Below are 119,422 nucleotides of genomic sequence, written 5' to 3'. Positions count from 1 at the left end.
TGATCGTGACCTCTCTCTCTCTGTCTCTCTGTCTCTGTCTCTCTTTCTGTGTATTTCTCTCTCTGTCTTTCTCTCTCTGTCTTTCTCTGTCTCTGTTGGTCTTTCTTTGTCTTTCTTGGTTGTTCTTTGTCTGTCTTTCTTTCTGTTTCTGTCTTGCTGTCTTTGTCTCTCTGTCTCTCTCTCTCTGTGTCCGTCTCTGTCTTTGTCTGTGTCTCTTTCTGTGTCTGTGTATCTTTCTGTGTCTGTCTCTGTCTTTCTGTTTGTACTGTCTGATTACCTTATGGAGAGCACAACAACACTGTCTGATTACCTTATGGAGAGCACAACAACACTGTCTGATTACCTTATGGAGAGCACAACAACACTGTCTGATTACCTTATGGAGAGCACAACATCACTGTTTGATTACCTTATGGAGAGCACAGCAACACTGTCTGATCACCTTATGGAGAGCACAGCAACACTGTCTGATTACCTTATGGAGAGCACTGGCTGGACCCACTGTTACTGTCTGGCTGGACCCACTGTTACTGTCTGGCTGTCTGGACCCACTGTTACTGTCTGGCTGGACCCACTATTACTGTCTGGCTGTCTGGACCCACTGTTACTGTCTGGCTGGACCCACTGTTACTGTCTGGCTGTCTGGACCCACTGTTACTGTCTGGCTGGACCCACTATTACTGTCTGGCAGGCTGAACCCACTGTTACTGGCTGGCTGGACCCACTGTTACTGTCTGGCTGGCTGGACCCACTGTTACTGTCTGGCTGGACCCACTGTTACTGTCTGGCTGGCTGGACCCACTGTTACTGTCTGGCTGGACCCACCGTTACTGTGTGGCTGGCTGGACCCACTGTTACTGGCTGGACCCACTGTTACTGTCTGGCTGGCTGGACCCACTGTTACTGTCTGGCTGGCTGGACCCACTGTTACTGTCTGGCTGGCTGGACCCACTGTTACTGTCCTGGCTGGCTGGACCCACTGTTACTGTCTGGCTGGCTGGACCCACTGTTACTGTCTGGCTGGCTGGACCCACTGTTACTGTCTGGCTGGCTGGACCCACTGTTACTGGCTGGCTGGCTGGACCCACTGTTACTGGCTGGCTGGACCCACTGTTACTGTCTGGTTGGCTGGACCCACTGTTACTGTCTGGCTGGCTGAACCCACTGTTACTGTCTGGCTGGCTGAACCCACTGTTACTGTCTGGCTGGCTGGACCCACTGTTACTGTCTGGCTGGCTGGACCCACTGTTACTGTCTGGCTGGACCCACTGTTACTGGCTGGCTGGACCCACTGTTACTGTCTGGCTGGACCCACTGTTACTGTCTGGCTGGCTGAACCCACTGCTACTGTCTGGCTGGAACCACTGTTACTGGCTGGCTGAACCCACTGTTACTGGCTGGCTGGACCCACTGTTACTGTCTGGCTGGCTGGACCCACTGTTACTGTCTGGCTGGCTGGACCCACTGTTACTGTCTGGCTGGCTGGACCCACTGTTACTGTCTGGCTGGCTGAACCCACTGTTACTGGCTGGCTGGACCCACTGTTACTGTCTGGCTGGCTGGACCCACTGTTACTGTCTGGCTGGCTGGACCCACTGTTACTGTCTGGCTGGCTGGACCCACTGTTACTGTCTGGCTGTCTGGACCCACTGTTACTGTCTGGCTGGACCCACTATTACTGTCTGGCAGGCTGAACCCACTGTTACTGTCTGGCTGGACCCACTGTTACTGTCTGGCTGGACCCACTGTTACTGTCTGGCTGGCTGGACCCACTGTTACTGTGTGGCTGGCTGAACCCACTGTTACTGTCTGGCTGGCTGGACCCACTGTTACTGTCTGGCTGGCTGGACCCACTGTTACTGTCTGGCTGGCTGGACCCACTGTTACTGTTACTGTCTGGCTGGCTGGACCCACTGTTACTGGCTGGCTGGCTGGACCCACTGTTACTGGCTGGCTGGCTGGACCCACTGTTACTGTCTGGTTGGCTGGACCCACTGTTACTGTCTGGCTGGCTGAACCCACTGTTACTGTCTGGCTGGCTGAACCCACTGTTACTGTCTGGCTGAACCCACTGTTACTGTCTGGCTGGCTGGACCCACTGTTACTGTCTGTCTGGCTGGACCCACTGTTACTGTCTGGCTGGACCCACTGTTACTGGCTGGCTGGACCCACTGTTACTGTCTGGCTGGACCCACTGTTACTGTCTGGCTGGCTGAACCCACTGCTACTGTCTGGCTGGAACCACTGTTACTGGCTGGCTGAACCCACTGTTACTGGTTGGCTGGACCCACTGTTACTGTCTGGCTGGCTGGACCCACTGTTACTGTCTGGCTGGCTGGACCCACTGTTACTGTCTGGCTGGCTGAACCCACTGTTACTGGCTGGCTGGACCCACTGTTACTGTCTGACTGGCTGGACCCACTGTTACTGTCTGGCTGGCTGGACCCACTGTTACTGTCTGGCTGGCTGGACCCACTGTTACTGTCTTGCTGGCTGGACCCACTGTTACTGTCTGGCTGGCTGGACCCACTGTTACTGTCTGGCTGTCTGGACCCACTGTTACTGTCTGGCTGGACCCACTGTTACTGTCTGGCAGGCTGAACCCACTGTTACTGTCTGGCTGGACCCACTGTTACTGTCTGGCTGGACCCACTGTTACTGTCTGGCTGGCTGGACCCACTGTTACTGTCTGGCTGGCTGGACCCACTGTTACTATCTGGCTGGCTGGACCCACTGTTACTGTTACTGTCTGGCTGGCTGGACCCACTGTTACTGGCTGGCTGGACCCACTGTTACTGTCTGGCTGGACCCACTGTTACTGTCTGGCTGGACCCACTGTTACTGTCTGGCTGGCTGAACCCACTGTTACTGGCTGGCTGAACCCACTGTTACTGGCTGGCTGAACCCACTGTTACTGGCTGGCTGGACCCACTGCTACTGTCTGGCTGGACCCACTGTTACTGTCTGGCTGGCTGGACCCACTGTTACTGTCTGGCTGGCTGGACCCACTGTTACTGTCTGGCTGGACCCACTGTTACTGTCTGGCTGGCTGGACCCACTGTTACTGTCTGGCTGGCTGGACCCACTGTTACTGTCTGGCTGGCTGGACCCACTGTTACTGTCTGGCTGGCTGAACCCACTGTCACTGTCTGGCTGGACCCACTGTTACTGTCTGGCTGGCTGGACCCACTGTTACTGTCTGGCTGGCTGGACCCACTGTTACTGTCTGGCTGGCTGGACCCACTGTTACTGTCTGGCTGTCTGGACCCACTGTTACTGTCTGGCTGGACCCACTGTTACTGTCTGGCTGGACCCACTGTTACTGTCTGGCTGGCTGGACCCACTGTTACTGTGTGGCTGGCTGAACCCACTGTTACTGTCTGGCTGGCTGGACCCACTGTTACTGTCTGGCTGGCTGGACCCACTGTTACTGTCTGGCTGGCTGGACCCACTGTTACTGTTACTGTCTGGCTGGCTGGACCCACTGTTACTGGCTGGCTGGACCCACTGTTACTGTCTGGCTGGACCCACTGTTACTGTCTGGCTGGCTGGACCCACTGTTACTGTTACTGTCTGGCTGGCTGGACCCACTGTTACTGGCTGGCTGGACCCACTGTTACTGTCTGGCTGGACCCACTGTTACTGTCTGGCTGGCTGAACCCACTGTTACTGGCTGGCTGAACCCACTGTTACTGGCTGGCTGGACCCACTGCTACTGTCTGGCTGGACCCACTGTTACTGTCTGGCTGGCTGGACCCACTGTTACTGTCTGGCTGGCTGGACCCACTGTTACTGTCTGGCTGGCTGGACCCACTGTTACTGTCTGGCTGGACCCACTGTTACTGTCTGGCTGGACCCACTGTTACTGTCTGGCTGGCTGGACCCACTGTTACTGTCTGGCTGGCTGGACCCACTGTTACTGTCTGGCTGGCTGGACCCACTGTTACTGTCTGGCTGGCTGGACCCACTGTTACTGTCTGGCTGGCTGAACCCACTGTTACTGTCTGGCTGGACCCACTGTTACTGTCTGGCTGGACCCACTATTACTGTCTGGCAGGCTGAACCCACTGTTACTGTCTGGCTGGACCCACTGTTACTGTCTGGCTGGACCCACTGTTACTGGCTGGCTGGAGCCACTGTTACTGTCTGGCAGGCTGAACCCACTGTTACTGTCTGGCTGGACCCACTGTTACTGTCTGGCTGGCTGGACCCACTGTTACTGTCTGGCTGGCTGGACCCACTGCTACTGTCTGGCTGGCTGGACCCACTGTTACTGTCTGGCTGGACCCACTGTTACTGTCTGGCTGGACCCACTATTACTGTCTGGCTGGCTGGACCCACTATTACTGTCTGGCAGGCTGAACCCACTGTTACTGTCTGGCTGGAGCCACTGTTACTGTCTGGCTGGCTGGACCCACTGCTACTGTCTGGCTGGCTGGACCCACTGTTACTGTCTGGCTGGCTGGACCCACTGTTACTGTCTGGCTGGACCCACTGTTACTGGCTGGCTGAACCCACTGTTACTGGCTGGCTGGACCCACTGCTACTGTCTGGCTGGCTGGACCCACTGTTACTGTCTGGCTGGCTGGACCCACTGTTACTGTCTGGCTGGCTGGACCCACTGTTACTGTGTGGCTGGCTGGACCCACTGTTACTGTGTGGCTGGCTGAACCCACTGTTACTGTGTGGCTGGCTGAACCCACTGTTACTGTGTGGCTGGCTGAACCCACTGTTACTGTGTGGCTGGCTGAACCCACTGTTACTGTCTGGATTGACCTGTCTCAGCCTCCAGTATTTATGCTGCAGTAGTTTATGTGTCGGGGGGCTGGGGTCAGTTTGTTATATCTGGAGTACTTCTCCTGTCCAATTCGGTGTCCTGTGTGAATCTAAGTGTGCGTTCTCTAATTCTCTCCTTCTCTCTCTCGGAGGACCTGAGCCCTAGGACCATGCCCCAGGACTACCTGACATGATGACTCCTTGCTGTCCCCAGTCCACCTGGCCGTGCTGCTGCTCCAGTTTCAACTGTTCTGCCTTATTATTATTCGACCATGCTGGTCATTTATGAACATTTGAACATCTTGGCCATGTTCTGTTATAATCTCTACCCGGCACAGCCAGAAGAGGACTGGCCACCCCACATAGCCTGGTTCCTCTCTAGGTTTCTTCCTAGGTTTTGGCTTTTCTAGGGAGTTTTTCCTAGCCACCGTGCTTCTACACCTGCATTGCTTGCTGTTTGGGGTTTTAGGCTGGGTTTCTGTACAGCACTTTGAGATATCAGCTGATGTACGAAGGGCTATATAAAAATAAAAATAAAAATAAAATAAATTTGATTTGATTTGATTTGTATACTGTATGTTTGCACTCACACACCCGTTGTCTGTCTGTCTGTCTGTCTGTCTGTAGTTGTTCCACTCGGTACAGACCACCTCCACTGAGCTGTTGAAGGTGATTGAGAAATACCAGCGGAGGATCACGCGTGAGTTACCCCTGTTACTACGGTTACCACTTTATTAAAGACAGACCAGGAAATAGACAGGATAATACTGTTCTATTCACAGAGAACCCCACTCTCCCTCCCTGTGTGTTCCTGACCTGTCTCAGGAGGGTTAGGTTATGACATTCCTGTGTTCCTGACCTGTCTCAGGAGGGTTAGGGTTAGGTTATGACATTCCTGTGTTCCAGACCTGTCTCAGGAGGGTTAGGTTATGACATTCCTGTGTTCCAGACCTGTCTCAGGAGGGTTAGGGTGAGGTTATGACATTCCTGTGTTCCTGACCTGTCTCAGGCGGGTTAGGGTTAGGTTATGACATTCCTGTGTTCCAGACCTGTCTCAGGAGGGTGAGGTTATGACATTCCTGTGTTCCAGACCTGTCTCAGGAGGGTTAGGGTGAGGTTATGACATTCCTGTGTTCCTGACCTGTCTCAGGCGGGTTAGGGTGAGGTTATGACATTCCTGTGTTCCTGACCTGTCTCAGGAGGGTTAGGGTTAGAGTTACCTGTCTATGACATTCCTGTGTTCCTGACCTGTCTCAGGAGGGTTAGGTTAGGTTATGACATTCCTGTGTTCCAGACCTGTCTCAGGAGGGTTAGGTTATGACATTCCTGTGTTCCAGACCTGTCTCAGGAGGGTTAGGTTATGACATTCCTGTGTTCCTGACCTGTCTCAGGAGGGTGACATTCCTGTGTTCCTGACCTGTCTCAGGAGGGTTAGGTTATGACATTCCTGTGTTCCAGACCTGTCTCAGGAGGGTTAGGTTATGACATTCCTGTGTTCCTGACCTGTCTCAGGAGGGTTAGGGTTAGGTTATGACATTCCTGTGTTCCAGACCTGTCTCAGGAGGGTTAGGGTTAGGTTATGACATTCCTGTGTTCCAGACCTGTCTCAGGAGGGTTAGGTTATGACATTCCTGTGTTCCAGACCTGTCTCAGGAGGGTTAGGTTATGACATTCCTGTGTTCCAGACCTGTCTCAGGAGGGTTAGGTTATGACATTCCTGTGTTCCAGACCTGTCTCAGGAGGGTTAGGGTTAGGTTATGACATTCCTGTGTTCCAGACCTGTCTCAGGAGGGTTAGGGTTAGGTTATGACATTCCTGTGTTCCTGACCTGTCTCAGGAGGGTTAGGGTTAGGTTATGACATTCCTGTGTTCCAGACCTGTCTCAGGAGGGTTAGGTTATGACATTCCTGTGTTCCAGACCTGTCTCAGGAGGGTTAGGGTTAGGTTATGACATTCCTGTGTTCCTGACCTGTCTCAGGAGGGTTAGGTTATGACATTCCTGTGTTCCAGACATTCCTGTGTTCCTGACCTGTCTCAGGAGGGTTAGGGTTAGGTTATGACATTCCTGTGTTCCAGACCTGTCTCAGGAGGGTTAGGTTATGACATTCCTGTGTTCCAGACCTGTCTCAGGAGGGTTAGGTTATGACATTCCTGTGTTCCAGACCTGTCTCAGGAGGGTTAGGTTATGACATTCCTGTGTTCCAGACCTGTCTCAGGAGGGTTAGGGTTAGGTTATGACATTCCTGTGTTCCTGACCTGTCTCAGGAGGGTTAGGGTTAGGTTATGACATTCCTGTGTTCCAGACCTGTCTCAGGAGGGTTAGGGTTAGGTTATGACATTCCTGTGTTCCAGACCTGTCTCAGGAGGGTTAGGGTTAGGTTATGACATTCCTGTGTTCCTGACCTGTCTCAGGAGGGTTAGGTTATGACATTCCTGTGTTCCAGACCTGTCTCAGGAGGGTTAGGGTTAGGTTATGACATTCCTGTGTTCCAGACCTGTCTCAGGAGGGTTAGGGTTAGGTTATGACATTCCTGTGTTCTAGACCTGTCTCAGGAGGGTTAGGTTATGACATTCCTGTGTTCCAGACCTGTCTCAGGAGGGTTAGGTTATGACATTCCTGTGTTCCTGACCTGTCTCAGGAGGGTTAGGGTTAGGTTATGACATTCCTGTGTTCCAGACCTGTCTCAGGAGGGTTAGGGTTAGGTTATGACATTCCTGTGTTCCAGACCTGTCTCAGGAGGGTTAGGTTATGACATTCCTGTGTTCCAGACCTGTCTCAGGAGGGTTAGGTTAGGTATGACATTCCTGTGTTCCAGACCTGTCTCAGGAGGGTTAGGTTATGACATTCCTGTGTTCCAGACCTGTCTCAGGAGGGTTAGGTTATGACATTCCTGTGTTCCAGACCTGTCTCAGGAGGGTTAGGTTATGACATTCCTGTGTTCCTGACCTGTCTCAGGAGGGTTAGGGTTAGGTTATGACATTCCTGTGTTCCAGACCTGTCTCAGGAGGGTTAGGTTATGACATTCCTGTGTTCCAGACCTGTCTCAGGAGGGTTAGGTTATGACATTCCTGTGTTCCAGACCTGTCTCAGGAGGGTTAGGGTTAGGTTATGACATTCCTGTGTTCCAGACCTGTCTCAGGAGGGTTAGGGTTAGGTTATGACATTCCTGTGTTCCAGACCTGTCTCAGGAGGGTTAGGGTTAGGTTATGACATTCCTGTGTTCCAGACCTGTCTCAGGAGGGTTAGGGTTAGGTTATGACATTCCTGTGTTCCAGACCTGTCTCAGGAGGGTTAGGGTGTTCCAGACCTGTCTCAGGAGGGTAGGTTATGACATTCCTGTGTTCCAGACCTGTCTCAGGAGGGTTAGGGTTAGGTTATGACATTCCTGTGTTCCTGACCTGTCTCAGGAGGGTTAGGTTATGACATTCCTGTGTTCCAGACCTGTCTCAGGAGGGTTACATTCCTGTGTTCCAGACCTGTCTCAGGAGGGTTAGGTTATGACATTCCTGTGTTCCAGACCTGTCTCAGGAGGGTTAGGGTTAGGTTATGACATTCCTGTGTTCCAGACCTGTCTCAGGAGGGTTAGGTTATGACATTCCTGTGTTCCAGACCTGTCTCAGGAGGGTTAGGTTATGACATTCCTGTGTTCCAGACCTGTCTCAGGAGGGTTAGGTTATGACATTCCTGTGTTCCAGACCTGTCTCAGGAGGGTTAGGGTTAGGTTATGACATTCCTGTGTTCCAGACCTGTCTCAGGAGGGTTAGGGTTAGGTTATGACATTCCTGTGTTCCAGACCTGTCTCAGGAGGGTTAGGGTTAGGTTATGACATTCCTGTGTTCCAGACCTGTCTCAGGAGGGTTAGGGTTAGGTTATGACATTCCTGTGTTCCAGACCTGTCTCAGGAGGGTTAGGGTTAGGTTATGACATTCCTGTGTTCCAGACCTGTCTCAGGAGGGTTAGGGTGAGGTTATGACATTCCTGTGTTCCTGACCTGTCTCAGGAGGGTTAGGTTATGACATTCCTGTGTTCCAGACCTGTCTCAGGAGGGTTAGGTTATGACATTCCTGTGTTCCTGACCTGTCTCAGGAGGGTTAGGTTATGACATTCCTGTGTTCCAGACCTGTCTCAGGAGGGTTAGGTTATGACATTCCTGTGTTCCTGACCTGTCTCAGGAGGGTTAGGTTATGACATTCCTGTGTTCCTGACCTGTCTCAGGAGGGTTAGGTTATGACATTCCTGTGTTCCTGACCTGTCTCAGGAGGGTTAGGGTTAGGTTATGACATTCCTGTGTTCCAGACCTGTCTCAGGAGGGTTAGGTTATGACATTCCTGTGTTCCAGACCTGTCTCAGGAGGGTTAGGTTATGACATTCCTGTGTTCCAGACCTGTCTCAGGAGGGTTAGGTTATGACATTCCTGTGTTCCAGACCTGTCTCAGGAGGGTTAGGGTTAGGTTATGACATTCCTGTGTTCCAGACCTGTCTCAGGAGGGTTAGGGTTAGGTTATGACATTCCTGTGTTCCTGACCTGTCTCAGGAGGGTTAGGGTTAGGTTATGACATTCCTGTGTTCCAGACCTGTCTCAGGAGGGTTAGGTTATGACATTCCTGTGTTCCTGACCTGTCTCAGGAGGGTTAGGGTTAGGTTATGACATTCCTGTGTTCCAGACCTGTCTCAGGAGGGTTAGGTTATGACATTCCTGTGTTCCAGACCTGTCTCAGGAGGGTTAGGTTATGACATTCCTGTGTTCCAGACCTGTCTCAGGAGGGTTAGGGTTAGGTTATGACATTCCTGTGTTCCAGACCTGTCTCAGGAGGGTTAGGTTATGACATTCCTGTGTTCCAGACCTGTCTCAGGAGGGTTAGGTTATGACATTCCTGTGTTCCAGACCTGTCTCAGGAGGGTTAGGTTATGACATTCCTGTGTTCCAGACCTGTCTCAGGAGGGTTAGGGTTATGTTATGACATTCCTGTGTTCCTGACCTGTCTCAGGAGGGTTAGGGTTAGGTTATGACATTCCTGTGTTCCAGACCTGTCTCAGGAGGGTTAGGTTATGACATTCCTGTGTTCCAGACCTGTCTCAGGAGGGTTAGGTTATGACATTCCTGTGTTCCTGACCTGTCTCAGGAGGGTTAGGTTATGACATTCCTGTGTTCCAGACCTGTCTCAGGAGGGTTAGGTTATGACATTCCTGTGTTCCTGACCTGTCTCAGGAGGGTTAGGTTATGACATTCCTGTGTTCCAGACCTGTCTCAGGAGGGTTAGGGTTAGGTTATGACATTCCTGTGTTCCAGACCTGTCTCAGGAGGGTTAGGGTTAGGTTATGACATTCCTGTGTTCCTGACCTGTCTCAGGAGGGTTAGGGTTAGGTTATGACATTCCTGTGTTCCAGACCTGTCTCAGGAGGGTTAGGGTTAGGTTATGACATTCCTGTGTTCCCTGTGTTCCAGACCTGTCTCAGGAGGGTTAGGGTTAGGTTATGACATTCCTGTGTTCCAGACCTGTCTCAGGAGGGTTAGGTTATGACATTCCTGTGTTCCAGACCTGTCTCAGGAGGGTTAGGTTATGACATTCCTGTGTTCCTGACCTGTCTCAGGAGGGTTAGGTTATGACATTCCTGTGTTCCAGACCTGTCTCAGGAGGGTTAGGGTTAGGTTATGACATTCCTGTGTTCCAGACCTGTCTCAGGAGGGTTAGGTTATGACATTCCTGTGTTCCAGACCTGTCTCAGGAGGGTTAGGTTATGACATTCCTGTGTTCCAGACCTGTCTCAGGAGGGTTAGGTTATGACATTCCTGTGTTCCAGACCTGTCTCAGGAGGGTTAGGGTTATGACATTCCTGTGTTCCAGACCTGTCTCAGGAGGGTTAGGTTATGACATTCCTGTGTTCCAGACCTGTCTCAGGAGGGTTAGGTTATGACATTCCTGTGTTCCAGACCTGTCTCAGGAGGGTTAGGTTATGACATTCCTGTGTTCCAGACCTGTCTCAGACCTGTCTCAGGAGGGTTAGGTTATGACATTCCTGTGTTCCTGACCTGTCTCAGGAGGGTTAGGGTTAGGTTATGACATTCCTGTGTTCCAGACCTGTCTCAGACCTGTCTCAGGAGGGTTAGGTTATGACATTCCTGTGTTCCAGACCTGTCTCAGGAGGGTTAGGTTATGACATTCCTGTGTTCCAGACCTGTCTCAGGAGGGTTAGGTTATGACATTCCTGTGTTCCAGACCTGTCTCAGGAGGGTTAGGTTATGACATTCCTGTGTTCCAGACCTGTCTCAGGAGGGTTAGGGTTAGGTTATGACATTCCTGTGTTCCAGACCTGTCTCAGGGGTTAGGGTTAGGTTATGACATTCCTGTGTTCCAGACCTGTCTCAGGAGGGTTAGGTTACACATTCCTGTGTTCCAGACCTGTCTCAGGAGGGTTAGGGTTAGGTTATGACATTCCTGTGTTCCAGACCTGTCTCAGGAGGGTTAGGTTATGACATTCCTGTGTTCCAGACCTGTCTCAGGAGGGTTAGGTTATGACATTCCTGTGTTCCAGACCTGTCTCAGGAGGGTTATGACATTCCTGTGTTCCAGACCTGTCTCAGGAGGGTTATGACATTCCTGTGTTCCAGACCTGTCTCAGGAGGGTTAGGGTTAGGTTATGACATTCCTGTGTTCCAGACCTGTCTCAGGAGGGTTAGGTTATGACATTCCTGTGTTCCAGACCTGTCTCAGGAGGGTTAGGTTATGACATTCCTGTGTTCCAGACCTGTCTCAGGAGGGTGAGGTTATGACATTCCTGTGTACCTGACCTGTCTCAGGAGGGTTAGGGTTAGGTTATGACATTCCCGTGTTCCTGACCTGTCTCAGGAGGGTTAGGTTATGACATTCCTGTGTTCCAGACCTGTCTCAGGAGGGTTAGGTTATGACATTCCTGTGTTCCTGACCTGTCTCAGGAGGGTTAGGTTATGACATTCCTGTGTTCCAGACCTGTCTCAGGAGGGTGAGGTTATGACATTCCTGTGTTCCAGACCTGTCTCAGGAGGGTTAGGTTATGACATTCCTGTGTTCCAGACCTGTCTCAGGAGGGTTAGGGTTAGGTTATGACATTCCTGTGTTCCAGACCTGTCTCAGGAGGGTTAGGGTTAGGTTATGACATTCCTGTGTTCCAGACCTGTCTCAGGAGGGTTAGGGTTAGGTTATGACATTCCTGTGTTCCAGACCTGTCTCAGGAGGGTTAGGGTTAGGTTATGACATTCCTGTGTTCCAGACCTGTCTCAGGAGGGTTAGGGTTAGGTTATGACATTCCTGTGTTCCTGACCTGTCTCAGGAGGGTTAGGTTATGACATTCCTGTGTTCCAGACCTGTCTCAGGAGGGTTAGGTTATGACATTCCTGTGTTCCTGACCTGTCTCAGGAGGGTTAGGGTTAGGTTATGACATTCCTGTGTTCCAGACCTGTCTCAGGAGGGTTAGGGTTAGGTTATGACATTCCTGTGTTCCAGACCTGTCTCAGGAGGGTTAGGTTATGACATTCCTGTGTTCCAGACCTGTCTCAGGAGGGTTAGGTTATGACATTCCTGTGTTCCAGACCTGTCTCAGGAGGGTTAGGTTATGACATTCCTGTGTTCCAGACCTGTCTCAGGAGGGTTAGGTTATGACATTCCTGTGTTCCAGACCTGTCTCAGGAGGGTTAGGTTATGACATTCCTGTGTTCCAGACCTGTCTCAGGAGGGTTAGGGTTAGGTTATGACATTCCTGTGTTCCAGACCTGTCTCAGGAGGGTTAGGGTTAGGTTATGACATTCCTGTGTTCCAGACCTGTCTCAGGAGGGTTAGGTTAGACATTCCTGTGTTCCAGACCTGTCTCAGGAGGGTTAGGGTTAGGTTATGACATTCCTGTGTTCCTGACCTGTCTCAGGAGGGTTAGGGTTAGGTTATGACATTCCTGTGTTCCAGACCTGTCTCAGGAGGGTTAGGTTATGACATTCCTGTGTTCCAGACCTGTCTCAGGAGGGTTAGGTTATGACATTCCTGTGTTCCAGACCTGTCTCAGGAGGGTTAGGGTTAGGTTATGACATTCCTGTGTTCCAGACCTGTCTCAGGAGGGTTCAGGAGGGTTATTATGACATTCCTGTGTTCCAGACCTGTCTCAGGAGGGTTAGGTTATGACATTCCTGTGTTCCTGACCTGTCTCAGGAGGGTTAGGGTTAGGTTATGACATTCCTGTGTTCCAGACCTGTCTCAGGAGGGTTAGGGTTATGACATTCCTGTGTTCCTGACCTGTCTCAGGAGGGTTAGGTTATGACATTCCTGTGTTCCAGACCTGTCTCAGGAGGGTTAGGGTTAGGTTATGACATTCCTGTGTTCCAGACCTGTCTCAGGAGGGTTAGGGTTAGGTTATGACATTCCTGTGTTCCAGACCTGTCTCAGGAGGGTTAGGTTATGACATTCCTGTGTTCCAGACCTGTCTCAGGAGGGTTAGGTTATGACATTCCTGTGTTCCAGACCTGTCTCAGGAGGGTTAGGTTATGACATTCCTGTGTTCCAGACCTGTCTCAGGAGGGTTAGGTTACATTCCTGTGTTCCAGACCTGTCTCAGGAGGGTTAGGTTATGACATTCCTGTGTTCCAGACCTGTCTCAGGAGGGTTAGGGTTAGGTTATGACATTCCTGTGTTCCTGACCTGTCTCAGGAGGGTTAGGGTTAGGTTATGACATTCCTGTGTTCCTGACCTGTCTCAGGAGGGTTAGGTTATGACATTCCTGTGTTCCAGACCTGTCTCAGGAGGGTTAGGTTATGACATTCCTGTGTTCCTGACCTGTCTCAGGAGGGTTAGGGTTAGGTTATGACATTCCTGTGTTCCAGACCTGTCTCAGGAGGGTTAGGTGTTCCAGACCTGTCTCAGGACATTCCTGTGTTCCAGACCTGTCTCAGGAGGGTTAGGTTATGACATTCCTGTGTTCCAGACCTGTCTCAGGAGGGTTAGGGTTAGGTTATGACATTCCTGTGTTCCCTGTCTCAGGAGGGTTAGGGTTAGGTTATGACATTCCTGTCTCAGGAGGGTTAGGGTTAGGTTATGACATTCCTGTGTTCCAGACCTGTCTCAGGAGGGTTAGGGTTAGGTTATGACATTCCTGTGTTCCAGACCTGTCTCAGGAGGGTTAGGGACATTCCTGTGTTCCAGACCTGTCTCAGGAGGGTTAGGTTACATTCCTGTGTTCCAGACCTGTCTCAGGAGGGTTAGGGTTAGGTTATGACATTCCTGTGTTCCAGACCTGTCTCAGGAGGGTTAGGTTATGACATTCCTGTTTTCCAGACCTGTCTCAGGAGGGTTAGGTTATGACATTCCTGTGTTCCAGACCTGTCTCAGGAGGGTTAGGTTATGACATTCCTGTGTTCCTGACCTGTCTCAGGAGGGTTAGGGACATTCCTGTGTTCCAGACCTGTTATGACATTCCTGTGTTCCAGACCTGTCTCAGGAGGGTTAGGTTATGACATTCCTGTGTTATGACATTCCTGTGTTCCAGACCTGTCTCAGGAGGGTTAGAGGTTATGACATTCCTGTGTTCCAGACCTGTCTCAGGAGGGTTAGGGTTAGGTTAGGTTATGACATTCCTGTGTTCCAGACCTGTCTCAGGAGGGTTAGGGTTAGGTTATGACATTCCTGTGTTCCAGACCTGTCTCAGGAGGGTTAGGGTTAGGTTATGACATTCCTGTGTTCCAGACCTGTCTCAGGAGGGTTAGGTTATGACATTCCTGTGTTCCTGACCTGTCTCAGGAGGGTTAGGGTTAGGTTATGACATTCCTGTGTTCCAGACCTGTCTCAGGAGGGTTAGGTTATGACATTCCTGTGTTCCTGACCTGTCTCAGGAGGGTTAGGGTTAGGTTATGACATTCCTGTGTTCCAGACCTGTCTCAGGAGGGTTAGGTTATGACATTCCTGTGTTCCTGACCTGTCTCAGGAGGGTTAGGGTTAGGTTATGACATTCCTGTGTTCCAGACCTGTCTCAGGAGGGTTAGGGTTAGGTTATGACATTCCTGTGTTCCAGACCTGTCTCAGGAGGGTTAGGTTATGACATTCCTGTGTTCCAGACCTGTCTCAGGAGGGTTTCCAGGTCTCAGGAGGGTTAGGTTATGACATTCCTGTGTTCCAGACCTGTCTCAGGAGGGTTAGGTTATGACATTCCTGTGTTCCAGACCTGTCTCAGGAGGGTTAGGTTATGACATTCCTGTGTTCCAGACCTGTCTCAGGAGGGTTAGGTTATGACATTCCTGTGTTCCAGACCTGTCTCAGGAGGGTTAGGGTTAGGTTATGACATTCCTGTGTTCCAGACCTGTCTCAGGAGGGTTAGGGTTAGGTTATGACATTCCTGTGTTCCAGACCTGTCTCAGGAGGGTTAGGGTTATGACATTCCTGTGTTCCAGACCTGTCTCAGGAGGGTTAGGGAGGGTTATGACATTCCTGTGTTCCAGACCTGTCTCAGGAGGGTTAGGTTATGACATTCCTGTGTTCCTGACCTGTCTCAGGAGGGTTAGGGTTAGGTTATGACATTCCTGTGTTCCAGACCTGTCTCAGGAGGGTTAGGTTATGACATTCCTGTGTTCCAGACCTGTCTCAGGAGGGTTAGGTTATGACATTCCTGTGTTCCAGACCTGTCTCAGGAGGGTTAGGTTATGACATTCCTGTGTTCCTGACCTGTCTCAGGAGGGTTAGGGTTAGGTTATGACATTCCTGTGTTCCAGACCTGTCTCAGGAGGGTTAGGTTATGACATTCCTGTGTTCCAGACCTGTCTCAGGAGGGTTAGGTTATGACATTCCTGTGTTCCTGACCTGTCTCAGGAGGGTTAGGGTTAGGTTATGACATTCCTGTGTTCCAGACCTGTCTCAGGAGGGTTAGGTTATGACATTCCTGTGTTCCTGACCTGTCTCAGGAGGGTTAGGTTATGACATTCCTGTGTTCCAGACCTGTCTCAGGAGGGTTAGGGTTAGGTTATGACATTCCTGTGTTCCTGACCTGTCTCAGGAGGGTTAGGGTTAGGTTATGACATTCCTGTGTTCCTGACCTGTCTCAGGAGGGTTAGGTTATGACATTCCTGTGTTCCAGACCTGTCTCAGGAGGGTTAGGTTATGACATTCCTGTGTTCCAGACCTGTCTCAGGAGGGTTAGGGTTAGGTTATGACATTCCTGTGTTCCAGACCTGTCTCAGGAGGGTGAGGTTATGACATTCCTGTGTTCCAGACCTGTCTCAGGAGGGTTAGGTTATGACATTCCTGTGTTCCTGACCTGTCTCAGGAGGGTTAGGTTATGACATTCCTGTGTTCCTGACCTGTCTCAGGAGGGTTAGGGTTAGGTTATGACATTCCTGTGTTCCAGACCTGTCTCAGGAGGGTTAGGGTTAGGTTATGACATTCCTGTGTTCCTGACCTGTCTCAGGAGGGTTAGGGTTAGGTTATGACATTCCTGTGTTCCAGACCTGTCTCAGGAGGGTTAGGTTATGACATTCCTGTGTTCCAGACCTGTCTCAGGAGGGTTAGGTTATCACATTCCTGTGTTCCAGACCTGTCTCAGGAGGGTTAGGTTATGACATTCCTGTGTTCCTGACCTGTCTCAGGAGGGTTAGGGTTAGGTTATGACATTCCTGTGTTCCAGACCTGTCTCAGGAGGGTTAGGTTATGACATTCCTGTGTTCCTGACCTGTCTCAGGAGGGTTAGGTTATGACATTCCTGTGTTCCAGACCTGTCTCAGGAGGGTTAGGTTATGACATTCCTGTGTTCCAGACCTGTCTCAGGAGGGTTAGGGTTAGGTTATGTTGAGGTTATGACATTCCTGTGTTCCTGACCTGTCTCAGGAGGGTTAGGGTTAGGTTATGACATTCCTGTGTTCCAGACCTGTCTCAGGAGGGTTAGGTTATGACATTCCTGTGTTCCTGACCTGTCTCAGGAGGGTTAGGGTTAGGTTATGACATTCCTGTGTTCCAGACCTGTCTCAGGAGGGTTAGGTTATGACATTCCTGTGTTCCAGACCTGTCTCAGGAGGGTTAGGGTTAGGTTATGACATTCCTATGTTCCTGACCTGTCTCAGGCGGGTTAGGGTTAGGTTATGACATTCCTGTGTTCCAGACCTGTCTCAGGAGGGTTAGGTTATGACATTCCTGTGTTCCAGACCTGTCTCAGGAGGGTTAGGGTTATGTTGAGTGTTCCAGGTTCAGGTTATTATGACATTCCTGTGTTCCAGACCTGTCTCAGGAGGGTTAGGGTTATGGTTATGACATTCCTGTGTTCCTGACCTGTCTCAGGAGGGTTAGGTTATGACATTCCTGTGTTCCAGACCTGTCTCAGGAGGGTTAGGTTAGGTTATGACATTCCTGTGTTCCAGACCTGTCTCAGGAGGGTTAGGGTTAGGTTATGACATTCCTGTGTTCCTGACCTGTCTCAGGAGGGTTAGGGTTAGGTTATGACATTCCTGTGTTCCTGACCTGTCTCAGGAGGGTTAGGTTATGACATTCCTGTGTTCCAGACCTGTCTCAGGAGGGTTAGGTTATGACATTCCTGTGTTCCTGACCTGTCTCAGGAGGGTTAGGGTTAGGTTATGACATTCCTGTGTTCCAGACCTGTCTCAGGAGGGTTAGGTTATGACATTCCTGTGTTCCAGACCTGTCTCAGGAGGGTTAGGTTATGACATTCCTGTGTTCCAGACCTTTCTCAGGAGGGTTAGGGTTATGTTGAGGTTGGGTTAGGTTATGTTGAGGTTATGACATTCCTGTGTTCCAGACCTGTCTCAGGAGGAGAATGAGTTCGGGATGTTTCTGAGGTTCCAGGCAGAACACAACCGCACCAAGGCTGGCAACATGATGGACGCAACTAGCAAGGCCCTGTGTGCCTCGGCCAAGCAGAGGTCAGAACCATCATAACCCCTAACCCAGAAAGGCCCTGTGTTGCCCGCCCCAGAGTTAATACTGGATCTTCTATGTTAATGTTTATGTGTCAGGCTGGTCCTGTGCCCAACCCAGAGTTAATACTGGATCTGCTATGTCAATGTTTATGTGTCAGACTGGTCCTGTGCCCAACCCAGTGTTAATACTGGATCTGCTATGTTAATATGTCAGGCTGGTCCTGTGCCCACCCCAGTGTTAATACTGGATCTGCTATGTTAATATGTCAGGCTGGTCCTGTGCCCACCCCAGTGTTAATACTGGATCTGCTATGTTAATATGTCAGGCTGGTCCTGTGCCCGTCCCCAGAGTTAATACTGGATCTGCTATGTAAATATGTCAGGCTGGTCTTGTGCCCGTCCCCAGAGTTAATACTGGATCTGCTATGTTAATATGTCAGGCTGGTCCTGTGCCCGTCCCCAGAGTTAATACTGGATCTGCTGTGTAAATATTTATGTGTCAGGCTGGTCCAGTGCCCGCCCCCAGAGTTAATACTGGATCTGCTATGTAAATGTTTATGTGTCATGCTGGCCCTGTGCCCGCCCCCAGAGTTAATACTAGATCTGCTATGTTAATATGTCAGACTGGTCCTGTGCCCACCCCAGTGTTAATACTGGATCTGCTATGTTAATATGTCAGACTGGTCCTGTGCCCACCCCAGTGTTAATACTGGATCTGCTATGTTAATATGTCAGGCTGGTCCTGTGCCCGTCCCCAGAGTTAATACTGGATCTGCTGTGTAAATATTTATGTGTCAGGCTGGTCCAGTGCCCGCCCCAGAGTTAATACTGGATATGCTGTGTTTATATGTCAGTCTGGCACTGTGCCCGCCCCCAGAGTTAATACTGGATCTGCTGTGTAAATATTTATGTGTCAGGCTGGTCCAGTGCCCGCCCCCAGAGTTAATACTGGATCTGCTATGTAAATGTTTATGTGTCATGCTGGTCCTGTGCCTGCCCCCAGAGTTAATACTGGATATGCTGTGTTTATATGTCAGTCTGGTCCTGTGCCCACCCCCAGAGTTAATACAGGATCTGCTATGTTAGTGTCAGGCTGGTCCTGTGACCGTCCCCAGAGTTAATACTGGATCTGCTATGTTAATATGTCAGGCTGGTCCAGTGCCCGTCCCCAGAGTTAATACTAGATCTGCTATGTTAGTGTCAGGCTGGTCCTGTGCCCACCCCAGAGTTAATACTGGATCTGCTGTGTTAATATTTATGTGTCAGGCTGGTCCTGTGCCCACCCCAGAGTTAATACTGGATCTGCTGTGTAAATATTTATGTGTCAGGCTGGCCCTGTGCCCGCCCCCAGAGTTAATACTAGATCTGCTATGTTAATATGTCAGACTGGTCCTGTGCCCACCCCAGTGTTAATACTGGATCTGCTATGTTAATATGTCAGACTGGTCCTGTGCCCACCCCAGTGTTAATACTGGATCTGCTATGTTAATATGTCAGGCTGGTCCTGTGCCCGTGCCCAGAGTTAATACTGGATCTGCTATGTTAATATTTTTCAGGCTGGTCCTGTGCCCGTCCCCAGAGTTAATACTGGATCTGCTGTGTAAATATTTATGTGTCAGGCTGGTCCAGTGCCCGCCCCAGAGTTAATACTGGATATGCTGTGTTTATATGTCAGTCTGGCACTGTGCCCGCCCCCAGAGTTAATACTGGATCTGCTATGTAAATGTTAATATGTCAGGCTGGTCCTGTGCCCGCCCCCAGAGTTAATACTGGATCTGCTATGTAAATGTTTATGTGTCAGGCTGGTCCTGCCCCCCCAGAGTTAATACTGGATCTGCTATGTTAATATGTCAGGCTAATGTTTATGTTTATGTGTCAGGCTGGTCCTGTGCCCGCCCCCAGAGTTAATACTGGATCTGCTATGTAAATGTTAATATGTCAGGCTGGTCCTGTGCCCGCCCCCAGAGTTAATACTGGATCTGCTATGTAAATGTTTATGTGTCAGGCTGGTCCTGTGCCCGTCCCCAGAGTTAATACTGGATCTGCTATGTTAATATGTCAGGCTGGTCCTGTGCCCACCCCAGTGTTAATACTGGATCTGCTATGTTAATATCAAAATCAAATCAAATCAAATTATTTGTCACATACACATGGTTAGCAGATGTTAATGCGAGTGTAGCGAAATGCTTGTGCTTCTAGTTCCGACAATGCAGTAATAACCAACAAGTAATCTAACTAACAATTCCTAATCTACTGTCTTATACACAGTGTAAGGGGATAAAGAATATGTACATAAGGATATATGAATGAGTGATGGTACAGAGCAGCATAGGCAAGATACAGTAGATGGTATCGAGTACAGTATATACATGTGAGATGAGTATGTAAACAAAGTGGCATAGTTAAAGTGGCTAGTGATACATGTATTACATAAGGATGCAGTCGATGATATAGAGTACAGTATATACGTATGCATATGAGATGAATAATGTAGGGTAAGTAACATTATATAAGGTAGTATTGTTTAAAGTGGCTAGTGATATATTTACAACATTTCCCATCAATTCCCATTATTAAAGTGGCTGGAGTTGAGTCAGTGTCAGTGTGTAGGCAGCAGCCACTCAATGTTAGTGGTGGCTGTTTAACAGTCTGATGGCCTTGAGATAGAAGCTGTTTTTCAGTCTCTCGGTCCCAGCTTTGATGCACCTGTACTGACCTCGCCTTCTGGATGATAGCGGGGTGAACAGGCAGTGGCTCGGGTGGTAGATGTCCTTGATGATCTTTATGGCCTTCCTGTAACATCGGGTGGTGTAGGTGTCCTGGAGGGCAGGTAGTTTGCCCCTGATGATGCGTTGTGCAGACCTCACTACCCTCTGGAGAGCCTTACGGTTGAGGGCGGAGCAGTTGCCGTACCAGGCGGTGATACAGCCCGCCAGGATGCTCTCGATTGTGCCTCTGTAGAAGTTTGTGAGTGCTTTGGTGACAAGCCGAATTTCTTCAGCCTCCTGAGGTTGAAGAGGCGCTGCTGCGCCTTCTTCACGATGCTGTCTGTGTGAGTGGACCAATTCAGTTTGTCTGTGATGTGTATGCCGAGGAACTTAAAACTTGCTACTCTCTCCACTACTGTTCCATCGATGTGGATAGGGGGGTGTTCCCTCTGCTGTTTCCTGAAGTCCACAATCATCTCCTTAGTTTTGTTGACGTTGAGTGTGAGGTTATTTTCCTGACACCACACTCCGAGGGCCCTCACCTCCTCCCTGTAGGCCGTCTCGTCATGGTTGGTAATCAAGCCTACCACTGTTGTGTCGTCCGCAAACTTGATGATTGAGTTGGAGGCGTGCGTGGCCACGCAGTCGTGGGTGAACAGGGAGTACAGGAGAGGGCTCAGAACGCACCCTTGTGGGGCCCCAGTGTTGAGGATCAGCGGGGAGGAGATGTTGTTACCTACCCTCACCACCTGGGGGCGGCCCGTCAGGAAGTCCAGTACCCAGTTGCACAGGGCGGGGTCGAGACCCAGGGTCTCGAGCTTGATGACGAGCTTGGAGGGTACTAATGGTGTTGAATGCCGAGCTGTAGTCGATGAACAGCATTCTCACATAGGTATTCCTCTTGTCCAGATGGGTTAGGGCAGTGTGCAGTGTGGTTGAGATTGCATCGTCTGTGGACCTATTTGAGCGGTAAGCAAATTGGAGTGGGTCTAGGGAGTCAGGTAGGGTGGAGGTGATATGGTCCTTGACTAGTCTCTCAAAGCACTTCATGATGACGGAAGTGAGTGCTACGGGGCGGTAGTCGTTTAGCTCAGTTACCTTAGCTTTCTTGAGAACAGGAACGATGGTGGCCCTCTTGAAGCATGTTGGAACAGCAGACTGGCATAGGGATTGATTGAATATGTCCGTAAACACACCAGCCAGCTGGTCTGCGCATGCTCTGAGGGCGCGGCTGGGGATGCCGTCTGGGCCTGCAGCCTTGCGAGGGTTAACACATTTAAATGTTTTACTCACCTCGGCTGCAGTGAAGGAGAGACCGCATTTTTCCGTTGCAGGCAGTGTCAGTGGCACTGTATTGTCCTCAAAGCGGGCAAAAAAGTTATTTAGTCTGCCTGGGAGCAAGACATCCTGGTCAGTGACTGGGCTGGATTTCTTCCTGTAGTCCGTGATTGACTGTAGACCCTGCCACATGCCTCTTGTGTCTGAGCCGTTGAATTGGGATTCTACTTTGTCTCTGTACTGACGCTTAGCTTGTTTGATAGCCTTACGGAGGGAATAGCTGCATTGTTTGTATTCAGTCATGTTACCAGACACCTTGCCCTGATTGAAAGCAGTGGTTCGCGCTTTCAGTTTCACACGAATGCTGCCATCAATCCAAGGTTTCTGGTTAGGGAATGTTTTAATCGTTGCTATGGGAACGACATCTTCAACGCACGTTCTAATGAACTCGCACACCGAATCAGCGTATTCGTCAATGTTGTTATTTGACGCAATACGAAACATGTCCCAGTCCACGTGATGGAAGCAGTCTTGGAGTGTGGAGTCAGCTTGGTCGGACCAGCGTTGGACAGACCTCAGCGTGGGAGCTTCTTTTTTTAGCTTTTGTCTGTAGGCAGGTATCAGCAAAATGGAGTCGTGGTCAGCTTTTCCGAAAGGGGGGCGGGGCAGGGCCTTATATGCGTCGCGGAAGTTAGAGTAACAGTGATCCAAGGTTTTTCCGCCCCTGGTTGCCCAATCGATATGCTGATAAAATTTAGGGAGTCTTGTTTTCAGATTAGCCTTGTTAAAATCCCCAACAACGATGAATGCAGCCTCCGGATAAATGGTTTCCAGTTTGCAAAGAGTTAAATAAAGTTCGTTCAGAGCCATCGATGTGTCTGCTTGGGGGGGGATATATACGGCTGTGATTATAAACGAAAGAGAATTCTCTTGGTAGGTAATGCGGTCTACATTTGATTGTGAGGAATTCTAAATCAGGTGAACAGAAGGATTTGAGTTCCTGTATGTTTCTTTCATCGCACCATGCCTTGTTAGCCATAAGGCATACACCCCCACTCCTCTTCTTACCAGAAAGGTGTTTGTTTCTGTCGGCGCGATGCGTGGAGAAACCCGTTGGCTGCACCGCATCGGATAGCGTCTCTCCAGTGAGCCATGTTTCCGTGAAGCACAGAACGTTACAGTCTCTGATGTCCCTCTGGAATGCTACCCTTGCTCGGATTTCATCAACCTTGTTGTCAAGAGACTGGACATTGGCAAGAAGAATGCTAGGAAGTGGGGCACGATGTGCCCGTCTCCGTAGTCTGACCAGAAGACCGCTACGTTTCCCTCTTTTTCGGAGTCGTTTTTTGGGGTCGCTGCATGCGATCCATTCCGTTTGTAAGGCAGAACACAGGATCCGCGTCGCGAAAAACATATTCTTGGTCGTACTGATGGTGAGTTGACGCTGATCTTATATACAGTAGTTCTTCTCGGCTGTATGTAATGAAACCTAAGATGACCTGAGGTACTAATGTAAGAAATAACACGTAAAAAAACAAAAAACTGCATAGTTTCCTAGGAACGCGAAGCGAGGCGGCCATCTCTGTCGGCGCCGGAAGTAGTTAAGTAATATGTCAGGCTGGTCCTGTGCCCACCCCCAGAGTTAATACTGGATCTGCTATGTTAATGTTTATGTGTCAGGCTGGTCCTGTGCCCACCCCCAGAGTTAATACTGGATCTGCTATGTTAATATGTCAGGCTGGTCCTGTGCCCGCCCCCAGAGTTAATACTGGATCTGCTATGTAAATGTTTATGTCAGGCTGGTCCTGTGCCCACCCCCAGAGTTAATACTGGATCTGCTATGTTAATGTTTATGTGTCAGGCTGGTCCTGTGCCCGCCCCCAGAGTTAATACTGGATCTGCTATGTAAATGTTTATGTGTCAGGCTGGTCCTGTGCCCACCCCCAGAGTTAATACTGGATCTGCAATGTTTATGTGTAAGGCTGGTCCTGTGCCCACCCCCAGAGTTAATACTGGATCTGCAATGTTTATGTGTCAGGCTGGTCCTGTGCCCTCCCCCAGAGTTAATACTGGATCTGCTATGTTAATATGTCAGGCTGGTCCTGTGCCCGCCCCCAGAGTTAATACTGGATCTGCTATGTTAATATGTCAGGCTGGTCCTGTGCCCACCCCCAGAGTTAATACTGGATCTGCTATGTTAATATGTCAGGCTGGTCCTGTGCCCGTCCCCAGAGTTAATACTGGATCTGCTATGTTAATGTTTATGTGTCAGGCTGGTCCTGTGCCCTCCCCCGGAGTTAATACTGGATCTGCTATGTTAATATGTCAGGCTGGTCCTGTGCCCTCCCCCGGAGTTAATACTGGATCTGCTATGTTTATATGTCAGGCTGGTCCTGTGCCCGCCCCAGAGTTAATACTGGATCTGCTATGTTAGTGTCAGGCTGGTCCTGTGCCCATCCCCAGAGTTAATACTGGATCTGCTATGTTAATATGTCAGGCTGGTCCTGTGCCCACCCCAGAGTTAATACTGGATCTGCTATGTTAATGTTTATGAGTCAGGCTGGTCCTGTGCCCACTCCAGAGTTAATACAGGATCTGCTATGTTAATATGTCAGGCTGGTCCTGTGCCCACCCCCAGAGTTAATACAGGATCTGCTATGTTAATATGTCATGATGGTCCTGTGCCCACCCCCAGAGTTAATACAGGATCTGCTATGTTAATATGTCATGCTGGTCCTGTGCCCACCCCCAGAGTTAATACTGGATCTGCTATGTTAATATGTCAGGCTGGTCCTGTGCCCACCCCCAGAGTTAATACAGGATCTGCTATGTTAATATGTCATGCTGGTCCTGTGCCCACCCCCAGAGTTAATACTGGATCTGCTATGTTAATATGTCAGGCTGGTCCTGTGCCCACCCCCAGAGTTAATACTGGATCTGCTATGTTAATATGTCAGGCTGGTCCTGTGCCCACCCCCAGAGTTAATACTGGATCTGCTATGTTAATATGTCAGGCTGGTCCTGTGCCCGTCCCCAGAGTTAATACTGGATCTGCTATGTTAATGTTTATGTGTCAGGCTGGTCCTGTGCCCTCCCCCGGAGTTAATACTGGATCTGCTATGTTAATATGTCAGGCTGGTCCTGTGCCCTCCCCCGGAGTTAATACTGGATCTGCTATGTTAATATGTCAGGCTGGTCCTGTGCCCGCCCCCAGAGTTAATACTGGATCTGCTATGTTAATATGTCAGGCTGGTCCTGTGCCCGTCCCCAGAGTTAATACTGGATCTGCTATGTTAATATGTCAGGCTGGTCCTGTGCCCACCCCAGAGTTAATACTGGATCTGCTATGTTAATGTTTATGAGTCAGGCTGGTCCTGTGCCCACTCCAGAGTTAATACAGGATCTGCTATGTTAATATGTCAGGCTGGTCCTGTGCCCACCCCCAGAGTTAATACAGGATCTGCTATGTTAATATGTCATGATGGTCCTGTGCCCACCCCCAGAGTTAATACAGGATCTGCTATGTTAATATGTCATGCTGGTCCTGTGCCCACCCCCAGAGTTAATACTGGATCTGCTATGTTAATATGTCAGGCTGGTCCTGTGCCCACCCCCAGAGTTAATACAGGATCTGCTATGTTAATATGTCATGCTGGTCCTGTGCCCACCCCCAGAGTTAATACTGGATCTGCTATGTTAATATGTCAGGCTGGTCCTGTGCCCACTCCCAGAGTTAATACTGGATCTGCTATGTTAATATGTCAGGCTGGTCCTGTGCCCACCCCCAGAGTTAATACTGGATCTGCTATGTTAATATGTCAGGCTGGTCCTGTGCCCACCCCCAGAGTTAATACTGGATCTGCTATGTTAATATGTCAGGCTGGTCCTGTGCCCACCCCCAGAGTTAATACTGGATCTGCTATGTTAATATGTCAGGCTGGTCCTGTGCCCGCCCCAGAGTTAATACTGGATCTGCTGTGTCAATGTTTATGTGTCAGGCTGGTCCTGTGCCCACCCCTACACCGGATGGAGCAGGAGGTGGAGACGTTTCGGCGACGTGCGATCGCTGACACGCTCCTGACCGTGACCCGGATGGAGAAATCCAGGACAGAATACCGTGGAGCGCTGCTCTGGATGAAGGACGTCTCTCAGGAACTCGACCCGGACACCTGTAAACATCTGGACAAGTTCCGCAAGGTGTGTTACCCTGTGTGTGTGGCCCACCATGTACTGTGTGTGTTACCCTGTGTGTGTGGCCCACCAGGTGCTGTGTGTGTTACCCTGTGTGTGTGGCCCACCAGGTGCTGTGTGTGTTACCCTGTGTGTGTGGCCCACCAGGTGCTGTGTGTGTTACCCTCTGTGTGTGGCCCACCATGTACTGTGTGTATGGTTCACCAGGTACTGTGTGTGTTAACCTGTGTGTGTGGCCCACCAGGTGCTGTGTGTGTTACCCTGTGTGTGTGGCCCACCAGGTACTGTGTGTGTTACCCTGTGTGTGTGGCCCACCATGTACTGTGTGTGTTACCCTGTGTGTGTGGCCCACCAGGTGCTGTGTGTGTTACCCTGTGTGTGTGGCCCACCAGGTGCTGTGTGTGTTACCCTGTGTGTGTGGCCCACCAGGTGCTGGGTGTGTTACCCTGTGTGTGTGGCCCACCATGTGCTGTGTGTGTTACCCTGTGTGTGTGGCCCACCAGGTACTGTGTGTGTGGCCCACCAGGTGCTCTGTGTGTTACCCTGTGTGTGTGGCCCACCATGTACTGTGTACGTTACCCTGTGTGTGTGGCCCACCAGGTGCTGGGTGTGTTACCCTGTGTGTGTGGCCCACCATGTGCTGTGTGTGTTACCCTGTGTGTGTGGCCCACCAGGTGCTGTGTGTGGCCCACCAGGTGCTGTGTGTGTTACCCTGTGTGTGTGGCCCACCATGTACTGTGTACGTTACCCTGTGTGTGTGGCCCACCATGTGCTGTGTGTGTTACCCTGTGTGTGTGGCCCACCATGTGCTGTGTGTGTTAACCTGTGTGTGTGGCCCACCATGTACTGTGTGTGTGGCCCACCAGGTGCTGTGTGTGTTACCCTGTGTGTCTGGCCCACCATGTGCTGTGTGTGTTACCCTGTGTGTGTGGCCCACCATGTGCTGTGTGTATTAACCTGTGTGTGTGGCCCACCATGTACTGTGTGTATGGTTCACCATGTACTGTGTGTGTTACCCTGTGTGTGTGGCCCACCAGGTGCTGTGTGTGTTACCCTGTGTGTGTGGCCCACCAGGTGCTGTGTGTGTTACCCTGTGTGTGTGGCCCACCATGTACTGTGTGTGTTACCCTGTGTGTGTGGCCCACCATGTACTGTGTGTGTTACCCTGTGTGTGTGGCCCACCATGTACTGTGCGTGTTACCCTGTGTGTGTGGCCCACCAGGTGCTGTGTGTGTTACCCTGTGTGTGTGGCCCACCATGTACTGTGTGTGTTACCCTGTGTGTGTGGCCCACCATGTACTGTGTGTGTTACCCTGTGTGTGTGGCCCACCAGGTGCTGTGAGTGTTACCCTGTGTGTGTGGCCCACCAGGTGCTGTGTGTGTTACCCTGTGTGTGTGGCCCACCATGTACTGTGTGTGTTACCCTGTGTGTGTGGCCCACCATGTACTGTGTGTGTTACCCTGTGTGTGTGGCCCACCATGTACTGTGTGTGTTACCCTGTGTGTGTGGCCCACCATGTACTGTGTGTGGGCCCACCAGGTGCTGTGTGTGTTACCCTGTGTGTGTGGCCCACCATGTACTGTGTGTGTTACCCTGTGTGTGTGGCCCACCATTTACTGTGTGTGTGGCCCACCAGGTGCTGTGTGTGTTACCCTGTGTGTGTGGCCCACCATGTACTGTGTGTGTGGCCCACCAGGTGCTGTGTGTGTTACCCTGTGTGTGTGGCCCACCATGTACTGTGTGTATGGTTCACCAGGTACTGTGTGTGTTAACCTGTGTGTGTGGCCCACCATGTGTGTGTGTTACTGTGTGTGTGGCCCACCAGGTACTGTGTGTGTTACCCTGTGTGTGTGGCCCACCATGTACTGTGTGTGTTACCCTGTGTGTGTGGCCCACCAGGTGCTGTGTGTGTTACCCTGTGTGTGTGGCCCACCAGGTGCTGTGTGTGTTACCCTGTGTGTGTGGCCCACCATGTACTGTGTGTATGGTTCACCATGTACTGTGTGTGTTACCCTGTGTGTGTGGCCCACCATGTACTGTGTGTGTGGCCCACCAGGTGCTGTGTGTGTTACCCTGTGTGTGTGGCCCACCATGTACTGTGTGTGTTACCCTGTGTGTGTGGCCCACCATGTACTGTGTGTGTTACCCTGTGTGTGTGGCCCACCATGTACTGTGTGTGTTACCCTGTGTGTGTGGCCCACCAGGTGCTGTGTGTGTTACCCTGTGTGTGTGGCCCACCATGTACTGTGTGTGTTAACCTGTGTGTGTGGCCCACCAGGTGCTGTGTGTGTTAACCTGTGTGTGTGGCCCACCAGGTGCTGTGTGTGTTACCCTGTGTGTGTGGCCCACCAGGTGTGTGTGTGTTACCCTGTGTGTGTGGCCCACCATGTACTGTGTGTGTTACCCTGTGTGTGTGGCCCACCATGTACTGTGTGTGTTACCCTGTGTGTGTGGCCCACCATGTACTGTGTGTGTTACCCTGTGTGTGTGGCCCACCATGTACTGTGTGTGTGGCCCACCAGGTGCTGTGTGTGTTACCCTGTGTGTGTGGCCCACCATGTACTGTGTGTGTTACCCTGTGTGTGTGGCCCACCATTTACTGTGTGTGTGGCCCACCAGGTGCTGTGTGTGTTACCCTGTGTGTGTGGCCCACCATGTACTGTGTGTGTGGCCCACCAGGTGCTGTGAGTGTTACCCTGTGTGTGTGGCCCACCAGGTGCTGTGTGTGTTACCCTGTGTGTGTGGCCCACCATGTACTGTGTGTATGGTTCACCAGGTACTGTGTGTGTTAACCTGTGTGTGTGGCCCACCAGGTGCTGTGTGTGTTACCCTGTGTGTGTGGCCCACCAGGTACTGTGTGTGTTACCCTGTGTGTGTGGCCCACCATGTACTGTGTGTGTTACCCTGTGTGTGTGGCCCACCAGGTGCTGTGTGTGTTACCCTGTGTGTGTGGCCCACCAGGTGCTGTGTGTGTTACCCTGTGTGTGTGGCCCACCAGGTGCTGTGTGTGTTACCCTGTGTGTGTGGCCCACCATGTGCTGTGTGTGTTACCCTGTGTGTGTGGCCCACCAGGTACTGTGTGTGTGGCCCACCAGGTGCTGTGTGTGTTACCCTGTGTGTGTGGCCCAACATGTACTGTGTACGTTACCCTGTGTGTGTGGCCCACCAGGTGCTGGGTGTGTTACCCTGTGTGTGTGGCCCACCATGTGCTGTGTGTGTTACCCTGTGTGTGTGGCCCACCAGGTGCTGTGTGTGTGGCCCACCAGGTGCTGTGTGTGTTACCCTGTGTGTGTGGCCCACCATGTACTGTGTACGTTACCCTGTGTGTGTGGCCCACCATGTGCTGTGTGTGTTACCCTGTGTGTGTGGCCCACCATGTGCTGTGTGTGTTAACCTGTGTGTGTGGCCCACCATGTACTGTGTGTGTGGCCCACCAGGTGCTGTGTGTGTTACCCTGTGTGTGTGGCCCACCATGTGCTGTGTGTGTTACCCTGTGTGTGTGGCCCACCATGTGCTGTGTGTATTAACCTGTGTGTGTGGCCCACCATGTACTGTGTGTTTGGTTCACCATGTACTGTGTGTGTTACCCTGTGTGTGTGGCCCACCAGGTGCTGTGTGTGTTACCCTGTGTGTGTGGCCCACCAGGTGCTGTGTGTGTTACCCTGTGTGTGTGGCCCACCATGTACTGTGTGTGTTACCCTGTGTGTGTGGCCCACCATGTACTGTGTGTGTTACCCTGTGTGTGTGGCCCACCATGTACTGTGTGTGTTACCCTGTGTGTGTGGCCCACCATGTACTGTGTGTGTTACCCTGTGTGTGTGGCCCACCATGTACTGTGCGTGTTACCCTGTGTGTGTGGCCCACCAGGTGCTGTGTGTGTTACCCTGTGTGTGTGGCCCACCATGTACTGTGTGTGTTACCCTGTGTGTGTGGCCCACCATGTACTGTGTGTGTTACCCTGTGTGTGTGGCCCACCAGGTGCTGTGAGTGTTACCCTGTGTGTGTGGCCCACCAGGTGCTGTGTGTGTTACCCTGTGTGTGTGGCCCACCATGTACTGTGTGTGTTACCCTGTGTGTGTGGCCCATCATGTACTGTGTGTGTTACCCTGTGTGTGTGGCCCACCATGTACTGTGTGTGTTACCCTGTGTGTGTGGCCCACCATGTACTGTGTGTGTTACCCTGTGTGTGTGGCCCACCATGTACTGTGTGTGTGGCCCACCAGGTGCTGTGTGTGTTACCCTGTGTGTGTGGCCCACCATGTACTGTGTGTGTTACCCTGTGTGTGTGGCCCACCATTTACTGTGTGTGTGGCCCACCAGGTGCTGTGTGTGTTACCCTGTGTGTGTGGCCCACCATGTACTGTGTGTGTTACCCTGTGTGTGTGGCCCACCATGTACTGTGTGTGTGGCCCACCATGTACTGTGTGTGTGGCCCACCAGGTGCTGTGTGTGTTACCCTGTGTGTGTGGCCCACCATGTACTGTGTGTGTTACCCTGTGTGTGTGGCCCACCATGTACTGTGTGTGTTACCCTGTGTGTGTGGCCCACCGTGTACTGTGTGTGTTAACCTGTGTGTGTGGCCCACCATGTACTTTGTGTGTTACCCTGTGTGTGTGGCCCACCATGTACTGTGTGTGTGGCCCACCAGGTGCTGTGTGTGTTAACCTGTGTGTGTGGCCCACCATGTACTGTGTGTGTGGCCCACCAGGTGCTGTGTGTGTTAACCTGTGTGTGTGGCCCACCATGTACTGTGTGTGTTACCCTGTGTGTGTGGCCCACCATGTACTGTGTGTGTGGCCCACCAGGTAGTGTGTGTGTTACCCTGTGTGTGTGGCCCACCAGGTGCTGTGTGTGTTACCCTGTGTGTGTGGCCCACCAGGTGCTGGGTGTGTTACCCTGTGTGTGTGGCCCACCAGGTGCTGTGTGTGTTACCCTGTGTGTGTGGCTCACCATGTGCTGTGTGTGTTACCCTGTGTGTGTGGCCCACCATGTACTGTGTGTGTGGCCCACCATGTACTGTGTGTGTTACCCTGTGTGTGTGGCCCACCATGTACTGTGTGTGTTACCCTGTGTGTGGCTCACCATGTGCTGTGTGTGTTACCCTGTGTGTGTGGCCCACGATGTACTGTGTGTGTGGCCCACCAGGTGCTGTGTGTGTTACCCTGTGTGTGTGGCCCACCATGTACTGTGTGTGTGGCCCACCAGGTGCTGTGTGTGTTACCCTGTGTGTGTGGCCCACCATGTACTGTGTGTGTGGCCCACCAGGTGCTGTGTGTGTTACCCTGTGTGTGTGGCCCACCATGTACTGTGTGTTAACCTGTGTGTGTGGCCCACCAGGTGCAGTCCCAGGTCAGAGGTTCGAAGGACCTGTTTGAGAAGCTGAAGAACGATGTGTGTCAGAAGGTTGACATGCTGGGAGCCTCCCGCTGTAACATGCTGTCTCACTCTCTCTGCACATACCAGGTCTGTCTGTCTCACTCTCTCTGAACATACCAGGTCTGTCTGTCTCACTCTCTCTGAACATACCAGGTCTGTCTGTCTCACTCTCTCTGCACATACCAGGTCTGTCTTTCTCACTCTCTCTGAACATACCAGGTCTGTCTGTCTCACTCTCTCTGCACATACCAGGTCTGTCTGTCTCACTCTCTCTGAACATACCAGGTCTGTCTGTCTCACTCTCTCTGCACATACCAGGTCTGTCTGTCTCACTCTCTCTGAACATACCAGGTCTGTCTGTCTCACTCTCTCTGCACATACCGGGTCTGTCTGTCTCACTCTCTCTGCACATACCGGGTCTGTCTGTCTCACTCTCTCTGCACATACCGGGTCTGTCTGTCTCACTCTCTCTGCACATACCGGGTCTGTCTGTCTCACTCTCTCTGCACATACCAGGTCTGTCTGTCTCACTCTCTCTGAACATACCAGGTCTGTCTGTCTCACTCTCTCTGCACATACCAGGTCTGTCTGTCTCACTCTCTCTGCACATACCAGATCTGTCTGTCTCACTCTCTCTGCACATACCAGGTCTGTCTGTCTCACTCTCTCTGCACATACCAGGTCTGTCTGTCTCACTCTCTCTGAACATACCAGGTCTGTCTGTCTCACTCTCTCTGCACATACCGGGTCTGTCTGTCTCACTCTCTCTGCACATACCGGGTCTGTCTGTCTCACTCTCTCTGCACATACCGGGTCTGTCTGTCTCACTCTCTCTGAACATACCGGGTCTGTCTGTCTCACTCTCTCTGCACATACCAGGTCTGTCTGTCTCACTCTCTCTGCACATACCAGATCTGTCTGTCTCACTCTCTCTGCACATACCAGGTCTGTCTGTCTCACTCTCTCTGCACATACCAGGTCTGTCTGTCTCACTCTCTCTGCACATACCAGGTCTGTCTGTCTCACTGCTGCACATACCAGGTCTGTCTGTCTCACTCTCTCTGCACATACCAGGTCTGTCTGTCTCACTCTCTCTGCACATACCAGGTCTGTCTGTCTCACTCTCTCTGCACATACCAGGTCTGTCTGTCTCACTCTCTCTGCACATACCAGGTCTGTCTGTCTCACTCTCTCTGCACATACCAGGTCTGTCTGTCTCACTCTCTCTGCACATACCAGGTCTGTCTGTCTCACTCTCTCTGCACATACCAGGTCTGTCTGTCTCACTCTCTCTGCACATACCCGGTCGGTCGGTTCTACCAGGTCTGTCTGTCTGTCTGTTCGTTCTACCAGGTCTGTCTGTCTGTCTGTCTGTCTGTCTGTCTGTCTGTCTGTCTGTCTGTCTGTCTGTTCGTTCTACCAGGTCTGTCTGTCTGTCTGTCTGTCTGTCTGTCTGTTCGTTCTACCAGGTCTGTCTGTCTGTTCGTTCGTTCTACCAGGTCTGTCTGTCTGTTCGTTCGTTCTACCAGGTCTGTCTGTCTGTTCGTTCGTTCTACCAGGTCTGTCTGTCTGTCTGTTCGTTCTACCAGGTCTGTCTGTCTGTCTGTTCGTTCTACCAGGTCTATCTGTCTGTCTGTCTGTCTGTCTGTCTGTCTGTTCGTTCTACCAGGTCTGTCTGTCTGTCTGTTCGTTCGTTCTACCAGGTCTGTCTGTCTGTCTGTTCGTTCTACCAGGTCTATCTGTCTGTCTGTCTGTCTGTCTGTTCGTTCGTTCTACCAGGTCTGTCTGTCTGTCTGTTCGTTCTACCAGGTCTATCTGTCTGTCTGTCTGTCTGTCTGTCTGTCTGTTCGTTCTACCAGGTCTGTCTGTCTGTCTGTCGTTGCATAGTAGTGGTCTGTGTGTTAATACAGTCTCTTTCCAGATCACCCTCCTCCAGTTCTGGGAGAGGACCGCCTGTGTGATGAGTGGGATTCATGAGTCTTTTAAAGGCCTTGTCCCCTACCAGTTCACCACTCTCAAGGTACGTGTGGGACGGGTTGTACATTACAAGTGTGTGTGTTTGTTTTGTTTCCATGGCGTTGTAACAATAGATGGTGGTGTGTGTGTGTACATGGGGGGTGTTGTAACCGTAGATGGTGTATGTGTGTGTAGATGGGGTGTGTGTGTGTACATGGGGGGTGTTGTAACCGTAGATGGTGTGTGTGTGTGTGTGTGTAGATGGGGTGTGTGTGTGTAGATGGGGTGTGTTGTAACCGTAGATGGGGTGTGTGTGTGTAGATGGGGTGTGTGTGTTTCGCACCTCAGTGCGTTGTAACCGTAGATGGGGTGTGTGCGTGTAGATGGAGTGTGTGTGTGTGTGTGTGTGTGTAGTTGGGGTGTGTGTGTGTTTCGCACCTCAGTGCGTTGTAACCGTAGATGGGGTGTGTGTGTGTTTTGCACCTCAGTGTGTTGTAACCGTAGTTGGGGTGTGTGTGTTTAGATGGGGGGTGTGTGTGTGTAGATGGGGGGTGTTGTAACCGTAGATGGTGTGTGTGTGTAGATGGGGTGTGTGTGTGTAGATGGGGTGTGTTTGTAACCGTAGATGGTGTGTGTGTGGATGGGGTGTGTGTGTGTAGATGGGGGGTGTTGTAACCGTAGATGGTGTGTGTGTGTAGATGGGGGGTGTGTGTGTAGATGGGGTGTGTTGTAACCGTAGATGGGTGTGTGTGTGTAGATGGGGTGTGTGTGTTTCGCACCTCAGTGCGTTGTAACCGTAGATGGGGTGTGTGCGTGTAGATGGAGTGTGTGTGTGTGTGTGTGTGTGTAGATGGGGTGTGTGTGTGTGTTTCGCACCTCAGTGTGTTGTAACCTTAGATGGGGTGTGTGTGTGTGTAGATGGGGTGTGTGTGTAGATAGGGTGTGTGTAAATGGGGGGTGTGTGTGTAGATGGGGTGTGTGTGTTTCGCACCCCAGTGTGTTGTAACCGTAGATGGGGTGTGTGCGTGTAGATGGAGTGTGTGTGTGTGTGTGTGTGTGTGTGTAGATGGGGTGTGTGTGTGTGTTTCGCACCTCAGTGCGTTGTAACCGTAGATGGGGTGTGTGTGTGTAGATGGGGTGTGTGTGTAGATAGGGTGTGTGTGTGTGTAGATAGGGGTGTGTGTGTGTAGATGGGGTGTGTGTGTGTAGATGGGGTGTGTGTGTGTGTTTCGCACCCCAGTGCGTTGTAACCGTAGATGGGGTGTGTGTGTGTGTTTCGCACCTCAGTGCGTTGTAACCGTAGATGGGGTGTGTGCGTGTAGATGGAGTGTGTGTGTGTGTGTGTGTGTGTGTGTGTAGATGGGGTGTGTGTGTGTGTTTCGCACCTCAGTGCGTTGTAACCGTAGATGGGGTGTGTGTGTGTAGATGGGGTGTGTGTGTGTAGATGGGGTGTGTGTGTAGATGGGGTGTGTGTGTAGATAGGGTGTGTGTGTGTGTAGATGGGGTGTGTGTGTGTGTTTCGCACCCCAGTGCGTTGTAACCGTAGATGGGGTGTGTGTGTAGATGGGGTGTGTGTGTGTAGATGGGGAGTGTGTGTTTAGATGGGGTGTGTGTGTAGATGGGGTGTGTGTGTTTCACACCTCAGTGTGTTGTAACCGTAGATGGGGTGTGTGTGTGTGTAGATGGGGTGTGTGTGTGTAGATGGGTGTGTGTGTGTAGATGGGGTGTGTGTGTGTGTAGATGGGGTGTGTGTGTGTGTGTGTTTGTGTAGATGGGGTGTGTTGTAACCGTAGATGGGGTGTGTTGTAACCGTAGATGGGGTGTGTGTGTGTAGATGGGGTGTGTGTGTGTAGATGGGGTGTGTTTGTGTAGATGGGGTGTGTTTGTGTAGATGGGGTGTGTTGTAACCGTAGATGGGGTGTGTTGTAACCGTAGATGGGGTATGTGTGTGTAGATGGGGTGTGTGTGTGTAGATGGGGTGTGTGTGTGTGTTGTAACCGTAGATGGGTTGTGTGTTGTCAGGACCTCCGGGACCCTCTGGAGCAGCTGACTGATTTAGACCTAACCAACCAGGACCATAACAAAGAGAAGGACATACAGAGTAACAGGTGAGAACATCCTGGTCCCTCTGACAGACCTAACCAACCAGGACCATAACAAAGAGAAGGACATACAGAGTAACAGGTGAGAACATCCTGGTCCCTCTGACAGACCTAACCAACCAGGACCATAACAAAGAGAAGGACATACAGAGTAACAGGTGAGAACATCCTGGTCCCTCTGACAGACCTAACCAACCAGGACCAAAACAAAGAGAAGGACATACAGAGTAACAGGTGAGAACACCCTGGTCCCTCTGACAGACCTAACCAACCAGGACCATAACAAAGAGAAGGACATACAGAGTAACAGGTGAGAACACCCTGGTCCCTCTGACAGACCTAACCAACCAGGACCATAACAAAGAGAAGGACATACAGAGTAACAGGTGAGAACACCCTGGTCCCTCTGACAGACCTAACCAACCAGGACCAAAACAAAGAGAAGGACATACAGAGTAACAGGTGAGAACACCCTGGTCCCTCTGACAGACCTAACCAACCAGGACCAAAACAAAGAGAAGGACATACAGAGTAGCAGGTGAGAACACCCTGGTCCCTCTGACAGACCTAACCAACCAGGACCATAACAAAGAGAAGGACATACAGAGTAACAGGTGAGAACACCCTGGTCCCTCTGACAGACCTAACCAACCAGGACCATAACAAAGAGAAGGACTAAAAGAGTAACAGGTGAGAACATCCTGGTCCCTCTGACAGACCTAACCAACCAGGACCAAAACAAAGAGAAGGACATACAGAGTAACAGGTGAGAACACCCTGGTCACTCTGACAGACCTAACCAACCAGGACCATAACAAAGAGAAGGACATACAGAGTAACAGGTGAGAACACCCTGGTCCCTCTGACAGACCTAACCAACCAGGACCATAACAAAGAGAAGGACATACAGAGTAACAGGTGAGAACATCCTGGTCCCTCTGACAGACCTAACCAACCAGGACCAAAACAAAGAGAAGGACATACAGAGTAACAGGTGAGAACACCCTGGTCCCTCTGACAGACCTAACCAACCAGGACCATAACAAAGAGAAGGACATACAGAGTAACAGGTGAGAACACCCTGGTCCCTCTGACAGACCTAACCAACCAGGACCAAAACAAAGAGAAGGACATACAGAGTAACAGGTGAGAACACCCTGGTCCCTCTGACAGACCTAACCAACCAGGACCAAAACAAAGAGAAGGACATACAGAGTAACAGGTGAGAACACCCTGGTCCCTCTGACATCATCTCATCTCCTGTCCTCCACTCCTCGCTTAGGAGATAGAACTGAGTCAGGGTGGTTAGCTGTTAGAACTGAGTCAGGGTGGATAGCTGTTAGTCCAGAGGTAGAACTGAGTCAGGGTGGATAGCTGTTAGTCCAGAGGTAGAACTGAGTCAGGGTGGATAGCTGTTAGTCCAGAGGTAGAACTGAGTCAGGGTGGATAGCTGTTAGTCCAGAGGTAGAACTGAGTCAGGGTGGATAGCTGTTAGTCCAGAGGTAGAACTGAGTCAGGGTGGATAGCTGTTAGTCCAGAGGTAGAACTGAGTCAGGGTGGATAGCTGTTAGAACTGAGTCAGGGTGGATAGCTGTTAGTCCAGAGATAGAACTGAGTCAGGGTGGTTAGCTGTTAGAACTGAGTCAGGGTGGATAGCTGTTAGTCCAGAGATAGAACTGAGTCAGGGTGGATAGCTGTTAGTCCAGAGGTAGAACTGAGGGTAGAACTTCAGGGTGGATAGCTGTTAGTCCAGAGATAGAACTGAGTCAGGGTGGATAGCTGTTAGTCCAGAGGTAGAACTGAGTCAGGGTGGTTAGCTGTTAGAACTGAGTCAGGGTGGATAGCTGTTAGTCCAGAGATAGAACTGAGTCAGGGTGGATAGCTGTTAGTCCAGAGGTAGAACTGAGTCAGGGTGGATAGCTGTTAGTCCAGAGATAGAACTGAGTCAGGGTGGATAGCTGTTAGTCCAGAGGTAGAACTGAGTCAGGGTGGATAGCTGTTAGTCCAGAGATAGAACTGAGTCAGGGTGGATAGCTGTTAGTCCAGAGATAGAACTGAGTCATGGTGGATAGCTGTTAGTCCAGAGATAGAACTGAGTCAGGGTGGATAGCTGTTAGTCCAGAGATAGAACTGAGTCAGGGTGGATAGCTGTTAGTCCAGAGGTAGAACTGAGTCAGGGTGGATAGCTGTTAGTCCAGAGGTAGAACTGAGTCAGGGTGGATAGCTGTTAGTCCAGAGGTAGAACTGAGTCAGGGTGGATAGCTGTTAGTCCAGAGGTAGAACTGAGTCAGGGTGGATAGCTGTTAGTCCAGAGGTAGAACTGAGTCAGGGTGGATAGCTGTTAGTCCAGAGATAGAACTGAGTCAGGGTGGATAGCTGTTAGTCCAGAGGTAGAACTGAGTCAGGGTGGATAGCTGTTAGTCCAGAGATAGAACTGAGTCAGGGTGGATAGCTGTTAGTCCAGAGATAGAACTGAGTCAGGGTGGATAGCTGTTAGTCCAGAGGTAGAACTGAGTCAGGGTGGATAGCTGTTAGTCCAGAGGTAGAACTGAGTCAGGGTGGATAGCTGTTAGTCCAGAGGTAGAACTGAGTCAGGGTGGATAGCTGTTAGTCCAGAGGTAGAACTGAGTCAGGGTGGATAGCTGTTAGTCCAGAGATAGAACTGAGTCAGGGTGGATAGCTGTTAGTCCAGAGGTAGAACTGAGTCAGGGTGGATAGCTGTTAGTCCAGAGAGTAGAACTGAGTCAGGGTGGATAGCTGTTAGTCCAGAGGTAGAACTGAGTCAGGGTGGATAGCTGTTAGTCCAGAGGTAGAACTGAGTCAGGGTGGATAGCTGTTAGTCCAGAGGTAGAACTGAGTCAGGGTGGATAGCTGTTAGTCCAGAGGTAGAACTGAGTCAGGGTGGCTAGCTGTTAGTTCAGAGATAGAACTGAGTCAGGGTGGATAGCTGTTAGTCCAGAGATAGAACTTGATGATTGAGTTGGAGGCGTGCGTGGCCACGCAGTCGTGGGTGAACAGGGAGTACAGGAGAGGGCTCAGAACGCACCCCTGTCGAGCCCCAGTGTTGAGGATCAGCCGGGTGGAGATGTTGTTACCTACTCTCACCACCTGGGGGCGGCCCGTCAGGAAGTCCAGTACCCAGTTGCACAGGGCGGGGTCGAGTCCCAGGGTCTCGAGCTTGATGACGAGTTTGGAGGGTACTATGGTGTTAAATGCCGAGCTGTAGTCGATGAACAGCATTCTCACATAGGTATTCCTCTTGTCCAGATGGGTTAGGGCAGTGTGCAGTGTGGTTGTGATTGCGTCGTCTGTGGACCTATTGGGGCGGTAAGCAAATTGGAGTAGGTCTAGGGTGTCAGGTAGGGTGGAGGTGATATGGTCCTTGACTAGTCTCTCAAAGCACTTCATGATGACGGAAGTGAGTGCTACGGGGCGGTAGTTGTTTATCTCAGTTACCTTAATTTTCTTGGGAACAGGAACAATGGTGGCCCTCTTGAAACATGTGGGAACAGCAGACTGGGATAAGGATTGATTGAATATGTCCATTAACACACCAGCCAGCTGGCCTGCACATGCTCAGAGGACGCGGCTGGGGATGCCTGCAGCCTTGCAAGGGTTAACACGTTTAATTGTTTTACTCACATCGGCTGCAGTGAAGGAGAGTACGCAGGTTTTGGTAGCGGGCCGTGTCAGTGGCACTGTATTGTCCTCAAAGCGAGCAAAGAAGTTATTTAGTCTGTCTGGGAGCAAGACATCCTGGTCCGCAACGGGGCTGGTTTTCTTTTTGTAATCCGTGATTGACTGTAGACCCTGCCACATACCTCTTGTGTCTGAGCCGTTGAATTGAGATTCTACTTTGTCTCTATACTGACGCTTAGCTTGTTTGATAGCCTTGCAGAGGGAATAGCTGCACTGTTTGTTTTTGGTCATCTTTCCGGTCACCTTGCCCTGTTTAAAAGCAGTGGTTCGCGCTTTCAGTTTTGCGTGAATGCTGCCATCAATCCATGGTTTCTGGTTTAATAGTTGCTATGAGTACGACATCACCAATGCACTTTCTAATGAACTCGCTCACCGAATCAGCGTATTCGTCAATGTTGTTGTTGGACGCACTGACTAGGGTTGCATTGACTAGGGTTGCATTGACTAGGGTTACACTGACTAGGGTTGTATTGACTAGGGTTGCATTGACTAGGGTTACTTTGACTAGGGTTGCATTGACTAGGGTTACACTGACTAGGGTTGCATTGACTAGGGTTACATTGACCAGGGTTACACTGACTAGGGTTGCACTGATTTGAGTTGCATTGACTAGGGTTGCACTGACTAGGGTTGCATTGACTAGGGTTGCACTGACTAGGGTTGCATTGACTAGGGTTACACTGACTAGGGTTGCACTGACTAGGGTTACATTGACTAGGGTTGCATTGACTAGGGTTGCATTGACTAGGGTTGCATTGACTAGGGTTGCATTGACTAGGGTTACATTGACTAGGGTTGCATTGACTAGGGTTGCACTGACTAGGGTTGCATTGACTAGGGTTGCATTGACTAGTGTTGTATTGACTATGGTTGCATTGACTAGGGTGGCACTTACACAGTGCTCTAGGGTTGCACTGACTAGGGTTACACACAGCTCTAGGGTTACACACAGCTCTAGGGTTGTACTGACTAGGGTTACATACAGCTCTAGGGTTACACACAGCTCTAGGGTTGCACTGACTAGGGTTACACACAGCTCTAGGGTTACACACAGCTCTAGGGTTACACTCAGCTCTAGGGTTGCACTGACTAGGGTTGCATTGACTAGAGTTGCACTGACTAGGGTTGCACTGACTAGGGTTGCACTGACTAGGGTTGCATTGACTAGGGTTGCATTGACTAGGGTTACACTGACTAGGGTTACACTGACTAGGGTTACACTGACTAGGGTTGCATTGACTAGGGTTACACTGACTAGGGTTACACTGACTAGGGTTACACTGACTAGGGTTGCATTGACTAGGGTTACACTGACTAGACTAGGGTTACACACAGCTCTAGGGTTGCACTGACTAGGGTTAGACACAGCTCTAGGGTTACACTCAGCTCTAGGGTTGCATTGACTAGAGTTACACTGACTAGGGTTGCACTGACTAGGGTTGCATTGACTAGGGTTGCACTGACTAGGGTTACACTGACTAGGGTTGCACTGACTAGGGTTGCATTGACTAGGGTTGCACTGACTAGGGTTACACTGACTAGGGTTACACTGACTAGGGTTACACTGACTAGGGTTGCATTGACTAGGGTTACACTGACTAGGGTTACACTGACTAGGGTTACACTGACTAGGGTTGCATTGACTAGGGTTACACTGACTAGGGTTACACTGACTAGGGTTACACTGACTAGGGTTACACTGACTAGGGTTGCATTGACTAGGGTGACACACAGCTCTAGGGTTGCACTGACTAGGGTTGCATTGACTAGGGTGACACACAGCTCTAGGGTTGCATTGACTAGGGTTGCACTGACTAGGGTTGCATTGACTAGGGTGACACACAGCTCTAGGGTTGCATTGACTAGGGTTACATTGACCAGGGTTACACTGACTAGGGTTGCACTGACTAGGGTTACATTGACCAGGGTTACACTGACTAGGGTTGCACTGACTAGGGTTGCATTGACTAGGGTTGCACTGACTAGGGTTGCATTGACTAGGGTGGCACTGACTAGGGTGGCACTGACTAGGGTGGCACTGACTAGGGTGGCACTGACTAGGGTGGCACTGACTAGTGTTGCACTGACTAGGGTTGCACTGACTAGGGTTGCATTGACTAGGGTTGCATTGACTAGGGTTGCATTGACTAGGGTTGCACTGACTAGGGTTGCATTGACTAGGGTTGCATTGACTAGGGTTGTATTGACTATGGTTGCATTGACTAGGGTGGCACTTACACAGTGCTCTAGGGTTACACACAGCTCTAGGGTTACACACAGCTCTAGGGTTGCACTGACTAGGGTTACACACAGCTCTAGGGTTACACACAGCTCTAGGGTTACACACAGCTCTAGGGTTGTACTGACTAGGGTTACACACAGCTCTAGAGTTACACACAGTTCTAGGGTTACACACAGCTCTAGGGTTACACACAGCTCTAGGGTTACACTCAGCTCTAGGGTTACACACAGCTCTAGGGTTACATACAGCTCTTGGGTTACACACAGCTCTAGGGTTACACACAGCTCTAGGGTTACACACAGCTCTAGGGTTACACACAGCTCTAGGGTTACACACAGCTCTAGGGTTACACACAGCTCTTGGGTTACACACAGCTCTTGGGTTGCACACAGCTATTGGGTTACACACAGCTCTAGGGTTACACACAGCTCTAGGGTTACACTGACTAGGGTTGCATTGACTAGAGTTGCACTGACTAGGGTTGCACTGACTAGGGTTGCATTGACTAGGGTTGCATTGACTAGGGTTACACTGACTAGGGTTACACTGACTAGGGTTACACTGACTAGGGTTGCATTGACTAGGGTTACACTGACTAGGGTTACACTGACTAGGGTTACACTGACTAGGGTTGCATTGACTAGGGTTACACTGACTAGACTAGGGTTACACACAGCTCTAGGGTTGCACTGACTAGGGTTACACACAGCTCTAGGGTTACACTCAGCTCTAGGGTTGCATTGACTAGAGTTACACTGACTAGGGTTGCACTGACTAGGGTTGCATTGACTAGGGTTACACTGACTAGGGTTGCATTGACTAGGGTTACACTGACTAGGGTTACACTGACTAGGGTTACACTGACTAGGGTTGCATTGACTAGGGTTACACTGACTAGGGTTACACTGACTAGGGTTACACTGACTAGGGTTGCATTGACTAGGGTGACACACAGCTCTAGGGTTGCACTGACTAGGGTTGCATTGACTAGGGTGACACACAGCTCTAGGGTTGCATTGACTAGGGTTGCACTGACTAGGGTTACACTGACTAGGGTTACACTGACTAGGGTTACACTGACTAGGGTTGCATTGACTAGGGTTACACTGACTAGGGTTACACTGACTAGGGTTACACTGACTAGGGTTACACTGACTAGGGTTACACTGACTAGGGTTGCACTGACTAGGGTTGCACTGACTAGGGTTACACTGACTAGGGTTACACTGACTAGGGTTACACTGACTAGGGTTGCATTGACTAGGGTTACACTGACTAGGGTTACACTGACTAGGGTTACACTGACTAGGGTTGCACTGACTAGGGTTGCACTGACTAGGGTTGCATTGACTAGGGTTGCACTGACTAGGGTTGCATTGACTAGGGTTGCATTGACTAGGGTTGCATTGACTAGGGTGGCACTGACTAGGGTTGCACTGACTAGGGTGGCACTGACTAGGGTGGCACTGACTAGGGTGGCACTGACTAGGGTGGCACTGACTAGGGTTGCACTGACTAGGGTTGCACTGACTAGGGTTGCATTGACTAGGGTTGCATTGACTAGGGTTGCATTGACTAGGGTTGCACTGACTAGGGTTACATTGACTAGGGTTGCATTGACTAGGGTTGTATTGACTATGGTTGCATTGACTAGGGTGGCGCTTACACAGTGCTCTAGGGTTACACACAGCTCTAGGGTTACACACAGCTCTAGGGTTGCACTGACTAGGGTTACACACAGCTCTAGGGTTACACACAGCTCTAGGGTTACACACAGCTCTAGGGTTGTACTGACTAGGGTTACACACAGCTCTAGGGTTACACACAGTTCTAGGGTTACACACAGCTCTAGGGTTACACACAGCTCTAGGGTTACACACAGCTCTTGGGTTACACACAGCTCTTGGGTTGCACACAGCTATTGGGTTACACACAGCTCTAGGGTTACACACAGCTCTAGGGTTCCACTAGAGCTGCAGGGTAGCCTAATGGTTAGAGCGTTGGACTAGTAACCGGAAGGTTGCGATTTCAAACCCCCGAGCTGACAAGGTACAAATCTGTCGTTCTGCCCCTGAACAGGCAGTTAACCCACTGTTCCTAGGCTGTCATTGAAAATAAGAATTTGTTCTTAACTGACTTGCCTGGTTAAATAAAGGTAAAAAAAAAAAAAATTTGTCTTTCTAATGTGTCAAGTAATTATCTTTTTTGTTTTCTCATGATTTGGTTGGGTCTAATTGTGTTGCTGTTTGGGTTGTACGTTTTGGGGAATATTCAGAGGTGGAAACTTTCCGTGGGAAGATATGGGAAATCATAGTAATACCATTTCAATGTAGATGTTTTTTGCATTGGATATATTTACCATATCATATAGAGACAAACTTATTACCTTATCATAAGTAGACATAATTGCAAATTATTAAATCTTTCCAATAAAAAAACCCCCAAAACTATTTAGTTATGAATTGAACATTAATTCAATTAGTTGACTCTTCAGATGGGAGGATTTCACTGAATAACAAAAGAACGGGAATATTGAATGATCCATCACATCTCCCAAAAACATTTTCAACATACATCTGTAAAATGATAGTCTAGAAACTAAAGCTTTGGTTGTCTTTCTCTCAGGCTTCCATGTCTTCTCCCTGGACCTCCTCAATGTCCACCTCTTGAACATCAGATTGAGGCCTCATCTTCACTGTCACTTTCCAACCTTGTTGAGGATGGCTAGTTGTCAGGCTCTAAAAGCCTGAAATTTGCCCGGCTGGCCACCAATTTTTCAACCCTTGTATTGGTCAGCCTGTTGCATGCTTTGGTGTGTGTGTTCCCAAACAAGGACATGTTGTGCTCTGAGGCGGCTGATGTTGGTGGGATTTGGAGGATGATGGAGGCAACAGGGGAAAGAGCCTCAGATCCACAAAGTCCCTTCCACCAGGTGGCTGATGAGATATCCGCGACTGCCATATTGCATCTCCATCCCAAAGCCCTTGCTTGGTTGTGTACTTCGCAAGACTGCCAAGAACCTTGCCCTCATCCAGGCCAAGGTGGCGAGACACAGTAGTCACACCAGGCCTTGTTGATATCTGCACCAGACAGGATGCTCTTGCCAAGATACTTGGGATCCAACATGTACGCTGCGGCGTGTACGGGCTTCAGGCAGAAGTCTTCACGCTTTTTGGTGCATTTCAGAACTGCAGTTTCCTCTGCTTGGAGCAACAGTGAAGTGGGCAGGGCAGTATGGATTTCTTCTCTTACATCTGCAAGCGGAGTCTGAACATCAGACAGGATGGCATTGTCTCCCTCAATCCGTGCAATGGCTACTGCTATAGGTTTCAGGAGTTTCAGGCTGCTTACCACTCTCTCCCAAAATACATCATCCAGGAGGATCCTCTTGATGGGGCTGTCCATCTCGGCAGACTGGGATATGGCCATTTCTTGGAGAGACTACTTCCCCTCCAGGAGACTGTCAAACATGATGATGACAACACCACCCCAGCGGGTGTTGCAGGGCAGCTTCAATGTGGTACTCTTATTCCTAACACTTTGCTTGGTGCGGTAGATTGCTGCTATAACTTGATGACCCTTGTATGTAGACTGTGTGTGCTGTTTATACATTTACAAAAAATATAAACACAACATGATTTTACTGAGGTACATTCAATGTAAATAAATCCATTGGGCCCTAATCTATGGATTTCACATGACTGGGAATACAGACATGCATCTGTTGGTCACAGATGGGAGTTTTTAAAGTAGGGGTATGGATCAGAAAACCAGTCAGTATCTGGTGTGACCATCATTTGCCTCATGCAGCGCGACGTCTCCTTCTCATAGTTGATTCTGGCCTGTGGAATGTTGTCCCACTCCTCTTCAATGGCTGTGCGAAGTTGCTGGATATTGGCGGGAACTGTAACATTCTGTCGTTCACGTCGATCCAGAGCATCCCCAACATGCTCAATGGATGACATGTCTGGTGAGTTTGCAGGCCATGGAATAACTGGGACATTTTCAGCTTCCAGGAGGTGTATAGATCCTTGCGACACAGGACTGTGTATTATCATGCTGAAACATGAGGTGATGGTGGCGGAGGAATGGCACGACAATGGGACTGTGTATTATCATGCTGAAACATGAGGTGATGGTGGCGGAGGAATGGCACGACAATGGGACTGTGGGTTATCATGCTGAAACATGAGGTGATGGTGGCGGAGGAATGGCACGACAATGGGACTGTGGGTTATCATGCTGATCATGCTGAAACATGAGGTGATGGTGGCGGAGGAATGGCACATGACACAATGGGACTGTGTATTATCATGCTGAAACATGAGGTGATGGTGGCGGAGGAATGGCACGACAATGGGACTGTGGGTTATCATGCTGAAACATGAGGTGATGGTGGCGGAGGAATGGCACGACAATGGGACTGTGGGTTATCATGCTGAAACATGAGGTGATGGTGGCGGAGGAATGGCACGACAATGGGACTGTGGGTTATCATGCTGAAACATGAGGTGATGGTGGCGGAGGAATGGCACGACAATGGGACTGTGTATTATCATGCTGAAACATGAGGTGATGGTGGCGGAGGAATGGCACGACAATGGGACTGTGGGTTATCATGCTGAAACATGAGGTGATGGTGGCGGAGGAATGGCACGACAATGGGACTGTGGGTTATCATGCTGAAACATGAGGTGATGGTGGCGGAGGAATGGCACGACAATGGGACTCAGGATCTTGTCACGGTATCTCTGTGCATTCAAATTGCCACTGATAAAATTCAATTGTGTTCATGTCCGTAACTTATGCCGGCCAAAACCATAACCCCAAGTTCTCTGAAACAATGTTGAGACGTTTATGGTAGAGAAATGAACATTCAATCAGTGGACATTCCTGCTGTCAGCATGCCAGTTGCACACTCCCTAAAAAATGTTGACATCTGTGGCATTGTGTTGTGAAAAAAACGCACATTTTAGAGTGGCCTTTTATGGTCCCCAGCACAAGTAGCATCTGTGTAATGATCAGGCTTTTTAATCAGCTTCTTGATATGCCACACCTGTCAGATGGATAGATTGGCAAAGGAGAAATGCTCACAATCAGGGATGTCAACGAATTTGTGCATAAAATTGGACAGAAGGAAGCTTTTTGTGCACATGGAACATTTGCGGGATCTTTTATTTCAGCTCATGAAACATGGGGCCAATTTATTTTTGTTCAGTATTTTTTTGTTCAGTGTGGTTCTGTCCTTGAGCTCTTCTTGTTTATTAATGTTCTTATGTCATGTTTTGTGTGGACCCAAGGAAGAGTACCTGCTGCTTTCACAACAGCTAATGGGGATCCTAATAAAATAACAAAAATATCCTTTCTCTCCTTTCAGTCTGGTCTCTCTGGATGAAGAGAAGCCATCAGAATCAGCCTCTGGTACGTACTGACCCCTGATGACAACTACTGACCCCTACTGGGTTAGTTATGCTGTAACATTACATTATATACTGACCCCTACTGGGTTAGTTATGCTATAACAATACATTTATATACTGACCCCTACTGGGATAGATATACTATAACATTACATTATATACTGACCCCTACTGACCCCTACTGGGTTAGTTATGCAGTAACATTACATTTATATACTGACCCCTACTGGGCTAGATATACTATAACATTACATTATATACTGACCCCTACAGGGCTAGATATGCTATAACATTACATTATATACTGACCCCTACAGGGCTAGATATGCTATAACATTACATTATATACTGACCCCTACAGGGCTAGATATGCTATAACATTACATTATATACTGACCCCTACTGGGCTAGATATGCTATAACATTACATTATATACTGACCCCCTACTGGGTTATATATACTATAACATAACATTACATTATATACTGACCCCTACTGGGCTAGATATGCTATAACATTACATTATATACTGACCCCGACTGACCCCTACTGGGTTATATATACTATAACATTACATTATATACTGACCCCTACTGGGTTAGATATACTATAACATTACATTATATACTGACCCATACTGGGCTAGATATGCTATAACATTACATTGTATACTGACCCCGACTGACCCCTACTGGGTTAGATATACTATAACATTACATTATATACTGACCCCTACTGGGTTAGATATACTATAACATGACATTATATACTAACCCCTACTGACCCCTACTGGGCTAGATGTGCTATAACATTACATTATATACTGACCCCTACTGACCCCTACTGGGCTAGATGTGCTATAACATTACATTATATACTGACCCCTACTGGGCTAGATGTGCTATAACATTACATTATATACTGACCCCTACTGGGCTAGATATACTATAACATTACATTATACACTGACCCCTACTGGGCTAGATGTGCTATAACATTACATTATATACTGACCCCTACTGGGCTAGATGTGCTATAACATTACATTATATACTGACCCCTACTGACCCCTACTGGGCTAGATGTGCTATAACATTACATTATATACTGACCCCTGACCCCTACTGGGCTAGATGTGCTATAACATTACATTATATACTGACCCCTACTGGGCTAGATGTGCTATAACATTACATTATATTCTGACCCCTACTGGGCTAGATATACTATAACATTACATTATACACTGACCCCTACTGACCCCTACTGGGCTAGATGTGCTATAACATGTTTAGTGGACTGGAATGACATGATGTACTTGATGTGGTTTCCTTTACAGGCCCCTTCCATGCTGCTGATGGACAGAGCCACACCAGTGAAAGCTCTCTGTGTGCTAGTCTGGACTCTGGTACGTGTGTGTATGTTCGTGTACATGCGTGTTGTGATTCTTTGTCATTGTTCTGTGCAGAACCTCGTCCTTATTCACTTATATTTTGATAATTGTAATTGTAAAAGGTATCTAAGTGTTGAGGTTTTTCCACACACCAGGGGTCTCCAGCAGGCTAGGGTTAAGGGTTAGGGTTAGGCGTTAGTGGTTAAGGGTTAGGGGTTAGGGTAAGGGTTAGGGTTAGCTACCAGCCCACCTATGAGTAGCTAGCCAAACTACTGTGTGGAGCATGTCTGTCTGTCTGTCTGTCTGTCTGTCTGTCTGTCTGTCTGTCTGTCTGTCTGTCAGTGTGGAGCGTGTCTGTCTGTCTGTATGTGTGGAGCGTGTCTGTCTATCTGTCTGTCTGTCTGTCTATCTGTCTGTCTGTCTGTGCGGAGCGTGTCTGTCTGTCTGTCTGCGTGGAGCGTGTGTCTGTCTGTCTGTCTGTCTGCGCGGAGCGTGTCTGTCTGTCTGTCTGCGTGGAGCGTGTCTATCTGTCTGTCTGTCTGTCTGCGCGGAGCGTGTCTGTCTGTCTGTCTGCGTGGAGCGTGTCTGTCTGTCTGTCTGTCTGCGTGGAGCGTGTCTGTCTGTCTGTCTGTCTGCGTGGAGCGTGTCTGTCTGTCTGTCTGTCTGCGTGGAGCGTGTCTGTCTGTCTGTCTGTGTGGAGCGTGTCTGTCTGTCTGTCTGTCTGTCTGTCTGTCTGTTTATCTGTCTGTCTGTCTGTCTGTCTGTCTGTCTGCGTGGAGCGTGTCTGTCTATCTGTCTGTCTGTATGTGTGGAGCGTGTCTGTCTATCTGTCTGTCTGTCTGCGTGGAGCGTGTCTGTCTGTCTATCTGTCTGTCTGTATGTGTGGAGCGTGTCTGTCTATCTGTCTGTCTGTCTGCGTGGAGCGTGTCTGTCTGTGTCTGCGTGGAGCGTGTTTGTCTATCACTCCATGTGTAGTCAGTTGATGTCATAACCATCTTGTGGGTTGACAGAAATACTTTCCCCAAAACCTTCTCAGTTAAATGTTAACTATAAAGTAGTTTTACCTGGCAGAAGTAGATCACGAGGAAGTAGATCACGAGGAAGTAGATCATTTGTATCTAGTATTTTTTATTTCCAAACTTTTCCATGAAATGAGCAGCAGCAGATGAGCAATTAAAGGGCCAGATGCACAATTAAAGGGCCAGATGCACAATTAAAGGGCCAGATGCACAATTAAAGGGCCAGATGCACAATTAAAGGGCCAGATGCACAATTAAAGGGCCAGATAAGCAATTAAAAGGCAAGATAAGCAATTAAAGGGCCAACAGATGCGGAATTAAAGGGCCACCAGATGCACAATTAAAGGGCCACCAGATGCACAATTAAAGGGCCACCAGATGCACAATTACAGGGCCACCAGATGCACAATTACAGGGCAAGATAAGCAATTAAAGGGCCAGATGAGCAATTAAAGGGCCAGATTAGCAAATTAAAGGGCAGGATGAGCAAATTAAAGGGCCAGATGAGCAAATTAAAGGGCCAGATGAGCAAATTAAAGGGCCAGATGAGCAATTAAAGGGCCAGATGAGCAATTAAAGGGCCAGATAAGCAATTAAAGGGCCAGATGAGCAATTAAAGGACAAGATGAGCAATTAAAGGGCCACCAGATGAGCAATTAAAGGGCCAGATGAGCAATTAAAGGGCCAGATGAGCAATTAAAGGGCCAGATGCACAATTAAAGGGCCAGATGCACAATTAAAGGGCCAGATGCACAATTAAAGGGCCAGATGCACAATTAAAGGGCCAGATGCACAATTAAAGGGCCAGATGCACAATTAAAGGGCCAGATGAACAATTAAAGGGCCAGATGCACAATTAAAGGGCCAGATAAGCAATTAAAGGGCCACCAGATGCACAATTAAAGGGCCAGATGAGCAATTAAAGGGCCAGATGAGCAATTAAAGGGCCAGATGAGCAATTAAAGGGCCACCAGATAAGCAATTAAAGGGCCAGATAAACAATTAAAGGGCCACCAGATGCACAATTATAGGACCAGATAAGCAATTAAAGGGCAAGATAAGCAATTAATGGGCCACCAGATGCACAATTAAAGGGCCAGATAAGTAATTAAAGGGCCACCAGATGCACAATTAAAGGGCCAGATAAGCAATTAAAGGGCAAGATAAGCAATTAAAGGGCAAGATAAGCAATTAAAGGGTCCTTAGTGCACCAGGGAAGAGATGACAACATAGTGTACTAGAGGAAGTAGTGCACTAAGGACCAGGGAAGAGTTGACGACAGTGCACTACTTCCTCTCTAAGGACCAGGGGGAGAGTTGACAACATAGTGCATTACTTCCTCTAGGACACTAAGGACCAGGGAAGAGTTGACAACATAGTGCCCTACTTCCTCTCTAAGGACCAGGGGAAGAGTTGACAACATAGTGCCCTACTTCCTCTCTAAGGACCAGGGGGAGAGTTGACAACATAGTGCATTACTTCCTCTAGGACACTAAGGACCAGGGAAGAGTTGACAACATAGTACACTACTTCCTCTAGTACACTAAGGACCAGGGAAGAAGTGACAACATAGTGCCCTACTTCCTCTCTAAGGACCAGGGGAAGAGTTGACAACATAGTGTACTAGAGGAAGGAGTGCACTAAGGACCAGGGAAGAGTTGACAACATAGTGCCCTACTTCCTCTCTAAGGGCCAGGGGGAGAGTTGACAACATAGTAAACTACTTCCTCTAGTACACTAAGGACCAGGGGAAGAGTTGACAACATAGTGTCCTACTTCCTCTAGTACACTAAGGACCAGGGAAGAGTTGACAACATAGTAAACTACTTCCTCTAGTACACTAAGGACCAGGGGAAGAGTTGACAACATAGTGCACTACTTCCTCTAGTATACTAAGGACCAGGGAAGAGTTGACAACATAGTTCCCTACTTCCTCTAGGACACTAAGGACCAGGGAAGAGTTGAGAACATAGTGCAGTACTTCCTCTAGTACACTAAGGACCAGGGAAGAGTTGACAACATAGTTCCCTACTTCCTCTCTAAGGACCAGGGAAGAGTTGACAAGATAGTGTACTAGAGGAAGTAATGCACTAAGGACAAGGGGAAGAGTTGACAACATAGTGCCCTACTTCCTCTAAGGACCAGGGGAGAGTTGACAACATAGTGTCCTACTTCCTCTAAGGACCAGGGAAGAGTTGACAACATAGTTCCCTACTTCCTCTAGTACACTAAGGACCAGGGAAGAGTTGACAACATAGTTCCCTACTTCCTCTCTAAGGACCAGGGAAGAGTTGACAAGATAGTGTACTAGAGGAAGTAATGCACTAAGGACAAGGGGAAGAGTTGACAACATAGTGCCCTACTTCCTCTAAGGACCAGGGGAGAGTTGACAACATAGTGTCCTACTTCCTCTAGTACACTAAGGACCAGGGAAGAGTTGACAACATAGTTCCCTACTTCCTCTCTAAGGATAAGGGAAGTGTTGACAACATAGTTCCCTACTTCCTCTAGTACACTAAGGACCAGGGAAGAGTTGACAACACAGTGCCCTACTTCCTCTAGTACACTAAGGACCAGGGGAAGAGTTGACAACATAGTGCCCTACTTCCTCTCTAAGGACCAGGGGGAGAGTTGACAACATAGTGCATTACTTCCTCTAGGACACTAAGGACCAGGGAAGAGTTGACAACATAGTGCACTACTTCCTCTAGTACACTAAGGACCAGGGAAGAGTTGACAACATAGTACACTACTTCCTCTAGTACACTAAGGACCAGGGAAGAAGTGACAACATAGTGCCCTACTTCCTCTCTAAGGACCAGGGGAAGAGTTGACAACATAGTGTACTAGAGGAAGGAGTGCACTAAGGACCAGGGAAGAGTTGACAACATAGTGCCCTACTTCCTCTCTAAGGGCCAGGGGGAGAGTTGACAACATAGTAAACTACTTCCTCTAGTACACTAAGGACCAGGGGAAGAGTTGACAACATAGTAAACTACTTCCTCTAGTATACTAAGGACCAGGGAAGAGTTGACAACATAGTTCCCTACTTCCTCTAGGACACTAAGGACCAGGGAAGAGTTGAGAACATAGTGCAGTACTTCCTCTAGTACACTAAGGACCAGTGAAGAGTTGACAACATAGTTCCCTACTTCCTCTAGTACACTAAGGACCAGGGAAGAGTTGAGAACATAGTGCAGTACTTCCTCTAGTACACTAAGGACCAGGGAAGAGTTGACAACATAGTAAACTACTTCCTCTAGTACACTAAGGACCAGGGGAAGAGTTGACAACATAGTGCACTACTTCCTCTAGTATACTAAGGACCAGGGAAGAGTTGACAACATAGTTCCCTACTTCCTCTAGGACACTAAGGACCAGGGAAGAGTTGAGAACATAGTGCAGTACTTCCTCTAGTACACTAAGGACCAGTGAAGAGTTGACAACATAGTTCCCTACTTCCTCTCTAAGGACCAGGGAAGAGTTGACAAGATAGTGTACTAGAGGAAGTAATGCACTAAGGACAAGGGGAAGAGTTGACAACATAGTGCCCTACTTCCTCTAAGGACCAGGGGAGAGTTGACAACATAGTGTCCTACTTCCTCTAATGACCAGGGAAGAGTTGACAACATAGTTCCCTACTTCCTCTAGTACACTAAGGACCAGGGAAGAGTTGACAACATAGTTCCCTACTTCCTCTCTAAGGACCAGGGAATAGTTGACAAGATAGTGTACTAGAGGAAGTAATGCACTAAGGACAAGGGGAAGAGTTGACAACATAGTGCCCTACTTCCTCTAAGGACCAGGGGAGAGTTGACAACATAGTGTCCTACTTCCTCTAAGGACCAGGGAAGAGTTGACAACATAGTTCCCTACTTCCTCTCTAAGGATAAGGGAAGTGTTGACAACATAGTTCCCTACTTCCTCTAGTACACTAAGGACCAGGGAAGAGTTGACAACATAGTTCCCTACTTCCTCTAGTACACTAAGGACCAGGGAAGAGTTGACAACATAGTGCCCTACTTCCTCTAAGGACCAGGGAAGAGTTGACAACACAGTGCCCTACTTCCTCTAAGGACCAGGTGAAGAGTTGACAAAATAGTAAACTTCTTCCTCTAGTACACTAAGGACCAGGGGAAGAGTTGACAACATAGTGCATTACTTCCTCTCTAAGGATAAGGGAAGTGTTGACAACATAGTTCCCTACTTCCTCTAGTACACTATGGCCCAGGGAAGAGTTGACAACATAGTGTCCTACTTCCTCTAGTATAGTAAGGACCAGGGAAGAGTTGACAACATAGTAAACTACTTCCTCTCTAAGGACCAGGGAAGAGTTGACAACATAGTGCACTACTTCCTCTAGTACACTAAGGACCAGGGGAAGAGTTGACAACATAGTGCACTACTTCCTCTAGTATACTAAGGACAAGGGAAGAGTTGACAACATAGTGCACTACTTCCTCTAGTATACTAAGGACCAGGGAAGAGTTGACAACATAGTGCACTACTTCCTCTCTAAGGACCAGGGAAGAGTTGACAACATAGTGCACTACCTCCTCTAGTATACTAAGGACCAGGGAAGAGTTGACAACATAGTGCACTACTTCCTCTAGTATACTAAGGACCAGGGGAAGAGTTGACAACATAGTGCCCTACTTCCTCTCTAAGAACCAGGGAAGAGTTGAGAACATAGTGCAGTACTTCCTCTAGTACACTAAGGACCAGTGAAGAGTTGACAACATAGTTCCCTACTTCCTCTAGTACACTAAGGACCAGGGAAGAGTTGACAACATAGTTCCCTACTTCCTCTCTAAGGACCAGGGAAGAGTTGACAAGATAGTGTACTAGAGGAAGTAATGCACTAAGGACAAGGGGAAGAGTTGACAACATAGTGCCCTACTTCCTCTAAGGACCAGGGGAGAGTTGACAACATAGTGTTCTACTTCCTCTAAGGACCAGGGAAGAGTTGACAACATAGTTCCCTACTTCCTCTAGTACACTAAGGACCAGGGAAGAGTTGACAACATAGTTCCCTACTTCCTCTCTAAGGACCAGGGAAGAGTTGACAAGATAGTGTACTAGAGGAAGTAATGCACTAAGGACAAGGGGAAGAGTTGACAACATAGTGCCCTACTTCCTCTAAGGACCAGGGGAGAGTTGACAACATAGTGTCCTACTTCCTCTAAGGACCAGGGAAGAGTTGACAACATAGTTCCCTACTTCCTCTAGTACACTAAGGACCAGGGAAGAGTTGACAACATAGTTCCCTACTTCCTCTCTAAGGACCAGGGAAGAGTTGACAAGATAGTGTACTAGAGGAAGTAATGCACTAAGGACAAGGGGAAGAGTTGACAACATAGTGCCCTACTTCCTCTAAGGACCAGGGGAGAGTTGACAACATAGTGTCCTACTTCCTCTAAGGACCAGGGAAGAGTTGACAACATAGTTCCCTACTTCCTCTAGTACACTAAGGACCAGGGAAGAGTTGACAACATAGTTCCCTACTTCCTCTCTAAGGATAAGGGAAGTGTTGACAACATAGTTCCCTACTTCCTCTAGTACACTAAGGACCAGGGAAGAGTTGACAACATAGTTCCCTACTTCCTCTAGTACACTAAGGACCAGGGAAGAGTTGACAACATAGTGCCCTACTTCCTCTAAGGACCAGGGAAGAGTTGACAACACAGTGCCCTACTTCCTCTAAGGACCAGGTGAAGAGTTGACAAAATAGTAAACTACTTCCTCTAGTACACTAAGGACCAGGGGAAGAGTTGACAACATAGTGCATTACTTCCTCTCTAAGGATAAGGGAAGTGTTGACAACATAGTTCCCTACTTCCTCTAGTATAGTAAGGACCAGGGAAGAGTTGACAACATAGTGCACTACTTCCTCTCTAAGGACCAGGGAAGAGTTGACAACATAGTGCACTACTTCCTCTAGTATACTAAGGACCAGGGAAGAGTTGACAACATAGTGCGCTACTTCCTCTCTAAGGACCAGGGAAGAGTTGACAACACAGTGCACTACTTCCTCTAGTATACTAAGGACCAGGGAAGAGTTGACAACATAGTGTGCTACTTCCTCTCTAAGGACCAGGGAAGAGTTGACAACACAGTGCACTACTTCCTCTAGTATACTAAGGACCAGGGAAGAGTTGACAACATAGTGCGCTACTTCCTCTAGTATACTAAGGACCAGGGGAAGAGTTGACAACATAGTGCCCTACTTCCTCTCTAAGAACCAGGGAAGAGTTGACAACATAGTTCCCTACTTCCTCTAGGACACTAAGGACCAGGGAAGAGTTGAGAACATAGTGCAGTACTTCCTCTAGTACACTAAGGACCAGGGAAGAGTTGACAACATAGTGCAGTACTTCCTCTAGTACACTAAGGACCAGTGAAGAGTTGACAACATAGTGTCCTACTTCCTCTCTAAGGACCAGGGAAGAGTTGACAACATAGTTCCCTACTTCCTCTAGTACACTAAGGACCAGGGAAGAGTTGACAACATAGTGCCCTACTTCCTCTAAGGACCAGGGAAGAGTTGACAACACAGTGCCCTACTTCCTCTAAGGACCAGGGAAGAGTTGACAAAATAGTAAACTACTTCCTCTAGTACACTAAGGACCAGGTGAAGAGTTGACAAAATAGTAAACTACTTCCTCTAGTACACTAAGGACCAGGGGAAGAGTTGACAACAGTGCATTACTTCCTCTCTAAGGATAAGGGAAGTGTTGACAACATAGTTCCCTACTTCCTCTAGTACACTAAGGACCAGGGGAAGAGTTGACAACATAGTGCCCTACTTCCTCTAGTACACTAAGGACCAGGGAAGAGTTGACAACATAGTAAACTACTTCCTCTCTAAGGACCAGGGAAGAGTTGACAACATAGTGCCCTACTTCCTCTAGTACACTAAGGACCAGGTGAAGAGTTGACAACATAGTGCACTACTTCCTCTCTAAGGACCAGGGGAGAGTTGACAACATAGTTCCCTACTTCCTCTAGTACACTAAGGACCAGGGAAGAGTTGACAACATAGTGCACTACTTCCTCTAGTATAGTAAGGACCAGGAGAGGAGTAGCAGAGAGAGGGGAAAAATGAAGAATGGGCCTATTTGAAAGCTAGAAAAAAACAAGTTGCTTGCCATGTTTCAATTTTTTTAAAGTAGCTCTTATGCTATAAAAGATTGGAGACCCCTGCCATACATGATACCTTAGCCGAATAGTCCAACTTCTAAAACACAACATCACAATGAGCGAAGATGATGAGAGATATGTCCTAACCTGCTACCAAAACAACTGTCACTGGAGGTGAGGTTGCCGATAGTGGAAGAGAGGGAGGTGAAATCCGTCATTTTATTTCAAGTTTACCTGTTGAGGGTGCACACAATTGCATTTATTTTATCTTCCCAAAGTTTCTAGGAACATTAGTTTGCTACTGCTGGTATTAGCTATGCAGAAACTAATGGTAACTGATGGGGATTCATGTTCAAGTGCCAGAGACCTATAACATCTTGCTTGCTACTGAGTTTCCCCCAACCAAGCTGGAATCATGTTGATTACCCCAACCATGTCCTCTCTAACCATCCTCCTGTACCCCAACCCTGTCCTCTCTAACCATCCTCCTGTACCCCAACCCTGTCCTCTCTAACCATCCTCCTGTACCCCAACCCTGTCCTCTCTAACCATCCTCCTGTACCCCAACCCTGTCCTCTCTAACCATCCTCCTGTACCCCAACCCTGTCCTCTCTAACCATCCTCCTGTACCCCAACCCTGCCCTCTCTAACCATCCTCCTGTACCCCAACCCTGCCCTCTCTAACCATCCTCCTGTACCCCAACCCTGTCCTCTCTAACCATCCTCCTGTACCCCAACCCTGTCCTCTCTAACCATCCTCCTGTACCCCAACCCTGTCCTCTCTAACCATCCTCCTGTACCCCAACCCTGTCCTCTCTAACCATCCTCCTGTACCCCAACCCTGTCCTCTCTAACCATCGTCCTGTACCCCAACCCTGTCCTCTCTAACCATCCTCCTGTACCCCAACCCTGCCCTCTCTAACCATCCTCCTGTACCCCAACCCTGTCCTCTCTAACCATCCTCCTGTACCCCAACCCTGTCCTCTTTAACCATCCTCCTGTACCCCAACCCTGTCCTCTCTAACCATCCTCCTGTACCCCAACCCTGTCCTCTCTAACCATCCTCCTGTACCCCAACCCTGTCCTCTCTAACCATCGTCCTGTTCCCCAACCCTGTCCTCTCTAACCATCGTCCTGTTCCCCAGCCCTGTGTGACCTCAGTGGGCATCTCAGTACAGCCAGCACTGATGACGACCTCTCACTCCTGGCCTGTGACCAGCCCCAGCCTGGCCTCTCCTCCTCCATGCAGCCTCTGGCCCCTCTTCAGACCACAGCAGCCTCTGGTGGTCCCTGGGGGTTTGGAGGTGTGCATCCCAGCAGCCTCTCACATCTCTCTCTCCCTGGGAGCCTCACACATCTCTCTCTCCCCTGGGAGCCTCACACATCTCTCTCTCCCTGGGAGCCTCACACATCTCTCTCTCCCTGGGAGCCTCACACATCTCTCTCTCCCTGGGAGCCTCTCACATCTCTCTCTCCCTGGGAGCCTCTCACATCTCTCTCTCCCTGGGAGCCTCACACATCTCTCTCTCCCTGGGAGCCTCACACATCTCTCTCTCCCTGGGAGCCTCACACATCTCTCTCTCCCTGGGAGCCTCACACATCTCTCTCTCCCTGGGAGCCTCACACATCTCTCTCTCCCTGGGAGCCTCTCACATCTCTCTCTCCCTGGGAGCCTCTCACATCTCTCTCCCTGGGAGCCTCACACATCTCTCTCTCCCTGGGAGCCTCACACATCTCTCTCTCCCTGGGAGCCTCACACATCTCTCTCTCCCTGGGAGCCTCACACATCTCTCTCTCCCTGGGAGCCTCTCACATCTCTCTCTCCCTGGGAGCCTCTCACATCTCTCTCTCCCTGGGAGCCTCACACATCTCTCTCTCCCTGGGAGCCTCTCACATCTCTCTCCCCTGGGAGCCTCTCACATCTCTCTCTCCCTGGGAGCCTCACACATCTCTCTCTCCCTGGGAGCCTCACACATCTCTCTCTCCCTGGGAGCCTCTCACATCTCTCTCTCCCTGGGAGCCTCACACATCTCTCCCTCCCTGGGAGCCTCACACATCTCTCTCTCCCTGGGAGCCTCACACATCTCTCTCTCCCTGGGAGCCTCACACATCTCTCTCTCCCTGGGAGCCTCACACATCTCTCTCTCCCTGGGAGCCTCACACATCTCTCTCTCCCTGGGAGTCTCTCACATCTCTCTCTCCCTGGGAGCCTCACACATCTCTCTCCCCCTGGGAGCCTCACACATCTCTCTCTCCCTGGGAGCCTCACACATCTCTCTCTCCCTGGGAGCCTCACACATCTCTCTCTCCCTGGGAGCCTCACACATCTCTCTCTCCCTGGGAGCCTCACACATCTCTCTCTCCCTGGGAGCCTCACACATCTCTCTCTCCCTGGGAGCCTCACACATCTCTCTCTCCCTGGGAGCCTCACACATCTCTCTCTCCCTGGGAGCCTCACTGGTAAACAGGCTGACACTGTGGAGGAGGAGGTGGACTCTTACCTGTCCTGTCCTCTAGTAGTTATCTTTACTGACACTGATGTTTTGGACTTTTTCAGTCAAAACAACACATCTTTCCACTCATTTCGTTCATTTGAGTCAGTAAAGCCAAAGGGCTTACAGCTGTCATTACGGGGTTTATAGCTGCCATTAAGGGGTTTATAGCTGTCGTTAAGGGGCTTACAGCTGTCATTACGGGGTGTATAGCTGCCATTAAGGGGCTTATAGCTGTCATTAAGGGGTTTCTAGCTGTCATTAAGGGGCTTACAGCTGTCATTACGGGGTGTATAGCTGCCATTAAGGGGCTTCTAGCTGTCATTAAGGGGCTTTTTGCCGTCATTAAGGGGTTTATAGCTGTCATTAAGGGGCTTCTAGCTGTCATTACGGGGCTTTTAGCCGTCATTAAGGGGCTTATAGCTGTCATTAAGGGGCTTCTAGCTGTCATTAAGGGACTTATAGCTGTCATTACGGGGTTTATAGCTGCCATTAAGGGGCTTATAGCTGTCATTACGGGGCTTCTAGCTGTCATTAAGGGGTTTATAGCTGCCATTAAGGGGCTTATAGCTGTCATTACGGGGCTTCTAGCTGTCATTAAGGGGCTTATAGCTGTCAGTACGGGGTTTATAGCTGCCATTAAGGGGCTTCTAGCTGTCATTAAGGGGCTTTTAGCCGTCATTAAGGGGTTTATAGCTGTCATTAAGGGGCTTCTAGCTGTCATTACGGGGTGTATAGCTGCCATTAAGGGGCTTCTAGCTGTCATTAAGGGGTTTATAGCTGCCATTAAGGGGCTTCTAGCTGTCATTACGGGGTGTATAGCTGCCATTAAGGGGCTTTCAGCTGTCATTAAGGGGTTTATAGCTGTCATTAAGGGGCTTCTAGCTGTCATTAAGGGGCTTCTAGCTGTCATTACGGGGTGTATAGCTGCCATTAAGGGGCTTCTAGCTGTCATTAAGGGGCTTCTAGCTGTCATTAAGGGGCTTCTAGCTGTCATTAAGGGGCTTCTAGCTGTCATTAAGGGGCTTCTAGCTGTCATTAAGGGGCTTCTAGCTGTCATTAAGGGGCTTCTCGCTGCTTAATTCTCTGTAAAAAAATAAATCTGCATATCTAAGCATACATCTTGAGCTCTTGTATCCTCCTGACTGGTTATTTTGTTAAATAACTAAATATGCTTCTCTGCATCTATGGTTAAATCTGGGTAAAATATTTCATGCGAGTCATATTCAGTACATTTAGTTATTGCTTTTCTAAAGTCTACCAACCTTGCCAGCAGGCAAGCCAACTAAGATAGTTAGACACGCTAGCTTCTCTAGCTTGACTCTAAATTAATTATCCCATTCTACCTGATAATAAATTGCACCCACCTGGTGTCCCAGACCCACCTGGTGTCCCAGACCACCTGGTGTCCCAGACCCACCTGGTGTCCCAGACCCACCTGGTGTCCCAGACCCACCTGGTGTCCCAGACCCACCTGGTGTCCCAGACCCACCTGGTGTCCCAGACCCACCTGGTGTCCCAGACCCACCTGGTGTCACAGACCTGGTGTCACACTGCTTGTTTCATGCCATGCTGTTTGTTGGTAAGCGAATGCTCCTGCAACCTGTCTCTCCTTAACTCGTTGACCAATGTTTTGGTTCACTGCCCTGCAATTTACTGCTTGTTTCTACGACATCAACTTGTGAGCTGGTCATCTCCCGCTCATATAGTGCTTGTTCATTTCATTTCCATTGATAGCTATGTTAGCTCCCGTACGGTACCCACTGTTGTTCGCGCCACATATGCTATTAACCCCCGGAGTCAATGTCCGCGGCCCCCATATAAATCTGTCAGTTTAAACTAGAGATTATTTTTTTGCATCTCAAGCCACTGCATCCGCCAATGAAAGGGGACAGAGCTAGAGTGGTGTTTGACAGACCAGGAGACATCTGAGGTGAAAGGTGACAGAACTAGAGTGGTGTTTGACAGACAGACCAGGAGACATCTGAGGTGAAACATCTGCGGTGGTGACACAAAACTTGAGAGTGGTGTTTGACAGACCAGGAGACATCTGAGGTGAAAGGTGGCAGAACTAGAGTGGTGTTTGACAGACCAGGAGACATCTGAGGTGAAAGGTGACAAAACTAGAGTGGTGTTTGACAGACCAGGAGACATCTGACAAAACAGACCAGGAGACATCTGAGAGTGGTGTTTGACAGACCAGGAGACATCCTATCTGTGGTGAAAGGTGACAGAGTTAGAGTGGTGTTTGACAGACCAGGAGACATCCTATCTGTGGTGAAAGGTGACAGAGTTAGAGTGGTTTGACAGACCAGGAGACATCTGAGGTGAAAGGTGACAGACCAGGAGACATCCTATCTGTGGTGAAAGGTGACAGACTCTATCTGTGGTGAAAGGTGACAGAGTTAGAGTGGTGTTTGACAGACCAGGAGACATCTGAGGTGAAAGGTGACAGAACTAGAGTGGTGTTTGACAGACCAGGAGACATCTGAGGTGAAAGGTGACAGAACTAGAGTGGTGTTTGACAGACCAGGAGACATCTGAGGTGAAAGGTGGCAGAACTAGAGTGGTGTTTGACAGACCAGGAGACATCTGAGGTGAAAGGTGCCAGAACTAGAGTGGTGTTTGACAGACCAGGAGACATCTGAGGTGAAAGGTGGCAGAACTAGAGTGGTGTTTGACAGACCAGGAGACATCTGAGGTGAAAGGTGGCAGAACTAGAGTGGTGTTTGACAGACCAGGAGACATCTGAGGTGAAAGGTGACAGAATTAGAGTGGTGTTTGACAGACCAGGAGACATCCTATCTGTGGTGAAAGGTGGCAGAGTTAGAGTGGTGTTTGACAGACCAGGAGACATCTGAGGTGAAAGGTGACAGAACTAGAGTGGTGTTTGACAGACCAGGAGACATCTGAGGTGAAAGGTGACAGAACTAGAGTGGTGTTTGACAGACCAGGAGACATCCTATCTGTGGTGAAAGGTGACAGAGTTAGAGTGGTGTTTGACAGACCAGGAGACATCCTATCTGTGGTGAAAGGTGACAGAGTTAGAGTGGTGTTTGACAGACCAGGAGACATCTGAGGTGAAAGGTGACAGAGTTAGAGTGGTGTTTGACAGACCAGGAGACATCTGAGGTGAAAGGTGACAGAACTAGAGTGGTGTTTGACAGACCAGGAGACATCCTATCTGTGGTGAAAGGTGACAGAGTTAGAGTGGTGTTTGACAGACCAGGAGACATCTGAGGTGAAAGGTGACAGAACTAGAGTGGTGTTTGACAGACCAGGAGACATCTGAGGTGAAAGGTGGCAGAACTAGAGTGGTGTTTGACAGACCAGGAGACATCTGAGGTGAAAGGTGGCAGAACTAGAGTGGTGTTTGACAGACCAGGAGACATCTGAGGTGAAAGGTGACAGAACTAGAGTGGTGTTTGACAGACCAGGAGACATCTGAGGTGAAAGGTGGCAGAACTAGAGTGGTGTTTGACAGACCAGGAGACATCTGAGGTGAAAGGTGACAGAACTAGAGTGGTGTTTGACAGACCAGGAGACATCTGAGGTGAAAGGTGACAGAACTAGAGTGGTGTTTGACAGACCAGGAGACATCCTATCTGTGGTGAAAGGTGACAGAGTTAGAGTGGTGTTTGACAGACCAGGAGACATCTGAGGTGAAAGGTGACAGAACTAGAGTGGTGTTTGACAGACCAGGAGACATCTGAGGTGAAAGGTGACAGAACTAGAGTGGTGTTTGACAGACCAGGAGACATCTGAGTGTGAAAGGTGACAGAGTTAGAGTGGTGTTTTGACAGACCAGGAGACATCCTATCTGTGGTGAAAGGTGACAGAGTTAGAGTGGTGTTTGACAGACCAGGAGACATCTGAGGTGAAAGGTGACAGAGTTAGAGTGGTGTTTCAGACCAGGAGACATCTGAGGTGAAAGGTGACAGAGTTAGAGTGGTGTTTGACAGACCAGGAGACATCTGAGGTGAAAGGTGACAGAGAGTTGTTTGACAGACCAGGAGTGGTGTTTGACAGACCAGGAGACATCTGAGGTGAAAGGTGACAGAACTAGAGTGGTGTTTGACAGACCAGGAGACATCCTATCTGTGGTGAAAGGTGACAGAGTTAGAGTGGTGTTTGACAGACCAGGAGACATCTGAGGTGAAAGGTGACAGAACTAGAGTGGTGTTTGACAGACCAGGAGACATCCTATCTGTGGTGAAAGGTGGCAGAACTAGAGTGGTGTTTGACAGACCAGGAGACATCTGTGGTGAAAGGTGAAAGGTGTTTGACAGACCAGAACTAGGTGAGTGGTGTTTGACAGACCAGGAGACATCCTATCTGTGGTGAAAGGTGACAGAGTTAGAGTGGTGTTTGACAGACCAGGAGACATCTGTGGTGAAAGGTGGCAGAACTAGAGTGGTGTTTGACAGACCAGGAGACATCTGTGGTGAAAGGTGGCAGAACTAGAGTGGTGTTTGACAGACCAGGAGACATCCTATCTATGGTGAAAGGTGACAGAGTTAGAGTGGTGTTTCAGACAAGGAGACATCCTATCTGTGGTGAAAGGTGACAGAGTTAGAGTGGTGTTTCAGACCAGGAGACATCTGAGGTGAAAGGTGACAGAGTTAGAGTGGTGTTTCAGACCAGGAGACGTTCTTCTCATGAAAACGTCTGTGGCGTCCAAACAGACCCACATTATGACCCTCTATGGAAAGACTCTTACCAACACCATGGTGTTATCTGTTTTCCTCTCACCACAAGCATCACGGGACTCATCTGAAATCTGTCTGGAGCTTGAAAGTATATATGGAGATAATTTTTTAAATGTATCTTAGGCATTAAACTATCTTTCTTCTATCGCTCAGATATAGAACAGACACTTTGTATGGGCTAATAGCAGTAAGGCCAAATTCAATGTGGTATCAAATATGCTTTTTAAATATTTTGTTTATACCTTAAGGGGTCCTAAAACTCCAAATCAAATGGGCTAAATGATCCTTAATATGACCAGCTTAAAACAATTCCCTACGTCAGCTTAGTAGAAGATCGTCTCTTATGGCATCGTGCTGTATTAGCATCTCTGTCCCAGAAGTACGTGAGCTGTTGGTTAAAATGCAAGTGGCCAGAATCTTGCTGTGGTCTTACCACCCCCCCAGCCGCTTCGACGGAGGCTGTTGCTATTATTTCTGATTATTTCAAACCCTTTCTGGTGTCTGGACTGGTTGTGTTCGGAGATCTAAGTCTTGATTGGCTTCCACAGGCCTCAGATCAGTTTCACAATATCTGTCTGGAGTTCAACTGAACTGCAAATGAAACCCTGACTCTGATTCATGTAAAAACGAGCAAACTCCTCATAGATAAACGTTGTCCTGACGAACCACTGTGATTATCTGACCCTGCTGGTCATCTATGAACATTTGAACATCTTGGCTATTTTTCTGTTATGATCTCCACCCGGCACATCCAGAAGAGGACTGATCACCCCTCAGAGCCTGGTTCCTCTCTAGGTTTCTTCCCTAGGTTCCTGCCTTTCTAGGGAGTTTTTCCTAGCCACCGTGCTTCTACACCTGCATTGCTTGCTGTTTGGGGTTTTAGGCTGGGTTTCTGTACAGGACTTGGTGTCATCGACGTAAAAAGGGCTTTATAAATGAATTTGATTGAAGTATTTGGTGTTTTTGCAAATTATATCAGTGACCACTGCCTTATTTATTGCTTTACAGATACACAATTTAAAAGCTCTGACCCTCTGTATAATTAATATGTATAATTGTAAAGAGAAATGTATCTTGCCCCAGGCATTCCTTCATGATGTATATTATCAGAGGTGTTTTCTACTAGCTACATACCAGACCCTGATGTATATTATCCAGAGGTGTTTTCTACTAGCTACATACCCTGATGTATATTATCCAGAGGTGTTTTCTACTAGCTACATACCAGACCCTGATGTATATTATCCAGAGGTGTTTTCTACTAGCTACATACCAGACCCTGATGTATATTATCCAGAGGTGTTTTCTACTTTACAGAGGTGTTTTTTCTACTAGCTACATACCAGACCCTGATGTATATTATCCAGAGGTGTTTTCTACTAGCTACATACCAGACCCTGATGTATATTATCAGAGGTGTTTTATCCAGAGGTGTTTTCTACTAGCTACATACCCTGATGTATATTATCCAGAGGTGTTTTCTACTAGCTACATACCAGACCCTGATGTATATTATCCAGAGGTGTTTTCTACTAGCTACATACCAGACCCTGATGTATATTATCCAGAGGTGTTTTCTACTAGCTACATACCAGACCCTGATGTATATTATCCAGAGGTGTTTTCTACTAGCTACATACCAGACCCTGATGTATATTATCCAGAGGTGTTTTCTACTAGCTACAGACCCTGATGTATATTATCCAGAGGTGTTTTCTACTAGCTACATACCCTGATGTATATTATCCAGAGGTGTTTTCTACTAGCTACATACCCTGATGTATATTATCCAGAGGTGTTTTCTACTAGCTACATATATTATCCAGAGGTGTTTTCTACTACCCTGATGTATATTATCCAGAGGTGTTTTCCCCCTATGTATATTATCCAGAGGTAGTTTTCTACATACCAGACCCTGATGTATATTATCCAGAGGTGTTTTCTACTAGCTACATGTATATTATCCAGACCCTGATGTATATTATCCAGAGGTGTTTTCTACTAGCTACATACCCCCTGATGTATATTATCCAGAGGTGTTTTCTACTAGTTTTCTACTAGCTACATACCCCTGTGTTTTCTACTAGCTACATACCAGACCCTGATGTATATTATCCAGAGGTGTTACCCCTGATGTATATTATCCAGAGGTGTTTTCTACTAGCTTATATTATCCACTAGCTACATACCAGACCCTGATGTATATTATCCAGAGGTGTTTTCTACTAGCTACATACCAGACCCTGATGTATATTATCCAGAGGTGTTTTCTACTAGCTACATACCCCCTGATGTATATTATCCAGAGGTGTTTTCATAGCCAGACCCTGATGTATATTATCCAGAGGTGTTTTCTACTAGCTACATACCAGACCCTGATGTATATTATCCAGAGGTGTTTTCTACTAGCTACATACCAGACCCTGATGTATATTATCCAGAGGTGTTTTCTACTAGCTACATACCCTGATGTATATTATCCAGAGGTGTTTTCTACTAGCTACATACCCTGATGTATATTATCCAGAGGTGATGTATATTTATCCAGAGGTGTTTTCTACTACATACCAGCCCTGATGTATATTATCATACCAGACCCTGATGTATATTATCCAGAGGTGTTTTCTACTAGCTACATACCCTGATGTATATTATCCAGAGGTGTTTTTCTACTAGCTACATACCCCCTGATGTATATTATCCAGAGGTGTTTTCTACTACCAGACCCTGATGTATATTATCCAGAGGTGTATATTATCCAGAGGTGTTTTCTACTAGCTACATACCCTGATGTATATTATCCAGAGGTGTTTTCTACTAGCTACATACCAGACCCTGATGTATATTATCCAGAGGTGTTTTCTACTAGCTACATACCAGACCCTGATGTATATTATCCAGAGGTGTTTTCTGATGTATATTATCCAGAGGTGTTTTCTACTAGCTACATACCAGACCCTGATGTATATTATCCAGAGGTGTTTTCTACTAGCTACATACCCTGATGTATATTATCCAGAGGTGTTGTCTACTAGCTACATACCAGACCCTGATGTATATTATCCAGAGGTGTTTTCTACTAGCTACATACCCTGATGTATATTATCCAGAGGTGTTTTCTACTAGCTACATACCAGACCCTGATGTATATTATCCAGAGGTGTTTTCTACTAGCTACATACCAGACCCTGATGTATATTATCCAGAGGTGTTTTCTACTAGCTACATACCAGACCCTGATGTATATTATCCAGAGGTGTTTTATCCAGAGGTGTTTTCTACTAGCTACATACCAGACCCTGATGTATATTATCCAGAGGTGTTTTCTACTAGCTACATATTATCCAGAGGTGTTTTCTACTAGCTACATGATGTATATTATCCAGAGGTGTTTTCTACTAGCTACATACCTAGCTACATACCCTGATGTATATTATCCCTGATGATGTATATTATCCAGAGGTGTTTTCTACTAGCTACATACCAGACCCTGATGTATATTATCCAGAGGTGTTTTCTACTAGCTACATACCAGACCCTGATGTATATTATCCAGAGGTGTTTTCTACTAGCTACATACCAGACCCTGATGTATATTATCCAGAGGTGTTTTCTACTAGCTACATACCCTGACCCTGATGTATATTATCCAGATACCAGACCCTGATGTGTTTATCTGTTTCTAGCTACATACCAGACCCTGATGTATATTATCCAGAGGTGTTTTCTACTAGCTACATACCAGACCCTGATGTATATTATCCAGAGGTGTTTTCTACTAGCTACATACCAGACCCTGATGTATATTATCCAGAGGTGTTTTCTACTAGCTACATACCCTGATGTATATTATCCAGAGGTGTTTTCTACTAGCTACATACCAGACCCTGATGTATATTATCCAGAGGTTGTTTTCTACTAGCTACATACCAGACTCTGATGTACAGTGGGCTAAAAAACTATTTAGTCAGCCACCAATTGTGCAAGTTCTCCCACTTAAAAGGACGAGAGAGGCCTGTCATTTTCATCATAGGTACACTTCAACTATGACAGACAAAATGAGAAAACAAATCCAGAAAATCACATTGTAGGATTTTTAATGAATTTATTTGCAAATGAATTCAAGCATACTTCCAAAGTTGTGGCAAAATGGCTTAAGGACAACAAAGTCAAGGTATTGGAGTGGCCATCACACAGCCCTGACTTCAATCCTCAATAGAAACTTTGTGGGCAGAACTGAAAAAGTGTGTGTGAGCAAGGAGGCCTACAGACCTGACTCAGTTACACCAGCTCTATCAGGAGGAATGGGCCAAAATTCACCCAACTTATTGTGGGAAGCATGTGATGTATATTATCCAGGGTGTTTTCTACCTACATACCAGACCCTGAATGTTTGACCCAAGTTAAACAATGTAAAGACAATGCTACCAAATACTAATTAAGTGTATGTAAACTTTTGACCCACTGGGAATGTGATGAAAGAAATAAAAGCTGAAATATATCATTCTCTCTACTATTATTCTGACATTTCACATTATTAAAATAAAGTGGTGATCCTAACTGACATAAGACAGGTAATTTATACTCGGATTAAATGTCAGGAATTGTGTATTTGGCTAAAGTGTATGTAAACTTCTGGAAGCATGACATCGTTGTCCGTGACGTGGCTGGTTATCTTTTTGTGGTCCATGATTTCCTGTAGACCCTGCCACATACGTCTCGTGTCTCTTACCTGTCCTGTCCTGTCCACCCCGTTCTCCTATCAAACCTGTGTTACTGGGGGTCTGAGCTGCTCTTACCTCTCCTCTCCTGTCCTCCCCATGGATGTCTCTTACCTCTCCTCTCCTGTCCTCCCCATGGATGTCTCTTACCTCTCCTCTCCTGTCCTCCCCATGGATGTCTCTTACCTCTTCTCCTGTCCTCCGCGTTCTCCTATCAAACCTGTGTTACTGGGGATCTGAGCTGCTCTTACCTGTCCTGTCCTCCCCCTGGATGTCTCCTCTCTCTTTCAGGTGCATGTGTGGTGTTTTTCTGATCTCATTCTTCCAGTTGTCTTCTGACTCATTTGATTTCAACTGATTTCCCCTCTCTCTCACTTTCTTTCTCTCTCTCTCTCTCAGGGTTCTCTATCAGGTGTCTCTCAGGTCCTGAGCTGACTTTGTCCTCTGTGTGAATGGTGTTTCAGACCAGCCTGTTTTCAATTGACATGAGTCAGTAACAGTTAATAGTTCCTGATGACCTGGCTACATGCAGTTTCTAACGCTTTGTCTGTCTCTCTGTGCTGTGTGTTCTAGGTGGGGACCTCTGTGGAAGCTCTCTACAGCAGCAGGGTCCCAGGGTGGGGGACAAGGAGGAGGAGGACAGAGAGACCGGGGACATGGCCTTTCTGAAGGACCTCCTGTGCCCTGGACCAATGGACGCAGACGAGTTCAGTCGAGAGTGGCAAGGCACCTTTGGCTGCTTAGAGTTCTCTGACCCTGTCCCCCCCACAGCCCCCACCCCCGCCCTAGTCCCTCCTCCCCCTACTGGAGCAGCCTGCCTCCCCTCTCAGTCCCCCAGTCCCACTGGCTTCCTGCCCTCCCAGCTGCTGGACCACAGTCTGAGTTCTACAGGTCAGTCAGTCAGCACCTCCTGAGCATCTCCTGGTCTGACCTCTAGCGGCTAGATGACCTTACTTTATGTCTGACCTCTAGTGCCTGAATCACCTTACTGCATGTCTGACCTCTTGTGGCTAGATGACCTAGTAGCATCGAGAAACTGATCGTTTGTATCCAGTTCTAGAAACTGATAGTTTGTCTCCAGTTCCAGTAGCATCTAGAAACTGATAGTTTGTCTCCAGTTCTAGTAGCATCTAGAAACTGATAGTTTTGTCTCCAGTTCTAGAAACTGATAGTTTTGTCTCCAGTTCTAGAAACTGATAGTTTTGTCTCCAGTTCTAGAAACTGATAGTTTTGTCTCCAGTTCTAGAAACTGATAGTTTTGTCTCCAGTTCTAGAAACTGATAGTTTGTCTCCAGTTCTAGAAACTGATAGTTTTGTCTCCAGTTCTTGAAACTGATAGTTTAGTCTCCAGTTCTAGAAACTGATAGTTTGTATCCAGTTCTAATTTCATCTAGAAACTGATAGTTTTGTCTCCAGTTCTAGAAACTGATAGTTTTGTCTCCAGTTCCAGTAGCATCTAGAAACTGATAGTTTTGTCTCCAGTTCTAGAAACTGATAGTTTGTCTCCAGTTCTAGAAACTGATAGTTTTGTCTCCAGTTCTAGAAACTGATGGTTTAGTCTCCAGTTCTAGAAACTGATAGTTTTGTCTCCAGTTCTAGAAACTGATAGTTTTGTCTCCAGTTCTAGAAACTGATAGTTTTGTCTCCAGTTCTAGTATCATCTAGAAACGGACAGTGTTGTCTCCAGTTCTAGAAACTGATAGTTTGTATCCAGTTCTAGTATCATCTAGAAACGGATAGTTTTGTCTCCAGTTCTAGAAACTGATAGTTTGTCTCCAGTTCTAGAAACTGATAGTTTGTCTCCAGTTTGTGTAGCATCTAGAAACTGATTCTAGTACATTCTTATCAGCTTGTTGTGTTCTTTCTTCTCTTCTTTCCTGGAAGAATGATGACATCACATTACCTTGTTTCCTCTCCCTCCTTTCTATCCTCCTCTGTCCTTCTTTCTCTCAGGCTGGGCGACGCCTCCCATGTTCCAGGCTCCGCCCCTACAGTCCCCAGTGTCTGGCCAGGTCCAGTCAGCTAAGGGTGGCCCAACGTCAACAGCCAATGGTGAGAGGGTGTGGTTTGTGAGGCTTGATGCCTTTGGCTCAGCAGTGTTGGGGGTTTAGTTTTAGCTTTCAAATGTGCCTTACAGTACCAATTCAGTACCTGTTTGTGTGTTTGTCTAGTTCCTAAAGCTGCATCGCGGGACATGTCTGCATGGTTCAACCTGTTTGCTGATCTGGACCCCCTCTCTAACCCTGACACCATCGGACGCTCTGATGATGAGATCCTCAATGCCTGAGGGGTGTGTGTGTGTGTGTGTGTCTAGTTCCTAAAGCTGCATCGCGGGACATGTCTGCATGGTTCAACCTGTTTGCTGATCTGGACCACCTCTCTAACCCTGACACCATCGGACGCTCTGATGATGAGATCCTCAATGCCTGAGGGGTGTGTGTGTGTGTGTGTGTGTGTGTGTGTGTGTGTGTGTGTGTGTGTGTGTGTGTCTAGTTCCTAAAGCTGCATCGCGGGACATGTCTGCATGGTTCAACCTGTTTGCTGATCTGGACCCCCTCTCTAACCCTGACACCATCGGACGCTCTGATGATGAGATCCTCAATGCCTGAGGGGGGTGTGTGTAGTTACTGTATACTTTGTAATGTCTGTAATATTCTATATTGATGATTGAGGAGGATTTGACTGAGATTCATCTTCTATACAGGATATGTACTGTAAGTGGGGTGGGCTTAACCTTAGAGATATAATATAGAACCTAACACCTGATTGGTTGGCCCAACAACCTATCACCGGACCGGGCTCTACCACATGTCACTGGTAGAGCCCGGTCCGGTGATAGGTTGTCTATAGTCTATAGTACTAATTATAAAGCGTTAGTTTGGGTCCTGAATTCTGATTGGCTGAAACAGCATTCCAGTCGTGTATATCAGACAATATACCACAACTCCTAGTTTCCTGTTCCGTTTATGTTGGTGAGCAGTTTCGAATAAATGTAATGTAAATGAATAGCAATACTGTGTTGGTGGTGTATGGCCAGTATAGCACTGCTAAGGGCTGTATCCTGGAACTCTGCTTCGCGTCGTGCCAACAGCCCTTATGCGGGGTATATTGGCCATATATCACAGCTCCTCTGGCCTCATTGCTTAACTAACGACTCCCCGGAATCTGATCCGTTTTTGGGTCTAAAGGAAGTCGAAGGAAAGTATCCACACTGGAGTGATGTGGAACTATGCCAAGCAAGGGACAGCTTATACAGTGGGTTAACATTGGCTTTAGGTCATCACTGTCTCCCCCATCACTGATTATTTGGACGAAGGCGGTGTGATAAAATCAGCAGGGGGGGGGCAAACCCGGAACGCCCAATTTATTAAACACATGGACCCAGAGACCCAGAACATGGACCCAGAGACCCCCATAACATGGACCCAGAGACCCAGAACATGGACCATGGACCCAGAACTAAATCGTGCAGCTGTGAGTTAACTGAGATGATGTCTAAGATAGTTTTGCTGATGGTCTAATCATGTAAACTGCAGCATCTGGTTCTTGTCTCCACTACAAGAACTGGATTTGATACATCTCCCCTTGCTAATACTACCATACAGCCCTTTTAGCAGGTAGGATTTATACTGTACTGTAGTCACATAAATCACCTAGGAAACAGCTTGTTTTACCTCACTGAAGCTCATATCACTGATTCTGTTTTCGTGATACAGGAACTCTAGAAGCTTTTCTCTGGAATACGTTTGATGGTTGTTTATCTTCTGAATCACCAGGAGCGAAAGCAGAAGCAGATAGCTCTGATCTTTTCATGAGAAGAATGGGAATATATTCTAAAATGGAGTAAATAGTTTTCCCCCTCATTAATCTACACACAATACCCTTATAATGACAAAGCAAAATAGCTTTTTAGAAATGTTTGCAAATGTATTACAAAAACCCCCAGGAAATATCACATTTTCACAAGTATTCAGACCCTTTAGTCAGTAATTTGAAGAAGCACCTTTGGTAGTGATTACAGCCTTGAGTTGTCTTGGGTATGATGCTACAAGCTTGCTCCACCTGTATTTGGGGAGTTTCTCCCATTCTTCTCTGCAGATCCTTTCAATCTCTGTCAGGTTGAATGGGGAGCATTGCTGCACAGCTATTTTCAGGCCTCTCCAGAGATTTTCGATCAGGTTCAAGTCCGGGTTCTTGCTGGACAACTCCTGCGTTGTCTTGACTGTGTTTTTATGGTTGTTGTCCTGGTTGGATGGTTAAACTTCGCCCCAGTCTGAGGTCCTAAGATCTCTGGAACAGGTTTTCATCAAGGATCTCATTGTACGCTGTTCCGTTCATCTTTCTTTCGATCCTGACTAGTCTCCCAGTCTCTGCCACTGAAAAACATCCCCACAGCATGATGCTGCCACCACCATGCTTCACTGTAGGGATGGTATTGGCCAGGTGATGAGCAGGGCCAGGTTTCCTCTAGATGTGACGCTTGGAATTCTGGCCAAAGTGTTCAATCTTGGTTTCATCAGACCAGACAATCTTGCTTCTGTCTGGACACACTACCATAAAGGTCTGATTGGTGGAGTGCTGCAGAGATGGTTGTCATTCTGGAAGGTTCTCCCATCTCCACAGAGGAACTCAAGCTCTGTCAGCTTGACCATCGAGTTCTTGGTCACCACCCTGACCAAGACCCTCCTTCTCCAATTACTCAGTTTGGCCGGGGGGAGTCTCATAGCAAACGGTCTGAATACTTATATAAATAAGGTATTTCTGTTTCTTATTTTTAATTAATGTGAGAACATTTAGAAAAATCTGTTTCTGCTTTGTCATTATGGGGTATTATGTAGATTGATAAGGAAAAACTGAATTTAAACCATTTTAGAATAAGGCTGTAACGTAACAAAATGTGGGAAAAAGTCAAGGGGTCTGAATACTTTCCAAATGCGCTGTACATACAGACAAGAATGTATATCAATCACAAATGCTTTATTCTATTCAACTATGCCTTTTATTTCACGTAAAGGATGTGTAACGTCATAGGATGAATGCAACGGCATGTCACAGGATGAAACGGTTATCAACTGACATGTTGAAGGAACTTTATTAAACTGTTATTTGAGATGTTTTTCCATTTGTCCAAGTATTTATTTGTCATCAAGTTGAGTATTTCATTACCAACTCACCTCCCATCCTTCCCAGTCTACCCTGTCATCAAGTTGAGTATTTCATTACCAACTCACCTCCCATCCTTTCCAGTCTACCCTGGTGGACACCTCTACCAATACATTTGTAGGTCGATTTTGGGCAAAAGTGCAAAAATAATGTCGTCAAACGGTATAACTGATCAGTGCACCATCATACCAGGTCATATATTGCTTTTAACAAAATGGCAAAATAAAATATTTGGCTACAGAAGTGCCATTTCTTTCCGATCTCCAAAAACAAATCCTGTGAAATAATGTCAACACATACTAGCTACAGTGGCTAGCTTAGCTAACAAACTAGCTACAGTGGCTAGCTTAGCTAACAAACTAGCTACAGTGGCTAGCTTAGCTAACAAACTAGCTTCAGTGGCTAGCTTAGATAACAAACTAGCTACAGTGGCTAGCTTAGCTAACAAACTAGCTACAGTGGCTAGCTTAGCTAATGAACTAGCTACAGTTGAAGTCGAAGTTTACATACACTTAGGTTGGAATCATTAAAACTCGTTTTTCAACCACTCCACAAATGTCTTGTTAACAAACTATAGTTTTGGCAAGTCAGTTAGGACATCTACTTTGTGCATGACAGAAGTCATTTTTCCAACAATTGTTTACAGACAGATTCTTTCACTTATAATTCACAGTATCACTATTCCAGTGGGTCAGACGTCTACATACACTAAGCTGACTGATGCCTTTAAACAGCTTGGAAAACTCCAGAAAATGATGTCATGGCTTTAGAAGCTTCTGATAGGCTAATTGACATAATTTGAAGTGTACCTGTGGATGTATTTCAAGGCCTACCTTCAAACTCAGTGCCTCTTTGCTTGACATCATGGGAAAATCAAAAGAAATCAGCCAAGACCTCAGAAAAAGAATTGTAGACCTCCACAAGTCTGGGTCATCCTTGGGAGCAATTTCCAAATGCCTGAAGGTACCACGATCATCTGTACAAACAATAGTACGCAACTATAAACACCATGGGACCACGCAGCCATCATACCGCTCAGGAAGGAGACACGTTCGGTCTCCTAGAGATGAGTGTACTTTGGTGCGAAAAGTGCAAATCAATCCCAGAACAACAGCAAAGGACCTTGTGAAGATGCTGGAGGAAACAGGTACAAAAGTATCTATATCCACAGTAAAACGAGTCCTATATCGACATAACCTGAAAGGCCGCTCAGCAAGGAAGAAGCCACTGCTCCAAAACCGCCATAAAAAAGCCTGACTATGGTTTGCAACTGCACATGGGGACAAAGATCGTACTTTTTGGAGAAATGTCCTATGGTCTGATGAAACAAAAATAGAACTCTTTGGCCATAATGACCATCATTATGTTTGGTGGAAAAAGGGGGGACTTGCAAGCCGAAGAACACCATCCCAACCGTGAAGCATGGGGGTGGCAGCATCATGTTGTGGGGGTGCTTTGCTGCAGGAGGGACTGGTGCACTTCACAAAATAGATGGCATAATGAAGAATTAAAGTTATATAGATATATTGAAGCAAGATCTCAAGACATCAGTCAGGAAGTTAAAGCTTGGTCGCAAATGGGTCTTCCAAATGGACAATGACCTCAAGTATACTTCCAAAGTTGTGGCAATATGGCTTAAGGACAACAAAGTCAAGGTATTGGAGTGGCCATCACACAGCCCTGACCTCAATCCTATAGAACATTTGTGGGCATAACTGAAAAAGTGTGTGTGAGCAAGGAGGCCTACAAACCGGACTCCGTTACACCAGCTCTGTCAGGAGGAATGGGCCAAAATTCACTTGTGGAATTCACTTGTGGAAAGCTACCCAAAACTTTTGCCAAAGTTAAACCATTTAAAGGCAATGCTACCAAATACTAATTGAGTCTATGTGAACTTCTGACCCACTGGGAATGTGATGAAAGAAATAAAAGCTGAAATAAATCATTCTCTCTACTATTATTCTGACATTTCACATTCTTAAAATAAAGTGGTGATCCTAACTGACCTAAAACAGGGAATTTGTAGTAGGATTAAATGTCAGGAATTTTGAAAAACTGAGTTTAAATGTATTTGGCTAAGGTGTATGTAAACATCCGATTCAACTGTACGTTGGTCATGTGCACACCTGACTAGAATGACACTGATGTAACACCAAAGGCCACACCCCGTTTATGTTTGAAAATTGGGAAAGATGCGGAGTTGGACTGTTTTTTGTGTCCAAAGTTGACCTACTTTGACAGAAGAGCTCTTCATTTCTCTGTTGAGTGGACAGTACTGGAAGTTTAGAAGTCTGTACAGTTATGTAGAACGTTTAGAGCCCTGACCGGGATCAATTCTGAGCTCTGGTAATAACCACCAAACCTCCTCCCCACCCTAAGGGCTCTATTCAATCTGTATGGCTGAAGTTCAACTTTACCACCTGATAGAAATGTAAAGGTAATGTTCCTGTGTTAGCGGAGACTGCATTCACGGTAAACGCTGCATATGTCGGCTCAATGGGAAAGGACCTTACATTTCTATCACACGGTCTGTAACGCTTCAGCCATCCAGATTGAATAGAGCCCTAATTCTAGCTGATTAACCAACCCCAAAGTAAGTTACGCTAACCCCCTAACCAACCTTAAATGACCCCTAACCCCCTAACCAACCTCAAATGACCCCTAACCAACCTTAAATGACCCCTAACCCCCTAACCAACCTTAAATGACCCCTAACCAACCTTAAATGACCCCTAACCCCCTAACCAACCTTAAATGACCCCTAACCCCCTAACTAACCTTAAATGACCCCTAACCCCCAATGACACCTAACCAACCTTAAATGACCCCTAACCAACCTTTAAATGACCCCTAACCAACCTTAAATGACCCCTAACCCCCTAACCAACCTTAAATGACCCCTAACCAACCTTAAATGACCCCTAGCCCCCCAACCCACCTTAAATGACCCCTAACCCCCTAACCAACCTTAAATTGACCCGTAACCAACCTTAGATGACCCCTAACCAACCTTAAATGTCCCCTAACCAACCTTAAACCCCTAACCAACCTTAAATGTCCCCTAAACCCCCAACCAACTGTAAATTACCCCCAACCAACCTTGAAATATCGCCTAACCCACCTTCAATGACCCCTAACCAACCTTAAATGACCACTAACCAATCTAGTAATAATGTTATTTTATTACTATTTTAAACCAGTTCTCATTGTTGCCTAAAATACAAACACAGTGCCTCATTATCTCCAGATCCAATACATTTCAGACACTTCCCCATGGCAGGCACAGTAAAGTAACAGCGCCTCTTAGGCTGAAGAAATTTGAATTGGCACCTAAAACCCTCACATACTTTTACAGATGCACAATTGAGAGCATCATGTCGGGCTGTATCACCGCCTGGTACGGCAACTGCACCGCCCACAACCGCAGGGCTCTACAGAGGGTGGTGCGGTCTGCCAAACGCATCACCGGGGGCAAACTACCTGCCCTCCAGGACACCTACAGCACACAATGTCACAGGAAGGCCAAAAAGATCAAGGACAACAACCATCCGTGGGAGGAAAGGGGAGGGATAGAGGGAGGAAGGAAAGAGGAAGGAAGGAAAGGGGAGGGTGGGAAGGAAGGAGGAAAAAAAGAGGGATGATGGAGGAAGGGTAGGAAGAGAGGGAGGAAAGGGTAGGGAGGGATGGTGGATGGAGGGAGGGAGGGAGGGAGGAAGGGAGGGAGGGAGGAAAGGGGAGGGATGGAGGAAGGAAGGGAGAGGGGGAGGGAGGGAGGGAGGAAGGGAGATAGGAAAGGAGGGAGGGAATGAGAGGGAGAGGGGAGGCAGACAAACGAGAACACTGGACAGGCACCACGAGGAGACACATTATTGTTTTTCTTTCATCCCACCCATCTTAGTTTTGCTACAATATCTCTGAGCCCAGATCACCATGGAAACCACACAGCCTGGATAACCATGGAAACCACCCAGCTTCACACTGGAAGACATCTTAATTCAAGATTCATGATAATGATTTGAAAATGTGGAGAGGTTTCATGGTTTAATGCAATGAAAATAAAAAGTGTCTCCTCTCGGTACATAGGATCAGTGGAACGTTGGGACCAGGTAGGACCAGTGGGTGGAGTTCGAACCACGGGACAGTTATGACCAGGGGAGTTAGCATGTCGAAGGCGTCTCGATCAGCAGGGTATTATGTTCATTATGTTTATCTGACTGTGATGTTATTCAGCAGTCTGTCCTCTGGGGCAGAAGTGTGGTGCTCTAGCTCTCTGGTTCCTCCAGGTGTCTGGGCAGGCAGGGTTGCTGGTGGACCGTGCCCCAGGATACCCCTAGGGAAGGGGACAGGCTACGGAGGCCCACCCCACCTAGAGGCATCATGGAGGGGGACAGACTGTGCAGGCCAACCCCACCCAGAGGCACCAAGCTGGGGGACAGGCTGCGGAGGCTAACCCCTGATCTGAAGCTGAGCTCCGGGGCGGGCAACAGGGGCTTCAGGATGCTGACCAGGCAGAAGGCTGAGCCACTCTTAGGGATGAAGTTCACCTTGTTACGGTCCGGACACAGGAAGGGAGGAATCTCCTGGAGGGGTCTGGGACTGTAACACAAACACACACATATTAGTGTTGAATGACAATGTATGACACCGATTATTTATGGTATTTACTTAGCAGAGTGCCCTTTTCCTATACAAGAGGAGTAATACCAGTTTGGCCACAACTCAGAACAGGTACAGCCTTTTATCTTCTACCATGGTGGGCTTGGTGGGTTCGCGCTAGTTTTAATGTTCTGAGCTAGTTTCTACTATGGTGGGCTCGCACTAGTTTTAATGTTCTGAGTTAGTTTCTACTATGGTGGGCTTGGTGGGTTCGCGCTAGTTTTAATGTTCTGAGCTAGTTTCTACCATGGTGGGCTTGGTGGGTTCGCGCTAGTTTTAATGTTCTGAGTTAGTTTCTACTATGGTGGGCTTGGTGGGTTCGCGCTAGTTTTAGTGTTCTGAGTTAGTTTCTACTATGGTGGGCTTGGTGGGCTCGCGCTAGTTTTAATGTTCTGAGCTAGTTTCTACTATGGTGGGCTTGGTGGGTTCGCGCTAGTTTTAATGTTCTGAGTTAGTTTCTACCATGGTGGGCTTGGTGGGTTCGCGCTAGTTTTAATGTTCTGAGTTAGTTTCTACCATGGTGGGCTTGGTGGGTTCGCGCTAGTTTTAATGTTCTGAGTTAGTTTCTACCATGGTGGGCTTGGTGGGTTCGCGCTAGTTTTAATGTTCTGAGCTAGTTTCTACTATGGTGGGCTCACGCCAGTTTTAATGTTCTGAGTTAGTTTCTACTATGGTGGGCTCGCGCTAGTTTTAATGTTCTGAGCTAGTTTCTACTATGGTGGGCTCGCGCTAGTTTTAATGTTCTGAGCTAGTTTCTACTATGGTGGGCTCGCGCTAGTTTTAACGTTCTGAGTTAGTTTCTACTATGGTGGGCTTGGTGGGCTCGCGCTAGTTTTAATGTTCTGAGTTAGTTTCTACTATGGTGGGCTCGCGCTAGTTTTAATGTTCTGAGTTAGTTTCTACTATGGTGGGCTCGCGCTAGTTTTAATGTTCTGAGTTAGTTTCTACTATGGTGGGCTCGCGCTAGTTTTAATGTTCTGAGTTAGTTTCTACTATGGTGGGCTTGGTGGGCTCGCGCTAGTTTTAATGTTCTGAGTTAGTTTCTACTATGGTGGGCTTTTTTAATGTTCTGAGTTAGTTTCTACTATGGTGGGCTCGCGCTAGTTTTAATGTTCTGAGTTAGTTTCTACTATGGTGGGCTCTAGTTTTAATGTTCTGAGTTAGTTTCTACTATGGTGGGCTCGCGCTAGTTTTAATGTTCTGAGTTAGTTTCTACTATGGTGGGCTCGCGCTAGTTTTAATGTTCTGAGTTAGTTTCTACTATGGTGGGCTCGCGCTAGTTTTAATGTTCTGAGTTAGTTTCTACTATGGTGGGCTCGCGCTAGTTTTAACGTTCTGAGTTAGTTTCTACTATGGTGGGCTTGGTGGGCTCGAGCTGGTTTTAATGTTCTGAGTTAGTTTCTACTATGGTGGGCTCGCGCTAGTTTTAATGTTCTGAGTTAGTTTCTACTATGGTGGGCTTGGTGGGCTCGCGCTAGTTTTAATGTTCTGAGTTAGCTTCTACTATGGTGGGCTCACGCTAGTTTTAATGTTCTGAGTTAGCTTCTACTATGGTGGGCTCGAGCTAGTTTTAATGTTCTGAGTTAGTTTCTACTATGGTGGGCTTGGTGGGCTAGCGCTAGTTTTAATGTTCGGAGTTAGCTTCTACTATGGTGGGCTTGGTGGGCTCGAGCTAGTTTTAATGTTCTGAGTTCGTTTCTACTATGGTGGGCTCGCGCTAGTTTTAATGTTCTGAGTTAGCTTCTGCTATGGTGGGCTCACGGCAGTTTTAATGTTCTGAGTTAGTTTCTACTATGGTGGGCTCACGCCAGTTTTAATGTTCTGAGTTAGTTCTATTATGGTGGGCTCACGCCAGTTTTAATGTTCTGAGTTAGTTTCTATTATGGTGGGCTCGAGCTAGTTTTAATGTTCTGAGTTAGTTTCTACTATGGTCGGCTCGAGCTCGTTTTAATGTTCTGAGTTAGTTTCTACTATGGTGGGCTCACGCGATGGCAGTTAAAATAACCAAGTACTCCAGAAGAATGAAGCAGCTCAATGAAATTAATTTGAAATCGTTATTTCTGGAGGTAAGAAAATGGTCAATAAGCATACTAGAGAGAGTAGCATTTCCAGAATGTGGTTATATACTGTAACATCAGAGTGGGGTTATATACTGTAACATCAGAGTGGGGTTATATACTGTAACATCAGAGTGGGGTTATATACTGTAACATCAGAGTGGGGTTATATATTAACATCAGAGTGGGGTTATATACTAACACCAGAGTGGGGTTATATACTGTAACATCAGAGTGGGGTTATATACTAACATCAGAGTGTTGTGACATCAGAGTGGGGTTATATACTGTAACATCAGAGTGGGGTTATATACTGTAACATCAGAGTGGGGTTATATACTGTAACATCAGAGTGGGGTTATATACTGTAACATCAGAGTGGGGTTATATACTAACACCAGAGTGGGGTTATATACTGTAACATCAGAGTGGGGTTATATACTGTAACATCAGAGTGGGGTTATATACTGTAACATCAGAGTGTGGTTATATACTGTAACATCAGAGTGGTTATAACATCAGAGTGGGGTTACATACTGTAACATCAGAGTGGTTATAACATCAGAGTGGGGTTATATACTGTAAGATCAGAGTGGGGTTATATACTGTAACATCAGAGTGGGGTTATATACTGTAACATCAGAGTGGGGTTATATACTGTAACATCAGAGTGGGGTTATATACTGTAACAGAGTGTTATAACATCAGAGTGGGGTTATATACTGTTACATCAGAGTGGGGTTATATACTGTAACATCAGAGTGTTGTGACATCAGAGTGGGGTTATATACTGTAACATCAGAGTGGTTATAACATCAGAGTGGGGTTATATACTGTAACATCAGAGTGGGGTTATATACTGTGACATCAGAGTGGGGTTATATACTGTAAGATCAGAGTGGGGTTATATACTGTAACATCAGAGTGGGGTTATATACTGTAACATCAGAGTGGGGTTATATACTAAGATCAGAGTGGGGTTATATACTGTAACATCAGAGTGGGTTTATATACTGTAACAGAGTGGCGTTATATACTGTAACATCAGGGTGGGGTTATATACTGTAACATCATAGTGGGGTTATATACTGTAACATCAGAGTGGGGTTATACTGTAACATCAGAGTGGGGTTATACTGTAACATCAGAGTGGGGTTATATACTGTAACATCAGAGTGGGGTTATACTGTAACATCAGAGTGGGTTTATATACTGTAACAGAGTGGGGTTATATACTGTAACATCAGAGCGTGGTTATATACTGTAACATCAGAGTGGTTATAACATCAGAGTGGGGTTATATACTGTAACATCAGAGTGGGGTTATATACTGTAACATCAGAGTGGTTATAACATCAGAGTGGGGTTATATACTGTAACATCAGAGTGGGGTTATATACTGTAACATCAGAGTGGTTATAACATCAGAGTGGGGTTATATACTGTAAGATCAGAGTGGGGTTATATACTGTAAGATCAGAGTGGGGTTATATACTGTAAGATCAGAGTGGGGTTATATACTGTAAGATCAGAGTGGGGTTATATACTGTAAGATCAGAGTGGGGTTATATACTGTAAGATCAGAGTGGGGTTATATACTGTAACATCAGAGTGGGGTTATATACTGTAACATCAGAGTGGGGTTATATACTGTAACATCAGAGTGGGGTTATATACTGTAACATCAGAGTGGGGTTATATACTGTAACAGAGTGTTATAACATCAGAGTGGGGTTATATACTGTTACATCAGAGTGTGGTTATATACTGTAACATCAGAGTGGGGTTATATACTGTAACATCAGAGTGGGGTTATATACTGTAACATCAGAGTGGGGTTATATGTTGTACCGCACGGCAAGCGGTACCAGAGCGCCAAGTCTAGTTCCAAGAAGCTTCTTAAGATGCTTTTGGGAAACCGAGCCCAGCTACCTACTTACCTAGTGCTGCACGAACAATGCTGAATCAAATTATCTTTGGCCGTATGCTTCAAACAAACGCTAGCTAGATAGCTACTGTAGTAGCTAACATTATTATGAGTTTTCATGAAGCAGCTGTCCCGTCCCAAGTCTCAACCCAAGTCCCGTCCCAAGTCGCAACCCAAGTCTCAACCCAAGTCCCGTCCCAAGTCCCGTCCCAAGTCCCAACCCAAGTCCCAACCCAAGTCCCATCCCAAGTCCCAGCCCAAGTCCCAACCCATGTCCTGTCCCAAGTCCCGTCCCAAGTCCCGTCCCAAGTCCCGTCCCAAGTCCCGTCCCAAGTCCCGTCCCAAGTCCCGTCCCAAGTCCCGTCCCAAGTCCCGTCCCAAGTCCCAACCCAAGTCCCAACCCAAGTCTCAACCCAAGTCCCATCCCAAGTCCCGTCCCAAGTCTCAACCCAAGTCCCAGCCCAAGTCCCAACCCATGTCCCAACCCATGTCCCAACCCAAGTTCCAACCCATCCCAAGTCCCATCCCAACCCATGTCCCATCCCAGCCCAAGTCCCAACCCATGTCCCAAGTCCCATCCCAACCCAAGTCCCATCCCAAGTCCCGTCCCAGGCTATATACAGGGAGTACCGGTACAGAGTCAATGTGGAGGCTATATACAGGGGGTACCGGTACAGAGTCAATGTGGAGGCTATATACAGGGGGTACCGGTACAGAGTCAATGTGGAGGCTATATACAGGGGGTACCGGTTCAGAGTCAATGTGGAGGCTATATACAGGGGGTACCGGTACAGAGTCAATGTGGAGGCTATATACAGAGGGTACTGAGTCAATGTAGAGGCTATATACAGGGGGTACCGGTACAGAGTCAATGTGGAGGCTATATACAGGGGGTACCGGTTCAGAGTCAATGTGGAGGCTATATACAGGGGGTACCGGTACAGAGTCAATGTGGAGGCTATATACAGAGGGTGCTGAGTCAATGTGGAGGCTATATACAGGGGGTACCGGTACAGAGTCAATGTGGAGGCTATATACAGGGGGTACCAGTACAGAGTCAATGTGGAGGCTATATACAGGGTGTACCGGTACAGAGTCAATGTGGAGGCTATATACAGGGGGTACCAGTACAGAGTCAATGTGGAGGCTATATACAGGGGGTACCAGTACAGAGTCAATGTGGAGGCTATATACAGGGGGTACCAGTACAGAGTCAATGTGGAGGCTATATACAGGGGGTAGCAGTACAGAGTCAATGTGGAGACTATATACAGGGGGTACCGGTACAGAGTCAATGTGGAGGCTATATACAGGGGGTACCAGTACAGAGTCAATGTGGAGGCTATATACAGGGTGTACCGGTACAGAGTCAATGTGGAGACTATATACAGGCGGTACCGGGTTCAGAGTCAATTTGGAGGCTATATACAGAGGGTACAGAGTCAATGTGGAGGCTTTAAACAGGGGGTACCGGTACAGAGTCTATGTGGAGGCAATATACAGGGGGTACCGGTACAGAGTCAATGTGGAGACTATATACAGGGGGTACAGAGTCAATGTGGAGGCTTTATACAGGGGGTACCGGTACAGAGTCAATGTGGAGGCAATATACAGGGGGTACCGGTACAGAGTCAATGTGGAGACTATATACAGGGGGTACCGGTACAGAGTCAATGTAGAGGCTATATACAGGGGGTACCGGTTCAGAATCAATGTGGAGACTATATACAGGCGGTACCGGGTTCAGAGTCAATGTGGAGACTATATACAGGGGGTACCAGTACAGAGTCAATGTGGAGACTATATACAGGGTGTACCGGTACAGAGTCAATGTGGAGGCTATATACAGGGGGTACCAGTACAGAGTCAATGTGGAGACTATATACAGGGGGTACCGATACAGAGTCAGTGTGGAGGCTATATACAGGGGGTACCGATACAGAGTCAATGTGGAGGCTATATACAGGGGGTACTGGTACAGAGTCAGTGTGGAGGCTATATACAGGGTATTACGGTACAGAGTCAATGTGGAGGCTATATACAGGGGGTACAGGTACAGAGTCAGTGTGGAGGCTATATACAGGGGGTACCGATACAGAGTCAGTGTGGAGGCTATATACAGGGGGTACCGATACAGAGTCAATGTGGAGGCTATATACAGGGGGTACAGGTACAGAGTCAGTGTGGAGGCTATATACAGGGGGTACCGGTACAGAGTCAATGTGGAGGCTATATACAGGGGGTACCGGTACAGAGTCAATGTGGAGGCTATATACAGGGGGTAACGGTACAGAGTCAATGTAGAGGCTATATACAGGGGGTACAGGTACAGAGTCAATGTGGAGGCTATATACAGGGAGTACTGGTACCGAGTCAATGTGGAAGCTATATACAGGGGGTACCGGTACCGAGTCAATGTGGAGGCTATATACAGGGGCTACTGGTACAGAGTCAATGTGCGGGGGCAGAGGTTAGTCAAGGTGATTAGGTAATATGTACATGTAGGAAGAGTTAAAGTGACTATGCATAGATAATAAACAGAGTAGCAGCAGTGTAAAAGAGGGGGTGGGGGGACAATGCAAATAGTCTGGGTAGCCATTTGATTAGCTATTCAGGAGTCTTATGGCTTGCGGGTAGAAGCTGTTAAGACTAAGTTCATGGTTAGAACCTTCGTAAGGAGCATTGTTACATCTCAGAGCTGTTTCCCAAAACCATTGTTGCTAATGTTGCACTTGAAAACGCTTGTTATTTACCGACTGCATCAGACCACTCGTAGAACAGCTGCGACGTTAGGATGCTCCCCCTACGCATCACTTTATATACAGAGGATCTCAGCTAAACAAGTTAATCTGTCCCTCTGTGACCCCCAATCACTTCGGTACGAAGTTGACTACAAATACAAAGCTGCCAATGTCTTTGAACAAGCAAATAAATAGATGCTTCAAATGAAAAACGACTGTAGTGAATAAGGGGTTAGGGTTGGGGTTAACCCTCCAAGAGGTTAGGGCTGCAATGGGTTAGGGTTGGGGCTAACCCTCCAAGGGGTTAGGGTTGGGGTTAACCCTCCAAGGGGATAGGGTTAACCCTCCAAGGGTTAGGGTTGGGGTTAACCCTCCAAGGGGTTAGGGTTGGGGTTAACCCTCCAAGGGGTTAGGGTTAACCCTCCAAGGGGCTCCGAGGGGTTAGGGTTGGGGCTAACCCTCCAAGGGGTTAGGGTTGGGGTTAACCCTCCAAGAGGTTAGGGTTGGGGCTAACCCTCCAAGGGGCTCCAAGGGGTTAGGGTTGGGGTTAACCCTCCAAGGGGTTAGGGTTGGGGCTAACCCTCCAAGGGGTTAGGGTTGGGGCTAACCCTCCAAGGGGTTGGGGCTACCCCTCCAAGGGGTTGGGGCTAACACTCCAATGGGTTAGGGTTGGGGTTAACCCTCCAAGTGGTTAGGGTTGGGGTTAACCCTCCAAGTGGTTAGGGTTGGGGTTAACCCTCCAAGAGGTTAGGGTTCGGGCTAACCCTCCAAGAGGTTAGGGTTGGGGCTAACCCTCCAAGGGGGTTAGGGTTGAGGTTAACCCTCCAAGGGTTAGGGTTGGGGTTAACCCTCCAAGTGGTTAGGGTTGGGGCTAACCCTCCAAGAGGGTTAGGGCTTCCAAGAGGTTAGGGTTGGGGCTAACCCTCCAAGGGGCTCCAAGGGGTTAGGGTTGAGGTTAACCCTCCAAGGGGTTAGGGTTGGGGTTAACCCTCCAAGGGGTTAGGGTTGGGGTTAACCCTCCAAGGGGTTAGGGTTGGGGTTTGTATTTGTTTTTATTATATTTTGACCATGACAGTTTACAATCTAGTGTTACTCCAAGCAGTTTAGTCATTTCAACTTGCTCAATTTCCACATGATTTACTACAAGTTTTAGTTGAAGTTTTAGGGTTTAGTGAGTATTTTGTTCCAAATAAAATGCGTTTAGTTTTAGAAATATTTATGGCTAACTTATTCCTTGCCACCCACTCTGAAACTAACTGCAGCTCTTTGTTGAGTGTTGCAGTCATTTCAGTTGCTGTAGTAGCTGACGTGTATAGTGTTGAGTTGTCCGCATACATAGAAACTCTGTCTTTACTCAAAGTCAGTGGCATGTCGTTAGTAAAAAAAAAATTAAAAAGGGGCCTAAACAGCTACCCTGGGGAATTCCTGATTCTAACTGGATTATATTTGAGAGGCTTCCATTAAAGAACACCCTCTGTGTTCTGTTAGACAAGTAACTCTTTATCCACATTATAGCAGGGGGTTAGTACATTTACATTTACATACATTTAAGTCATTTAGCAGACGCTCTTATCCAGAGCGACTTACAAATTGGTGAATTCACCTTCTGACATCCAGTGGAACAGCCACTTTACAATAGTGCATCTAAATCATTTAAGGGGGGGGGGGTGAGAAGGATTACTTTATCCTATCCTAGGTATTCCTTGAAGAGGTGGGGTTTCAGGTGTCTCCGGAAGGTGGTGATTGACACGTTTTTCCAGCAGCAGACTATGTTCAATAATGTCAAAAGCTGCACTGAAGTCTAACAAGACAGTCCCCACAATCATTTTATCATCAACTTCTCTCAGCCAATCCTCAGTCATTTGTGTAAGTGCTGTGCTTGTAAGTGCTTGTTGACGTTTAGGGTTAGAGGTTAAGGTGTACTCTCACAGCCCTCAGGACGTTTAGGGTCAGGGGTTAGGGTTAGAGGTTAAGGTGTACTCTCACAGCCCTCAGGATGTTTAGGGTCAGGGGTTAGGGTTAGAGGTTAAGGTTAGGCTGTACTCACAGTGACTCCTCAAAGACCTTGACCTTCTCACAGCCCTCCGGCGGCTCCCTCTTGAACATGTAGCTGTTGTTGGGCTTCGGAGACGCTGCATACTTCGGGAGAGGTGAGCAGGGACCCAGTTCTGAGGGACAGACAGACAGACGGAGAGAGAGACAGAGAGAGCAGGTCAGTCACAATATTCAGGGTGAGGGGGGGACAAAGCTATGGAAATGTGTATGTGTGTACCTTTCTCCTCTGCGGGGTAGGGGCTGCCTCCTCCCATATCGTTGAGGATGGTGAGGTAGGAGGGAGAGATGGAGTCGGGCCGGCTGCTGCTGTTGCTATGCTTACCGCCACCGAGGCCCCCTCCTGAGGGGGTCTGTGTGTCAATGCTTCGGGTGGAGCTGCTGCGCTGGGGGGGGAGGGGTGGGGGGGCACGGTGCCCATCTGGGACATCTTGGGGCTGAACCCAAAGCACACACAAATAACAACAGTTGATTTGTGTGTGTGTGTGTGTGTGTGTGTGTGTGTGTGTGTGTGTGTGTGTGTGTGTGTGTTAACAAGAACAAGGACTCACAATAATAACCTCATCTCGTAGTTGTGGTGTGTCACGGATGATGATGCGTTCAATCTCCTGGTTGAGACCCTCCACACTGTTCCTGAAGCGCGGCGCCGTCGACTTGGGGACGGGGATCAGGATGGTCTTATTGGGCATCTGGGCCTTACATACAGACAGGGGAAAGGTTAGTGGTTGAGTTAGGGTTAACCCTTAGGGATGGGGTTAGAGTTAACCCTTAGAGATAGGGTTAACCCTTAGAGATGGGGTTAACCCTTAGAGATGGGGGTTAGGGTTAACCCTTAGGGATGGGGTTAGAGTTAACCCTTAGAGATGGGGTTAACCCTTAGGGATGGGGTTAGGGTTAACCCTTAGAGATGGGGGTTAGGGTTAACCCTTAGAGATGGGGGTTAGAGTTAACCCTTAGAGATAGGGTTAACCCTTAGAGATGGGGTTAGGGTTAACCCTTAGAGATGGGGTTAGGGTTAACCCTTAGAGATGGGGTTAACCCTTAGAGATGGGGTTAGAGTTAACCCTTAGAGATGGGGTTAGGGTTAACCCTTAGAGATGGGGTTAGAGTTAACCCTTAGGGATGGGGTTAGGGTTAACCCTTAGGGATGGGGTTAGGGTTAACCCTTAGAGATGGGGTTAACCCTTAGGGTTAACCCTTAGGGATGATTAACCCTTAGAGATGGGGGTTAGGGTTAACCCTTAGAGATGGGGTTAGGGTTAACCCTTAGAGATGGGGTTAGAGTTAACCCTTAGAGATGGGGTTAGAGTTAACCCTTAGAGATGGGGTTAGGGTTAACCCTTAGAGATGGGGTTAGGGTTAACCCTTAGAGATGGGGTTAGGGTTAACCCTTAGAGATGGGGTTAGGGTTAACCCTTAGAGATAGGGTTAACCCTTAGAGATGGGGGTTAGGGTTAACCCTTAGAGATGGGGTTAGGGTTAACCCTTAGAGATGGGGTTAACCCTTAGAGATGGGGTTAGGGTTAACCCTTAGAGATTTAGGGTTAACCCTTAGAGATGGGGTTAGGGTTAACCCTTAGAGATGGGGTTAGGGTTAACCCTTAGAGATAGGGTTAACCCTTAGAGATAGGGGTTAGGGTTAACCCTGAGAGATGGGGTTAGGGTTAACCCAGAGAGATGGGGTTAGGGTTAACCCTTAGAGATAGGGTTAGAGAGATGGGGTTAGGGTTAACCCTGAGAGATGGGGTTAGGGTTAACCCTTAGAGATAGGGTTAAACCCTTAGAGATGGGGTTAACCCTTAGAGATGGGGTTAGGGTTAACCCTTAGAGATGGGGTTAGAGTTAACCCTTAGAGATGGGGTTAGGGTTAACCCTTAGAGATGGGGGTTAGGGTTAACCCTTAGAGATTTAACCCTTAACCCTGAGAGATGGGGTTAGGGTTAACCCTTAACCCTGAGAGATGGGGTTAGGGTTAACCCTTAACCCTGAGAGATGGGGTTAGGGTTAACCCTTAGAGATGGGGTTAGGGTTAACCCTGAGAGATTTAGGGTTAACCCTGAGAGATGGGGTTAGGGTTAACCCTTAGAGATGGGGTTAGAGTTAACCCTTAGAGATGGGGTTAGAGTTAACCCTTAGAGATGGGGTTAGGGTTAACCCTTAGAGATGGGGTTAGGGTTAACCCTTAGAGATGGGGTTAGGGTTAACCCTTAGAGATGGGGTTAGGGTTAACCCTTAGAGATGGGGTTAGGGTTAACCCTTAGAGATGGGGTTAGGGTTAACCCTTAGAGATGGGGTTAGGGTTAACCCTTAGAGATGGGGTTAGACCCTTAGAGATGGGGTTAGGGTTAACCCTTAAGATGGTTAACCCTAAAGGTTAGTACTCTCTGTAACTAAAGGTTAGGGTACTCTCTAACTAAAGGTTAGGGTTAGGGTACTCTCTATAACTAAAGGTTAGGGAACTCTCTGTAACTTAGGGTTAGGGTACTCTCTATAACTAAAGGTTAGGGTACTCTCTGTAACTAAATGTTAGGGTTAGGGTACTCTCTGTAACTAAAGGTTAGGGTACTCTATGTAACTAAAGGTTAGGGTACTTTCTGGAACTAAAGGTTAGGGTACTCTCTAACTAAAGGTTAGGGTACTCTCTATAACTAAAGGTTAGGGTACTCTCTATAACTAAAGGTTAGGGTTAGGGTACTCTCTGTAACTAAAGGTTAGGGAACTCTCTGTAACTAAATGTTAGGGTTAGGGTACTCTCTGTAGCTAAAGGTTTGGGTACTCTCTGTAACTAAAGGTTAGGGTACTCTCTGTAACTAAATGTCAGGGTACTCTCTGTAACTAAATGTTAGGGTACTCTCTGTAACTAAAGGTTAGGGTAGGGTACTCTCTGTAACTAAAGGTTAGGTTACTCTCTGTAACTAAAGGTTAGGTTACTCTCTATAACTTAAGGTTAGGGTACTCTCTGTAACTAAAGGTTTGGGTACTCTCTGTAACTAAATGTTAGGGTTAGGGTACTCTCTGTAACTAAAGGTCAGGGTACTCTCTGTAACTAAAGGTCAGGGTACTCTCTGTAACTAAAGGTTAGGGTACTCTCTGTAACTAAATGTTAGGGTTAGGGTACTCTCTGTAGCTAAAGGTTAGGGTACTCTCTGTAACTAAAGGTTAGGGTACTCTCTGTAACTAAAGATTAGGGTACTCTCTGTAACTAAAGGTTAGGGTACTCTCTGTAACTAAATGTTAGGGTTAGGGTACTCTCTATAACTAAAGGTCAGGGTACTCTCTGTAGCTAAAGGTTAGGGTACTCTCTGTAACTAAAGGTTAGGTTACTCTCTATAACTAAAGGTTAGGGCACTCTCTGTAGCTAAAGGTTAGGGTACTCTCTGTTACTAAAGGTTAGGGTTAGGGTACTCTCTGTAACTAAAGTATTGGGTACTCTCTATAACCTAAGCTTAGGGTTAGGCTACTCTCTGTAACTAAAGGTGAGGGATAGGGTACTCTCTATAACTAAAGGTTAGGGTACTCTCTGTAACTAAAGGTTAGGGTACTCTCTGTACTAAAGGTCAGGGTACTCTCTGTTACTAAATATTAGGGTACTCTCTGTTACTAAATGTTAGGGTACTATCTGTAACTAAAGGTTAGGCTACTCTCTGTAACTAAAGGTGAGGGATAGGGTACTCTCTGTAACTAAAGGTTAGGGTACTCTCTGTAACTAAAGGTTAGGGTACTCTCTGTACTAAAGGTCAGGGTACTCTCTGTTACTAAATATTAGGGTACTCTCTGTTACTAAATGTTAGGGTACTATCTGTAACTAAAGGTTAGGGTACTCTCTGTTACTAAATGTTAGGGTACTCTGTTACTAAATGTTAGGGTTAGGGTACTCTCTGTAACTAAAGGTTAGGGTACTCTCTGTAACTGAAGGTTAGGGTACTCTCTGTAACTAAAGGTTAGGGTACTCTCTGTAACTAAAGGTTAGGGTACTCTCTGTAACTAAAGGTTAGGGTACTCTCTGTAACTAAAGGTTAGGGTACTCTCTGTAACTAAAGGTTAGGGTACTCTCTGTAACTAAAGGTTAGGGTACTCTCTGTAACTAAAGGTTAGGGTACTCTCTGTAACTAAAGGTTAGGGTACTCTCTGTAACTAAAGGTTAGGGTACTCTCTGTAACTAAAGGTTAGGGTACTCTCTGTAACTAAAGGTTAGGGTACTCTCTGTTACTAAAGGTCAGGGTACTCTCTGTAACTAAAGGTTTGGGTACTCGCTGTAACTAAAGGTTTGGGTACTCTCTGTTACTAAATGTTAGGGTACTCTCTGTAACTAAAGGTTAGGGTACTCTCTGTAACTAAAGGTTAGGGTACTCTCTGTAACTAAAGGTTAGGGTACTCTCTGTTACTAAAGGTCAGGGTACTCTCTGTAACTAAAGGTTAGGGTACTCTCTTTAACTAAAGGTTAGGGTACTCTGTAACTAAATGTTAGGGTACTCCCTTTAACTAAAGGTTAGGGTACTCTCTGTTACTAAAGGTCAGGGTACTCTCTGTAACTAAAGGTCAGGGTACTCTCTGTTACTAAATGTTAGGGTTAGGGTACTCTCTATAACTAAAGGTTAGGGTACTCTCTGTAACTAAATGTTAGGGTACTCTGTTACTAAAGGTTAGGTTACTCTCTGTAACTAAAGGTTAGGGTACTCTCTGTAACTAAAGGTTAGGGTACTCTCTTTAACTAAAGGTTAGGGTACTCTCTGTAACTAAATGTTAGGGTACTCTCTGTTCCTAAAGGTTAGGTTACTATCTGTAACTAAATGTTAGGGTACTCTCTGTAACTAAAGGTTAGGGTACTCTCTTTAACTAAATGTTAGGGTACTCTCTGTAACTAAAGGTTAGGGTACTCTCTATAACTAAAGGTTAGGGTACTCTCTGTTACTAAATGTTAGGGTACTCTCTGTTACTAAAGGTTAGGTTACTCTCTGTAACTAAAGGTTAGGGTACTCTCTGTTACTAAATGTTAGGGTTAGGGTACTCTCTATAACTAAAGGTTAGGGTACTCTCTGTAACTAAAGGTTAGGGTACTCTCTGTAACTAAAGGTTTGGGTACTCGCTGTAACTAAAGGTTAGGGTACTCTCTGTTACTAAATGTTAGGGTACTCTCTGTAACTAAAGGTTAGGGTAGTCTCTGTAACTAAAGGTTAGGGTAGTCTCTGTAACTAAAGGTTAGGGTACTCTCTTTAACTAAAGGTTAGGGTACTCTCTGTTACTAAAGGTCAGGGTACTCTCTGTAACTAAAGGTCAGGGTACTCTCTGTTACTAAATGTTAGGGTTAGGGTACTCTCTATAACTAAAGGTTAGGGTACTCTCTGTAACTAAATGTTAGGTTACTCTCTGTAACCTAAAGGTTAGGGTACTCTCTGTAACTAAAGGTTAGGGTACTCTGTAACTAAATGTTAGGGTACTCTCTGTTACTAAAGGTTAGGTTACTCTCTGTAACTAAATGTTAGGGTACTCTCTGTAACTAAAGGTTAGGGTACTCTCTTTAACTAAAGGTTAGGGTACTCTGTAACTAAATGTTAGGGTACTCTCTGTAACTAAAGGTTAGGGTACTCTCTATAACTAAAGGTTAGGGTACTCTCTGTTACTAAATGTTAGGGTACTCTCTGTTACTAAAGGTTAGGTTACTCTCTGTAACTAAAGGTTAGGTTACTCTCTGTAACTAAATGTTAGGGTACTCTCTGTAACTAAAGGTTAGGTTACTCTCTGTAACTAAAGGTCAGGGTACTCTCTGTTACTAAATGTTAGGGTTAGGGTACTCCCTGTAACTAAAGGTTAGGGTACTCTCTGTTACTAAATGTTAGGGTTAGGGTACTCCCTGTAACTAAAGGTTAGGGTACTCTCTATAACTAAAGGTTAGGTTACTCTCTGTAACTAAAGGTTAGGGTACTCTCTGTAATGGTGCTCAGGTTACCTGTGACTGGATGATGGCAGCATGACTCCCGTTGAAGGGGGACCTGCGGTCCTTGTCCCTGCGGTGACGACTGCTGCGCTTACTGCGCTGGAGTTGCTGTCGCAATTTAGCAATCTGGAGGATAGAAGAGTTACTGGGTTAGGGGGTGTATTGATAGGATGTTGTTGTCTTTACCACTAAGATGTGGAGAGTTGTCACTGTGGAGTGTCACTATGGAGTGTCACTATGTTGTCACTGTGGAGTGTCACTATGTTGTCACTATGTTCTCACTATGTGGAGTGTCACTATGTGGAGTGTCACTATGTTGTCACTATGTTGTCACTATGTGGAGTGTCACTATGTTGTCACTATGTGGAGTGTAACTATGTTGCCATTATGTAGAGTGTCACTATGTTGCCACTATGTGGAGTGTCACTATGTGGAGTGTAACTATGTTGCCATTATGTAGAGTGTCACTATGTTGCCACTATGTGGAGTGTCACTATGTGGAGTGTCACTATGTGGAGTGTCACTATGTTGTCACTATGTGGAGTGTCACTATGTTGTCACTATGTTGTTATTATGTGGAGTGTCACTATGTTGTCACTATGTGGAGTGTCACTATGTGGAGTGTCACTATGTGGAGTGTCACTGTGTGGAGTGTCACTATGTTGTCACTATGTGGAGTGTCACTGTGTGGAGTGTCACTATGTTGTCACTATGTGGAGTATCACTATGTTGTCACTATGTGGAGTGTCACTATGTTGTCACTATGTGGAGTATCACTATGTTGTCACTATGTGGAGTGTCACTATGTGGAGTGTCACTATGTTGTCATTATGTGGAGTGTCACTATGTTGCCACTATGTGGAGTGTCACTATGTGGAGTGTCACTATGTTGTCATTATGTGGAGTGTAACTATGTTGCCATTATGTAGAGTGTCACTATGTTGCCACTATGTGGAGTGTCACTATGTGGAGTGTCACTATGTTGTCACTATGTGGAGTGTCACTATGTGGAGTGTCACTATGTTGTCACTATGTGGAGTGTCACTATGTGGAGTGTCACTATGTTGTCACTATGTTGTTATTATGTGGAGTGTCACTATGTTGTCACTATGTGGAGTGTCACTATGTGGAGTGTCACTATGTGGAGTGTCACTATGTGGAGTGTCACTGTGTGGAGTGTCACTATGTTGTCACTATGTGGAGTGTCACTGTGTGGAGTGTCACTATGTTGTCACTATGTGGAGTATCACTATGTTGTCACTATGTGGAGTGTCACTATGTTGTCACTATGTGGAGTGTCACTGTGTGGAGTATCACTATGTTGTCACTATGTGGAGTGTCACTATGTGGAGTGTCACTATGTTGTCACTATGTGGAGTATCACTATGTTGTCATTATGTGGAGTGTCACTATGTTGCCACTATGTGGAGTGTCACTATGTGGAGTGTCACTATGTGGAGTGTCACTATGTTGTCACAATGTTGTCATTATGTGGAGTGTCACTATGTTGTCATTATGTGGAGTGTAACCATGTTGCCACTATGTGGAGTGTCACTATGTTGTCATTCGGTAGAGTGTCACTATGTTGCCACTATGTGGAGTGTCACTATGTGGAGTGTCACTATGTTGTCACTATGTGGAGTGTCAAAATGTTGTCACTATGTGGAGTGTCACTATGTGGAGTGTCACTATGTTGTCATTCGGTAGAGTGTCAAAATGTTGCCACTATGTGGAGTGTCACTATGTTGTCACTATGTGGAGTGTCACTATGTTGTCACTATGTGGAGTGTCACTGTGTGGAGTGTCACTATGTTGTCATTATGTGGAGTGTCACTATGTTGTCAATATGTTGTCACTATGTTGTCACTATGTTGTCACTATGTTGTTATTATGTTGTCACTATGTTGTCACTGTTGTTACCATGTTGTCCCTATGTTGTCACTATGTTGTCACTATGTTGTCATTATTTTGTCACTATGTTGTCACTATGTTGTCATTATGTTGTCATTATGTTGTCACTATGTTGTCACTATGTTGTTATTATGTTGTTATTATGTTGTCACTATGTTGTCAGTATGTTGTCACTATGTTGTCACTATGTTGTTATTATGTTGTCATTATGTTGTCACTATGTTGTTATTATGTTGTCATTATGTTGTCACTATGTTGTTATTATGTTGTCATTATGTTGTCACTATGTTGTTACTATGTTGTTATTATGTTGTCACTATGTGGAGTGTCACTATGTTGTCAATATGTTGTCACTATGTTGTCACTATGTTGTTATTATGTTGTCATTATGTTGTCACTATGTTGTTATTATGTTGTCATTATGTTGTCACTATGTTGTTATTATGTTGTTATTATGTTGTCACTATGTTGTTATTATGTTGTCACTGTTGTTACCATGTTGTCCCTATGTTGTCACTATGTTGTCACTATGTTGTCATTATGTTGTCACTATGTTGTCACTATGTTGTTATTATGTTGTCATTATGTTGTCACTATGTTGTTACTATGTTGTTATTATGTTGTCACTATGTGGAGTGTCACTATGTTGTCACTATGTTGTCACTATGTTGTTATTATGTTGTCACTATGTTGTTATTATGTTGTCACTATGTTGTCATTATGTTGTCATTATGTTGTCACTATGTTGTCACTATGTTGTCACTATGTTGTCACTATGTTGTTATTATGTTGTCACTATGTTGTTATTATGTTGTCACTATGTTGTCACTGTTGTTACCATGTTGTCCCTATGTTGTCACTATGTTGTCATTATGTTGTTACTATGTTGTTACTATGTTGTCACTATGTTGTTATTATGTTGTCACTATGTTGTTATTATGTTGTCACTATGTTGTTATTATGTTGTCACTATGTCACTGGAGTATCATTATGTTGTCACTACTGGTCGGTGTTATTATGTTGTCACTATGTTGTTATTATGTTGTCACTATGTGGAGTGTCACTATGTTGTCATTATGTTGTTATTATGTTGTCACTATGTTGTTATTATGTTGTCACTATGTTGTCACTATGTTGTCACTATGTTGTTATTATGTTGTCACTATGTTGTTATTATGTTGTCACTATGTTGTCATTATGTTGTCACTATGTTGTCACTATGTTGTCACTATGTTGTCACTATGTTGTCACTATGTTGTTATTATGTTGTCACTATGTTGTCACTATGTTGTTATTATGTTGTCACTATGTTGTTATTATGTTGTCACTATGTTGTTATTATGTTGTCACTATGTTGTTATTATGTTGTCACTATGTTGTTATTATGTTGTCACTATGTTGTCACTATGTTGTTATTATGTTGTCATTATGTTGTTATTATGTTGTCACTATGTTGTTATTATGTTGTCACTATGTTGTCACTATGTTGTCATTATTTTGTCACTATGTTGTCACTATGTTGTCATTATTTTGTCACTATGTTGTCACTATGTTGTCACTATGTTGTCATTATGTTGTCACTATGTTGTCACTATGTTGTTATTATGTTGTCACTATGTTGTTATTATGTTGTCACTATGTTGTCACTGTTGTCCCTATGTTGTCACTATGTTGTCACTATGTTGTCATTATGTTGTTACTATGTTGTTACTATGTTGTCACTATGTTGTTATTATGTTGTCACTATGTTGTTATTATGTTGTCACTATGTCACTGGAGTATCATTATGTTGTCACTACTGGTCGGTGTTATTATGTTGTCACTATGTTGTTATTATGTTGTCACTATGTGGAGTGTCACTATGTTGTCATTATGTTGTTATTATGTTGTCACTATGTTGTTATTATGTTGTTGTTATGTTGTCACTATGTTGTCACTATGTTGTCACTATGTTGTCACTATGTTGTCATTATGGTGTTACTATGTTGTCACTATGTTGTTGTTATGTTGTCACTATGTGGAGTGTCACTATGTTGTCATTATGTTGTCAGTATGTTGTCACTATGTTGTCACTATGTTGTTGTTATGTTGTCACTATGTTGTCAGTATGTAAAGGCAGAGACTGAACAGTGTGACTAACCTCTTTGAGCTGGTCGGTGCTCCCGCAGGAGGCCGATCTCTTGTGGCTCCCCCGCCTCCTCTCATCCGCCCAGGCCCTGGGGGTCTGACACCACAGAGAGAGGTGAGATGCATGAATACAAACACACACACACACACTGGGGGTCTGACACCACAGAGAGAGGTAAGATACATGAATACAAACACACACACTGGGGGTCTGACACCACAGAGAGAGGTGAGATACATGAATACAAACAAAAAAACACACACACACTCACCTGAGTGGCCTTGTCCCTCATGCAGGGAGTGTGGTGGGCGTGGCTTCCGTCCTGAGGCCGGGGACAATAAGGTAAGAGCCAAGGAGCGTGCCCAGTAGGGGCCACAGCTGGGAGGAGCCAGAGGAAGTGGGAGGAGCTGAATCAGCTGCTCTCTGCAGAAAGACAGGAAGAGAAGAGAGGGGAAAATAAGAAATACATTTCATTCTAACACAATAGCAAGAGTTGTTTGTAAACAGCTGAGATGCTCAGTCTGAGGCAGGTGCCCCACTGATGTAACCCATCAATACAATATACACTAACCATTCAACCCAGCCATGTCAACCCTAACCCATCAATACAATATACACTAACCATTCAACCCAGCCATGTCAACCCTAACCCATCAATACAATATACACTAACCATTCAACCCAGCCATGTCAACCCTAACCCATCAATACAATATACACTAACCATTCAACCCAGCCATGTCAACCCTAACCCATCAATACAATATACACTAACCATTCAACCCAGCCATGTCAACCCTAACCCATCAATACAATATACACTAACCATTCAACCCAGCCATGTCAACCCTAACCCATCAATACAATATACAATAACCATTCAACCCAGCCATGTCAACCCTAACCCATCAATACAATATACACTAACCATTCAACCCAGCCATGTCAACCCTAACCCATCAATACAATATACACTAACCATTCAACCCAGCCATGTCAACCCTAACCCATCAATACAATATACACTAACCATTCAACCCAGCCATGTCAACCCTAACCCATCAATACAATATACACTAACCATTCAACCCAGCCATGTCAACCCTAACCCATCAATACAATATACACTAACCATTCAACCCAGCCATGTCAACCCTAACCCATCAATACAATATACACTAACCATTCAACCCAGCCATGTCAACCCTAACCCATCAATACAATATACACTAACCATTCAACCCAGCCATGTCAACCCTAACCCATCAATACAATATACACTAACCATTCAACCCAGCCATGTCAACCCTAACCCATCAATACAATATACACTAACCATTCAACCCAGCCATGTCAACCCTAACCCATCAATACAATATACACTAACCATTCAACCCAGCCATGTCAACCCTAACCCATCAATACAATATACACTAACCATTCAACCCAGCCATGTCAACCCTAACCCATCAATACAATATACACTAACCATTCAACCCAGCCATGTCAACCCTAACCCATCAATACAATATACACTAACCATTCAACCCAGCCATGTCAACCCTAACCCATCAATACAATATACACTAACCATTCAACCCAGCCATGTCAACCCTAACCCATCAATACAATATACACTAACCATTCAACCCAGCCATGTCAACCCTAACCCATCAATACAATATACACTAACCATTCAACCCAGCCATGTCAACCCTAACCCATCAATACAATATACACTAACCATTCAACCCAGCCATGTCAACCCTAACCCATCAATACAATATACACTAACCATTCAACCCAGCCATGTCAACCCTAACCCATCAATACAATATACACTAACCATTCACCCAGCCATGTCAACCCTAACCCATCAATACAATATACACTAACCATTCAACCCAGCCATGTCAACCCTAACCCATCAATACAATATACACTAACCATTCAACCCAGCCATGTCAACCCTAACCCATCAATACAATATACACTAACCATTCAACCCAGCCATGTCAACCCTAACCCATCAATACAATATACACTAACCATTCAACCCAGCCATGTCAACCCTAACCCATCAATACAATATACACTAACCATTCAACCCAGCCATGTCAACCCTAACCCATCAATACAATATACACTAACCATTCAACCCAGCCATGTCAACCCTAACCCATCAATACAATATACACTAACCATTCAACCCAGCCATGTCAACCCTAACCCATCAATACAATATACACTAACCATTCAACCCAGCCATGTCAACCCTAACCCATCAATACAATATACACTAACCATTCAACCCAGCCATGTCAACCCTAACCCATCAATACAATATACACTAACCATTCAACCCAGCCATGTCAACCCTAACCCATCAATACAATATACACTAACCATTCAACCCAGCCATGTCAACCCTAACCCATCAATACAATATACACTAACCATTCAACCCAGCCATGTCAACCCTAACCCATCATACAGACCATCCAAACCAGCCATATCAACCCTAACCCATCACACAGACCATCCAACCCAGCCATGTCAACCCTAACCCATCATACAGACCATCCAAACCAGCCATATCAACCCTAACCCATCAATCCACAATATCAACCCTAACCATCATACAACCATCCAAACCAGCCATATCAACCCTAACCCATCATACAGACCATCCAACAGCCATATCAACACTAACCATCATACAACCATTCAACCCAGCCATGTCAACCCTAACCCATCATACAGACCATCAATATCAACCCTAACCCATCAACCCATTCAACCCAGCCATGTCAACCCTAACCCATCAATCCAAACCAATATCAACCCTAACCCATCATACAGACCATTCAACCCAGCCATGTCAACCCTAACCCATCATACAGACCATCCAAACCAGCCATATCAACCCTAACCCATCATACAGACCCTCCAAACCAGCCATATCAACCCTAACCCATCATACAGACCATTCAACCCAGCCATGTCAACCCTAACCCATCAATACAATATACACTAACCATTCAACCCAGCCATGTCAACCCTAACCCATCAATACAATATACACTAACCATTCAACCCAGCCATGTCAACCCTAACCCATCAATACAATATACACTAACCATTCAACCCAGCCATGTCAACCCTAACCCATCAATACAATATACACTAACCATTCAACCCAGCCATGTCAACCCTAACCCATCAATACAATATACACTAACCATTCAACCCAGCCATGTCAACCCTAACCCATCAATACAATATACACTAACCATTCAACCCAGCCATGTCAACCCTAACCCATCATACAGACCATCCAACCCAGCCATGTCAACCCTAACCCATCATACAGACCATTCAACCCAGCCATGTCAACCCTAACCCATCATACAGACCATCCAAACCAGCCATATCAACCCTAACCCATCACACAGACCATTCAACCCAGCCATGTCAACCCTAACCCATCATACAGACCATTCAACCCAGCCATGTCAACCCTAACCCATCATACAGACCATCCAACCCAGCCATATCAACCCTAACCCATCATACAGACCCTCCAAACCAGCCATATCAACCCTAACCCATCATACAGACCATCCAACCCAGCCATATCAACCCTAACCCATCACACAGACCATCCAATCCAGCCATATCAACCCTAACCCATCATACAGACCATCCAAACCAGCCATATCAACCCTAACCCATCACACAGACCATCCAACCCAGCCATATCAACCCTAACCCATCATACAGACCCTCCAAACCAGCCATATCAACCCTAACCCATCATACAGACCATCCAAACCAGCCATATCAACCCTAACCCATCATACAGACCATCCAACCCAGCCATGTCAACCCTAACCCATCATACAGACCATTCAACCCAGCCATGTCAACCCTAACCCATCATACAGACCATCCAAACCAGCCATATCAACCCTAACCCATCATACAGACCATCCAACCCAGCCATATCAACCCTAACCCATCACACAGACCATTCAACCCAGCCATATCAACCCTAACCCATCATACAGACCATCCAACCCAGCCATATCAACCCTAACCCATCTCAGACCATCCAAACCAGCCATATCAACCCTAACCCATCATACAGACCATCCAAACCAGTCAACCCTAACCCATCATACAGACCATCCAACCCAGGTCAACCCTAACCCATCATACAGACCATCCAATCCAGCCATCAACCCTAACCCATCATACAGACCATCCAAACCAGCCATATCAACCCTAACCCATCACACAGACCATCTCCAGCCATATCAACCCTAACCCATCATACAGACCATCTCAACCCTAACCCATCACACAGACCATCCAATCCAGCCATATCAACCCTAACCCATCATACAGACCATCGTCTCCTCTACCCCCTGTCTCCTCTACCCCCTGTCTCCTCTACCTCCTGGTCTCCTCTACCCCCTGGTCTCCTCTACCCCTGGTCTCCTCTACCCCCTGGTCTCCTCTACCCCCTGGTCTCCTCTACCTCTTGGTCTCCTCTATCTCCTGGTCTCCTCTACCCCCGGTCTCCTCTACACCCTGTCTCCTCTACCCCCAGTCTCCTCTACCTCCCTTTACCCGGTCTCCTCTACCCCCTGTCTCCTCTACCCCTTACTCTAACCCCGTCTCCTCTACCCCCCAGTCTCCTCTACCCCCAGTCTCCTCTACCCCCAGTCTCCTCTCCCCCCAGTCCCCAGATACCCTGTCTCCTCTACCCCCCTGTCTCCTCTACCCCCCTGTCTCCTCTACCCCCCTGTCTCCTCTACCCCCCTGTCTCCTCCAGTCCCCAGATCCCTGTCTCCTCTACCCTCCTGTCTCCTCTACCCTCCTGTCTCCTCTACCCTCCTGTCTCCTCTACCCCCCTGTCTCCTCTACCCCCCGTCTCCTCTAACCCCTATCCCCTCAACCCCGTCTCCTCTAACCCCCCGTCTCCTCTAACCCCTATCCCCTCAACCCCGTTCCCTCTACCCCCCGTCTCCTCTACCCCCCGTCTCCTCTACCCCCTGTTCCCTCTACCCCCTGTCTCCTCTACCCCCGTCTCCTCTAACCCCTATCCCCTCAACCCCCTGTCTACTCTACCCCGTCTCCTCTACCCTCCAGATACCCTGTCTCCTCTACCCTCCTGTCCCCTCTACCCCCTGTCTCCTATACCCCCTATCTCCTCTACCCGGTCTCCTGTCCCCTCTACCCCCTCTACCCCGTCTCCTGTCTCCTCTCCTCTACCCCCTGTGCCCTCTATCCTGTTTCAATTCAGAAACAAGCTGAGTCTGCTGTTATTGTCATGCTGCTCAGATTAACCCTAATACAAGATAGAGAGCTGGTCCAGCAGAGAAGCTATATTTGGCAGCAGAACCCTCCCTTTCCCTCAGAACCAAGCATCACTGTTGCTATGGGACCAAGGCACTTCATACTGTATATCTGGATCCAAACACAAACCAGATGCCAACAATGTGCTCTCTCTTTTTCTCTCCCTCTCTCTCTCTGCAGGACCACACTCTTAAACATTGGAACACGTTACAGGAGTCATCACTATTAAGAACACACAGCCATGATCAAGAGAAGATACATGATAAATGTATGATCAATGCCGACCGGTGCATTCATTAGCGGTAGTATTATCCGTTTGATAATCAGATCCAGTGATTGGCTCACCTGTGAAGAGGCCTTGTGATGGAGGATACGTGCCCAGCAGCGAGGCGAAAGATGAGACCTGTCGCTAACCTGGAGACGAGACAGGGGGGGATCAGGGGGAGGAACCGGGAGAGGGCGACAGCGGAGCAGAGATGTCGGAGACGGAGACGATAGACACAAACAAGCAGTAATGAACAGATGGCTCGTGGATGCGCATAGAGAGGTTGCTATGGGCGTTGCTGTAGCCTGCCTGCTGAAACGCGCGGTGTTGTTGATGATGAGGATGAGCAGTCCGTTTTGTCGTGATGGGGAAAATATATCATCCGATGAAAATATTTCAGGTAGCGAGGATCCACGTTGCGGATTAGCGCGAAAAATATCAGGGAAATAACAAATAACAGGGCTGGGGGTGGAAGATCCTTTGCTTGCAGAGCGGAGAGAGACCGTCACAGCGGATCCGTGCGTGGCTTTGTCGTAGCGAGTCACCACGCTGCTCGTGCTGATGCTGCAGTTGCTAGGGCGCGTGGTGCAGATGATCTCCACGAACCAAGGCGCGCGTGTGCGGGGCGATGCATAGACCTACCGTATAAATAACAGTGCGGTGGTTTCCATGCGGTCGAAAACCCACCGGTCTATATGGGTTTAACAGTAAGGAAACTGATTATTTTCAATTACAGAACAAAAACAGGGCCTGAAATCAAATAGACTGAGGCAGTTGTCAGCAACACACAATATAACGGATATAGTCCATGAACCAGGGGTTCGGTCAGGCTCACTTAGGCAAACGATGTCTCAGTGATTTTTCTGAAGGTCTATGTGCCTAGAGTTGGAAAATGTGTGATAACAGTGCAGCAATGGTAGTACGTTATCACATGATAACGTGTTCTTTTATCCCTCCATCCCATACATCTTTCCCATAGGGATTTTACCCTCAGACAGGAACAAAACGCGTTGTTTTATCCCTCCATCCCATACATCTTTCCCATAGGGATTTTACCCTCAACAGGAACAAAACGAACACATTGATACATTTTAAACCAAGTTTGACAAGTGGTTCTGAAAGTTCATGAAATTACCTTTCAAATGTCATAGAAGCACCACGTTGGGCAGCTGTGTGTTTGGATCCTTAAAAATATATATATATATCCCATTTAGCAGACGCTTTGGACAAAAGCGACTTACAAGTCGGCTGGGGCCACTACTTTTACATATGGGTGGCCCCAGCGGGAATCGAACCCACGACGCTTGGCGTTGCAAGCGCCATGCTCTACCGACTGAGCCACACAGGACCCTTCCTGTGATAGAGGCACCACGTTGGGCAGCTGTGTGTTTGGATCGTAACAATAGAGGCACCACGTTGGGCAGCTGTGTGTTTGGATCAACTTCCTGTGATAGAGGCACCACGTTGGGCATGTTTGGATCGTAACTTCCTGTGATAGAGGCACCACGTTGGGCAGCTGTGTGTTTGGATCGTAACTTCCTGTGATAGAGGCACCACGTTGGGCAGCTGTGTGTTTGGATCGAACTTCCTGTGATAGAGGCACCACGTTGGGCAGCTGTGTGTTTGGATCGTAACTTCCTGTGATAGAGGCACCACGTTGGGCAGCTGTGTGTTTGGATCGTAACTTCCTGTGATAGAGGCACCACGTTGGGCAGCTGTGTGTTTGGATCGTAACTTCCTGTGATAGAGGCACCACGTTGGGCAGCTGTGTGTTTGGATCGTAACTTCCTGTGATAGAGGCACCACGTTGGGCAGCTGTGTGTTTGGATCGTAACTTCCTGTGATAGAGGCACCACGTTGGGCAGCTGTGTGTTTGGATCGTAACTTCCTGTGATAGAGGCACCACGTTGGGCAGCTGTGTGTTTGGATCGTAACTTCCTGTGATAGAGGCACCACGTTGGGCAGCTGTGTGTTTGGATCGTAACTTCCTGTGATAGAGGCACCACGTTGGGCAGCTGTGTGTTTGGATCGTAACTTCCTGTGATAGAGGCACCATTGGGCAGCATCGTAACTTCCTGTGATAGAGGCACCACGTTGGGCAGCTGTGTGTTTGGATCGTAACTTCCTGTGATAGAGGCACCATGTTGGGCAGCTGTGTGTTTGGATCGTAACTTCCTGTGATAGAGGCACCACGTTGGGCAGCTGTGTGTTTGGATCGTAACTTCCTGTGATAGAGGCACCACGTTGGGCAGCTGTGTGTTTGGATCGTAACTTCCTGTGATAGAGGCACCACGTTGGGCAGCTGTGTGTTTGGATCGTAACTTCCTGTGATAGAGGCACCACGTTGGGCAGCTGTGTGTTTGGATCGTAACTTCCTGTGGTACAGGAACCACATTGCACAAGCACAGCTAGAACAGGGTTTAAGATTTGCAGATACAGGGCCATCACGGAATCCACGCATTAATGCCCAGTTCAGGTGCTAGTCAGAAACTAGGAACCTCCGAGTTGGAATGAATTTAAATGTATTTGTGTAGAGCTTCCTATTGGTTAACTCTGGTACACACATGTCCTTCATTTCATACGGATTACAACGGGAAACCCAGCTACGGGCCCGAAACCCAGCTACGGGCCCGAAACCCAGCTCCGAGCTCGAAACCCAGCTCCGAGCTGAAACCCAGCTACGAGCTGAAACCCAGCTACGAGCTGAAACCCAGCTACGAGCTGTCCAGTAACACGAGCTGAAACCCAGCTACGAGCTGTCCAGTGACACGAGCTGAAACCCAGCTACGAGCTGTCCAGTGACACGAGCCTACCAGACTAGCTAAATACCAGCTATGCTTGCTTCGAGCAACACTGAACCAAAAATCAAATTGTATTGGTCACATACACATGGTTAGCATATGTTAATGTGAGTGTAGCGAAATGCTTGTGCTTCTAGTTCCCACCGTGCTGTAATATCTAACAAGTAATCTAACAATTTCACAACTACCTAATACACACAAGTGAAAAGGAATGAATAAGAATATGTACATATCAATATATGGATGAGCAATGGCCGAACGGCATAGGCAAGATGCAGTAGATGGTATAGAGTACAGTACATACATATGAGATGAGTAATGTAGGGTAGGTAAACATTATATAAAGTGGCTGTTTTTCAGTGTCTTGGTCCCTGCTTTGATGCACCTGTCCTGACCTTGCCTTCTGGATAATAGGGTGGTGAACAGGCAGTGGCTCGGGTGGTTGTTGTCTTTGATGATCGTTTTGGCCTTCCTGTGACATTGGGTGGTGTAGGTGTCGTGGAGGGCAGGTAGTTTGCCCCCGTGCATGAAAGCACCAGCTGTTCCGGATGACAGTGTGCTTATGCACTCTGTAGCCAAGGTGAGTTAGACCTTTAATAAACAGGTTAACATTCACAAGGCTGCAGGGCTAGACGGGTTACCAGGACGTGTACTCAGAGCATGTGCTGACCAGCAGGCCAGTGTCTTCACTGACATTTTCAACCTCTCCCTGACGCAGTCTGTAATACCAACATGTTGACTGATGTGATGTACTCCTCAATGTCATCGGAAGAATCCCGGAACATGTTCCAGTCTGTAATACCAACATGTTGACTGATGTGATGTTCTCCTCAATGTCATCGGAAGAATCCCGGAACATGTTCCAGTCTGTAATACCAACATGTTGACTGATGTGATGTACTCCTCAATGTCATCGGAAGAATCCCGGGAACATGTTCCAGTCTGTAATACCAACATGTTGACTGATGTGATGTACTCCTCAATGTCATCGGAAGAATCCCGGAACATGTTCCAGTCTGTAATACCAACATGTTGACTGATGTGATGTTCTCCTCAATGTCATCGGAAGAATCCCGGAACATGTTCCAGTCTGTAATACCAACATGTTGACTGATGTGATGTTCTCCTCAATGTCATCGGAAGAATCCCGGAACATGTTCCAGTCTGTAATACCAACATGTTGACTGATGTGATGTTCTCCTCAATGTCATCAGAAGAATCCCGGAACATGTTGACTGATGTGATGTACTCCTCAATGTCATCGGAAGAATCCCGGAACATGTTCCAGTCTGTAATACCAACATGTTGACTGATGTGATGTTCTCCTCAATGTCATCGGAAGAATCCCGGAACATGTTCCAGTCTGTAATACCAACATGTTGACTGATGTGATGTTCTCCTCAATGTCATCGGAAGAATCCCGGAACATGTTCCAGTCTGTAATACCAACATGTTGACTGATGTGATGTTCTCCTCAATGTCATCGGAAGAATCCCGGAACATGTTGACTGATGTGATGTATTCCTCAATGTCATCAGAAGAATCCCGGAACATGTTCCAGTCTGTGATGCAAAACAGTCCTGTAGTTTAGCATCTGCTTCATCTGACCATTTGTTTTATAGACCGAATCACTGGTGCTTCCTGCTTTAATTTTCGCTTGTAAGCAGGAATCAGGATAGAGTTGTGGTCGATTTACCAAATGGAGGGTGAGGGAGAGCTTTGTATACGTCTCTGGAGTACAGGTGATCTAGAATTGTTTTCCCTCTGGTTGCACATTTAACATGTTGATAAGAGATTTGGTAGAACCAATTTAAGTTTCCCTGCATTAACCTGTTGAGTGTTGGGGGCAGTATTTTGATGTCTGGATGAAAAATGTACCCAAATGAAACTGCCTATTTCTCAGGCCCAGAATCTAGAATATGCATATAATTGTCAGATTAGGATAGAAAACACTAAAGTTTCCAAAACTGTCAAAATATTGTCTGTGAGTATAACAGAACTGATATTGCAGGCGAAAACCTGAGGAAAAATCTCCCTGTTCCATTGCATGCCTTCCCTCCATTTAAAGGGATATCAACCAGATTCCTTTACCAATGGCTTCCACATGGTGTGAACAGTCTTTAGACATAGCTTCAAGCTTTTATTCTGAAAAATGAGTGAGAACGATCACATCACGTCAGTGGATGGCTGGGTGCCAGCAGAGTTTTGCATGCGCAACAGCTTGGAGCAGACATTCTCTCTCTCTCTCTTCTATTGAAAAAGTTACAACAACCTGAGTATTTATTATAAATAACGGTTGACATGTTTCTACGAACTTTACGGATACTATTTGAAATTTCGTCTGCCCATCTGCACGAGCCTGTGGATTTCTGAACAAAAAGCACCAACCAAATGGAAGTTTTTGGATATAAAAATAATCTTTATCGATCAAAAGGAACATTTATTGTGTAACTGGGAGTCTTGTGAGTGCAAACATCTGAAGATCATCAAAGGTAGGCAATTCATTTTATTGCTTTTCTGACTTTCGTGACCAATCTACTTTGCTGCTAGCTGTTTGTAATGTTTTGCCGCTCTTCATCCTCTGGGAAGTCTGCACTGTGGGATGTTTGGAGAATATCGTGTGAGTCCTGCTTGCTGCTGCTGTTGTTGTTGAAGAAACCTTTGTCTAATCCGAGGTGAGTGATCGCTGTCCTGATATCCAGAAGCTCTTTGTCTAATCCGAGGTGAGTGATCGCTGTCCTGATATCCAGAAACTCTTTGTCTAATCCGAGGTGAGTGATCGCTGTCCTGATATCCAGAAGCTCTTTGTCTAATCCGAGGTGGGTGATCGCTGTCCTGATATCCAGAAGCTCTTTGTCTAATCCGAGGTGGGTGATCGCTGTCTTGATATCTAGAAACTCTTTGTCTAATCCGAGGTGAGTGATCGCTGTCCTGATATCCAGAAGCTCTTTCTCTAATCCGAGGTGAGTGATCACTGTCCTGATATCCAGAAGCTCTTTGTCTAATCCGAGGTGAGTGATCGCTGTCCTGATATCGAGAAGCTCTTTGTCTAATCCGAGGTGAGTGATCACTGTCCTGATATCCAGAAGCTCTTTCTCTAATCCGAGGTGAGTGATCACTGTCCTGATATCCAGAAGCTCTTTGTCTAATCCGAGGTGAGTGATCGCTGTCCTGATATCCAGAAGCTCTTTCTCTAATCCGAGGTGAGTGATCACTGTCCTGATATCCAGAAGCTCTTTGTCTAATCCGAGGTGAGTGATCACTGTCCTGATATCCAGAAGCTCTTTGTCTAATCCGAGGTGAGTGATCAATGTCCTGATATCCAGAAGCTCTTTTCTGACATAAGATATGGTTGCAGAAACATTATGTCCAAAATAATTTACAAATATCGCGGAAAAAAAAACACAATAGCACAATTGGTTAGGAGACCGTAAAACGGCAGCCATCTCCTCCGGCGCCATTTTCATTTTTGAAAATGGGGAACAGGGGAAGGGAGATACCTAATCATCATCTAACAGGGGAAGGGAAGGGAGATACCTAATCATCATCTAACAGGGGAAGGGAAGGGAGAGGAGATACCTAATCATCATCTAACAGGGGAAGGGAAGGAAGAGGAGATACCTAATCATCATCTAACAGGGGAAGGGAAGGGAGAGGAGATACCTAATCATCATCTAACAGGAGAAGGGAAGGGAGATACCTAATCATCATCTAACAGGGGAAGGGAGATACCTAATCATCATCTAACAGGAGAAGGGAGATACCTAATCATCATCTAACAGGGGAAGGGAAGGGAGATACCTAATCATCATCTAACAGGGGAAGGGAGATACCTAATCATCATCTAACAGGAGAAGGGAAGGGAGAGGAGATACCTAATCATCATCTAACAGGGGAAGGGAGATACCTAATCATCATCTAACAGGAGAAGGGAAGGGAGAGGAGATACCTAATCATCATCTAACAGGAGAAGGGAAGGGAGAGGAGATACCTAATCATCATCTAACAGGGGAAGGGAGATACCTAATCATCATCTAACAGGGGAAGGGAGATACCTAATCATCATCTAACAGGGGAAGGGAGATACCTAATCATCATCTAACAGGGGAAGGGAGATACCTAATCATCATCTAACAGGGGAAGGGAGATACCTAATCATCATCTAACAGGAGAAGGGAAGGGAGAGGAGATACCTAATCATCATCTAACAGGGGAAGGGAGATACCTAATCATCATCTAACAGGGGAAGGGAAGGAAGAGGAGATACCTAATCATCATCTAACAGGAGAAGGGAGATACCTAATCATCATCTAACAGGGGAAGGGAGATACCTAATCATCATCTAACAGGAGAAGGGAGATACCTAATCATCATCTAACAGGGGAAGGGAGATACCTAATCATCATCTAACAGGAGAAGGGAGATACCTAATCATCATCTAACAGGGGAAGGGAAGGGAGAGGAGATACCTAATCATCATCTAACAGGGGAAGGGAAGGGAGAGGAGATACCTAATCATCATCTAACAGGGGAAGGGAAGGGAGAGGAGATACCTAATCATCATCTAACAGGGGAAGGGAGATACCTAATCATCATCTAACAGGGGAAGGGAGATACCTAATCATCATCTAACAGGGGAAGGGAGATACCTAATCATCATCTAACAGGGGAAGGGAAGGAAGAGGAGATACCTAATCATCATCTAACAGGGGAAGGGAAGGGAGAGGAGATACCTAATCATCATCTAACAGGGGAAGGGAGATACCTAATCATCATCTAACAGGGAAGGGAAGGAAGAGGAGATACCTAATCATCATCTAACAGGGGAAGGGAGAGATACCTAATCATCATCTAACAGGGGAAGGGAAGGGAGAGGAGATACCTAATCATCATCTAACAGGGGAAGGGAGATACCTAATCATCATCTAACAGGGGAAGGGAGATACCTAATCATCATCTAACAGGGGAAGGGAAGGGAGAGGAGATACCTAATCATCATCTAACAGGGGAAGGGAGAGGAGATACCTAATCATCATCTAACAGGAGAAGGGAGATACCTAATCATCATCTAACAGGGAAGGGAAGGGAGAGGAGATACCTAATCATCATCTAACAGGGGAAGGGAAGGGAGAGGAGATACCTAATCATCATCTAACAGGGGAAGGGAAGGGAGAGGAGATACCTAATCATCATCTAACAGGGGAAGGGAAGGGAGAGGAGATACCTAATCATCATCTAACAGGAGAAGGGAGATACCTAATCATCATCTAACAGGAGAAGGGAGAGGAGATACCTATTCATCATCTAACAGGAGAAGGGAAGGGAGAGGAGATACCTAATCATCATCTAACAGGAGAAGGGAGATACCTAATCATCATCTAACAGGGGAAGGGAAGGGAGAGGAGATACCTAATCATCATCTAACAGGGGAAGGGAGATACCTAATCATCATCTAACAGGAGAAGGGAGATACCTAATCATCATCTAACAGGGGAAGGGAGATACCTAATCATCATCTAACAGGAGAAGGGAGATACCTAATCATCATCTAACAGGGGAAGGGAAGGGAGAGGAGATACCTAATCATCATCTAACAGGGGAAGGGAAGGGAGAGGAGATACCTAATCATCATCTAACAGGGGAAGGGAGAGGAGATACCTAATCATCATCTAACAGGGGAAGGGAGATACCTAATCATCATTTAACAGGAGAAGGGAGAGGAGATACCTAATCATCATCTAACAGGGGAAGGGAAGGGAGAGGAGATACCTAATCATCATCTAACAGGGGAAGGGAAGGGAGAGGAGATACCTAATCATCATCTAACAGGGGAAGGGAGATACCTAATCATCATCTAACAGGAGAAGGGAAGGGAGGGAGATACCTAATCATCATCTAACAGGAGAAGGGAAGGGAGAGGAGATACCTAATCATCATCTAACAGGAGAAGGGAGATACCTAATCATCATCTAACAGGGGAAGGGAAGGGAGAGGAGATACCTAATCATCATCTAACAGGGGAAGGGAAGGGAGAGGAGATACCTAATCATCATCTAACAGGAGAAGGGAAGGGAGAGGAGATACCTAATCATCATCTAACAGGGGAAGGGAGATACCTAATCATCATCTAACAGGAGAAGGGAAGGGAGAGGAGATACCTAATCATCATCTAACAGGGAAGGGAAGGGAGAGGAGATACCTAATCATCATCTAACAGGGGAAGGGAGATACCTAATCATCATCTAACAGGGGAAGGGAAGGGAGAGGAGATACCTAATCATCATCTAACAGGAGAAGGGAAGGGAGAGGAGATACCTAATCATCATCTAACAGGAGAAGGGAGAGGAGATACCTAATCATCATCTAACAGGGGAAGGGAAGGGAGAGGAGATACCTAATCATCATCTAACAGGGGAAGGGAAGGAGATACCTAATCATCATCTAACAGGGAAGGGAAGGAGATACCTAATCATCATCTAACAGGGGAAGGGAAGGGAGAGGAGATACCTAATCATCATCTAACAGGGGAAGGGAGATACCTAATCATCATCTAACAGGGAAGGGAAGGGAGAGGAGATACCTAATCATCATCTAACAGGGAAGGGAAGGGAGATACCTAATCATCATCTAACAGGGGGAGATACCTAATCATCATCTAACAGGGAAGGGAGGGAGAGGAGATACCTAATCATCATCTAACAGGGAAGGGAAGGGAGGGAGGAGATACCTAATCATCATCTAACAGGGAAGGGAGAGGAGATACCTAATCATCATCTAACAGGGGAAGGGAAGGGAGAGGAGATACCTAATCATCATCTAACAGGGGAAGGGAAGGGAGAGGAGATACCTAATCATCATCTAACAGGGGAAGGGAAGGGAGAGGAGATACCTAATCATCATCTAACAGGGGAAGGGAGATACCTAATCATCATCTAACAGGGGAAGGGAAGGGAGAGGAGATACCTAATCATCATCTAACAGGAGAAGGGAAGGGAGAGGAGATACCTAATCATCATCTAACAGGGGAAGGGAGAGGAGATACCTAATCATCATCTAACAGGAGAAGGGAAGGGAGAGGAGATACCTAATCATCATCTAACAGGGGAAGGGAAGGGAGAGGAGATACCTAATCATCATCTAACAGGGGAAGGGAAGGGAGGGGAGATACCTAATCATCATCTAACAGGAGAAGGGAAGGGAGAGGAGATACCTAATCATCATCTAACAGGGGAAGGGAAGGGAGAGGAGATACCTAATCATCATCTAACAGGAGAAGGGAGATACCTAATCATCATCTAACAGGGGAAGGGAGAGGAGATACCTAATCATCATCTAACAGGGGAAGGGAGAGGAGATACCTAATCATCATCTAACAGGGGAAGGGAAGGGAGAGGAGATACCTAATCATCATCTAACAGGGGAAGGGAGATACCTAATCATCATCTAACAGGGGAAGGGAAGGGAGAGGAGATACCTAATCATCATCTAACAGGAGAAGGGAAGGGAGAGGAGATACCTAATCATCATCTAACAGGGGAAGGGAAGGGAGAGGAGATACCTAATCATCATCTAACAGGGGAAGGGAAGGGAGAGGAGATACCTAATCATCATCTAACAGGGGAAGGGGAGAGGAGATACCTAATCATCATCTAACAGGGAAGGGAAGGGAGAGGAGATACCTAATCATCATCTAACAGGGAAGGGAGGGAGAGGAGATACCTAATCATCATCTAACAGGAGAAGGGAAGGGAGAGGAGATACCTAATCATCATCTAACAGGGGAAGGGAAGGGAGAGGAGATACCTAATCATCATCTAACAGGAGAAGGGAGATACCTAATCATCATCTAACAGGGGAAGGGAGATACCTAATCATCATCTAACAGGGGGAAGGGAGAGGAGATACCTAATCATCATCTAACAGGGGAAGGAAGGGAGAGGAGATACCTAATCATCATCTAACAGGGAAGGAGATACCTAATCATCATCTAACAGGGAAGGGAAGGGAGAGGAGATACCTAATCATCATCTAACAGGGAAGGGAAGGGAGAGGAGATACCTAATCATCATCTAACAGGGAAGGGAAGGGAGAGGAGATACCTAATCATCATCTAACAGGGGGAAGGGAGGGAGATACCTAATCATCATCTAACAGGAGAAGGGAAGGGAGAGGGAGATACCTAATCATCATCTAACAGGGGAAGGGAGAGGGAGATACCTAATCATCATCTAACAGGGGAAGGGAGATAGGGAAGGGAGGAGATACCTAATCATCATCTAACAGGGAAGGGAAGGGAGAGGAGATACCTAATCATCATCTAACAGGGAAGGGAAGGGAGAGGAGATACCTAATCATCATCTAACAGGGAGAAGGGAAGGGAGAGGAGATACCTAATCATCATCTAACAGGGGAAGGGAAGGGAGAGGAGATACCTAATCATCATCTAAACAGGGGAAGGGAAGGGAGAGGAGATACCTAATCATCATCTAACAGGGGAGGGAGAAGGGAGATACCTAATCATCATCTAACAGGGGAAGGGAGGGAGAGGAGATACCTAATCATCATCTAACAGGGGAAGGGAGGGAGGAGATACCTAATCATCATCTAACAGGGGAAGGGAAGGGAGAGGAGATACCTAATCATCATCTAACAGGGGAAGGGGGAGATACCTAATCATCATCTAACAGGGAAGGGAAGGGAGGGGAGGAGATACCTAATCATCATCTAACAGGGAAGGGAAGGGAGAGGAGATACCTAATCATCATCTAACAGGGGAAGGGAAGGGAGAGGAGATACCTAATCATCATCTAACAGGGGAAGGGAAGGGAGAGGAGATACCTAATCATCATCTAACAGGGAAGGGAAGGGAGAGGAGATACCTAATCATCATCTAACAGGAAGGGAAGGGAGAGGAGATACCTAATCATCATCTAACAGGGAAGGGAAGGGAGAGATACCTAATCATCATCTAACAGGGAAGGGAAGGGAGAGATACCTAATCATCATCTAACAGGGAAGGGAAGGGAGAGGAGATACCTAATCATCATCTAACAGGGGAAGGGAGATACCTAATCATCATCTAACAGGGGGGAAGGGAGAGGAGATACCTAATCATCATCTAACAGGGGGAAGGGAGAGGAGATACCTAATCATCATCTAACAGGGGGGAAGGGAGAGGAGATACCTAATCATCATCTAACAGGGGAAGGGAAGGGAGGGAGATACCTAATCATCATCTAACAGGGAAGGGAGGGAGATACCTAATCATCATCTAACAGGGGAAGGGAGAAGGGAGGGAGAGATACCTAATCATCATCTAACAGGGGAAGGGAAGGGAGAGGAGATACCTAATCATCATCTAACAGGGGGGAAGGGAGAGGAGATACCTAATCATCATCTAACAGGGAAAGGGAGATACCTAATCATCATCTAACAGGGGAAGGGAAGGGAGAGGAGATACCTAATCATCATCTAACAGGGGAAGGGAAGGGAGAGGAGATACCTAATCATCATCTAACAGGGGAAGGTTAGGGAGAGGAGATACCTAATCATCATCTAACAGGAGAAGGGAGAGGAGATACCTAATCATCATCTAACAGGAGAAGGGAGATACCTAATCATCATCTAACAGGAGAAGGGAAGGGAGAGGAGATACCTAATCATCATCTAACAGGGGAAGGGAGATACCTAATCATCATCTAACAGGGGAAGGGAAGGGAGAGGAGATACCTAATCATCATCTAACAGGGGAAGGGAGAGGAGATACCTAATCATCATCTAACAGGAGAAGGGAAGGGAGAGGAGATACCTAATCATCATCTAACAGGGAAGGGAGGGAGGAGATACCTAATCATCATCTAACAGGAGAAGGGAAGGGAGAGGAGATACCTAATCATCATCTAACAGGGGAAGGGAGAGGAGATACCTAATCATCATCTAACAGGAGAAGGGAAGGGAGAGGAGATACCTAATCATCATCTAACAGGAGAAGGGAGAGGAGATACCTAATCATCATCTAACAGGGGAAGGGAGAGGAGATACCTAATCATCATCTAACAGGGGAAGGGAGATACCTAATCATCATCTAACAGGGAAGGGAAGGGAGAGGAGATACCTAATCATCATCTAACAGGGGAAGGGAGATACCTAATCATCATCTAACAGGGGAAGGGAAGGGAGAGGAGATACCTAATCATCATCTAACAGGGGAAGGGAAGGGAGGGGAGGAGATACCTAATCATCATCTAACAGGGGAAGGTTAGGGAGAGGAGATACCTAATCATCATCTAACAGGAGAAGGGAAGGGAGAGATACCTAATCATCATCTAACAGGGGAAGGGAAGGAGGAGATACCTAATCATCATCTAACAGGAGAAGGGAAGGAGATACCTAATCATCATCTAACAGGGGAGGGAGATACCTAATCATCATCTAACAGGGGAAGGGAGATACCTAATCATCATCTAACAGGGGAAGGGAAGGGAGAGGAGATACCTAATCATCATCTAACAGGGAAGGGAGATACCTAATCATCATCTAACAGGGAAGGGAAGGGAGAGGAGATACCTAATCATCATCTAACAGGGAAGGGAAGGGAGATACCTAATCATCATCTAACAGGAGAAGGGAAGGGAGAGGAGATACCTAATCATCATCTAACAGGGGAAGGGAGGGAGATACCTAATCATCATCTAACAGGGAAGGGAAGGGAGAGGAGATACCTAATCATCATCTAACAGGAGAAGGGAGAGGAGATACCTAATCATCATCTAACAGGGAAGGGAAGGGAGAGGAGATACCTAATCATCATCTAACAGGGAAGGGAGATAGATACCTAATCATCATCTAACAGGGGAAGGGAGATACCTAATCATCATCTAACAGGGAAGGGAGGGAGATACCTAATCATCATCTAACAGGGGAAGGGGGAGAGGAGATACCTAATCATCATCTAACAGGGGAAGGGAAGGGAGAGGAGATACCTAATCATCATCTAACAGGAAGAAGGGAGAGGAGATACCTAATCATCATCTAACAGGAAGAAGGGAGAGGAGATACCTAATCATCATCTAACAGGGGAAGGTTAGGGAGAGGAGATACCTAATCATCATCTAACAGGGAAGGGAAGGGAGAGGAGATACCTAATCATCATCTAACAGGAGAAGGGAAGGGAGAGGAGATACCTAATCATCATCTAACAGGGGAAGGGAGATACCTAATCATCATCTAACAGGGGAAGGGAAGGGAGAGGAGATACCTAATCATCATCTAACAGGGGAAGGGAGAGGAGATACCTAATCATCATCTAACAGGGGAAGGGAGATACCTAATCATCATCTAACAGGAGAAGGGAAGGGAGAGGAGATACCTAATCATCATCTAACAGGGGAAGGGAGAGGGAGATACCTAATCATCATCTAACAGGGGAAGGGAGGGAGGAGATACCTAATCATCATCTAACAGGGGAAGGGAGATACCTAATCATCATCTAACAGGGGGGAAGGGAGATACCTAATCATCATCTAACAGGAAGGGAAGGGAGAGGAGATACCTAATCATCATCTAACAGGGGGGAAGGGAAGGGGAGAGGAGATACCTAATCATCATCTAACAGGGAAGGGAAGGGAGAGGAGATACCTAATCATCATCTAACAGGGGAAGGGAGATACCTAATCATCATCTAACAGGGGAAGGGAAGGGAGAGGAGATACCTAATCATCATCTAACAGGGGAAGGGGAAGGGAGAGGAGATACCTAATCATCATCTAACAGGGAAGGGAAGGGAGAGGAGATACCTAATCATCATCTAACAGGGAAGGGAGGGAGGGAGATACCTAATCATCATCTAACAGGGGAAGGGAGATACCTAATCATCATCTAACAGGAGAAGGGAAGGGAGAGGAGATACCTAATCATCATCTAACAGGGGAAGGGAGATACCTAATCATCATCTAACAGGGGAAGGGAAGGGAGAGGAGATACCTAATCATCATCTAACAGGAGAAGGGAGATACCTAATCATCATCTAACAGGAGAAGGGAAGGGAGAGGAGATACCTAATCATCATCTAACAGGGGAAGGGAGAGGAGATACCTAATCATCATCTAACAGGAGAAGGGAAGGGAGAGGAGATACCTAATCATCATCTAACAGGGGGGAAATCATCATCTAACAGGGAGAGGAGATACCTAATCATCATCTAACAGGAGGGGAAGGGAGAGGGAGATACCTAATCATCATCTAACAGGAGAAGGGAGGGAGGAGATACCTAATCATCATCTAACAGGGAAGGGAAGGGAGAGGAGATACCTAATCATCATCTAACAGGGAAGGGAAGGGAGAGGAGATACCTAATCATCATCTAACAGGGGAAGGGAAGGGAGAGGAGATACCTAATCATCATCTAACAGGGGAAGGGAGATACCTAATCATCATCTAACAGGGGAAGGGAGATACCTAATCATCATCTAACAGGAGAAGGGAGAGGGAGATACCTAATCATCATCTAACAGGGGAAGGGAGATACCTAATCATCATCTAACAGGGGAAGGGAGATACCTAATCATCATCTAACAGGGGAAGGGAGATACCTAATCATCATCTAACAGGGGAAGGGAGATACCTAATCATCATCTAACAGGAGAAGGGAAGGGAGAGGAGATACCTAATCATCATCTAACAGGAGAAGGGAAGGGAGAGGAGATACCTAATCATCATCTAACAGGGGAAGGGAAGGGAGAGGAGATACCTAATCATCATCTAACAGGGGAAGGGAGATACCTAATCATCATCTAACAGGGGAAGGGAGATACCTAATCATCATCTAACAGGGGAAGGGAGATAGAGGAATCATCATCTAATCTAACAGGGAAGGGAGAGATACCTAATCATCATCTAACAGGGGAAGGGAGAGGAGATACCTAATCATCATCTAACAGGGGAAGGGAGATACCAAATCATCATCTAACAGGAGAAGGGAAGGGAGAGGAGATACCTAATCATCATCTAACAGGAGAAGGGAGAGGAGATACCTAATCATCATCTAACAGGGGAAGGGAAGGGAGAGGAGATACCTAATCATCATCTAACAGGAGAAGGGAGATACCTAATCATCATCTAACAGGGGAAGGGAGATACCTAATCATCATCTAACAGGGGAAGGGAGGGAGGGAGATCTCAATCTAACAGGAGAAGGGAAGGGAGAGGAGATACCTAATCATCATCTAACAGGGGAAGGGAAGGGAGAGGAGATACCTAATCATCATCTAACAGGGGAAGGGAAGGGAGAGGAGATACCTAATCATCATCTAACAGGGGAAGGGAAGGGAGAGGAGATACCTAATCATCATCTAACAGGGGAAGGGAGATACCTAATCATCATCTAACAGGGGAAGGGAGATACCTAATCATCATCTAACAGGGGAAGGGAGAGGAGATACCTAATCATCATCTAACAGGGGAAGGGAAGGGAGAGGAGATACCTAATCATCATCTAACAGGGGAAGGGAAGGGAGAGGAGATACCTAATCATCATCTAACAGGGGAAGGGGGAGAGGAGATACCTAATCATCATCTAACAGGGGAAGGGAAGGGAGAGGAGATACCTAATCATCATCTAACAGGGGAGAAGGGAGATACCTAATCATCATCTAACAGGGGAAGGGAAGGGAGAGGAGATACCTAATCATCATCTAACAGGGGAAGGGAAGGGATACCTAATCATCATCTAACAGGGGAAGGGAAGGGAAGGAGATACCTAATCATCATCTAACAGGGGAAGGGAAGGGAGAGGAGATACCTAATCATCATCTAACAGGGGAAGGGAAGGGAGAGGAGATACCTAATCATCATCTAACAGGGGAAGGGAGAGGAGATACCTAATCATCATCTAACAGGAGAAGGGAGAGGAGATACCTAATCATCATCTAACAGGGGGGAAGGGAGGGAGGGAGATACCTAATCATCATCTAACAGGGGAAGGGAAGGGAGAGGAGATACCTAATCATCATCTAACAGGGGAGAAGGGAAGGGAGAGGAGATACCTAATCATCATCTAACAGGAGAAGGGAGATACCTAATCATCATCTAACAGGGGAAGAAGGGAGAGGAGATACCTAATCATCATCTAACAGGAAGGGAAGGGAAGGGAGGAGAGATACCTAATCATCATCTAACAGGGGAAGGGAGATACCTAATCATCATCTAACAGGGAAGGGAAGGGAGAGGAGATACCTAATCATCATCTAACAGGGAAGGGAGAGATACCTAATCATCATCTAACAGGGAAGGGAAGGGAGAGGAGATACCTAATCATCATCTAACAGGA

General features: G+C 47.1%; 2 protein-coding genes and 1 long non-coding RNA gene across 6 annotated transcripts; 1 reads left to right on the top strand and 2 right to left on the bottom strand.

The window, feature by feature from the left end:
* The first annotated feature begins 5,239 nt into the window (after window positions 1-5,239).
* Window positions 5,240-73,212, top strand: ical1 (islet cell autoantigen 1-like). Of its 4 annotated transcripts, XR_010455320.1 has the most exons (13): window positions 5,241-5,476; window positions 17,528-17,651; window positions 25,633-25,831; window positions 31,164-31,289; window positions 33,124-33,222; window positions 35,181-35,266; window positions 46,579-46,622; window positions 47,962-48,030; window positions 57,320-57,478; window positions 68,670-68,987; window positions 70,050-70,148; window positions 70,268-70,865; window positions 70,936-73,212. XR_010455320.1 is itself a non-coding variant. In XM_064964072.1 (12 exons), the coding sequence occupies exons 2-12, from the start codon at window positions 17,557-17,559 to the stop codon at window positions 70,381-70,383; spliced, it is 1,410 nt and encodes a 469-aa protein (XP_064820144.1). In that variant the 5' UTR covers window positions 5,241-5,476; window positions 17,528-17,556; the 3' UTR covers window positions 70,384-70,916. The 4 variants fall into 4 exon arrangements, 3 of the variants coding, with proteins under 3 accessions (XP_064820146.1, XP_064820144.1, XP_064820147.1); XM_064964072.1 differs by lacking the exon at window positions 70,936-73,212 and having other exon boundaries at window positions 70,268-70,916; XM_064964074.1 differs by lacking the exons at window positions 17,528-17,651; window positions 70,936-73,212 and having other exon boundaries at window positions 5,240-5,476; window positions 70,268-70,916.
* LOC135538090 (uncharacterized) lies at window positions 73,053-75,863 on the bottom strand. Its single transcript, XR_010455321.1, has 2 exons — window positions 73,328-75,863; window positions 73,053-73,270 (listed from the first exon to the last, which is right to left on the bottom strand). It is a non-coding gene; the product is annotated as an uncharacterized LOC135538090 (long non-coding RNA).
* A 1,420-nt stretch (window positions 75,864-77,283) lies between these two features.
* fam117ba (family with sequence similarity 117 member Ba) lies at window positions 77,284-102,810 on the bottom strand. The gene is made up of 8 exons (XM_064964076.1): window positions 102,376-102,810; window positions 96,938-97,089; window positions 96,679-96,762; window positions 92,640-92,753; window positions 87,244-87,387; window positions 86,913-87,129; window positions 86,688-86,808; window positions 77,284-77,855 (listed from the first exon to the last, which is right to left on the bottom strand). Exons 2-8 carry the CDS (start codon window positions 96,956-96,958, stop codon window positions 77,522-77,524), a joined length of 1,035 nt encoding a protein of 344 aa, XP_064820148.1. The 5' UTR covers window positions 96,959-97,089; window positions 102,376-102,810; the 3' UTR covers window positions 77,284-77,521.
* Between the last annotated feature and the right edge of the window lie 16,612 nt (window positions 102,811-119,422).

Source organism: Oncorhynchus masou, unplaced genomic scaffold (assembly GCF_036934945.1).
Source record: "Oncorhynchus masou masou isolate Uvic2021 unplaced genomic scaffold, UVic_Omas_1.1 unplaced_scaffold_903, whole genome shotgun sequence".
In the NCBI taxonomy this organism is placed as follows: domain Eukaryota; kingdom Metazoa; phylum Chordata; class Actinopteri; order Salmoniformes; family Salmonidae; genus Oncorhynchus; species Oncorhynchus masou.
This window is presented reverse-complemented; position numbering and strand designations above follow the sequence as displayed.

Excerpts from the sequence above, each read along its gene's own strand:
- ical1 (XM_064964072.1), top strand. The coding sequence starts at position 17,557 with ATGTTTCTGAGGTTCCAGGCAGAACACAACCGCACCAAGGCTGGCAAC. Across the intron at positions 31,290-33,123 it reads ACTCTCTCTGCACATACCAG|ATCACCCTCCTCCAGTTCTG; the intron begins GTCTGTCTGTCT and ends GTCTCTTTCCAG. Across the intron at positions 48,031-57,319 it reads GTGTGCTAGTCTGGACTCTG|CCCTGTGTGACCTCAGTGGG; the intron begins GTACGTGTGTGT and ends CCTGTTCCCCAG.
- fam117ba (XM_064964076.1), bottom strand. The coding sequence starts at position 96,958 with ATGAGGGACAAGGCCACTCAG. Across the intron at positions 96,763-96,937 it reads TGAGGGACAAGGCCACTCAG|ACCCCCAGGGCCTGGGCGGA; the intron begins GTGAGTGTGTGT and ends CTGTGGTGTCAG. Across the intron at positions 86,809-86,912 it reads CTACCCCGCAGAGGAGAAAG|AACTGGGTCCCTGCTCACCT; the intron begins GTACACACATAC and ends TCTGTCCCTCAG.